This window comes from Notothenia rossii, assembly GCF_949606895.1.
Source record: "Notothenia rossii genome assembly, chromosome: 9".
Taxonomy (NCBI): domain Eukaryota; kingdom Metazoa; phylum Chordata; class Actinopteri; order Perciformes; family Nototheniidae; genus Notothenia; species Notothenia rossii.
In genome coordinates, this window is record NC_136907.1 from 59439873 (window position 1) to 59551390 (window position 111518).

Genomic DNA, 111518 nt, shown 5'->3' on the forward strand with positions numbered 1-111518 from the left:
AAATAAACTGTCAGGCATAATCTTATTCAGACACGTGATTATTAAGCAGTGGAAATATTTCCAATTTCAATTTTCTTTTTTAAGTGGAGTCTTTCCTTATTTTAAGACTTCCATTAGGAGACATTCCATTCCTGAAATGAACCTTATCACTACCAATTAACAAATATTTTACAATATCCTACAGCAGTTGCAATAAATTGGACCATGCTTTGCGTTATATGGTGACACATTCATGTTTCCTATAAAACAGATATTTTCATTTTCAGGATTCAAATCTCATTATATTTTCAGTGTATTGCATTTCACTCACATAACTAAACAGCCTGCCTTGCTCATCAATACCCTGACTAAATAAACTTGTCTGTAACAGTTATGCTCTTTATACTTCAGTCAGTCTATCAGGGGGACTGGGCCCGCGCTCTGTTAATGGGGCTACTCCGTCTTTCCTGACACCAAACACCCACTGCTGCTTCATCTGCTCCTGTCAGTGTCTCCAAGTTAAAGACCTTCTGAAGAGACAAAGGGCAAATATCTTTTTGTATGCCTGTCGGGTTTCCCCCGGCTTTTACAAGCCAAACACATACACATGCACACATATGCATTCATCAGAGATGGGGGGAGAGGGGGGCAGTAACAGGGGGAACATTTGATCATCTGCATCCCCCTGATGTGGTGGAGGTGAGAAAGAGCGTCTCAGTAGCAGACGAGCACGGCGAGGGAAAATGACAATATTTAAAATAGGAGACACGACTCCATTTCTTTTTGAACAAAATATTAATGATCTTTCATTTGGATCTCATCACAGATGCGGCCGGGGGAAAATTGCATTCTGTGTGGCAGAAGTCTGTGGAAGACATGAGACAGGATAATAGCCAATAGGTGTTTGGAGAGAGGGAGTCAGAATGAATGAGAGGGAAAGACAGAGAAACAGAATTGACAAATTCCCATGATGGGTATGCCATGGAAGAAGGGGGAGTAGGGAGGTTGAAGAACAGGGGGGGGAAAAGGGCAGAAAGATTGGAAATTGAAATTTATGACATTGGAAATGACTATGACGAAGACAGAGCCCGGTCCCGCTTTGCTCTCCCCTCTTTGGTGCCAGTCAACCTTGCAATGAGGGCAGATCAAACAAAAATAGGCTGTTAGGGGGGCATGGGGGTAGGGGGGGTGCTGAGCACTGCAGATGGGATGTGAGAGGAGAAATTAAGGAGGGGAAAACAGTGGAGAGGGTGGAGGGATAGAGGAATGGGAGGGAGGTATAGACAGAAGTGAAGGAGGACATTAAAGGAGGAAATGATGATGTTGTCAGTGAGCGATGTAAATCGCGGCGGCTACATAGTCAACAGATACAGTCGGCTGGCTGTGCAGGCCAGGGCCTGTCTCAGCTGCAGTGGCACTGACAAATGGAATATTTTCAGAGGACTTAATCAGAGGAAAATGGGCTTTCATCTGCTCGCCTGCCCGCTCTGCCGCTCGCACAGAGAAATGATTGCCTGTCGCTCTTCCTCTCCCTGTCTCTTTCTCTCTCACAGTCATTGAACGTGGCCACTGAACCCTGCAGAGGTTACAAAAAGAGAATTTATCAGTCGTGTTTTACAAAAGATATGGGGACATTGAGACACACGCAATCACACTCCCTCCGTAATGGACTTTGATTTGAGAAGGCTGGTTTTGTTTTGCTTAAATACATGCACAAACTGAAAGAATACATCCCAAAAGGCAGTAACACAAAAACACATGCAGACTAAAACTTTTCTCAGGTGGAAGTTTCAGCCGCAGGTGACTGGATAAACACTAATAAATCTTCCTGTTCACCTCAGTAATCAGTCGTCCATCAGCCTACCAGAGGACCAAGCTGAACTTTAAAAGTTCTTTGAGAAAGTTCAATGTGTGCAACACTGAGAGTGTCCTGATATATTTCAAACACACTCATCATACTCGATAAAACCTATTACTTGTCATGAAGGGCTCATTTCCTACAGTTGTGTTTGATGTAGTGCCTGGGCCGCCCCGTCCGTAGGCCCACAGCAGATAGGCCTCCGCAGAACAGACAACAGTGACATGATCTATTTCTCCCGTGATGAATGTACCAATCTGCTGCCCTGTTGCCCTGACTGCCTAATTTGTTATGATGTGACAGCTAGCAGACTCTTTTCTATGATGATGAACATGCTGCTAGTGTGTACCAGCAGGTAAGTGGGATGAAAATGTCAGGATGCTCTATGAAGCACTTAAAACCATACAACTGTGATTTAACCTATTCTCAGTTTTACCGTTATATATGCTCAAGCAGTTTCTTGGGTACAGAAAGGGGGCCCACCTTTTCTCCCCTTTGGGATACCTGTATTTTTGATGAGGCAACCAAATTCAGCGGTGTAGAAGGATGATGGTTAAATATCTAAGTCTATTTTGGATTCTTTTTGACAAGTTTTTTAACTTTTGCATCTTTGGTTACAACTTTTTCCCTCCCATTTATTACCAACTGATTTTAAGGACAATCAAGTGATTGCTTCTTCATTATTTCTGGTCATGTCAGTATTTTTAAAACAATTTTTATATATTATACAGTTTTCTAATGATTGAATTCTTCCTAAAATCCTGGCTCTGCTTGTCCAATAGTACCTTATAATTGATCATAGGGAGCCCAAGAAACTCAGGGAGCCAAGACCGTATCACAGTTTGTATTTATGATATGATTGGACATGTATATGATAAACTAGAAACATAAAAAAGAAATTATATTTTGAAGCAACTTTTCACATCAGTGCTTTTATTGCAAGTATTAAAAAGGAATAAGGGGCTTCTGGCTTATCACTACTGAATATAGCTGTCTGTCATTCATTTTGATAGCGAGGAAAGATGGTAACCTAAAAAAGATTGGAGTTTTTTCAATAATCTCCTACGCAGTATGCCATGTGTTTTATCGGGAGCTCGAGGAAGATATATATATATTTTTTTTAAATACTCCTGTCTCGATCAAACCTCTATGCAGCTCATAGCAACAAGTGTCCATCTGCACTGTGGTGAAGTCGGTGGAGCGGGCCGTGACAGATCACAGATCAGCTGGTAGAGCAACAGTAGTATTTGTCACCTTCTGCAGCAGCAGATCAATGATAATTACCCGGCTGACATGAGTACAGTTATAACTTTACAGGATCAAGAACAGGCTGAGAAGGAGATGAAGAAGGAAGGGATGAAGGGCTCAGGGCCACACTTAGCTCTGAGCTGGTCGATACTGTGTGAGATATGGTTGTGAAGGGCCCCGAGGCCCGGCCTTATAGCAGCTCAACAAGCCATTACTGCCTTCCTTCACAGATCCAGAGTTGTGTGTGCGTTATCAAAGCCAAGAGGAAATCGTTCTGGTTTGGCAGCTCGCACATCAGTATCAACTTGGTATAATGTCATCACAACCAATCACACGCCATAGAAGAGTGTTTATATTTCAAATAATTTAAAGTCTAGATTTATTTGGCGACACCTGTGGTTATGGTAAACGTCAGGTAAGTGTCGGGTAGCAGTGACACCCAAAGTAACATTAGAAATAATTAAGTTCATTAACCACATGTGATGGCAAATGCTTTGGGAGGCTAAATTCTCAGAAATTCAAGAGAAGAGCATCTTGTGTATCAATGTATCACTGTGATACAGACCACAATCCATATCACCCATGCATCATCTTACTCAAAAAAAATGTGCAGACTCTTTTCTACATGTCAATGTAAAGTATATGTTAAATGGTAGAAGCAGTATTATTTTTCAAATGCTGGAGAAGAAGGACTACACCAATAACAAATACATCTACAATGGCCTTTAAATTACCCAACATCCTGAACATGCCATTATACAGCTCTTGATGGATGACAAGATCCTGAAGTGTAAAATGTATTAATCTAAAGGGAATTCTAACTAAAAAATACATGTACCTGACATAGTATATTTTTTTCAGCACTGGTACAATTATCATAGCTAATTGACAACACTGCCCCTCCACACCTCAGTACTTCTGCTGTTTTTTGGGACTTCCCAGCTCTATGATAAGTTGTTCATTCACAAAACTGACTGTTTGAGGATTGGGGAGGAATGCTTCAAAAAAGTTATTCTCAAGACCCTGTGACCGAGCATGTGGTTTTGTTCAGTGAAGGCCCCATTCAGTCCCATTTAAACTGGAGGAGATTTGAAACAAAAGAAAGAAGGGGGAGACAGAAGTAAATAGACAGAGAAGGAACAGTTCAGCGTGTGGTCAGTGACAGCCCAGGGCAAATCATCTTCATCTCTAAACTTATCCTCTGAGATCTCACACACACACACACGCACGCACGCACGCACGCACGCACACACACACACACACTGTTCAATCGGAATGTGAATCCAGGGGTTTTAGAGTCTATGGATAGCTGCTGCTGGAAGCCTTTATTCTGTGAGGGAGGGGTGATGATGACCTACTTAAGCTTTCTGAAAAGTGACATAAGTACAGATATAAAACAGATTTTCAAGAAGTATTGTTAGATAGTGATAGTGATTTTAACACAAACATTATCTATATATATAACCAATATCCCAGGATAATTTTCACCAAAACGTTTGAACTACATAGGCCACTAATCAAGTGCAGAATTGAATCTATGATCTCAATGTCTGTATTCTCCTAAATATCACATTTTGATAGCCAAGTACCAACCCATGTACTGAATTGCATTGACCTGAAATAATATATTGTTCATCAAACTAGATAAAAAAAACAAAATGTCTGGCTTCAATTTTAAGTATTCCTTTTAGTTTTGATCAATTATGATTAGCAAACCTTTTCTGCTTACAGCCGTTTCATCTTTTTTATTTAAACAACAACAAATAATTTTAAGGGTTAATTTAAAAGGATATTTGAAAGCCTGCATTGGTTTAGGATAAATTAAAGATATATTTGTCCGCAGAAGTTTAAAGGGGAGATATTTGATGTGATCTGGTCTTGAATATTCTTGGATGGATTAAGGTTGACAGCCTTCTTCACCTTTAATCATAGATGACTTTCCGTCCTAAACCCTCACTTTAACTACTGATGATTTTCAATAGCCTGATTTGGCCCAACCTCACACAAGCACACAAACACACATACACATCCAGCGGCCCCTACATCCACTAATCTATAGCAGACAAATGAGTCCTGGCTAACAGAGTGGGGCAGAGAGAGAAAAGATTGACTCAGAGGGAGAGGCCTAATTAGCAGAGACTCATTAGAAGTCTTTAAGAGGCTGTGATTAGGGATGTTTGTTCACACAGCATGCTGCTGCTGCTGGGCTTAATGACTGGGACTGATCACTAGCCTACAGCGTGGGGGGGGGGGGGGTGGGTTGAAGCATGAAAGAAGTGTCTGGCTGTGAGTCATTTGTCTACAGTTAACTGACATTAAACACAGGAAAAAGAGCATCTATAGGCTCTTATGACACCATACACCTGTGTGCTGAAATCATGAATACCAACAATGTTATAAGAGAATGATGGGTTTAGGCATAAGGTTAGAACATGTTATTTGAAATAATTGATTCTGAATGATGTTAGGGACATTTGGTGAACGTTGTTGCTCAGGGTTTGTGTATTTAAAGCAATTTTTGTTTTTACATGGTTTGGATTAAACAAACAGGAATCAGCAAGTTCATACCCAGCTAGAAATGTTTGGTTCTAAAATCATTCTGAGAATGTTACAGTCATTGTTCTCGGAAGGTTTTCAGCGGGAAGTTTTTGTTTGGTTCCCAGAACGTTCTTCTGAAAGGTGGGATAGCGTTCTCTAAAAACATTCTTAAAATGTTTCGTGATAACATTGTTAGAACATTATGCCCTCCTATTCTTAAAACGTTTTCAGCGGGAAGTTTTTGTTTGGTTCCTAGAATGTTCTTCTGAAAGGTAAGATAATGCTCTCTAAAAACATTCTTGAAATGTTTTTGAAAACATTGTTAGAACATTATGCCCTACTGTTCTTAAAACGTTTTCGCCAGAAGCTTTTATTTGGTTCCCAGAATGTTCTTCTGAAAGGTAGGATAACGTTCTCAAAAAACATTCTTAAAATGTTTTTGATAACATTGTTAGAACATTATGCCCTACTGTTCTTAAAATATTTCCAGCTGCAAGTTAGATTTTTTATGTTGCCAGAATGTTATTATTTTAGAGAAGTATAACATGGTTTATGTTAAAGAAATTATGCAAATGTTCTATGGTAACAATTTACTAAAATATGTTTACTTTATTTGAACATAAAGACATAATATTCCTGTAATTGTTCAACTCAAAATTCCTGGGTAACTGGACTGACCACTGTGTTCATTAGGATGATTATTATAGTTTACTTAACTATTGGAATTCGACTATTAACACATGTAAAAGGGTGACTTGGAATCAGCTGGTGAAAGTAACATTTGTTTATTAGAAAAGGGGAGCTGGGAGTGGAGGTTGGTTATGGCAGCAGTGGGAAACAGTTGTTCCAGGGTGGGTAGAGAGGCCTGGCTGGTCTTGGGAGTGTGGAAGGCCTTGGATTCCTCCTGGGAGAGACACAAAAATCAGTGTGAGGCAAAAGCAGGCAAAGTTGTCAAAGAATATGCTGGCAAAAAGCTAGAGCGGCACGCAACAAACCGTTCACGGCAACAATCCGGCAGGGAATGAGTGCAGGCTGCAGGCCTTCATAGTGTGGCTGATGAGCAGGTTGCAGGTGTGGTTGATTGGAGATTGCTCCCAGCCGTGTAGAGCAGACCAGCAGGCAGAGAGAGAGACACACAGTAGAAAGAAACACATACAAACACTAACAGCGGTTTCAGGGACGGGCAGTGATAGTCGGTCCTTTCTTCTATATGTCTGTCTTTGGTTTTCTAAGTGTTATTCGATCCATATGACAATAGAGATATGTGCATAAACAACAAAAACACTTGGGGTATAATGTTCGAACAATGTTATCACCAAACATTTTAAGAATGTTTTTAGAGAACGTTAACCTACCTTTCAGAAGTACATTCTAGGAACCAAAATAAAACTTCTCGATGAAACCATTCCTAGAACAATGAATGGTAACATTCTCATAATGTTTTTAGAACCGACAATGTCTAGCTGGGAACTCAGACATGCCAACGCAAACATGCAATATCATGAATTAAGTGCTTGTTTTTTTCTAAAAAGGAAAATGTGGTGACATCAGATTCCTTTTAAACATCCTTTTCAAACAAATAACACAACTTTGCTTTTGTCAAGTATTTTTTAAGTGTGTCCAAGTAGAAACAAACACACAAATAATGCACTTATAATACATAATTATATTTTTGTATGAATAAAAACAGAAAAGAAATGTGTCTTGTGAGGCTTGTGACCTTTGACTCAAAACAACATAAAGCACAACATGTATTCTGCTTATGAAGTCATAAAGTGGGACAAATTAATTGCATTTTACGACGAAATCACATGTGACCTTAACAAAATCACATGTGACCTTGACGGAATCACATGTGACCCCAACGGAATGACATCTTCACAGTTGAAAGTAGAATCGGTGACATCATCACGTGACATCACAGGTGGCTTAGATCTTGGCATAGCAAGAGCTTTGTGTTCCAGTCAACTCATTCAGTTGTTCAGTTCAGAGCGGTGAGTGGTACACATATTCAGTCAGAGCAAACAAACGTTACAGTTTTCTAGACAAAACACGTTTCACGTATACACATATTTTTATCCCTACGCACAACACAAGTCCACAGACAGTGCCATGGAAGGAACAAAGTCAGACCAGAGCAACATGGAGACATCCGACATCCAGAACGATGAGAGTCTCCTGCAGTTTGACGCAGAGACCGTAAAACTGCTGGTGATGAGAGGAGATGAACTCTTTGAGTGTGTGACAATCTGGGAGGAAAGATACGGCGCTCTGGAGGAGGAGATGGAAGCTAAAGAGGCTCAACACAAGCAGCAGCTGGAGGAGAACCTGGTGACCATAAACCTGCTGAAGAGAAGAGAGGAAGAACTCCTTCAGAGCCAGGAGAAGTTCACCAAGGACCTGGCTGAGACACAACAGAGCTGGGAGAGTGGGAAACAAGGCATGAAGTATGTAGTGGACGAGAAAAACTACCAGGCCGCTAGAAACCACACCTTGGAGACGGAAAAACAAAAGATGGAGTTGAAATTGAAACAGGTGATGAAGCACAACACTTACCAGACCTGTAAAATCAAAGTCATGGAGAAGGAAGTTCAAAAGTTGGTGGACCAGTTGGAAAAGCAGGGAGAAAAGATCCCAGAAGACCAACAACCGATGGAGACCAAACTAAAAGAGGTGTCTCAGGAAAAGGATGACCTGGCCAAGAAGAACCTGAGCTGTGAGACTGAGCTTAAACAGGTGGAGGCCAAATTGAAACAGGTGGAGGAGGAGAACGAGCATCTTGCAAAGAACAACAAAAGCTGGGAGACGGATGTCAAACAGCTGAAAGAGCAGATGAGAGAGAAGGAGGACAAGTTCTCCAAAGACCTGGCCGAAGAACGCCTGAGCTGCGAAACCAAGGTTCATGTCATGGAGACCAAATTTCAAGAGGAAGAGAAGAAGAAGGACAACCTGGTTCTGAAAATGCTGATCGGGGAGACAGTGGTTCAGGCAAAATTAGAAAAGGCCAAGGAATCCATAAATATCCTGATCAAGGAAAACAAGAGCTGGGAGTTCGATTTCAAACAGAAGGACATGAAAGTCCAGCAGCTGGAGAACGACTTGGATGAGCAAGAGAAAAAGTTCTCTGAAGATTTGGCTGAAAAACACCAGAGCTGGGAGAATCAGCTAAAACAATTGGAGGATAAATGCAAACAGGTGCAGAAGCAAAATAATTATTTGGCCAAGATAAAAAAAAGCTGGGAGACGGATGTCAAGCAGCTCAAAGACCAGATGAGAGAGAAGGAAGAAAAGTTCTCCAAAGACCTGGCTGAAAAACACCTGAGCTGCGAACCCAAGGTTCATTTGATGGAGACCAAATTTCAAGAGGAAGAGAAGAAGAATGACATCCTGGTTCACAAAAACCTGATCGGGAAGAATGAATTGAAAGTGGTTCAGGCACAATTAGAACAGGCCAAGGAAACCATGAGGAACCTGGTCAAGAAAAACCAGAGCAATGTCAAACAGAAGGACATGAAAGTCCAGCAGCTGGAGAACGACCTGGATGAGCAGGAGAAAAAGTTCTCCGAAGATTTGGCCGAAAAACTTCAGAGGTGGGCGACTCAGCTAAAACAGGTGCAGAAGCAAAAGAATTATTTGGCCAAGATGAAAAAAAGCTGGGAGACGGATGTCAAGCAGCTTAAAGACCAGATGAGGAAGAAGGAGCAAAAGTTCTCCGAAGACCTGACCCAGAAACACCAGCGCTGGGAAACCAAGGCTAGTTTGATGGAGACACAATTGAAACAGGCGAAGGAGGAGAAGGACGACCTCGCTCAGACGCGACTGAGCTGGGAGGCTAAGGAGAAGAAAATGGAGGACGAAAAGACACTTCTGGAGGACCTCTGTCTTTATAGGAAGAATAAGAGCAGAGGATTCTTCGCTCGCATTAGGGCAACTGAGGAAAGGGACGTCATTTTGCAGAGAATGCTACGCAAGATGCAAGAGAAGGAGATGAGAAAGAAAGCAAAGGGGGAGAAAGAGGAGAAGGAGGAGGCTGGACGTCAGTAGCTGCCTTTTCCTCTCTTCTTTCTGTCCTCCATTTCCCCTCACCTCCTTCCTCACCCCCTACTGCCTTCCCCTTTTCATACTCAGGGTTTTCTCCTGGAGCTCAGGTTTTCCCACAATCTGTATAATAGATGTAAAAAAACTCAGTATTAAGTCCCTCCCCCATTAACTGTACTTCCTGCTACCTCACCCTCTCTCACCTTACATCACCCTTTATTTACCTACTTCCTCCATACTCTCCCCTCACTTCACCCCAAACTCTCTGCTCCATTTCCCTCACCTCTTTCTTCCTACATCACCCCCTCCCTTCCTTCCCATTTTCATATTTAGTGTTTTTTAGTTGTGTTTACTTGATTTTAAAAATAAAATATTACTTAAATGTATTTTGTGTAAACATATACAGTATACTGTATATTCATTATTTTATGACATTTAGGTTACTAAAGTACCGGTATCTGTTCTATTTGTGATTTAAACAATTTTGAATTTAATATATACAACAACAATAGAATATTTTTGTACAGTTCTTGGTGTTTCTACTTTTGGGTTCAATTACATTGTTTTTTATTTGTTTTTCAAAAATGTGAGGGTTTCATAAGAGCTGTTAAAGTATTCAAAGCTCAGTTTTTAAATGTAAACATTATTTAATGTATTTATGAATTAAATCTTGTTGGGTTGGAGCAATGTGCTGCTGCTGGTCTCTCTATAATGAGGTGAAGTTTCTGCTTTATGCTGATGATGGTGTTCTCTACTGTCTCAAACTGAAAAAATACAACAGCTGCACAAAGTACAAAAGTACTGGCAGTAAATATGAAGAAAACTGAGGTCATGAACATTCATATTTAGGGTTTTCTCCTGGAGCTCAAGTTCGCCTGCAACTCATTTTCATAATTCAATTAGGATTACAATTAGGATTTAAAAAGACTTGATTTAAAAATAAAAAAATTAATTATTATGTGCCTCACTGTGTACAGTATATATTCATTACTGTATGACATGTTGGTTACTAAAATTCTGGTATCTATTCATTTTATGTTTTAATCAACACTGAATTTCATAAATAAAATAACCCATGGTGTGAAATAGAAGATGGATGTATTTATAGTTCTTGGTTTTATATTGGTCTCACTGTACACGTTCAATCCCATTATTTGTGTTATTTTTGTTTTTATCAAATGTGTTCATTTAACACAAGCTGCTTTGAGCTTAAAAGATGAACATGTAATTGTATTGACGGAAACATATAGTGTCAAAATAGAGAAAAATAACAAATATCTCGAGAAACGCCATATGTGATGTGATCTCAATTGAACCACACAATCATTTAAAGGTTCCCTATTATGCAAAATGCACTTTTTAATGTCTTTGATACAAACAGTAAATACCCAGCTAGAAATGTTTGGTTCTAAAAACATTCTGAGAATGTTTCATTCATTGTTTTAGGAATGTTTTCCAACTGGAAGTTTTCTTTTGATTCCCAGAACGTTCTTCTGAAAGGTAGGATAACGTTCTCTAAAAACATTCTTAAAATGTTTGGTTTTAACATTGTTAGAACATTATGCCCTCCTGTTCTTAAAATGTTTTCAGAGGGAAGTTTTTGTTTGGTTCCCAGACTGTTTATCCTACCTTTCAGAAAAACAAATGGTAACAAACATTTCTAGCTGGGAACTCACACATACCACCGCAAACATGCAATATCAGCTTACAGCTTATCATGAATTGCGTGCTTGTTTGATTTTTTCAAAAGGAAAATGTGGTGTCATCAGATTTTTTTTAAAACATCCTTTTCAAACAAATGCAACAAGTTTGTTTGAAAAGCGCTCTAGAAATAAATCTGACGTTGACCATGACCATATTAATATTTGCCATAACAGGAACGTTTTATAAAAAAAGAATAACATCCTGAAAACATTTTTGAATGTTTCTTGGAGAATGTTCTTCATTTGTTATCATGTAACATTGAGGGAACGTTTTATAAAGAACATCTTTAATTTATTACCCAACAACATCCAAAACACATCCTTAGAATGTTGCAGGCAAAACGTTCCACCTTTGTCAACATATCACATTAAAGGAACGTTTTATAAAAAAACTTTCTGTAATCTCAGGCCTCAATAACATCCTCAAAACATCCTCTGAATGTTGCAGTTAAAACATTATGTCTTAGTTAACCTCAAACCTTATAGGAACATTATTTGAAAAAATAAACATCCTAAAAAGGTTCTTTGAACATCAGATTACAACGTTTCTTTAAAACCTTATTAGAACCAATAGGTAAAGTTAGCCAAAGTTGTGAGAACGTTCCCCCCTATCTGCGTAACTGAGCCTTGGAAGTAATAGGTGACAGATGTTGTTACCTATTGACAGAGCAGCGAACTTTCCTTTATACTTGTAGTATGTGCGCTGGGCTAAGTTAGCCAACTGATGAATGTAACCTCATTTTTGGTAGAAAACGCTTAATAGTTACCAGAATAGGCCTACTCAAGGAGTAAACTGAAAAAAAGCTTGGAATCAGAGAAGAAGTTGCAATAACATTTAAGTATGCTACTTTACCTCCAAAGACAGAGCCATTAATTTTAACATAACCCACTTATTAGGATGGGTTAAATGCAGAGTCGTAGTTTCATTTTGTGTGTGGTGCTGTGTTCAAGTATGACAAAAGAGGATTTCTTTATAATCCTCCACGTCCATCTTTCCATTTATCAATACACATCGCAGTAAAGGGTCTGATATCTCAACCCTGTCTCACAGCATGTCGTGTTTATAGTCACGAAATGTAATCTATTGATTCGTGTTCACCAACACAATTTTCCACTTTTTTTCGTGTCACAGAACGATTTTAAAAGCAATGCATTTCTATTGGTTGTATGTTTCGTGCCTGCACCACGTCTTTTTGTCCGGTCGGGTCTTGGAAGACCGGAAGCTGTGTGGTTCATAAAAACATTTTCTTACTCAATATCAAGCCACGATTATTGTTTTTATTTTAAATTGTATAATGTCGGACTTTACTTGCCGTCCGAGAGGAAAATATTTGTTCCTTCTAATTTGTTATTCTTTTCTAAATAACACACTGTTATTTACTCAACAATAACACACAATTATCCTTTTTTAAATGTATTTGTTTAATTATATAATGTCTGACTTTTTTGCCGTCTGTCAGGAACTGAATTTCAAAATAAAGTCATTAATAATATGCATGAAATTATTTTTGTCTATTAACTAGAGCACCAGGTCATGTTATGACCGTCTTTTCTATGTTGCTGTGGGTTTTTTCCATCAGTTTGGGGTTTAAAATATAAAAACAGTAATAAGTAATAAGCCAATAAGTGATAAGCCTTATCAGCCATAACTATCAACAGAATTGCGTTGCCAGGCAACGGCTTTGGTTCATGTTCATTTATATAAACTCTTCAACTAGAAACCTAGTTATATTCAAAAACATTTTTAGAAGGCCTCATGAAATACTTTAATGTAAAATAAGAAGGAATGTATGTATAACAAAATACATCCGTCATAAACAATACCGGAAACAGACGTAGGCCTGTATGGGACATTTCGAGCGTCATTGCGCTACACACCCACTGAACTGATTATCCAAGATCCTCAGCTATGGTTGAAACTCGGTGATTGGATGTTTTAGCCGCAATGCACGATGGGTGTTTATGCGATATGAAATCCGATTTTTTTTTAAATAATACTTTATTCCGAGTGTGCTTGCTTTTTCTCTTTGAAAGTCATCAGATAACGGCATTGTAATACACGGTTTGGCGGCATTAAATATTACACATCTGCGGTAGTTCTTTATTTATAGAGCCCTGATTATAAGACTTGTAGACAAACTGGAAGAACTGCCACCGAAACTGAATACGTGATGTGGATCATAAATATATCAGCAATTACACAACATCTTCAATTTTTTTTCACACAATACGTCTCCTTGCAATATCAATACTAATTCGGCTGACTTTGATTTTTGATCCAATTGGTAGATAGGCTATATTTACACCATAATTGTGCACATCTGATAGGGACTTGTAGTTTTTAAAGATATTACTGATTTTCTTTGAATATAAGAATGTAAATACTGAGTTGAGAGAATAGTCAGGGGTTTTGGGTGATAGGAGACAGATCTATGGAATCAGAATTTCAATAGTTTACCATTAAATGACGGATATACCTTTCTGTCTATGATGTTTTACATATCAGATATTAATGTGTAGAAGTAAAACATGTGAACTAATATAGCAATATCCTGTACAAGTATGTGAAAACATGAATAAAACTACACATCTTCAGATGTTATACATACATAAGTGTCGTACACTAATAATGAGTTATTATATAATAAAGTTATTATGGCCAGGGGTGCACATAACGTTTTTGCCCTGGTTCTCAAAGGAGCACCTGGAGATGTTGCTTGGTGTGCATCCGTAAAATGAAATAAAGCGGACCTTTTGAGGGGTACTTGACTTTTTGAACGGGGGGGAGGTGCGCTAGTGAGCACGCTCATGAACTGTTCGCCGGAGCCTCGCAGTAGGGTTACTGTGCGGAGCGCATAAAGCAGACCCTTCACGCGATAGCGAGGGGTAGAGCAAGGAATCGCAGATGCCGTCGTGCTCGCGGATGGATTAAAACAATTAAACCTAAATGGCTCGTGAATTATACTTTGGCGGCCGTTAATATACCTGGGCGGCCCGGCCAAGTAAAGTCTATGTGTGGGAAACCCTGCTATCTTACCAGTTCTTATGCATCTCGCAAATATCTCTCTCTGTCTCTTTTCTATCCCTCTGTTATGTGCAGCCCTGATTATGGCATTGTATGCTGTGTGTAACTTATTTCTAACATTTTCAGAAACTACCTTTCCAACTCCTCAACAGTTGCCTGTCTTTGACAGTTACAGGTGTAGGTTCATGGTACAATGCATGAGCTTCAAATCGAGAGAGATTGGGCCTCACAAGGACACCGGAAACTGTATTTTTCTTTACCGTTTTGTTTTAATTTCACAATGAAGTTAATAGTAATATTATATTTGATATTATTATGTTTCATTAACTAGACCACTGGGTCATGTTAAAACTATCTTTTCTGTCGGTTTGGTGTGACAAATATCAAAAAATATATGTGTGGATAACAAAATACATTCGTCATGAACTAGACTGAAAAGTATAATTTATTGTGTTAACACTGTAAACTTGACATTTTTATAACCCGCACCGCCTAGTGGTTAAAGCACGTTATTTAATTTTTTTGTTGAATAGGTTATATTTTATGAAAAAAACATTAAGAGTACATACAAAGTAGGGGGAAAGTTACGTAGCCCTAGAGGGTTCATAGAGAGAAAAATAAATAAAACGAGGCCACGTTTTATTAATTTGTGCGCACGAGATGTAATTCGTGGCCTCAATTTAATAAAACGAGGCCACGCTTTATTAATTTGTGCGCACAATATACTTTTTCGTTGGCACAAGATACTTTCTCTTTTTCATTCATTGCATAACTACACCGTAGTTGTGTATATGATATGTCAATACACCTTTGAAAATCTTCAAATCTTGAAAGGGATGTGCAAAATAGCCATTATATACAGTCTTTAATTAACTAGTAGAGAATAACGAGTAGTGAATATACTTTATAGGGATCTGTAGATAAATGTTTAGTCTTTTCAAACACCAATTATCAAATATTTTTGCCTGATTGTTGGCACTTGACAATCACCTTCCCTGAATTTTACTCAGGTGTAACTAAAATCTAATTTAAGAGTTGTTTATATTTCACATCATTAATCAGAATCTGCAAAGTAACTAAAATAAATGTAGTGGATTAAAAATACCAGGTTAACCTCTGAATTGTAGTGGAGTAGAATTACAAAGTAACAATAAATTGCAAGTTTTACCTGCTGCTGTGTATTACTTGGGATCAATAAAGTATATCTTATCTTATCTTAAGATGATCGATGACTACTGCCATATTTGCCAAATTTGCTTCTGAACCTTGACAAGTGCATCTTTCAAGGCTTATCAATTAACAACAGGAGGGGTCACAGACATAAGAACAGCTATTAAATAAAGCTCTTCTGACCTTAGCTATCATGTGGGTATATTAATGCCGTCCATTATGGACGCAAGCTACCTAAACCTCCAGGGGTGTACACACAGTGGTGTAGTCTACGTGATACGCTGGTATACGCCGTATACCCACTAGAAAATGCCAGTGATTTCCGTATGCCCTCTTAAAAATGAGCGATGATACGTAACAACATCATTTTGTGACTTCGCTTTCACGCTTTCGCCCCCTTCTGTGTTAATACTTTTGGACGTCTGGGGCTTCCGTCGCCTTTGGCCTGTTGCTAAGCAACAGCAACACACTTTGTTCGGCTCTGACAAACCCCACGTTTCTCTAACGTTATCAGAATTTGATCCTTCCATCATTCAAGTTCGCGGAGCGCTAAACAGGAAGCAAACATGAAACGAAAACAGACGAAAATATTTTAATGTTTTCCGAAGTTTTCCCCTATTACCACTACAGAAGAAGAGCCAGGTCAGGCGGCTGTCCTAAATGTGACAGAGAACGAGCCCGGCGCTACCGCAAATTTACCCGGTAAGTGGAATTAGCATGGTTATCATTAACGTAACAGTAGCTGGAATGTAAGAACAGGCATCCTTGGTTAGAGTGGAGGGACAGAAAGTTAGGTAAATGTCAGCACACATGCAAAGGAAAGCTGATCTAAACAACAGCAATTCATAAAGTCAATGACTATGCAAATGAGAGTTAATTCATGGTCATGTTAAAAGTGCATTTACATGACATGTACATTGACATGTTGATAACACATAACCAGTCTCAAGACTAGTCTATGCATTAGTAAGTGTGATGGTGTTCATGAGGTGTTGCTTCGAGACAGGATGAATACAATTATTACAGTATACCCACTACAAAAAAGTAGACTACACCACTGTGTACACAGTTTAATACTGGCAACTTCTAATTGTGGGAAATATGAAAACGTCTTTTAACATAATCTCATTAAACCTTTTTTAAAAGCATACTTTAGTTCTGTGAAGGGATATAAGGGATTTATGCACTGTACTTTACTTTAATTAATATTGTATGCTGAAAAGCGTATATATATTACAGCATGATTTTTTGTTGAATAGATTTGAGTGGTATCAAAATTTCAGGTCGTGATTTATTGAAAAAGGAAAAAAGTGGGTCCCGAGGCCTGACCAGTTGAGAACCACTGCCATAGAAACATGTTGCGAAACACACAAATAGCCAGCATCAGGGCTCTGGCCAGCATGTAGTCCTTGGGGGTTGGACTCATTCGAATCCTATTTTGGATAGTCTGCCGTGGCTTCATTCCATTTCAAGTGCTGTTTGACGATCGGCGTAACCTTGGCGCACTGCCACTCCAACATCCAAATCACAGAGCTTGAAGACTAATCACGGGGTTTGTCAAGCAAAGGGACTGTAGTCCCAAATCATAGCTGAGGATTATGGGTAGTGTAGTGTCTTTGGCCATCCTAAACTCCGAAAAAACTATTTGTTTTTCCGAATCGAAGGGGAAAAACAAAAAAGCATTGTACACATTTTAAACCAATCAATGTTGTGTAATTAACAAGGATAAACTGATGTTTTTTAGTTGATATACTTCCGGTTTTACTATGAAAACTTTGAGACCGGAAATACTGTGTTCACCCCAAGCTGTTGCCTGGCAACGCAATTCTGTTGATAGTTAAGGCTTATCACTTATTGGCTTATTACTTAGCCTATTACTGTTTTTATATTTTAAACCCCAAACCGATGGAAAAATCCCAAAGCAACATAAAAGACGGTCATAACATGACCCGGCGCTCTAGTTAATAGACTAAATAATTTCATACATAATATAATTAATGACTTTATTTTGAAATTCAGTTCCTGACGGACGGCAAAAAAGCCTGACATTATATAATTAAACAAATAAATAAAAACAAGGATAATTTTGTGTTATTGTTGATTAAATAACAGTGTGTTATTTAGAAAAGAATAACAAATTAGAAGGAAAAAAAGATTGAAAAATACATATATTTCAATATTCTGAGCCCCATTTATTTTCCTCACGGACGGCAAAAAAAGTCAGACATTATACAATTTAAAATAAAAACAATAATCGTGGCTTGATATTGAGTAAGAAAATGTTTTTATGAACCACACAGCTTCCGGTCTTCCAAGACCCGACCGGACAAAAAGACGTGGTGCAGGCACGAAACATACAACCAATAGAAATGCATTGCGGATTGCTTCCCACCTCAAACCGCCTTCTGAGAGTAGCTTAGCATCTGGACTGGAAACAGGTGGATACAGTTAGCCTCACAGCTAAGACTTGAGTTTTTTTGTTTGTGTCTAGATAAAAAAACGAATATGATACTTCAAGTGAGCTTTTAAGATGCGTGTTTTCTTGTTTTTAACTTTAGAGAGAGCTTGGCTAGTTGTTTCCTCGTACTAACAGTTTTTTATGCTGAGCTAATCACCTCCCGTTCTTGGTTTGAGGCTTGGTTTGAAGTATTTAAAGTTATCTTGGAGGGACTTCCCTCTCTGCCAGTAACTATTTTGATGGGAATTATAATGACCTTCCTTTACTGTCGTTAATGCAGTTTAAAGTTTACAGTTTAAAGCAGTTTGTAGCTTGTTTCCTCGTGGCTAAGAGCTAATCAGGGTACTGCAGTAGCGATGCATGTGCCTCTATGTTTTTCGCACTTTCTTTCTTAAGGCTTAAACCCATTTCAATAATCAGTGCATCCCCCCACCAATCTAAACGTTTACCACTGAGCCAGAGCTCTTGGCTTTATAAACCACAAACCCCTTCACTTAAATCTGATAAGAGTCCCAGGACTATTGTGATACGATTTCCCCCTGCGGAAGTCCGTCCATGATCCCGCATTTCCCTGAGTCCCTCTCGTTCCACTTCCTGAACTGGGGTGGATTGTCTGGAATAAACTCCAATCCTCCTTAAAAGAAGAGAGCAGGGGAGAGGGGTGGGGGGGAGTAAAAGCCGAGAGGATCAAGGATGCGAGGGCCAAAGTCGAGGATCCAACAGAGCAGAAAGTAGAGTTAGCAACTCCGTCTCCTGTCCTCGAATTCCTCCAGCTGCTGTCTGTGATTATCTCCAACACCCTCTCACTTATCCATCTATCCATCCATCAGTGTTCATATCTCCCTGCACTTCTGCCCCCGGCCTCTGGACAGCGCTGCAACAATGTGCCTCTGTGGTGTCTGCAGTGGCGCATTTGGTTGCAGCAAGCGGAGGGACTGATCCATTTGTTTGTTTTCTGAATCCAGGATTTGCGGAGCTAGATTAGACAACAAAAGCATATGGAAAAGATAAAGAACACTTAGGTAATGGATTTTGGCGGCCTCTCTAACACAGCAGAGAACTCATCCTCTTTCAATCTTTCATCTCTTCTGCTATAAATATGTTTTTTATTCCTTTTCTTACACTTTCTGAGAAGAGAAGAGGTTGGCTTGTAGAAGAGAGGTTAAAAAAGAACAAAGGAGATGTGCAGCAAACAGACCGTGGCCTTTGGTTTCATGCAATCTTCAGCTGTAGGTGGATTTGCAGGGTAAAGAACGACAAGAAAGAAAATGGTTTTGTTTGCAATCTCTAACAAGTTTTGTTTGCAATCTCTAACAAGAAACTTTTTTAATTAAAACAAATCAATCTAATAACCGATGAATATTGCGAAGATTATAAGAAGAAATGAATGTATTACTAGACACAACTGTACTGCCATCTCTTTAAAACAGGACATTTATTTCTTAATTTATTTCACATGCACATTGATTTTATATATGCTCAGCTCTCAATAAACACAAAAAAACATCAATGTGCTTGCAAGATAAAACAGAGCTGTTTTACATTACAGGACACAGAGTTTTATCAGAATGATCCAAAGTGCGTGAGACTTAAGTAATGTAAATATCGTCTAAATACATTTAGTAAAACCAGGGCTGTAGGATGAATTGATGGTTACTGGAGTTCTGCATCAAAGTTTGGGTCAGTGTTAGTCATGTCATTGTTGCTTTTGTCCAAACAACAATAAACACCAGTAGGGAAAATTAATACTCATACCGACATTTATCCACAACAAGTAACGACTAAACTTCCTAACTAGCTCCTGCCTCAATTTTTACGTCAGTTTTTCAGCAAATGACTGATCAAATATTTTTCTAAACATTTGTTTTTATTTTATAAGAGCTAATTTTCATGAAACGAAGAAAAAGTATTTACTTCACGTGTGAAGAATTTTCATTTAAACCACTCATACAATCGTTTTAATAATGAAGTCTGCAAAACAATTCCCAAACACCTCGTGTTTCATTACATTAATGAAAGAACATTAGCTCCGGTGCCTGTTTAATGTGATTGAATTTAGAGTTTAAACAATACTTGGAAAATGATCATCACTAATAGATCCAACAGACTTCATTATTTTATGAGGGATTGAGTGCAGAGAACACACACACTATGGCACTATGGGTGTACCGTATACACACACACATACAACGTGGGTCTTTTAAATAACAAGTAGCAAACAGCTTCAGTAACCCAACTCCTCTGAATTATCACCTCCTTGCTTGTGGCTGTTTATGAATACAAATTGAATTTCCGCTGCAACCTTGTCGCAGTCATGGCTCATTTGATTTATTCCTTAATGAATATTTCCCCTTTCAACTCAGGAGATTGGAAAACATTTCCACACTAAATGAGACCCGGCTTTTATTGTAGCCCATTCTCTTCTACATCTAGAAGAACATTACACTTATGGTTGTGTTGCTGCTTCGGATTGAACACGGTTGTTCCATTAAGTCAGCCACAACAAAGGAAACTGTGTGAAAGAGTGGGTTTTACCTGCAGTTTATACCAGCAGCATGTTGTCTCTGTTTTCTATTTTATAGCTGTAGTCTGAGTTGTTTTTCTTCTAAAAAGACACCAGCATTTCTCTGTCTTACATTGAATTAAGAAAATGTCATAGAAGTAAGAGACAGATAAGGAGATCTGCTCATTGGATTCAGAGACTAAACCCACCATATTGACCATCCAGTGTGACAAAGATGCTAGAAGCCACATCGCTCAATGACCACTGTTAGACGGATTCAGCATGAATGCCATTTACCTGTTAATGTTGTGTAGATAATGTGCAATTGACCGCACGCCTGTTTAATAATGCAGAGGCTTGTTTGGGGCCATAAGGAGAATTTAAATAGTATTGATGGGCTAAGCTGCCATGGTGTAGGATGTATGCAGTCAGAAAGCCCCACTCTGTATTGATCAAGAGTGAGCTTAGAGCAGAATAGCTCTTGAACAAATGAGGAGAGAAAATAAGGAAACGGAAGAAAACAGTGTGATGGAGGCAGAGCTTTGGAGAAGGAGAAGCTGGCTGTTCATGAGGTGGAGGAAGAGGAATGATGTGGTGAGAGACGGAGTGAGAGTTAGACAAGGAGACGTTGGGGCCGTCTATCCATCCAGCGCAGCGCCGGGGGCAACCAGAGGAGTAAAGTTGTTAACGAGTGTGTGGACAGTGGTGTCAGGCGGAGCGGAGCTCCATCAGGGAAATGAGACGCCCAGGTTCTATTATGGCCCCAGGTGCATTATGGGAGGACAAAAGGAAACTTTTGGTGGAAATAGATTATAGACAACGAAAATAATAGGGAGACTTCTTGTGACATCTTATTTTATTCTGAGGCGATGGCTTTTATTTATTAATAATTTGTTAAAAAAATTGTTTTATTTTCTATGATTTTGCAGACGCATTCGTTGAGATCTCTTCAGTCTTTTTAAAGACACAGAACTTGCTTGATCATATTAGTTCCTCCTAGTCTTCTGAACATTTTAATTAACTTTGGTTCAAGAAAGATGCTCAAATCTTTATTTATTTTCCAATTAATACAGATTATGTAGTGTGAAATATAATTCTCACATATTGTCGCTTCTCTATTTACCACAGCCAGATAAGCCTTTTCCATGTTTATTAAGTATATCTTATCAGGGATCTGCTCACATTCATTGGAGTTATACGCTGCTGATGGTGTTATTCAATTTCCTCCATCTTTTGACATTGTTTTTAACAGATTTTACTCCATTAGCTAAGCATATTTGATCAGATTTTGAATATCAAATTATGAATCAGATGTTGATACACTGCTGAAATAGTCCAGCAAATAAACTTCAGACCATCAAGGTCTCTCGATGTGAAAGTCAATCACTTTTGACAAAGCCGGTTATCAAATTGAAATTGTTAAACCGCAGCAGTACCACAAGGAACAGAATAAGTAGCTCAAAAGCAAACATGGGGTCCTCTTTAACTTCATTTGGTTGACTGTAAATTGCAAGCGACCAATACAGCACCATAATGGTGCGTTTCTATGTTTTAGTTCATCCAAAAAAAAAATGATATCATACATTTATATGGTAGGGTGGATCTCTTTCGAGTTATAGCTTTATAGAGGCTAAACCTGAAAACCAGAAGTCTCCCAAGACATCAAATCAGCTTAAAAACACAATATATTATGAGGAACATGATCTGAATGTGTTTTTCTCTTAATATGTCATATGTTTTCCACTAAAACCTAAAGTAGTCATTTGGCAGGAAACTCACTTTCTGCCTGATCTGATACAAATATTTGTAGTGGCAAACAAGAACAACAAAGTAGCATCTCATGACAGAGGCAGATATTTTTCTTATCTAATAAACATCATGTTGTTCTGGAGGCTGTCAGGAATTATCAGCACTTAGAGTTGGATGTATGACAAGTCTGCAAAAAAACAACCAACTTATCAAAGATACGCATCATGCATCCTTCACTTATTATGAAGAAACCTCGCCTCTAATCTGTTATTATCGGTATCAATAAAGAAGAAAAACATGTTGCTCTAACCATTAGTGGTCTGTTAGTGTGTGTACAGTGTAGCTTCTGAGCAGAGGGCCCTGGCTTTGTGCTTAGTGAGGATTGTAAAGGGACAGCTTTAAAGGGGGATTAATGCAGTTTGGCCGAATGACAAAAACACACTGTAGAAACAAACACATGTAATTGTTGGGAAAATATGTCAGAAATACATATTATATATGAAAGAGTGACTTTCTAGCTGTCTGCCTGATGTAGAGATGCTACATTTCAATAATTATGGAATCTTTTACCTAGTAAATGTTATTTTATACGGTTGCTGTTATCTTAAGTGCTGGTCTTTAAAGTGTTTCTCTTCTTTCATCTTCAAGTATGTCAAAGGATCACAAGTTCAAATTTAATTTCAGAGATTCTAATAAATTATAATATCTATTCTAATAGCTCAGCCTATTTTAGCCACCTCCCCTCTTAGCCTCTGATGTTCCCTCTTTGCATGATAAACAGCTTTTCAGCCCTCAGAATATGTATGTGTCCCATATTTATTCATATGTGCGGTATATGAGAGCTGCCAATTCTACTCTGGGTGTGGAAATATATAAATAAGAAAGTAAATAAACAGGCAAAAATAAACAGCCGGGGTAATAAGGTTAACTATTAAGAGTTTTTCTTATATTGATATTTGCAGGGAGAGCTACAGGAGAGGGCAAAATTAATGACAGCAGACATAATGCCATTGGGATACTTAGGAGTGTGTCCAATACTTTAAGTAATAGCGTTAATGGCGAATTTGAAGGAATTTAATTTCCGACATCAAACAGCGGCGCCTCTGGAAAGCCAGCAGCCTCTCGCCTCCAAGAGCTTCTGAACTCGACTCCTCTCGGATGGAGGAAGAGGAGGAAATCATCTCTTCGGTGGCGGGCATGCAGGGAGGCAGGTGGCTAAAAACTTCCAAGCAGAACAGCCTCTCGAGTCTCAGGGCAACGCTTGTTAGGCTCAGGCCCAGAGGAGGGAGCATGGCCAGTAAGTAAGGTTATTGGGAAATAATTAGCCTAGCCCGGGAATCAGCGGGGATAGCAAAGTCCTCTGGGGTAGAAACGCCAGTGCCCCTGGCCTCGTTTCCACAGCTAATTAACTTTGAAAAGAGCCTATTAATAAGGTTGTCTTCATAGAGAAAGCCTGAAACTATATGCAGAAGCAACTTTTCAGTGTGAAGGAGGCTGGAATTCAATTTATAGATGCAACACAACGAAACACACAACACTGAAAGTAATTTAAAATGAGGTGGTCTTTGTGGGTATTTCAGCAGGAACTTCTCTACTATACAAGTCACACACACTATTCTGAAACCTTATCAACTTCCCCCTCAGCGGCAGATTGTCGCGAAAATGTGCCCCAGATCATTTGCTTCCCACTTCCACCGACTCAGTGGACGTCATCCCCAAGTGGCCACATGTCCCCCTACCTGTCATCCCAGAAACAGCTGGTATTGCTATTGCTCAGGTCCAGGTCTAAAATAAAAATAATATAAAAAATCCAACCTTATAGCCTCAGGCTGTGGGAGAGCGACGCAGGCCTCAGCGCCTAATCACCCCCTCCCACGACAGCACTCATCAAGACAGCAGCTCCAACAAATCAATCTCCCTCTGACAGTTCATTTAGACTGAATTAATTTGGAATTAGGGGCCATTACTGCAATTGGCAGGCGTGGATATTCCCCTAACGCGGCCTGTTATCCTGCTTTGGGGATAAAGAAAAGGAGCCAGCTTTTCTTTTTTTTTTTCCTCCTTTCTTTTTCTGTAGGATCGACTGGATAAGGTGTTTTTCGCTGCTGATCGCAGGGCTGAGGGAGGGAGGCATTGGATTTTCAGTTTAACTAAATCATCATTGTTCTCAATCAAAAGTCAGACTCTGCTGATTGTTTTGTTTTTTCTGTTTACCAAATGGAAGAGAAATAGGTGTTTAATGAGGGTTGAGGCTCTATCGACTGTCAAGTTGTTGCCGGGGGCGAATGAAAAGTCTGATACTCGGCTAAAGAAAACATTGAATGGGTAGAAACAGGACTGATAAATTACTTTAAAAGTTATTCTGATAAAGGTAATGCAAAGACACAATTTTTATAAAATAAAAATATTGTAATATTGCCTCTTGTGTGGCAGAAACATATTTCTTTAACCTTGACAAATGCTGCAACTAAATCTTTCACCATTGGTATAATTTCTATAGTTTTTCCTTCTGTGGCGCTGCCCTTATGTTCAGTGCAGCATTAGAGTTGATCTGCGGCTGATCTGCTGACTGGGCCACTCTCTCCTGCTGGGAGGCAGCAGCTTGAAATTTAGCCAGGGTTCACGACCCTGTGACCCAGAGGTTTGACTGAGACAACTCAGCTCCATGGAGACGCCGCTTTGAAAAGATAAACACCCTAACATCACACATACTACCACACCAAGAAGCACACGGGCACATGAAGGAATGGCTAGATTAAAGAGATGCTGTACGTTTCTTATACAATATAAGTTTTTTTTTTTTTTAAATCTTATAGGGTCTGTGCTGTAGTCTGTCACCCTGAAATTACAAGGCTTATTTCTGAAGTTGCAATTTTGCACACATTTACATATGGAAGAGTACTTTGTTCTCAATATAAGGGGCCAATCAAAGACCATATTGCAATGCTGTGACAAGGTCAGGTTGTGTTTAATTGAAATGTGAATCTTGAGACTTAAGGTTCTTTCTTCGTCCTGCACACATTTAGTTTTTTACCTCTAGATTCTGTAGAACTTAGGTGACATTTACACTATTTTGAACCTATCTACCTACATCAGTTGGACCAACCAATCAGAGCTTACATGAGCTGTGCACATTCATCTGTGAGTTTAAGGTTACCAAATCACACCCGTAAGCAGAGATGTTTGTTTTCAGAAGATTCCAACAAAGTCTTTGTAATAGGCATTCTGTGTCCAAATGTAAACCTTCAGCAGCAAAGGCAAAAAGTAGTTATTACATTGATTAGAAATACTAGCAAGGAAAGCACAGGTGTAATTAATAACATTAATTAGGGATGCATCCCAACCAGGTGTGCCAGTTCCAAGGTCCTGAATCCAACACACTGTTTTTCAGCACAGCTTACTGCGGCTTTAAATAAAAAAGAGCCATCCATCGCCATTAGTTACACCTGTGCTTGGGTAGCCATGGCAAGTCAAAATGCTATGAAAAGGACAAACTGAAGAAACGTTGACTTTAATGAAATGTTTTATGTCAACACATTTCACATAACTATAATAATAATAATAATACATTTTATTTTTGGGGGCGCCTTTCATAGCATCCAAGGACCTTACAGGGCATATCCATAAAGAAAAAGAAAATCTGTTTACAGTTCTGTTTCATACGGATGTTGAGAGATGTATCCATAGATCTCTTAATTTTGCTCTCAAAGTGAACCAGATTGATGGTTTTAACTTCAATATTTAAAAAATAATAATCTTCCCGGGGGAGCATGCCTCCGGACCCCCCTAGAGGATGTTAGGTCCACCACCCACTTAAATCAGGTTCAAATGGATAGGATACTAAATACATTTGCACACATCTTGCGTCCATATCTTTCTGACAACCGTGCACGTGAGTCATAGTGAGTGTCTGCATTTTTTTTTGGGGAGGGGGGGGGGCGCCAGCTAAAATCTTGCCTAGGGCAGCAAATTGGTCAGGGCCAGCCCTGGATGTGAACCAGGAGAGTGCAACTCCAGTGATCCCGATGCCAGCCAGGCGGTCCAGAAGTAGTGGGTGAGAAATGGTATCGAATGCAGCGCTGAGGTCAAGGAGGATGAGGATGGTGAGAAGTCCGGAGTCAGCTGCATGGAGGAGGTCGTTGGTGATTTTAACCAGGGCTGTTTCAGTACTGTGTTTTTGGCATAAACCAGATTGAAAGGGTTCATGGAGGTTGTTTATGTCAAGATGGGACTGAAGCTGTGCAGCAACCACCCTCTCAAGGGTCTTGGAAATGAAGGGTAGGTTGGAGTTGGCCCGTAGTGGTTTAGATCTAGGTTAGTTGAAAGCAGTAATATTAAGTTTAATCTATTTTAAGTTAATATTATTGCTTTCAACTAACCTAATACAGTTCGGTTGTTGAGATAATACATTTATTTAAGACAACATTTCCGTTTTTTCAGTGCATAGACAATAACCCTGCATTAGAACACTTTCGTTAAATGAAGCCACTACGGATGATATTGGTTAAACCTGTGTACGGTCAGAAGCTGTGTCTGATGCTGCGCTCCAAAGTCAGAGGCTGTAATTCTCCCAATTGAGATTTCCAACTCAAGAGCTTGAAGTTTTCCAGCATAAAGGCTATTTAAAAAAAACAAAACAATGAAGTCTCAGAAGTGAAGGCTCTAACATTTTGAGCGTCATATTTAATGTTTCCCCGAATAATATTTGTACAGAAAAGATCCCTTTTAGAGATTGTTTACCTACCTTAAAAATCTCGTCAATATTATAATGTGTATCATTTCGATCAAATATTAACATTTATACTTCACGTTGACTTTTAGTTGATTTGTTTTACCTTTAACAATGTACACTCCTTTATTCCTTATGTCAGACAACTGCTTGAATTAAGAAGACATTTGACTGGCATTCCTTTTTACTCTTTTTGGTGGGTCGAACGTTTTTGTGTCCTCTGAGATAAAAAATATGACATCATTTGAATGTAATGTAAAATTATCTTTGGCCAAACAAAACAATAATGATCTATGTAATATGTATTTCTGATACACAGAGGAGTTTTATTTTAGCCAGTTCTATTTTCATACATCCAGTTTTGGCAGTCGGCATTGTAAACATGGCCGTCTAGTTATCAGAGGTGTACGCTGGCCGACAAAGGTGGAGCTCCAGCTTCCAGCCATGAGATCAGAGTAAATATTAACACTGACACACTGCTGTGAGAATACCTCAGTGACTTAGGTATGCCATACTAGGAGCAAGGCAGGAGGATGAGTGGGAGGAGAAGAAAGACGAGGGGACGCAGGCATTTGGGTGAACCAAGAGGTAAATGGTAGGGCAACGCACTCACATAAACCTGAATACACACATGGACACACACACTAATACCCTCATAGGTCTCCCCAATTGACACTTCAAACCCCAAACAGCTCTATCCCTCTGATGACATGTTCCTTCAACACCTACACTGAGCTCGCAGAGGAGCATAGAGCCGATTCCTCCGCTGACACACACACACACACACACACACACACACACACACACACACACACACACACACACACACACACACACACACACACACACACACACACACACACACACACACACACACACACACACACACACACACACACACACACACACACACACAGTCTTGCCATTACTTACTTTCTTTGTGATTACATAGAGCTCATACACAAGTACCATTTCTATACATAAATACATTTTTATAGGCCCCTGACAAACCACTAAAAGTAGGTAGGTTTTCAGAGATGTTTTTTCTTAAATCAGTCTTTATTGGGTCTTTCTTCTTCTTTAAAGCTGTGGCGATGGATGTTGTGATCTAAACGTTGTGGGTTTGAGAATGATCACATTACGAATACATGCTAAAGCCTGAGAGCAGACAGCGCGGCCGTCTATTTATTATGTTTTCGGACTTGGACAGAATGTTCCATCAGCACGAGAAAAATGTCAGTGATTTCACCGACACACTCTCAGGTTTCAATGCAGGTAGGCGGCGATGTGTGTGCGTGTGTGTGTGTGTGTGTGTGTGTGTGCGTGCGTGCGTGCGTGCGTGCGTGCGTGCGTGCGTGCGTGTGTGTGTGTGTGAAAATGATCATGTGTATATAGTGAGAGAGGAAGGAGAGGGAGGTAAAAAAGTAAAGAGATTAAAGAGAAGAAGAAAGGGATGTGGTGAAAGGAAGTTCATGTTACGTATTTGCAGTTGGGGTGTAACATTTCAGCACCGGACTGATAATAGAGTCAACACACTCTGCACAGGTTTAGGGGCAGAGGGATGTATATGAGGAATGCAAGATTGTCACATAAAAGCTCTTCAGCACAAACTCACTAAACTACATCTACCCAAACCGATTACAGAGCCAACCACAAATGAGTGGGTCTATATTGAACCTTTAAACCAACACACTCTCACTCAATAATCGTCCAGGAGTGACGTTTGGTCAGGGTCCCGTGGCGTGCAGTTGTGACGCTCCTAGGCTCCTTCAGCTTCATAAAGGGACGCAAATAGCTTTCAACTGATTGCAATGTATTCCCATCTGCTTTGGGATTTGACGCTCATGGAAGCACGGCATTCGTTTGTGTCGGCTGCCCTTAAAGGCAATGTGAGCGTCCATTCCCATTGGATAACGGAGAATTGTACACCCGGAAGTAAGTATTCCCCGTACTGTCGATTGATTTTACAGTGATATCTGCACTACTCATCGACTAAAAAACACCAGATTAACCTTGTTAATTACACAACATTGATTGGTTTAAATTGTGTGCAATGCTTTTGTATTTTTCCCCTTTGATTCGGAGAAACATATTTATTACACATCTGTCGTAGTTCTTTATTTTTATTCATCTACAGAGATCGGGCTCAGAATAGACCGGAAACTATTCTTTTACCGTTCAGTTTGAATTTCACAATAAAGTTAGTAGTAATATTTTGTTTTGATATTATTGTTTTTTATTAACTACTAGACCGCTGGGTGATGTTAAGACCATCTTTTCTGTGTTGCTGTGTGTTTTTTCCATCGCTTTTGTGTTACAAATATCAAAACAATAACTAAATATATCGGTCGTAAACCAAACCAGAAACAGCAGTATATTTAATTTTGTTAACACTGTAAACTTGACAGCTTTTTAACCCAAACCACCTACTGGTTAAAGCACGTTATTACACGTTTAGAGTAATGCAATGCAGGTAGATTGTGCTACCTACTTCAAATGGGATGGAACCACGGCAGACTGTCCAAAACTAGATTTGAACGGGTCCACCGCGTCCCCCCCTCCTACACCCCGTCCCCAGAACTACACATGCTGGCAACTGGGAGTTGTAGTTTTAAAAGACGTTTTCGTATTTCCCATAATAAGAAGTTGCCAGTATACTGTGTACATCCCTGGAGGTTTAGGGGATAGGAAACACTCAAATGTAAAACATATAATTAATAAATGGGTGAAAATTGCTTGTACCCATAATGGGCAGCATTAATATATATATACCCACATGCCAGCTATGTCAGAAGAGCTTTATTTAACAGCTGGTCTTATGTTTGTGACCCCTCCTGTTGTTAATTGATAACATTACAATACATTAATTGATAAGCCTGAAACATGCACTTGTCAAGGTTCAGAGGCAAATTTTGCAAATATGGCAGTAGCCATCGATCATCTTAAGGCCCAGATACACCGGCCCGAAATCGGCAGTAAATGGGAGTCAGGCCGAACATGAGCGTGGGCACGCCCTATTCGGAGTGGTGTGCGCCGAACCCTCGGGTCTTTTCTGCCGACCTGACGCCTTTTCTTGCAGATTCAACATGTTGAATCGGCGTCGGGAACACCACCGGAAGTCGGACAAAGGGATAACACTGATTGGCTGTTCAGCTCGCGAATCAGTGCATGAGAAGCGTTAACGGAAGTGAGGGAGGTAAACAAATGATTTAAAATGGAAGATGGAACACACACGGACGGCTATTTCACCTCATCGGTTTATAGAGCTCCTGTTCGTTCATGTTTTCAATGGACGAGAGTGAAAATGGAAAGAAAAACGCTATTTATTGTTTTTTTATATCACGGAGTCTGTTCTTTTTTTCTGTCTTCCGGTTGTTGCGGTTATTGCCTCTTTTGAATGATGAACACACACTAACGCCACCTGCTGGTAAGGAGAGTTATTGCCACTCACGCATGCGCAGTTCATACGTGCTCGGCTCGGATTTGCGGTGTGTTCCAGTGCTCGAAGTCGGCAAATACGCAGGAGAGTCCGGCGACGCAACAGTCTGTGTCGGCGTCGGCGACTTCTCAGGTGACTGGCCGGTGTATCTGGGCCTTTAAGATAAGATATACTTTACTGATCCCAAGTTGGAAACATTTGAGTTACATCAGCATGTGTAACAGTTGTAAATATGCAGTTGTGTTTATTTGTAAATCACAGTTTTATATTGAATAATTCTGTGTTCTTTATTTATTGATTGTTCAATAACTGACAAGGCCGGTGATGAAATATCTATATACATATGTATAATATCAGTTAAAATAAATGCTTCAACATAGTTAACATTGCTGGAGGTATGCACAAATATTGATAAATGTCTTGTAATGCACTATTGAGGAACCTGCGACCCAAGTTTTTCATTCATTGCATAACTACACCGTTTGTATATGTCAATAAACCTTAGAAAATCTTGAAATCTTGAAAGGGATGTGCAAAATCGTCATTATATACAGTCTTTAATTAACTATTAGTAAAGAATAACGAGTAATGAATATACTTTATAGGGATCCTATTAATATCTAATAATACAAATAAGGAAATTCAATAACAAGCTTTAACCACCAGGTGTCCCTTTCTATCAGCTGTGCACCTTTATGGTGTAAATACAGCCTATCTACCAATTGGATCAAATATAAAAGTCAGCCGAATTAGTGTTGATCCTGCAAGGAGACGTGTTGTGTGAAAAGAAATGTAAGATGTTGTTTAATTGCTGATATATTTATGATTCACGTCAAGTTTTCAGTGTTGGCGGCAGTTCCTCATGTTTGTCTAGAAGTCTTCTCATCAGGGCTCTATAAATAGAGAACTACGGCAGATATGTAATATTTAATGCAGCCGAACCGTGTATTACAATGCCGTTATGTGATGACTTTCAAAGAGAAAAGCAAGCAGACTCGGAATAAAGTATTATTTTTTTTTAATGTTTTCGGTCTGTTTCCGGTATTTGTTAATGACGATGTGATGTGAGATGTGAGACTGGAATTGCACAGGGGAAAATAACGTATCTTTAGATGCGGATTTTGTTAAACTAATACGTTTGCGCTGTGACAACACTATACATTGAAGGGGAAAGGGGTAGCAATAAATATAACACCATTAAACAGTTACACAACATAACAGAAATAATATCGATAGCAGCGTCCCTAGCAACCACCTTGGTAACAATGAAAACGTTCTATGGACGCAATTTCCTGAAGTAACCTTCGTAATAACTAGCAAGATCATGTAAATCCACTGCACACATAATCTGAAATAACAACTCATATTTCTCGCATCAAATGACATCAAAACGCATTTTAATGGCCAAACTAACTTTAAAATAGGCATTTTCCACCGAGAATAAAACGAAGTTCGGCCATGTTTTTTTTTTCTCCAGGGAGAAATTTGAAGATCACGTGACACAGACGCCAGCCATTGGAATGAATGGTGAAAAAAAACGGGGTTTGTCAAACAGAGCAGATGGTGTAGTCCTAAACGATAGCTGGGGATTCTGGGTAGTGTCGTGTCTTCTGCCATCTTTTTACTCCGAAAAAATATTTGTTTCTCCGAATCAAAGGGGAAAAATAGAAAAGCATTGCACACAATTTAAACCAATCAATGTTGTGTAATTAACAAGGATAATCTGGTTGAAGAAACACACTCCTCAATGTCAGTTTCGGTAATTTATTGACAAGGATGACGACACCCTAAAACAGAGTAATGCAGCAAGATAAGCTGACAAAGTATTACATCCATGCAATTTAATCAACACAAATATATACCACGAAACAGAGTATAGTAGTATAATAGTATGATATATATATAGTATAATATATAGTATAATATAATAGAGGAAACAGTCTTACATGAATGAGTGGACGAACGTCTCAACTCGAGGCGGAGTGAATGAACAATGTTTGAACTAAAATGGCCGCTCGGCACTACCGGGTCAGAGCACGGCATAACCGGGCAGCGACAGCAGTGACACTGCCCTCTAGTGGCCGGCGATAAATTCTTCACTGGTGTTTTTTTGTCGATTTTTTTGTCGTTTTTTAGTGCAGATATCACTGAAAAATCAATCGACAGTAAGGGGAATACTTACTTCCGGGTGTACAATTCTCCGTTATCCAATGGGAATGGACGCTCACATTGCCTTTAAGGGCAGCCGACACAAACAAATGCCGTGCTTCCATGAGTGTCAAATCCCGCAGCAGATGGGAATACATTGCAATCAGTTGAAAGCTGTTTGCGTCCCTTTATGAAGCTGAAGGAGCCTAGGAGCGTCACAACTGCACGCCACGGGACCCTGACCAAACGTCGCTCCTGGACGATTATGGAGTGAGAGTGTGTTGTTTAAACAGCCGCAATGGTTTTACCATAAACAGGCAGCGTTGAAGCAAAAGATTGACATCTGCTTTTTAGATAAAAAGATTGACACAAACTCTCATGTATAAATCTAGAGCCAGCAGCTGCTTATTATTTAATTTAAACAGAGGCTGTCATGGGTTAGTTTTGACTAAGGAAGGCTAGCAGTTCCCCTCTGTTTTAGCCATTATGCTAAGCTAATAGAACTATTTCCTGTAAAGCGATAAGAGTTATATTAATTATTACTTTTAGCAAGAAATCTAATAAGCTAAGTTTATATACACAGAACAGGCAAAAAAAAAAAATCTAAAACCTATTAGAGTCTCTTCCTATGGGATTTGCATCATGTTGCTGCAGCACAAACAAGATTTAGAGATTATGAGCAGCAAAGATGCAGACTAATCGCTGGATTTGCTGTGGGAAATGCCTGGAAATCCTGGTATTTTCCTCTGTGGTTTAGTTCAAATCCTCTATGAGACACACACAGCAGTTTTACCTTCATGACCTTGAACCATGAGAGGTTCTTGTTAGCATGTGGCAAATATTTAAATGTAGTTTTTTCTTTGAAAGAAGAGACTGCGGTTTTTGGTAAAGCAATAGAAACAAAGAAAAAACAAAACAATTTAAGAAATAAATTATTAGATTTTCACACATAAATATTTCTCACACTGAATAATAAGTTTAAAGTGAGGTCTAATATTGGCCAGAATTTTTTTTGTTTTAGTGATTCGTACATTTAGTGGTTTTATAATTTTTTGTATTCACACAGGTGAACAAAACCGTTTTAAAAGGATAGCAGGGGAAACCATTTTTGGGCCCCTTTTATTTTACAAACTGTTATTCTCATTATATACATATTACAATACATATAATCTCAAGGCATTTAGGGCTTTCTAAAGCCTTTTAAATTAACTTTTGGAAGGGGAGAACAGAAGAGGGGAGATGGTGGAGAGAAAGGGGAGGTACAACAAGATGGAAGATGAAAGAGATAGATGGAGTTAAGGCAGCAAAGAAAAAAGCGGAAAGGAGGGTAGAAGGGGGTTCAACGTGGTTCTCAGCGGAGGGAGTGCACTCTGGTAGCGTGGAACCACCCAGGGCCTTGTAATAGTTAAATCATATCAATTAACCATGGGACATGAGGGGATTAGGGGTTAATCTCTCCCTTGAGAGAGAGAGAGAGACCGTAAATTAGAAAGGAAATAAAGGGGAGAAAGTGACAAGATCTTAAACAGCCATGTTGAATCGGAGATAGCTGACATGATGAATTAGGGAGCCTGAAAAAGCATGTGTCAGATAAATAAAGAAACTGCCTGAAGGATGACTTCTTGTTCCCTTATGTTACCAACAATGACGTGGTAAATTACTATATAGCAAATGAGCAGTGTGGGGATACATTTGCATTTCTCTATCAGCAGCAATGGGACCAGAAGTGGCACTTAGGGATTAAAAACAACACAAAACAGGAGATAATCCCACAGCTCGGCCACACCCGCCTGGGAACTGATTAACGCCATTTTCAATTTGGATGAGGGTGAGGACGATGAAAAGTAGCATGAATAATTTACCCCCTCCATCTAAAGTCTCATTGCCCCGAATAAAATGTGCCCCCTCAGATTTAGAAACATCCGCATTTGATTGAAAATGAAATATACAATAAGAGATGGTATATATGGCAGAGGTTTTGGGGATCTATATTTGGGGGGAATAGGAGGACTGAGCTTTGGGGGTTTTAGAAAGGGGAGAGGAGCCCCTCTTTCTTTGGTGTATATGCAAAAATGGCTGAAGTGGGTAATGGAGCCGTGAGGTAAGAGGATTAAGATCAGTATTGGGTCAGGACTGATAGTGAGGAATGGGGTGATGGAGGGACAAAAGGATGAGTAGAACAGAAAGGGGGAAAAGAGAGGAGAGTTAGAGGGAACACTAGACGAAGATAGGTAATTTGGGGTGGAAATATATGAAATGGAACCTGGAGAAGCTGTCCTTCTCATCCTCTCTCTTTCAGGCCCCAAAGACTTTGCTCCAGACTCATGAGTGATAGTAGGGATCTGTGCGTCCCCCTGATAGGGAGCGGTAGGATAATGCTTAACCTGATACTTGGATTGTCTCCGCAGACAACGGGGGGTCAACGGCCTATCCACAGCCAAGGAAAGCACTTGAAGGCTGCCGGAAGGTATGAGCAGTTCAAATGCTGAGTGTTCAGGAGGATAGAAATCTGAAGGATCGAGCATTCCTCTGGTTAATAACATACACAAAATCTGGATCCATCTGCTTTTTGACGGATTTGTAAGACAGCCAGGAGACGTTTTTTCATTCCTTAGCAAATAAAGACTGGAAAAGCTAGATCCGCTCTTTGTAAAAAGGTCAAACAAAATGTAACATAGCATATGTTTACAAAAAAAGGGGGAAATAGGAGAATCCAGAAAGTCCAAAAGTGCACATAATCTTCAGTACAATCACAACTAGTCATTTTTATTACAGAAATAAAAGATTTATCTTAGTGAGCTTCGTAATGAGTGGCTGTAAGTGGATTGTTACCTTAAAAAAGGCTAACTGTTTCCCCTGATTTGAGTTTAAGCTAAACTATGGCGTCTCCTGGCTCCAGCTTCATCTATAACTGATATGAATGAGATCTAAATTGGATTTTCTATGTGACTCACTGAAAACTGCATCCAAACTAGACTTGGAAAAAAGGCTAAAGGTGTCGGAAGTTTACAAACTTCTTCTTCATAAGTATCTGCCTTAGTGCACCAAGTTGTGGCTGCAAACCAGTCTGCAGCAGCTGAGGAGCCTCATCTAAATGTTCCCCTGACCGATACGTCTTTGCTTTAGCCAATTAGCTTCCATCACAGGATCAGACTCAACTCTTATTTGCCAGCCAAAGAGGCTCAGCTGCTCGACCCCGGCAGTAGCCTCATGGAGCAACGTCGCCTGCCTCAACCCACCCCAAGTCTTAATTCAGACACTTTGAAGTATCTTGGTCTGTGGTGAGGAGCCACTCAATCAATTACGAATGAAATAATCTCCTTATGATATTTTGAGGTTTCTTCAAGTAGAGGAGGGGGGAAAGCAAGAAGAGATTATGGAAGCCAAATCAGTCTCTCAGCTGCATCTAAAGTAACAGGGGGAGAATCAGCTGAGAGGATGGTGGGAAATTAAATAAGGAAAAAAAAAAAAGATTATGTCTAAGTGTGTCACCTCCGAACACTGCTGGGAAATCTCTAACCTGATCCATGAGGAGGAGGTGGTGGTTGAGTGGAGGAGCGAGAATGGATTATTGCAAGCTGCGTTTAAAAGACCCCACGGTTGCATAAAATGCTTTTGCTTACCACTAAAAGAGGTATCAAACCAACATCAATGTAATATTCCTGTGTGTGTCTTTCAAGCAAGCAAAGATAAAAGGGAGGTAATGCGTCATCTTTCTTGGAATCTGACTTATCTGCTTAAAATACTCTGCATAGTACCATTTTCGAACGTGAACAAAACAGAGAAAAATAAAGACGGGTAGACATGGGATGAAGTGCTTGTTTGCTGTGGATTGGCTTTAAATTTTAATTTAGGAAATAAGAGTGTGATGCTAATAGGATTTAGTCACATCGGAGGATATTTATGCAAAAGCCGCCGGAGGTCATAGTCGATCAAAAAAGTTAAAAATTACAAACTTTCACAACTTCTTTAAACACAGTTTCAGTCACAGATTTATATCATATTATATTATATATATATTTCTTGCACTGTGCTTTTTAATTCTTCTATTTTATGATACTATGTTTGTATACCTTTAAATCTTGAGAGTTAATATGAGTTTGACTGGTCGGTTTGTGCTTTTCTAAAATGTGAAATCTGAGTAAAGTTTAAAAGGTGTAAAACAATTGTGAATATACTGGGAAAAGCTATTGCGATTGTGTTTCAGTAAAAAGTGTGGAATCGAGTAGATCCTGAGAGAAACAGGTGAGCTACTGTCTTTAATCTTGGCTTGTGTGAAAAGTCTCTATGCATATCTATCTGACACTTGAGTAAAGTTAAGTGAGGATGTAGTTGTTTTAAATATAAACCACAGAATCAACAAGTGCAATATATTCCTGATTCAACCGGAAAACACATGCCGAGCAACATGGAGCAGAACACTACTTTGGTGTACCAACCAAACAGATGCCCAGATACAAAGCAAACAATTTGACTTCTGCATGAGTCAAAGTCAGTCCTCTCCCATTTGTTTACCTGTATCCAACATAACAAAAGCCCACGCAGGCAGCCCATAATCCCTGCTTTGGTTCACTTGCTGCAATAGAGTCGGATTACATTCTTACTGCAATAAAACTGCACTACGGTTTGCTTGGAAACTGACCGAGACCATCTCTAGCATGTGATATCGGACTGGTTGTTTTGGTACGCACTAGAGTATGATTACTGGTTATCACATTTAAAATGAAGATGTAAACTGATGTTGGCTTTTTAACACACCCTAAATGTCAATGTTGCCTCAGTTAAGCTTCTTCTTCTAATGCAATGACCATGATTGATTCAGGAGGCAAAAAGTAATAGAGGAAGACAAACAAGGAAGGAAATTACGAAAAGGAAGGAAACAATATATTCTTTATAAAACACACCAGTAGTTTAGAAAAGTTAAACTTTGTAGAATATCAAATGAATCATTCTCAACTTTGGCCTGTTCTTCTCACCCGACTCATACAGTAGTTTATGTTTGACAGAAGCTGTAGCTATGTCTTTATAAAGGTAAAAAGCATTTTGTATGCTGTGTTCAAACTTCAGTAATACGTCGTTGGTGAGTAATAATAATAATACTCTAATAATACTCTGTTAAAAGACAACAAACGCCTCCCTCCAGTTTCCCCACATCTCCCCCCATCAGTGTTTCTCCCACAGCTCGCCCCAAGCCCTTTGATTTTCTTCATGGCTGACTGTTGTTTCTGCTGCTGTAAGCTCAGCCATCAGCGCGCATTGATCGCTTCATCCTCAGCGTCCCCTCCGTTATACCTGACTATGGTGACTAATTCTCCCGTTCTCCCCCTTCTTCATCCCAGATTGAGAGGGTCGGAGGAAAAAAATCAATAACGGTGCCAAGTGGGGCGGGGTCAGGGGTCAACGAGGTCCTTGACAAGTGTGTCAGGGGAAGGAAGGAAGTGAGAGAAAGCGAAAAAAAGTGCTTGTGAGTGTGTGTGTGTGTGTGTGTGTGTGTGTGTGTGTGTGTGTGTGTGTGTGTGTGTGTGTGTGTGTATGTGTGTGTGTGTGTGTGTGTGTGTGTGTGTGTGTGTGTGTGTGTGTGTGTGTGTGTGTGTGTGTGTGTGTGTGTGTGTGTTGCATAAGGAGTGGTCAAGAGAAACAGAGTGACCAAAGGCCTCATGGGTGCAAGTGTCAGACTTGTCAGGGATCAAATGTATGACCATTGATCGGAGCTCTGTGTGTGTGTGTGTGTGTGTGTGTGTGTGTGTGTGTGTGTGCGTGCGTGCGTGCGTGCGTGCGTGCGTGCGTGCGTGCGTGCGTGTGGATCATTGTGGAATCTGACAGGGGTGAGGAGTCATCATATAAAGCCCATTATGGCCAAACAAGCCAATGAAACAAATGAATCCCCTGAGATACCGTAGTAAAGACCCTGCCATTCATGTATCCTTCCATCTGTCCGTTTGTCTATGTGTCAATTTGCAATCTTATATATATCTGGGCTCAGAACAAATAGGTGTTTAAGAATAATGAAAGTTAACAATTTCAGTAGCGCTTGGCTTACTTCTCATACTTATAGTACTAGTTCCACATTCATTGTAATCCATTTATCATCTTCACCGCGTGTGTGCATGTTTTTGTCTGTCTATTTGCAGCTGATATTGTAAAGATTGACCCATTAGCCTCACATCTTTTCTGTAAACGAGGTCCTGAGTTGTTTGAGTCGGAGTTAAAAAATATATAATTTAACCGACTGCATAACACCTAAACTGACTGCTGATTCCTCTCTCCTCTTAACTGGCTGTGTATGATCAATCACTGCTTAACAAGCACATTTTTGTTTTGCAATCGGCTAAAATCAAGTCACAATTCGGCTTTTGAAGTGGATAAAAAACATTGAAAATACTTGTTCGAACCGGAGCATCTGCAGATTAATTCAATACCCCATATGTTAAGATCCCCTAAAGTTAGGTATGATGTCAGTTGAATAAATATCCAAATGTGCAGCCATCTTGACTGTAAGGGACAATTAACTGCGAATCAACATGTATTTGTTTCAACAAAGGAGAGGGAGACAAAAAGGGTGGAGAGCTGCTGTTTGAGCTAATCATGTACAGTATGTATGAGAAGATTAAAACTACTATAAGATCTCAAATCTCAATCTATTCATTTCAAATACTAAAAAGAAAAGGAAATTCCCCAATTAAAATAAGTAAATATTTCACTTTTAATTTAAAAGTGTTCAAACATCCAGACTTTCTGCTTAAATGTGGTAAAAACGCAGCTCCGCAGCCCAAAAGGCTTTACCAGAAGCTCATCTGCGATAATGTCGATCTCCTGCTGCTACTCAATTTAGCTGTTCATTCCCCACTGTTTACATTTTACATCAGTAATCGTTTACTGTAATCTTCCCAGCAACACATAATCACAGGCTTTTACTTCCCAGGAGTTAGCTCACACATCTCCTAGGGGAGTGTGTGTGCAAGTGTGTGTGTTTGTGAGTTGATGACAGACATGGAATGACTGATGCCTACTTCATGACGAAGGTAATTAACCGTGATGTACAACTGTATGTAAAATGAAAAAGGTTTTCCCTATTGTCTCATTCTCACAAACACACTTATGTGGTCGAGGACGTTTTGTTGCGTTATGCAGTGTTAAAGCTTCGGATGTGTCCACAGACAATCACCTATACTGTACATACATACACACTCGCACAGTAACAATGCAGAAACGAAGATGAAGCCTTGAAGAAATCCATTTGCAATTTAAATGGAAATGTAATGAGCCCATGGTGGCAGTGAATTAGCCTGCTGATCAATTGATCATGTCAAGAACAAATAGGTAAACAAACATGTCCATTAGCCAGCTGCTCCGCCTCCTCCCTGCTGTGGAAGAGTGCTGGAGGATCACTGAGAGGTGACAACAACATGTGTGTGTTTGTGTGTGAGAGGTGAGAAAAAGGGGTGACAGCAAATACGGCCTAAAGTACATTTTCATGTGGAGACCAAAAACCCCACTAAGTGATCACTACAAACACATATACACAGATGTAAACACACTGACACACACACAATTGCATACCCCACTGTGACCGCCCTGCCCAGCTCGTTACACAGACAGTTGGGCCCAGCAAGGCTCCTTTCAGGGGTGATAGAGAGAGGAGGAGGAGGAGGAGGAAGAGGAGGGTCTTTGAGACTCAAACAAGGAGCAGCATGGGGAAAAAATCCTCAGAGGACAGTGGGCTGGAACCAGACCTGCTGCCTGGCCTCACCCCAATCAGTGTGTGTGTGTGTGTGTGTGTGTGTGTGTGTGTGTGTGTGTGTGTGTGTGTGTGTGTGTGTGTGTGTGTGTGTGTGTGTGTGTGTGTGTGTGTGTGTGTGTGTGTGTGTGTGTGTGTGTGTGTGTCAAAGGGAAGAACAAATCATGCCCATGTTGAGTGTTTCATCATTGATATGTAACTGTTGATTACTTTTTGACTAAAATCTAGTTTGTACCATTATTATGTTCAGTCTAAAGAGCAAAGTCCTCAAACTTTATTTCTCTATTTCTATTCAAGGGAAAGAGGCTTGGCTTTAGAGCCAGATTATTGATATTCCATGAATCATTTCAGTCTGTCACAGTTGCTTGTTCCTCTGATCTATCAGAAGTCTCAATCAGCACCGCAGCTAACACATTGTAATAAGAAACTGATGAAGAGCTTCTTTTGTTTAAATGCCTCTCAAAGTAACTCGATCACTGCCTAATAGCCAAAGCGAGCAGAGAGACCTGTTTCATGGAGAATCAGTAGGGCTGGCTGTCTAAAAGAAGATAGCATAGTGTTCTAAAACACACATCACATTACTGCTGGCTACAAGTCTCTTTCTCATGTTACCTGTCTACCAACTGTTAGATAACCACTCTATGCCAATGCTTTGAATCAAACGCAAGCATCAGCACATTCACAAATGCTACAAAATGCTAACATCTTGAGCAGGTACCTTTTATGTTAGCAGGCAACCAAAGCTAATGGGATATTGATAAAAAAAATGATGATGGCGCCTTGGGAAATGTTGGGGGTTTGTTCAGTAGCATCAGAGTCTTGGGCGTGCATCGTCATGGGAACCAACCGGACTGACAGAGAGCCACACCTCTAGCATGAAACAAACCAATGGATAATTTACAATGTCTGTGTATATCATTACAAAACCATTAATTAATTAATTCAGCTGGTAATCATCCTCATCTCTCACAAGTTATACATTTATTAAAGTAAAATGTAATTTTCTAATTCACTTTTGTAGTTCAAGGATTGCACAGGATTGCATTATAAAGACTCACAACTGCATTACTAACAAGCAAAAGGGTAAATGGAAAACATTTACACTTTTGTATCACTTGGCAACCCCAAAGTTGCCCTTATGAATAGTATTAAACTCATACATAAAGCATAAATAATTGAAAATAATATAACAAAGAATTATCTTGATAGTAAAACCGCAAGTTGAATTGTTTTGTACACAGTTTTAAATGATTATTGGGGTAAATTGTTTGATTGTCTTAGCCTTCAAATGTTTAGGTTCATAAAGAGAGAAGAGGTGGAGACAGAAGAGAAGATGACAATCATTTCTATCAGGAGTTATTTCATGCATGCTGCCTGTTCAGCGAACAGAAAAAAGTGCCTCCATCTCAACTTCCAAATCAGGATAGGATATTACCCTCAATTTTTGAGGGCAAGGACACAAGGAAAGGCATTTGGAATATTATAATACGTACAGTACTGTATATGGTCCATTTGAGCGACAAGCAAATAAGAAATATGCTTATTCACATGATCTTTCAAAGGAGAGTTGATCCACTCCCCTTGTGTGTCATTTAACATTTCATACAGGAACTCTACAAATATAGATAGTTATAACCTAAAATCTGCAATGCATGGGAAAAATAATATAAACACTGCTGATGAGGAAACTGCAGGTTAATACAGGATGAAGAGAGAGGGGGGAAAAAGACCCACACAAAAAGAAAGAAGCTTTTTAAAGAGGACCATTTGTAAAACAAGGAGTTTAAAGCCAGATTATAGGGCAACAATGACACAATCCTTTATGTTCATTCCTGTAATACGCTGTGAAGAGGCGGATTTATACTTTATTGTGGTGGAATGCATCCAGGCTGCCTTGTGTCTGCCTGCCTCTTTGGGAAACATGTTCCCCCTCCTGAGGCCAGGTGTAATCCCTGCATGGAGGAAACAGCCTTCAGCCAACTGCTGATCAGCCCTATAATGGTTCAAGTATTACGAGTGATACCACCAGAGGGAACATTCCTTCAATCCGGTGGAAAGCTCTCTCGACACTGGCTGACTCGGCAGAGGAATCTGTGCTTGGTTTGGGTGGCTGGTTGTTGGATTTCTCCCAGACTACTCTCCTTTTCTCCTGGTCTGAGTTGGATTGCAATGGATTGACTTAATTGTCTCTAATGACTAAATTGTCCCAACTATTCGCTTCATTAACTCTGTGTTAGCTCTATTAGGAGGGAGCGGAGCCGGAGAGGAGACGGTAATTGAGAGTGTTAATGAAGGAAACAGGATGAGCGCCATGCTGAAAGTAAAAGAAGTGTGATGCTTTTGAAGTTTTTACAGATTGGTGCGCATTTTATTCTGAAAGGAGCCAATAAACCACAGTTCAAACGGGTATTTAAGAAGGAAAATCATCACCAAAATCCAACTCAAGATATTCGACTCACTCATCACATTCAGCTAAGTTTTAGTGTGAGTATTTACCCCTAATGCAGCAGGTATCAGCCGGTATCTTCACCTATCCCTCTGAGCTCCGACTTAAACCATCAGACTTGAGCTCTCAGTCTGCTAAACCCCACTCCAGATTAGGCTCTGATAGTCTGTGTGCTGGAGCAGATACTGTGGGATTGTCTGTGGTAAAGACAGATGTTTTAGAGGAAGAGAAGGGATTCTGGCTCCACAGAGGAGCTTTAGCTTTGTCATCACTGTTAAGATTTGGCCTCGTGAACCCATTTCTTTAATTGGAATCGGGGCAAAGGAGGCCACACCTTGTGTCAATATTACCAGAGGGTGAAAGAGGCCACACCCGAGTTAAACTGTATCTGGAATATTCAGTTGGACAATCCTTTGACTGCGACACACACATCAAACTTTCTTTGGTGCTGGACTTGTTCTACTGTTAAAAAAAAACATGTACACAATATTTTACTGGTAAGTAAGATTTTAACACATTGTTTTTTGTATTAAAAAATATCATATCCCATCAGTCCCAGGAGACACAGTAAAAGCCTCACGAGCTGAAATGCCAAGAAAGGAAAATGTCTTGACTCTTTGTCTTACCGACATTGTTTGGACCTTATTCAAATGATATTAGTAGCTGATAACTTAGTGTGGAATATGGAAAAAAACTCATATTTAAGAACAATCAATGGTGAATGGACAAAACAAGTCAGAACCTAAATGAACATCTGTGAGCTCAGTTTCATAGATATGCAGTTTTCAGCTTGATATCCATAATGAAGAAAACTAATCACAAAAATAAGTTATCAATATCAACAACAGGCTGTCTCACAACTAAAAATCCAACCACACATTTGAAAAAACTGCAAATATTCCCAAGTTGTTTCACAGGGTTTTAACAAAAAAAAGACTCGTCAACAATTATTTAAGATTTCTAATGCTCATAGAAGTACAGACCTATCTTTTCAATTGCAATCAAGTTGGAAACATGTTTGCCAGATTTGAATCTATACGTCTGTTAAATTATATATTTATAATCATGTCAAGTTTAATTTCTTGCATAGCTGTACTCTATCCTTATGTGACCTTGCTGTCACCTTCATCCAACCACTTCCTGCTTCAACGGGTAAAGCTCTTTTGAGAATAAACCTCATACTCTAAATTAATTTTGAACACCAGAGCCCTATTGGTCAACTTTAATACCACGCTTTTCATAATTTCCTCAACGGTGTCCATGCGTTTGTGATGTGTTTGTGGGTTTATGGTCAAAATATGAATTTTGTCCTTCAGGGGATCACGATGCACTCCAGTCGTGCAGCAGCAGTTGTAGTTAACACATGTGAGAGTTCCTCCATGCAGGTGAAAGCTTGTCACTATTACTTAGGTCTTCCAGGAAACTTTAGACCCTCCCTCTATGATCTCTCCTCGTTCAATCCTACAGTGTGTGAGATTTCGTTCTCCCTCTTGTTCTCTCCTCTCCTTTTCTCCCTCATTCTCTGACACTCTCTCCAGTTTTTTCTTCTCTTCTTTTTCAACACATAGGTGGATTAAGGCAGAGGGGCTTTTGTTTAGATAAAGCGAAGGATTAGGGAGAGATTTGCCCCCATAAAGTTGTGGGCTTAATGGGCCTTTTATCCCTGCATGTCCCTAAAGCTGTGTTGCCTCTGGATTAGGACTACACAATGGGGCCCCTTGTGCAGAGGGATCCGGGCCAGAGAGCGACAGAGAGAGAGGAGAGAAGGCAAGGAAAAGAAATGAGACAGAAGAGCTGAGACAAGGGAGAAAAGAGGGCAAGAAGAAAGAGAGAAGGGGATGGATGGAGAGAGAAAAAAAGGGGAATTATTCAGCTTTTAGAGGAAACTGACAGGTTGAAACTTTTAGAGGAGGGATTTGCAGAGCAGATCCTGAGATCTTGTCACCAATAAAAGGGATTTCAGGAGGATTCAGAGGCGTGGTGCTGAAAATAAACCGCAAAAACTGTCGCTGTCTTTTTAAATGCATTTATCCAACACATTTTTTCAAATAAATAGAAAGGCAGGTCCTGCTATGGAAGTGCTGCTAATAACTGTCTAAGAGGTGGCTCCTGGCAAATTGCTTTGTTATTCTTGTCAAAAAAAAAAGGTCTCCCGCAAGAAGTCGATTTTAAACTACACATCAAAATGATTAATTGCCCTGGGATGAACAGATGCTGAAATACCCTTGAATGGTGCCGGGGAGGCTGAGGCTTGCTGGATTGCAGCCCTAATGTATTCATGAAGTTGCAGAAACATCATTAAGAGTATTAATTAGCTATTAGAGAGCAGAATTCACCGGCATTAGAGATGGTTTTGGTCAAATACCTCTATCAAATACAGGCTGAGACAAGAGGAGAAAGTAGACTCTAGATATGCATTTGATAAAAGGAATAAAACTGCTTTCAAAAAGGGTTAAACCTGGCAGGAAATCAATGAGGAAACAACAGAAATCTATATTAGACCAGATGTTTTATCTACAAGAGGTTATGGGAACATTCCAAATCAACCACAATTCCTTTGCTATATTAAAAAAAGAATTATATTTTTATTTTTGGTTATTCGTTAACTAGAGGTCATTGTTTACCCACCTTGTATTCAGCAGTGCATGGGTACAGGGGTAAGGGGAGCTGTTTTTTTGGCGTTTAAGCCCTTCAGATGCGCTGGACAGCTCTAGTCTCTCTAAGGAGCTTTAGGTGGAGAGGCGCTGAGAAGAAACTCTTTCTCGCTTTAATTGCTTTAGAGACGGTCCTCACAAAGAGACAGTGGCCAGATTTACCTCCCGTTTAAGTTCTTATTTCCATTGGTTCACAAGTTAATCCTCTTTCTTTCTCAGACCTTGGAGAGAAACCGAGTGATAGGAGCCTACCAAGGCGACAGAAACCACAGAGGCACACGAGTTTTTCCAGGCAAAAGGGAAAAGACTTTGAGGCACAAAAAGTTTTGGGTGGTTTAAAAAAACAAAACAGATTTAGAAGCAAAGACGCACCACGGCGATGACATTTCGAAGACATCAATTACACAGTTAATAATAATAACAATAATAATAATACTAATAAAAGCAATAATAATGATAACAATCAAATTACATTTGACTCAAATAGTCTTAATCAATTTTTAAGCAAATAAACGCATTGAATATATATTGTTCTCACGTTAAAAAAGGCTATTATAATAATCGTGTAACAATTTATTGTAGGCCTACCGCAAAAGTGAATAATTTGTGTAGCCTATATTCATTTAGTTCTTTCGTTTTTTAGTTCAACATTCAAATCAATTATGTTATTGTAAGCTAATATATATGACAGTTTTTAGCTATACTTCAAAATAGTCCAACGATACTTTTTAGATGTAAAAAAAACAACATACTTATTTTAAGAATAAAGACCCACAATTCACCTCGATTGCCTCATCTCTTTCTCTCATAACTTTAAACGTTATGATAAATGTCCCAAAACACTGACTGTAAACAGTGTATTTGAGTGTTGAATTGTGTTTTAATGTGCCTCAAAACGCATTGAAATAAATATGCTCTATTCGATGAAATATTTTGTCTACTGTTCAAACGTGTTCAGAGTGAGAAACATGGTCAGAGATAAAACTGCGTTATAGGCCAAGCACTTTCCCAAAGAATCTCCCAACAAAATATGCAAGCTTTACATTAAAAGGCTACTTTGCGCTGCCCTTAATTCCCTACCTAAACGGTTTTGCTCCGGGAGAAGAAATCTTCTCTAAAAACCCTTCAAAAAGAGAAGGGCATTATTGCCCTAATCCTCTTACCCGCAGTCATTTTAAGACAGGGGTTTTTGGAGGCTGAGATGGCGTCTTGTCTTCCCTATCCCATCCCAAATCCTTCCAGGCCGGGAGAGAGTCTAAAGGCAGCACCCTGGCATCTATTAGCCATCTCTCTAAAGTCTCTCTCCTCCAGTGGCATGCAGGAAAAAGCCGAAAAGCAAACAAAATAAAGGCTGGTTTCTTTTCCTCACAAAAACCAAGGAGAAGCAATTGGATTCATGATCCAAGTGTCCGTTTGAGGATAGGAGATTTGAAAAAATAAAATAAAATCATTGAAACTCATGAAATTAGATTAAAGTGTTTTTTATTAAAAATAAATATCTTAAAGTTTAATTTATATTTCAGATAAACTGCTAAACAGGAACTTTTTCTTTATTCTCGTTAAAATGATTGCAACTATTACAATAAATATTTAATAGATAAATACAGATTTAGAAATATATCAAGTTCATCCTATTTATGTCGATTACAAATCAATATTTAAACATGTTTTGCCAAATGAGATAGAGGATAATAGCTTCAAATGTTATCAATAATAAAAAAAAAAGGTGTAGACGGACACGGTGGAATTTAGCGGACATAATGTACTTAAATTGATCATATTTGAAAAATAACTCCAGAAGTCAGTGCGACAGTCTGCCGCTGGACGATCAGCTGCCTTAATGACTTGACTGACAGTCCTGAGAGCCAATAGAAAGCGAGCATGACCCCCGCGAGGCTCTCCTTAAAGTCCCTCCACCGGGCTCTCGCGGACCAGCAGATGGCAGCTTCTCACATGAGCAGGTGGAGCACCAGCGGACGGACTTGAAGTGAAGAAACAGACTCTGGATGATTTTTACTTTGCCCAAACTCCTTCTCTTACTGTCGGACAAAAGGACAGACAGCAGTGGACATTCAAAACAAACGGCAGCGGAAGAGAAACCTGACAGCGCCGCTCGGACTCTACTGAGGGAACTGACGGAGAATACAACGGTCTCCACAAGAGGTAAACACTTTCTTCATCTCTTTATTTAGTCACACATTTTTCTCATGTTGCATGTAAAAAACAAAACGTTATTCATTAATGCTTTAATGTTTCATGTTGAACTGGTTTGCATTTTTTATTAGACTTTAAATTGTCAATCCCTCTGGATCAAAATATTGTGTTTGTAAAGTGAAAGGAAAGACACACGTGTTGTGATTGTGCCTGTATCAAAATAAGATCATGTTTTAAGTGTTTGGAAAGAAGAGCAATATAAATAGACCTATTGAATAAATCTGGTATAGGGCTACGTTTCAGTGTGTAACCCACAATGCAACCTGGCCTGAGAATAACAATTCAAAACGGCCTCATTACAAATAATACAAAAACTAAATAAAAGTCTAACACTTAACAAGTGTATGTTTTTTTTCCAGACAGCTAAATCAGCTGTCCAAAATAAGAGGTAGCCTACTCCTGTTTCTCTAAAGTTATACAAATGTAAAGGTTATTTCTATATTGTTTTCTTAAGGTTTTACGGTTATGTATTTTATGCATTCTCACAAAAATAACCATAATGTGACATTATTTACCATTAAAAAAAAATCAGACATTGAATTACCTTTAAATATCACTCTGGCTCATGGACAACGAATATCCTTCATTATAACAGCTCAGTACAAATTAAACACGTCCCTCGCCCTCTGACAGTTTACACTGTAACACAGCAAGAGCAGACTGTCTGGTCGACCCCTGCCCCTCAGGGCTGTGTAGCAAATAACATTTTTCCTAATTTAGTCGGATCAGAGAGTTGCACTGTACATTCCAATTTACATAATGACGGTCTGATAATCGAAGCATTGAGCAGGGCTGCCAGGAGGGCCCAGTGCCTGGAGCAGAGAGAGGCTTATGAATGACAATAACAGCACTGGCTCCCAGTGATGAGCAATGCTATTGTGATGAATTTGATATGGGGAGAGGATACAGGCTAACCAGACATGGGGTAAATATAAAAGGTGGGTATAGCTAGTGGCAGGCTTAAAGCGAGCAAAGTTTACTTCCACTGCAAAATGAGGGGGGAAAGAGTCTGAAAACATGCATTTGAGAAGCAGTTATTTTGATTTGCAGATAACTGAATTTTGCTATAAAAAAAAAGTCAAATCAATAGCTGATGTGTATTCCCTCAAACTTGTGTGATTGGTTGCAGGTGTAAACAAATGAACATATTGATAAATGTTAATAGATTTACGATGCATTTATGTTAATTGAACTGTTTTTTTGTATGCGTAATCGTTTAAAAACACATTTGTTTTCAGAGAAAACAGGAAATGAAAAAAGTAGAATTGAGCAAAAATCGTTGGCCTATTATACTACACACACACACACACACACACACACACACACACACACACACACACACACACACACACACACACACACACACACACACACACACACACACACACACACACACACACACACACACACACACACACACACACACACACACACACACACACACGCGTGAACGCGCATTCATTCTCGGGAGCTCCCACCCTGAGCTACCCACCTCAGTCCCACTGTACGTCCGTCCGTGTCAGCGTTGATGATAAATGGAGGGCCTCGCAGTCGAAACCTATTTGCACTTCCATTAGACGGGGAGCCAAATGGGGATCAACATGCATATTTTTACCCGCGGAGAGGCCATACATCTCAGCCAAAACGTTGCCCCGGGGCGATGGGATAAGAGGCCGCCAGAGAGGGGAAGGGGGGGGGGGGGGGGGGGAGGGGGGGAGGGGGGGCCCATTCAACTAAAATACTTGGGGGAGTAAAGTAAATGTTTAGCGAAGCACCTTCTGTCCCGGCGAATTAAACTATTCCCCACCGCCCTCTGATCACATTCATCAGCCGCCGCAGCCACTTAATAGGCTGGGAATGGGCACTGCGGGCATCACACACACACACGCACGCACGCAGACACGCACACGCACAGACACGCACATGCACAGACACACGCAAACACACTCAAAAGCGGATAGGAAAAAGTGCCTGTTATAAAAACGACCACCTAGTCTTTTCTGACTTACAACACATTTTTATAATAGCTTATTTGGCCATATAAAATCAATAATAATAATAATAATAATAATAATAATACAATTCATACTGAAATCAAATCCTTAAAACTGACATTTGATTGTTACAAAAACTATAGATATTCAAAAGACGTCAACCAGAAATAAGGTCAATTAAAATGAACAACAATTTAGTTTTAAATCAAAACTAATATCCAGAAGAAAGTGTGTTCAGAGCATTGGTCAATTTAAAAGGTTCTGCAATGTCAAATATTACTCTTTATAATTTTAACAACACTTTCTGATTTTTCTTTACTTTGTTGAAATTTACATCACAATTTTGAAAAAACCGTTGTGAATTAGAGAGATCAAATAAAAACGAAATTAGCTAAATGATAACCTGAAAAGTAGGCCTATCTGTCCAGAACTTTAAGAGCAATTATTCTGGATAGTCTGTCATATGGAGAAAGATTGATATATTTTCCCTGCGGACAGTAACAGTTATAATAACTGTTTGGGCCTCTCAAGTATTCCCTCCTCCTTACTAATATATATCTAATCGTGTCCTGAAGGCTATACATCTATGAACATCTCAGTCGTGGAGGACAGCAAATAGAGTTTTGGAAATTGCTTCATTGCGAGACCTTAAAGACATTTTACATTTTTATTTTAAAAATAACACAAACTAAACTTAAATAAATGTAAACGTTTCTGGAAATTAATACAAGTAATACACACATTTAAACAACACTTATTGAGAATAACATTTCTGTAACCATCTATTCAAAAATAATCCTGCTGTCTGGTCGCAGGTTTTGGACACCGACATCCGGAACAAATCTTATTTCCTTTTCCTATACATTTCATCAACGCCTTGATCTGTCAAGCAACGTTTTTTCACTTGGGATTTGGTTGCTCCGGGATCATAAACGACGTGAATAAATTCATGAATAAGGCATTCGTCACGGTTCATTATGGGAATGAGTGATAATTACCCCAATTAAAAGTCTTTTGTATAATTAATGGATTGAACACAGCGATAATTGGATGTTAATGGATAACACTTTAGTCTGACTGCGCACATCAAAATATATTGGCCCTTAAGCGCGAGGACCTCATGTAAAGGATACTAATAAAAAGCTCGTTTGACTTATTTTCTGTCATTACCAGGTCGAATAAGGCCTACTCAGATATTGAAGTAAAAGTAGACCGTAGGAATATTCTGAAAGTCCTGCATTCAAAATGCAAAATGTTATTTAAGAAAAAGTGCAAAAGTATTCAGAATATACATAAAGTAGGCTACCAAAAGTAAAAGTATTATGCAGATTGGCCCATTTCAAAAATAATATATCATATATTTTTGATTCAATATTGTTGCATCAATGTGTTATCAAAGCTGGTAAAGGTGCAGCTAATTTAAATTACTTATAGGGTAGCTTTTGAATTTACTCCAAGTGTAACTACAATCTTATTTAGGTGTTGTTTATATTTCACATAATTACAAACAATTGCAAAGTAACCAAAGATATTAAATAAATGTAGTGAAGTCAAAGTAAACGGTTAACCTCTAAATTGTTGTGAAGCAGAAGTATAGCCTATACAAATCAGCCCAAAATTGTACTTAAGTAAAGTAGGTACTTCAGTAAATCTACTTATAGCTTATACAACACATGGTCATAACGGTGAGTTTTAGCTCAGTGCACTGCACCCATCAGCATCCACGCGCCTTTACTTTCATAATGTCCTTAAATGAACTCCATTCCTTCCTCTTTAATTCACAGCACTCTCTTCCGGTCCGCAGGTATAGCGACCTCCCAGCATGCAGCACTACGGGGTGAACGGCTACTCTCTGCACGCCATGAACTCGCTGAGCGCCATGTACAACCTGCATCAGCAGGCCGCGCAGCAGGCACAGCATGCGCCCGACTACCGGCCATCCGTACACGCACTCACACTGGCAGAGAGACTAGCTGGTAATTGAGTGCAGGCTCACACACAAACTCATATTTTGGATGCATATTGTTGCCCTTTCTGCAGACAAATTATTCAGGCTAGTTGAACAAATGTAATTGTGACATATTATAATCAGACCGGCTGACAGTAATGCAAATACAAGTGAGCTGTTTAATTATTTGACGAACATTAAAATAAACTTTCCGTGTGTTTTTCCTTTCCAACGGCTGCGCATTTCAAGACATCATCCTGGAGGCTCGCTACGGCTCTCAGCACCGCAAACAGCGCCGCAGCCGCACGGCCTTCACCGCACAGCAGCTCGAGGCACTGGAAAAGACCTTCCAGAAGACACACTACCCGGATGTGGTGATGAGAGAGCGACTGGCCATGTGCACCAACCTGCCCGAGGCCCGCGTGCAGGTTAGACGGGCTTTTAATGCTATATGTTGTCTTCGAATTATTTATCCATCTGATCAATTATGTAATTTTTAATGCAGGTGTTGTATATTATGTGCACCTCTAAAGTGTTTTGTTGTGTTTGTACATTATCAACTGTGTGTGCATTATCTTTGAATGGCAACTTTATTTGCAATTAAAGAAGTAGTGAGAACATTCACAATATATATGTATATGTATTTTATTTATAACCGTCCATTATTACCAAAACAGGAAAATGAAAATAATTTTAGAGAGTACTGAATCATATTTTTTTTCATTGAATGGGCACAGAGATAGGTTGTCATCTGAATACGAAAAAGTACTAAAGTAAATGTAAATTAAACTATTAATAATGTTAAAACTGATGTAATTTTGATTATGATCATTTATCTTGAACTTTATGTTGCTGACATTTTCTGAGCTTTGTATATACCACTCAATCATTTGATACAGACTGGTACTACAGTTTGTGTTTGTGTCCATAGTTGGACATCTCCTCAGCTTGTTCTCCCTCTAACTCGCCCTCTTCCCCCCTCTGCCACCAGGTTTGGTTCAAAAACCGCAGAGCCAAGTTCCGTAAGAAGCAGCGCAGCCTGCAGAAAGAGCAGCTTCAGAAGCAGAAGGAAGCCTCAGGAGAAGGAGGAAGCGAGAAGGAGGATGCAGCTCCCTCCACAACTGTCCTTCCTGACACCCAACTCCCTCCTCCCTCCTCCTCCTCCTCTTCTCTGGAGACAGAGGTTGCTGGGGTCTGTCCCGAACCCCTGGACATCGAACTGAATGTCACATCAGCAGAACACTCTGGCAGCGAGTCTGCGACAGAGGACAATGCCACAGATAAGGAGGACGAGGTTAAATCTCAGAGAGAGGAGATGAAGTGTGAGAGAGCAGCGACTCCTGAGGACAGATCTCCAGGTTGCAAAAGACTCAGCCCTAAACCAGGTAAGAACCTGACACCTGATTTTTACTCTGACAGGAAGCTGAATATGCTACTCTTGGCAAGACTGTATTCATCAGCTGAATGAATAATTAAAATCTCCTCTTGTCTTTTTCCAGACTCTCCTTTCGTCTCTCCGTCCGTGACGCCCTCCTCCTCCAGCGGCGCCATGTCCAGCGCTGGCCCCCTCCCTCAGAGCCACTCTTACTCTTCCTCCCCCCTCAGCCTGTTCCGTCTGCAGGAGCAGTTCCGTCAGCACATGGCCGCCACCAACAACATGGTGCACTACCCTGCCTTCGACCTCTCCGCCCCATCTTCACTCCCCTACCTGGGGATGAATGTTAACATGCCCCCCGCCCCGCTGGGCTCTCTGCCCTGCCAGTCTTACTACCAGTCCCTGTCCCATCACGCCCAGCAGGTGTGGGGCAGCCCCCTGATGCAGGCGCCGGCTGCGGGCAGCCTGGCCAGCCACAACAGCAAGACCACCAGCATCGAGAACCTGCGTTTGAGAGCCAAACAGCACGCCGCCTCGCTGGGACTGGACACAATGTCTAACTGATGACCAGATTGTATGGAGGGCAAACTCAACATACACACACATCACCCCATCCCACTGTGTGTACGTGAGACTGTGCACAGGACAACATGCACAGGACCTACAAAGCTCCCAACATCAACAGCTGGTTTGACTCCTCTTAGCTTCCAAATCGTCTGAAGGTCTAGGACACAAGATATTGAATATTGATGCGATGGATGAAATGAATGTCCCAACTCAGAGGACAGTGAACTTATTCATGACTCACATGATGATGTTTCCATCAGACACCTACTGTAATGCTGGACCTTCTTAACATCTGAAAAAAATCTAAATAAGAATCACTGAAATCGATGTACACAGCTGATGATGGATGCACTCGGTTTAAAAAGGACAATGCAAATAATGTTTACAAGAACAATGTGAATAAATGAGGCACTTTTGAAGGAATTGGGCTCGTTGGCCAGGAGGAAAAAGGTATCGCTCATGCAGCAGGGAGAGCCTTTCTTTCACAGGACCATTGACATTTCAATTAAGCAGCGTGGTTATGTACATAGCATGTACTACATAACAGCACATAAATAAAAATAAACTTCAAGCTGTGTTGTCCTCAATAGCATAATTAAAAGAGACTCATTTACCAGTTTAATGGCCAGTAATATGCCACTTTGTACAGAGGCTGGCTTGATAATGAGAAAATGATTTCAGTGAGTAAATTCTCAAAGCTTTTAATTACATTTTGCCCTGGGCTCAGGGAGCTGGGGCAAATGCAATTATGAACATGAATACCATTTAAGACTGCCTTTATATATTCAAAAGCTCTGTGGCAACATGATTGACATCATTTAAACATGAGTTGATCACTTTGAATACAAAGTGATAAGGAAAACAAATATGGACAAATGAATAAATGTCCCGTCCCATATTTAGTCAGCAGTTATTCTCGCATTATTGAGGAAAACATGCCACTTGTCATTGAAAGCAACACCGTCTGTAAGCACTTGAGGAGAATCACACATGTCTCCGATGTTTTCTGTTAATGTGTAATGTCTTCACACGAAAAAATGCACATTATTTGAATATGTAAAATACAAAAAAAGTCTATCTATTAATGTTTACTGGTAAGGTAATTGTAAAGTTCATATTATGTTGTACAATTGATAACGGACTCAGATAAAGTTCCTTTTGCTGTCAGATTGTAAGATTGTATTCGCTCACCGGCAGCCCCCTCTTACCCCTCCTCTATTGGTTGTCTGTGTAACGATCCTGGGTTGCATTAATATTTTAAATGTGATTTCTTTCTACACTTGAATTGGCTAGAAAGAAGCAAATTAACTAATATGGATCGCTGCAAAACTGTCCCCTCATGTATGCTGCAATCCAGACAAAAGTGAACAGATTTCAGTGAATTGACCCGAGTCCTTTGTGTACTGCTGTCTTGACTCTTTGAGTTCTGTTGTTGCTATTATTCTAATGCTGTCCCCCCCCACTGTCTCTGTCAAACTACTTGGTCCAGTGGTAGATAGATTTATAATGGTGGAGGAGAGAGATGGAGCAGACCATCAGCAGTGTTGTTTCCTTTGCCCCTCCCTGAAGATGTAGACTTGAATTAGTGTTGTTGTAAAATAATCGCAAATAAAAACATTGCTTGAAGACCTTTACAATGAATCTGTGTTGCATATTTAAGTAGTAGAAGGCTAGTAATGGCCGAACACTGACAAAGGTGGGTTGCTATTCAAATCTACAATTAAAATGACCAAAACATTTATTAAATAAACAAAAGTACAAGTGTATTAATTTGCCTTTCAACTGCACAAGCTTCAAAACGAATTGATCGAGCGCACCTAAACAACTCTGAAGCAACAACGTTTGTTTAAACAATCCTTATGTGGCAAAAGTAAAACAGATGTAAGCAAGTTAAATATAATGTAGGTTATATTATATATTTCAGGCAAAACAAAGTATGGGAAAAAGGTGATGGTGAGAGGGAAAAGGTAAAGAAAAGAAATCAAGATAATGAAAAGACATTAGATTAAATTAAGAACAATACAAAAATTAAATAAAAATTAAATGCATGAGAATTATTATGGAGACAAAGAGTATGGAGTAAAAGAGACAGAACAGGAACAACGTAATCTGAAAAAAAAAGAAAAAGCGCACAGAGACATAAGCTATCCCCAATGAATAAGCAGGCCATTATCCTGAAGAATGACGGCCTGGGGCGGTGATTATGCTGCTATTATATCTTTAACAGCATGGTTTGTCAAAACGCACAGACCCCCACCCCACCCCTGCTCTCACACACACACACACACACACACACACACACACACACACACACACACACACACACACACACACACACACACACACACACACACACACACACACACACACACACACACACACACACACACACACACACACACACACACACACACACACACACAAAGCGAAGCAATAAGGCATCTCAATTCCAAATGGGTGTCCTTGCTCTTCCCACAGTAAACGTAACGAAGCTGTATGACATTGCTCTGCTGTTAAGTGAATTGGCCTCTAACACCTATTTCCCCCTCAGTATGTGTGTAAATAACAAATGTGCACCTTTGCTGCTGCATTTCTCCTCACGTTATGAATCACCACGATCCAACAATCGGATAATGATCTCAGCAGATTAGCAGCGTTAATGTGGGTGTAACACCTCACCCTAACCCTTGTTGTGTTTTATTACACCACAAGTTGTGTGTCCTCCGCCAAGGGCATGGCTGATGGTATGACTGATAAGACTGTGGTGTGTATATGCAGCACAAGAGAATGTCCTTGTTATCCGGGGGTAGGAGTCTGTCCAGGTACGCGGCAGGATTTCCTCCCATGGGGCTTTTGAGGGGAAAACATAACACAATACTCTTGTTCCAAATGTTCCCTTTTTTTAAACACCCATCCCCCAAACACACACGCCCTGAGGGTCGAACAGGGATTGCTAGATTGTACCGCTGCAGGGTCAAGTGTGTTGAGCCCTTGATGCTGGATCAGGTGCTTCTATCTCTTAACACTCAAGGCTGTATATTCACCACTTTGCCTTCCATAACCACCTAGGCTGCCACATATCCCAATCCACTTTCCTTTAAGCAAGTGTTGACATGTGTGTATTCGTGTGTCTGTGTGTGTGAGGACTGAAAAATGATTTTTCCAATAAATGATGGCTATAAGATGATATGAAACAAAATCCTTTAAAGGGACCCTATTGTGTTTTTTTGAGGTTTTCCTTTTCTGAAGCGTGTTCTATAGCTTTGTGTGCATGTTAATGGTCTGCAGAGAGGCTAGAATCTCAAAGTCTGCTCCAGAGGGAGTTTCTTTCCCACACACTCCCCGCTTGCCTGAAACGCCTCCATTGGACTCCTTTGTTTACTTCCTGGACATAGTGACATCCATATGTAACAATCGCGCTTATATTGGCTAGCTCTCCAACACATTGTACGTGATAGTCTAAGAGGCGCGACATCTCTAAGCGGTTGACCAATCACAACAGAGCCGACCAGCTAACCAATCAGAGCAGACTGGGCTTTGGTTTCAGACAGAGGGTGAAAAGAGGTGCTGCAGCAGAAAAATAAAGAGCTTTTTGAAAATTGAAGCATGTTAATATGTCAAAGTAGAGGCAAAAATACTAATATGAATCTGAAAATGTGCATAATGGCGCCCCTTTAAGTTATACTGTCTGACAAGATTAACTAACTTCTTTTTAAAAAATAGTATTTTTATTAAAGGCAACAAACATTTTTTTTTTTCTTCCCTTTGGTATGTAATTTTTAAGCAAGAAAATACCTGCTTCTATAGGTCTACCAGTTTTCCGTATCCCCTGCTACTAACTCTCTCTCTCACACACACACACACACACACACACACACACACACACACACACACACACACACACACACACACACACACACACACACACACACACACACACACACACACACACACACACACACACACACACACACACACACACACACACACACACACACACACACACACACACACACACACACACAGCCCCCCGGAGCAAGCCCCCCACACAAAAATCACAGTGTACCATTCAATCAGTGCTTTTTCCCCCCTCCCTCCTCTCCATGGTTCTCTTAAAGGTTTTAAGCATGGCGAGAATGAAAAGTGCCAGCGTTAGAAACCTCGGCCCATTGAGGAGGTGACAGGGTCTGCCAGAATATGATCCTAATCCTGTTTCCAGCATTCTTTTAGCTCACTGGCATTGCCATTTCGCCACATATTCTCTGAGCTGTCAGGCCCAGGGAAATCCCTCTAATAGTGCATTGCCCAGATACACATCAAAGCCCTCCTGGAAACCACCAGCAGGAACTTAAGGGAGAGTACAATCAGGCTCACAGCTGCACATACACATGCAAAGAAAAGAGATTGAACTCATACGTGATGCTTGAGGGGAAACTGCAACTCAAATCCCTGGACTTTTTTACCTTTAAGACTCAAGACTTTTATCATAAGTGTAAAATCTAGTGCAATAGATAGAGAAAGACAACAGGTGGCTGAACTGTGTGTCCTGGGCCACCCTCCTTTAGTTCCACTTCATCTTCCAATTTCTTCGTGTCCTTTTTTTTCTTAAACACTGACTGCCATCTCACCCCTCCCCGGTTAATCTTCTTAGAGAGAAGAAAACCCCCATTCTCTCTCTTCTTAATCTGGCTGCAGCCTAAACCTACGGTTGAATTTCCAATGGGGGCCTCACTAAACTCTCAGCCACTTCATGGAGGACTGAGGCATTCGGAGGATGCTTAGATAACATATCAAGTTCATGGCTTGTGTACAAGGCGTGGTTGACACAAGTTTTGAAATAGTATAAAGGGAAACGTTTTAGCTATGAGCGACAGAAAAGACGGTAAATATCCCATGTTCTTAAATGTTACATTTAAGCAGGCTTTATTATGAAAGTACTGTATCTTCACAGGCCTGTGCCACCAGAAAACTAACACTGAAGGTAGGTTCAATAATATAGCTCCATATCAATATATATTTTGATAGAAGAAGATACCAGAAGAATGACATTTGACATATTAAATATTATCACACATCCAAAATTATAGATGAAAATTGTGCAAAAGGGCAATTGTGTCGTAATTTAAATGAGCCTCTAAACAGTTTGTGATCCAGTGAGTCTTCAAATCTCTACGTGAGCTTCACCAGCGTGGAGGAAAATGAAAAGAAAACTGAAGAGAATGAAGTAGGAAAGGGAAGAGGTAAACCTATGCATGTCAACTGCATCTCCTCAGTCTGTCCTTACTGTAACACACGTTTTACTGGAACATGATACAAATAATACTTTCCCTCATTTCAATTGACACCTGGATGCCTGTAAAAGTAAGTAGAAATCTAGAAATAAATGTCAAAAATGTGTACATATGAAAATAAAATCCCACACTACGTATCATTTTCTATCCGCCCTGTGGCAGAGAGCCTCCTGCTGGGCTCAGTCTACATACTGCCTCTGCAACAAAGACCCCCATCGGAGAAAAACCCTCTCCCACCACCAACTGGGACACGTCTGAGCTTCACCTCTGGGCTGCGGCAACAGCAGCATTTGCTTTAAATACACAACAACTGGGTTTCTGTGTGTTTCTTTACTAAACATGAAGACACCTAAATCTTCACCTCCGAATTGGCTGAAGACACAAAACTGAATCCTTCATTTCAGAGCAGGTGAAGATTTAGATAAAGTTCATATTTTGAGATCTGAACACTTGTTAATGTTTAGAGGTCTGATCTTGCACTTAAGTAAAAGTAGTAATATGTAAAAATACTCTGTTACAAGTTAAAGTCCTGTATTCAAAATCCTAAGTAGCAGTAGAACAAATATCACCATTAAAGTATACTTACAGTAACAAAAGAGAAGTATGCATTTTTGTCCATTTCCGAATCAAATATATAAAATAATGAGCATTGACACATTCATTTATTACAATTGGTAACTTTGAAGCTAATTAGAATTGCTCCTGGATATCTAAAATTAAATAATGATAATTTGTACATATTAGTTGATCTATATTTAGCTCATAATCTGAATAAAGTAGCTAGTAACTAGAGCTGCCAAATGATGTAGTAAATTATAAAATGTAATATTGGCTCCTAACATGTAGTAAAGTAGAATTATTAAGTAGCATACATTTAAAAGACTGGTAAAGTAGAAGTACCTAAAATGTGTACTTAAGTTCAGTATGAGTAAATGTACTTTATTATCTTCCACCATTGTCAGTGCTTTTCCCTTTTGCCATCATTTACCAACAAACTTTAGTGTTCCAGTTTCAATAGATAGAGGTCATCACTAATGGTACACGATCATACATTCAGAAGCTTGTGAGGTACTAGGTGAAAACATGACACCATTAGTGTGTTTATTAACAATAATGCAACATTTGAAATTGTATTTGACGCAACAGAAGCCTGGAAGATAAATCCATAATATTCATCTTTCTAATACACAGCAGATGTCTGCCTAACACAGGCTTACACACAGGGACACAAACGCACAGCGGTTCATTGGCTAATTCAATAATAAAGCAGACAGCCAGTGGATTCTATAGACAGGCAGAATGGAGAGTAACTCATCTCTAACCGCCTGCCGTCTCCCGAGTGTTAAAACATGTAAATTTATGTAAGAGCCCATAGGAAACACATATTTACAATACGTTTAGGTAATCACAAGATGTACGGGGAGGCATCCGAGGCCCTGGAGACGAAAGCAGTCAATACAAAAATAGTTTTTATGTGTCATTAATTCCCTCTGCATTCCCAGATACATCCCCCTTTTACAGCAGTAATACAGTAATCACTCACAATCGCACAGAAAATTATCTGCACTCATCTGTGGAATCAAAAAAGCGGAGGGGCAAAACGTCCCATTTTAGCTCTCTGCTGCCTCTTTAATGTTCATCTGGGAGCCGCATGGCTGCCGTCCGACCCTGCACGGGGATGGGAGTCGGCTCCTGCACTTGGAGCAGCTTAATGACAGTGGGATGTGGATGGTGGACTCGTTAGACACACACACACCTTTTTCACGCTACATTGCCCGGCCAGGACAACATAAAGGGTCATCTGCGGTGTGATGGAAAAAGAGGCAGCTCTCCGCTCACATTAGGCAGAGCAAACACTTCCCCTCTGAGTGATGTCAATGCAAAACAGACTCAATCCAGATATAATAATGAAAGTTGCACAGATTCAGATGTGAGAAGCCAAATAGTCAAATAAGTCATTACCTGCCTGTCCATTACACACCCTGCTTCCACACAACGCGTTATTAGGCAAAGCCATCAAACCTGATGAATAACCAGAGAACAAGCCCAAACCCGTTCTCATTGCAGAGTTAAAGAGAGCAGGTAATTCTGATGGAAACGTGTGTTTTAGTAATGTGATCTCTAAGGGCATACAAAGTGGAGCTTACAGACACTTCTTCAGTGTCCTCTAGTGGACACAAGGTATACAGGACGCTTTCATCTTAGCTGTTGTTGCCATCTACAGGAACACAATATAATTACAATATGAAAAGACATTGCAAAGCTGAGTTCAAATAAGAAAACAGAGAATTGAAAAAATTGCCTTTATTCTAGAGGACATGATGTAAAGATAATAGGTTTAGTGACATTGAAACAACTAGAGTACATTTTCATGCATGTATGCAAAGACATGTTCAACTTCTTATAATGTTGCAGATGAATCTCATTATCCTCAATAGTGGAAGTCTCTGATATTGTTACCTATATTTTATACATTACCGTTTCGGTCGGAAAACTCACCTTTAAGTAAGAACATTTTAGAAATATTTTGGGGAATAAAAGCAGTCTGGCATAATTGTTACTACTGGGTAACCAAGTGTGGTTAATTTCTTGTTCTTCAAAATAAATAAAAAGAATGTTCAAAGCAAACAAAATGTATGAATGTAACTGGTGTTCCTGTAGGTTGAGTCCAAAAGTCTCCATAACATTCTGCAGTTCCATGCCGTCCACAATAATAATCTCTCAGTCGAGGTCCTTCACCCGGATTCTGTGTGTCCAGTCAGATTTGACCAAGCGTAGTCCAGTGCTTCCACAGTCCACAGGGGGATCCTCAGCTTAGTCCATAAAGCATCAACAAATCATTCAAATGTCCACAAAGATTTGGTGCAAAGCAACTCATTAGTCCAGAGTCTATGTGAGCCTCCTCAGCTTGCACATGTAGATCGGGCCAAAGTTAGCGGCTAAATGCGGGACCACCATCTCACCCAGGGGGAGGTCGGGGGCAAAGTCAAAGGTTTTCCTAAACATGTGTGTGAGGGGTCGCAGATCAACAACCTGAATAAGGAAATTAAAAAAGGTCAAATTATTTGATGTCATTTTATTCCTAGTGGTCAAAAATCTTCATATTTTGTTGGTTTGTATCATTGAATCTCTGTTAAACTATTTCTGGTTGACGCTTACAAAGTGCGCGGCAGGGTTTTGGTTAAAACAGGTTGGTACCGATCAGCGACATTTAAATGCCCCAGTTTACTTATATAATGACAGCGACATGTTTCCTCTCAGCTGGAGAATGTAATTGGACCTGCTTAGTTTCAGACAGGCTGTGCGGAGTAGATTGAACTCATTCATAACGTCAATCAACATTTGAACGCTGCGCAGCTTTTTATTTGTTCGTGGTATAACCCAGAATGTGTGCACAGCTGCAGATAAAGGTAAGTATTAGTATTCATTCTGCAGCAGTACACTGTTCTACTCTCGTGCCTTAGCTTAGCTTCGGCACAGAGCAGAGCAGAGGAGAGGTGAAGTGTTCACTTTTGATGGTTACAGTTACAAAAGGCTTGGTTAAGAATATTTGAGAAGAAAAGATGACGCCGTGGACGGCTGCCATGTTTATTTCAATGTTTGCTTTTTATTTTGTCCTATATATAATATGTTGCTTTGTTGGAGGTGCTCGGTACTTAAGATTTGCATTGCCATAACTACACTGTAGCTACTGTGCATAGGACAATAAAACCCTTGAACCTTGAAATAGATATTTGTTCAGTAATAAAGAGTGGTGGCTCAGAAGACTTCTTTCAAGTTGCGTAATCAAAAACGTTTTCCTCTTCCATTTGACGCATTCAAGCACCTCAGCTACACATTTATAATAAACATTTTAAAAGATCGATTTTTAAAAGATAACACTGGAACTAGATTGTGAGAATTGTTCTCACCCGACGGAAATGAAATGTGTCCGAAAACAAATGTTACCATTAATGAACTGGTGTAAAATAGATAAGATAAGATGGACCTTTAATAACCCCTGTAGAGTGTGTGTCTGACCTGGAGCTGGATGCCGTGGTCTTCTCGAGCCGTGTGGATGGCCTGCTCCACCACACTCAGGTTCTGGATTTGAGAAAGTGTGCAGGTGGAGTAGAGGATCTCCCCTCCTGGACAAGCTGCTTCAATCCCCGCCCTGCACGTTGGAGAGAGGGAGAAGTCAATACAAATAATCTTGTCCTCTTGTGGCTTCACTTTATATTTATGTGACAGAATGTAACCACACTCAAAGATAATAACCACAAAGTAAAGGTTCACCGAAACTTACAGCAGCAGATCCAGCTGTAGCTGCGGCAGCCTGCGTCTCTCCCCCGTCCGGTTCTTACTGAATATATTGTTGTCGTCCTCCATGAGTGAATGTCTGTCTGTGGTGCAAGGGACATCAACAAGGACCTGGAAGACAAAAGGAAAAGGTGGAAAAGGTGGTGGTGTTAGGATAAACACGTCTCAACATGACCAGAAACAGAATCCGGTTTATCACCAAGTAGGTTAACACATATGAGGAATCTTTACTTGGTGTTATGGCGCATACATAAACATAAAAAAAACACAGATAGAAAAGGATATTGAGAAAACTATAATAACATTAAAAAAATCTAGCAACATTTGCATTGGATATGGTTGAAAACATATAAATAAAATTGGAATACAATGTTTGCAGTAATGAAAAACATGATATTGTTTACATTGTGTGCATTAATGTAATGATGACATGTCAGAGACTTACTCTGTCAAAAGTGTTCTTTTCGATCTCCCCCCACTTGGTCCCATCAAAGGTGGTGATGCGTAGTTTCTCGTCTGACAAAAGCGGCTTGGGAATGTAGCTTCCCAAGACTTTTCTCAGTCTCGTTGTCCGAGAAACGGAGGCGTCATTTACGCCGAAAAAACCTTTGAATGCAGCCGATGGAGGGTTAATTACAGCTGACAGAAGCACTGTGTGAGGAAAACAGAAGGATGGGAGAAGCCCTCTTACCTATAGACTTGGTCTGAAGTAAAGCCAGGGTCTTTCCTCCTGGAGCAGCACAGAGGTCAAGCACATTGTGACCTTCCTGGACGTTCAGTGCGAGACAAGGCAGCACAGAGGCTGCGTCCATCAGGTAGTAACCCAAACACCCAAACATGTCTGGTCTTTAGAGGACAAAAAGGACAAGAAGGAATCAGAATACACTTTGAGTAAGACATTTGACATGATATAAATGGTCCTGTTGACTGTTGCACCATTTTAAAATATATATATTATTGAATTATAAAATACAGAGCTTTAAAAAGGCCTTAAGAATTGACCATAACTAACAGATAAGCTTACCTAGCAGGCTTGAATCGTGTGATGTCCCCTCTTGGAAACACCAAGCACTTGATGTTGGGGCTGAGCTGCAGAGCAGGAAGCTGCCGAGCATCAAGGTCAGATTTATTCACAGAAACATGAGTGGACTCCTCCTCACCGGTCACTTCTGGTTCTTGCTCCAAGCATGGCTGGGCTGTAGAACCTATGAAGGAAGTAGAATGGATCATTTTCAAATTGTGCTTTTTAAAAACAACATAGAAAAAGATTGAGTTTAATATGACTTTAAAAGAAGACATACTTGCAATTGGCTTTTTTATATTTATTTCCCCATTTTCTTTCCTTTAAAATTTGCCATTTCTCTCATACACAATGTTCAAGGAAAATAGGTAAATAACAAACGTTCTGGTTTATGTCATAATTCTAGTATATAACGATATGAACTAATATGTATTTGATATGTAACAGAACTCTTGAGCTGCTGCTATTTTTATTATGCTAATGGTTTTTATTAACTCTTACTTTGTGTTTTTTTTTTATTTTTTATCCTGTTCAGGCCTCTTGTGTTAATTACAACGTGCTATATTGTGTATTTTAAATTCTAACCTCCACTTTCATCTGATTTCAGTACACCCTTTGAATAAAATAAATCTAAAAAGGAAAGCTTTTCAAACATCAATTTTCCATGAACAAATTGACCTAAAAGAAAAAAGACAGAAAAAACTTGAAAAAGGAAATGTCAATATCCAAGTCAATTTAAAAAAAAACTAAATATATGTGCAGCCCTAACAAATGGCATAATTTATTTTGTTTTGTTTTTAATTCTGCGTGCCATGCTTGATATGGCATCGTAGGAAGAGGAGAAATGCACACCCACCTTCTGTTTCTATGTCACTGGGGAAATCTTTGCATCCCTTGGCTTGGAGCTCTGCCTGAACATCATCATGGCCGTAGTTATTGAGCAAGGCGCCGTATTTCCTCTCTGACAGCAGGGCGGCTCGGACAGACGGCCACAGCGGCCCCAGCTGGACGCTGTAGGTGGAATCGAAGTTCTGCAGGGCCAGACCGGTGGCAGGGTGCTTGATCCGTGTGGCAGCCTGTCGGAAAGGAGGGAGGGCAAAAACACAGGTTACATGCTTTGATGTTCGTATCTGTTTATGTGTTAGTTTAATTAGTTAAGTTAAACAAATTGGCTTAATGCAGGGTTTTAAAGGTCATGTTGGTGCAAAGTTATATATTCTTTGAAATATGAAAATGTATTGTGATGTAATGGAAATGTAATACAATTATACACATAATAAGTCAACTCTATGGGAAAACAACAGTGAATGATGCATATTTAGCTAGAGAAGAAAATTGAAAATGTCATGTATCTTAACACAGTTTGTTTAACTTCAATCAAGTTCTCATTGATTAAGTTCACCATAGTAATGCAAGTGGAAATGTAATCTATCCATTTTAAACGTTTACTCTTTATTGCTATAGCATATCTGGATGGCTTAGGACATGAAGTTCATTTAACACCTCAAAGGGAGAAACTGTTTTACAGATAACGACCATGATCGGCTATATCTATATCTGCATCCACTACATACCCATTTTTCCTTCACTCGGTGACGTTTTTGCGTTAGACATCTTAAATCTTTAACTTTTCTCAGCAGCAGTCTGGTCTCCATGAGCAGCGCCATCTTGCCGTGCTGCTATCTTTTTGGTCCGTCTCCGCTCCGTCAGCCAAAACAAAGGTTCCACTTGCCTTGACTGCCTGTATGGGCGGGGCTTACAGAAAATGCAATTCAATGATTGGACCAAAGCCCCCTCAGTTATCACTTTACACCAATCGAAAACGCTTTCCGGTTGTCAGCTCGTTGTTTCCTGCTTGTGACCGACCTTACGTCCTTAACGAAAAGTGCCGCAGACGAATTCTGAATTCTGTCCTCTGTGGGGATACTTTGTACATTTTAGAGGAGTAATCATGGGTTTCGAGAAGAAGATGGTCCAGTACGATGACCCCGACGAGGAGGTACTGAAAAATAACTATACGTTTCTAAAAAACGCTTTTTTTGTAGGGCTATTTGTTGGTCAATGTTACCTAACAGCAACACTAACGTTATCTGCGCTGTAACGAGCTGAGTGTCGGTTGCTCTGAAGATATGACTCGGAGCTTAAATATTAACACATTAATTAACGTTTGTCAAGGTGTCTTGATGTCTCATTTTACTGTGATTGGTCACAGGTTACCTCTGGGTGTAACACCGGCATTTTATATTGGTTTGTTGGTTATATACGTTGATTTTAATTATACCTGCATTATTATTATTTGAGCTGAAGCTCCAATGCTTTAAGTTCATGTTCCTTTTTTAAAAATAATATTTTTCATGCAAAACTAAATAAATATCCATTATATTGTCAATGAGCAGGAGGAAGATGCCCCTGCTGAGGAGGAAGATGCCCCTGCTGAGGAGGAGGAAGAAGAAGAAGAGGAGGAAGACATGGTGGTAAGTTCATGTTATGAATATGCTTTGTGGACAAAATATAATTTCAAACCTAAGTTGAAACCCCAGACATAAGATAAGATGGTACTTTATTGATCCCAATATAGGAAATTGTTTGTGTTGCAGCAGCATAAAAAGACAAGGCATTTGTACAATAACAATTCAAAGACTAGAAATAAACAAAAAAGTAGACAATATACCTGTTGATTTAACAAGGTATGATATATATATATATATAAATATGACAGAAGGAATATTAAACAGATTATATAAAGAAACATGTTAAGGTATGTGTACTAATCACATTAAATACCTTAACACAGAGCAACACACCATTTTAATTAGAGAAATGGGCAACATTTAAAAAGGCCATGATTATATCAATACAGTTGTCTGGTTCAGTCGTGGAAAGTAACTATAAAAGTAACATTTCAGTACAAATGATTTATGTCCAAATATTTTTTTCTCAATGTCTCCTACTTTATATTTCTGTTTTGCAGAAACTAATATTAATTGTTTGCTCCTACATTTTTATGATTTGATTTAGTTTGCAGATTCAAAATCCGACAAACAATTGTATGTAGTTTCAAAAGCTGTCCAGCAGTATGCATTATTATAAATCTGATAGCACGTGTTGTATTCTAAAATTGATCATTTAAGTAAAATTAGATGCAAATTCCCATGATTTACCACTTTTGCTTTTTGTCCCCTCAGGATCCTTTAGAAACAATTAGAACCAAGTGTGCGGAGAGTGAACACTGCGTGCACTACAAGGAGCTGCTGGAGACATGTGAAAGCAGAGTCGGCTCTAAATCCAACACACTAGAGGAATGCACAGAAGAACTCTTTGACTTTCTGCACGCACGGGACCATTGTGTAAGTGCCCAAATGGCATAGGAGAAACCCGACTGCATGTGACTTGATTTGTGTGTTTGACCTCAAAGATGCTAATTGTGTTCTCATTTCTTTATAGGTGGCGCACAAGCTGTTCCACCAAGTGAAATGAAACGTCCTGTCCAGCTCTCACCAGCAGCTGGAGAGCATTTACCTGCTAACATTGTAAAGACTGTAGTGTTCTTCTCTTGTGTATTAATGTAAATGAACTTTATTGAGACTGTAAAACTAAATGCCAACCTTCCTGTATACCGAGTCACTGCTTGTATGGTAATGAGTGCATCAAAGTTGTAACAGGTGCAAAGAAGGGGCTCAAACCATCTCTCACTGAAGTTCACATGAATAAGCAATCATGCTGCACTGACGATGCATATTTAAACTCAGGTTCGGTCATGGATTCATTACTTTGACCAGGAATAAAGGTTGTCTTTGGTGTTCAGTATCTCTGAGTTGTATAATTTTGACACATTGGATTTTTCGGTGGCATGAATAAATTAAGCATGATCCCATTTCTGACGACAAATGCCCTGTTTTTCGGCCTTGAACTATTAACGTGAAAAACGTCAAGCACACCTGTTGTCTCACAGCCACTCTAATATGGTTATCAGCTGCATTTAAAATAATTTCCATTAAGTGTATTGAGATGGCAGGTCAATGAGACCGCTCAATGATAAAACAACAGTACAAGCAGAGATACAAATGTGCTAAAACTTTATTGGAGTATATACCAACAATCATAATAAATTAAAAATCAAGGCATAGAAATGAGCATATCAAAACAAATGACCAGGAGATGGCAGTGTGCCTTCAATTGCTGCCGGTTTAAACCGAAATCGAAGTAGACTGATTGTAGAGGCCAGTAGTTGGCATTTGAGAAAACCAATGGTCCAAGATGAGTTGATGTGGATAATCACAGGATAAATGATGCACACGGTGCATAATGTCCCAGGAGATGGATTCGCCTTCTCACCAAGGGTTTTCTTGGTTGCTGTTGCCAATGAAATCGTCCATAGAGGCCTGCAGAGGGCAGTGGAGACAAAGAAAGTTATTACAAGATGAATAGTTTGTGAAAAAGTATATTTTTCAATTGATCTTTTGAAGGTACTACCATGTAGTGCGACTTCTACGAGCTACGTTTCAAATGGGTTTTATGAGTCATAAATTATAATAGGATGTATTCCATGACAGCTCTGCACTCACCTGCATGAGGATCCTCTCCTTCCTCAGTCTCTTGTAGAAGACGAGAACATCTGGATCCGCCCTGACCACACTGGGGTCGAAGTCCATCACCCGCAGACCCTCCAGGCTGCGAGCACGGGACAAGGCAACGTAAGCCTGGCCACTCTCAAAGACGCGTGCAAGAGAAATCTCCACACAGTCTAGTGTCATTCCCTAAAATTCATTTAAAAAAAAAAAAAAACAGACTACACGTCAGACATTTACAACCCAGACTTTTTCAGTCTAAATAAATATTGATAGCAAATTGATACTGAAATTGAACATGATACAAAAAGCTACTTTGGCAAAACCTCCATCCTAGCTTGCTATTCCCAGATATTGCACTTATTGTATGCCGCCACTTTTCAAAAAAAATTAAAAAAATTGATGCAGGTGGGGGATTTCCCTTTTTTTTTTAAAAACATGTCCCCATACTTTAGCTCCCCGGCTGTAGATCAAACATCGGGACATTTAGTCTGTGACCAATTTCCTCAATTACCTGAGGGGGTGTCTGATATAGATTTTGCTGTGGGAGCTGCTGGTGATGCAGCCGAGTGATTGGCGATTACACAATTACAGCTAATTTGTGGTGGCGGTAACATCAGGTTAGTGTTTTTTCAACTTTTATTTGTCCATCCAGGTCCCTATAGAACATTTCCAACATCAATTCTCCATGCCTGCTGATTGTGTGCTTTTTTTCAATCTTCTTTCATGTCCTTGCTTTTTTCAGACAGAACATAGACAAAGGAAAGGAAGCGAGGAGGGGTGAGCTATAGGCAAACTGCGACAAGTATTATAAAAGAAATACAAGCTTCTCGAATTTCACGCTCAAACACTTATAACAAATAGTTTGCCATTGTCTGTTGATAGCAACAGTACAAAATATTAGTTTAAAAAAAGGCAAACGTTTCTTGGTGTTACATTTGAGATGTAAAAGGTTGATCAGTGGTGCTGGATGTATATCAGCAAAACACTGTGCACGTTCTCTCAGTAAACCAGGAGATTTACAATGCTCTCATTCTGTTAATGGCTCAGCGAGGTAGAGAGGCTCTCCATCACAATGAAATGTAGGATTGGGGAAATAGTGGTATAAATAGTAATGTGCAAACTGAACAAGCTCTTTAAATCTAAACCAGAAGTGCATCCAGCATCCACTCTGCTACCCATTAGAAAACTACATTACAACAAATAGTACAACACAGCAAAGCTACTCAATATAGTGTACTGTATCCCACTTGGTGTACAAAAAAACACTTTCGACAGGTCCAAGCCCAACCTCCTGCATGATGAGTCCATTTTTATGATTAATCCAACAGGAATCAACAATGTCAGTCATAATGTATTGCAAATAGTTTTGGTAGATGTTTAAATATTTCACAAGACAAGTGAAAAAGTCCTGCTGGAGGCACTACAGAATGAACATTTCACAACAATGACAATATTGATTAAAGAGTGACATAGTGCCTGCAAGTTTTATGTCTCCACTGCTGTGCTGCTGTCACAAACTAAAGAATAAATACAATGTAGTTATAACAGACTGATGGTGAATTCAAGGAAACATAATCTTATAAAAAAAAAATATATATATTTATTTCTATCCGACCACAGTTTTTATTTCTGACAACGCTCACGTCACCCCTCACCTGTTGATTTACTTAGAAGCCAAGCAATAGAGTGGACAATTATTGAGTTTCAAAGTCCACTCAGACAATTCGATCTAACCTGAAGCTATTCCTGGAGGTCTAGGTCACTAAATGCTAAATATATATTAATTTGTTTCAGGCTAATTGAATTTGGATTGCCGAGTTAGTTATGCATGGTTGACACGTCTCATCAACGTTGCGTGGAAGTCGGAAACATTACCGAAGGAGTGGCAGACCGGGGTGGTGGTTCCCCTTTTTAAAAAGGGGGATCAGAGGGTGTGTGCCAATTACAGAGGCATCACACTACTCAGCCTCCCCGGGAAAGTTTACTCTAAGGTACTCGAAAGGAGGGTCAGGCCGATTGTCTAACCTCAGATTGAGGAGGAACAACGCGGATTCCGTCCTGGTCGTGGAACGACGGATCAGCTTTTTACTCTCGCAAGGATCCTGGAGGGGGCCTGGGAGTACGCTTATCCAGTCTACATGTGTTTTGTAGACTTGGAGAAGGCGTATGACCGGGTTCCCAGGGAGTCACTGTGGGAGGTGCTGCGGGAGTATGGGGTGAGGGGGTCTCTACTCAGGGCCATCCAATCTCTGTACTCCCAAAGCGAGAGCTGTGTCCGGGTCCTCGGCAGTAAGTCGGACCCATTTCAGGTGAGGGTTGGCCTCCGCCAGGGCTGCGCTTTGCCACCAATCCTGTTTGTAATATACATGGATCGGATTTCGAGGCGTAGTCTTGGGGGAGGGGGTCTGCAGTTCGGTGGGCTAAGGATTGCACCACTGCTTTTTGCAGATGATGTGGTTCTGATGGCTTCATCGGTCTGCGACCTTCAGCCCTCACTGGATCGGTTCGCAACCGAGTGTGAAGCGGCTGGGATGAGGATCAGCACCTCCAAATCTGAGGCCATGGTTCTCAGCAGGAGACCGATGGACTGTCCACTCCAAGTAGGGAATGAGTCCTTACCCCAAGTGAAGGAGTTCAAGTATCTCGGGGTCTTGTTCTCGAGTGAGGGAACAATGGAGCGTGAGATGGGTCGGAGAATCGGAGCAGCGGGAGCGGTACTGCAGTCGCTTTACCGCACCGTTGTGACAAAGGCAAAGCTCTCTGTCTACCGCGCCATTTTCGTTCCTACCCTCACCTATGGTCATGAAGGATGGGTCATGACCGAAAGAACGAGATCACGGGTACAAGCGGCCGAGATGGGTTTTCTCCGCAGGGTGGCTGGTGTCTCCCTTAGGGATAAACTGAGAAGTTCGGTCATCCGGGAGGGACTCGGAGTTGAACCGCTCCTCCTTCGCGTCGAAAGGAGCCAGTTGAGGTGGTTCGGGCACCTAGTTCGGATGCCACCTGGGCGCCTCCCTAGGGAGGTGTTCCAGGCACGTCCAGCTGGGAAGAGACCACAGGGTATATGCAGGAATCCTGAAGTCAAATTTAATACCTTTTAAGACCTTTTTTAAGACCCTCTCAATACATTTTAAGACCTCATCGCAACTTTGAGTTCTAACCGGTTACATTGGCAACACACTTTACCTCACATTTACTATATTGATTGTAAGATAGCAAAACTAAACAGAGTGCAGACAGACTACTGAAGCCTTCTCTCCACATGAACTTCAAACTCTCTGTGAAGGTCAGGTTTAATGCAGTATGCTGCTTTGTTGCTTCTGTACTCTGTGCTCTTTCATTCCAGTAAAACTCCTCAGAAAACATTAGAAACCAGTATTTGACCAATAAACAAAACAATTGACAAAACTTTGAACTATGAAATATGTTAAACTTTGGTGAGCTTCAGCGGGGTAATGCCATATAGGAGCTCCCTCACAAATACCCAGGGGTTAAATTGGGCTGGGGCTGTCCGGGGCTAAGCCCTGGCACATAAGACGATGCTCTGACGTCATCACCCTCACACATTTGTCATATGTTTACAAAAAAGGATATATATGTTATGATTTTTTTCGTTCTTAATATAGACTATATTTAGGGTCGATATGTGTTGACTTTACTTTAAAATAGCAGATCTCTGTGACCGTATATAGTTTGGCTTAGACCCCGGCCCCACACGGTAAAACGCATACGCAAGCGCAAAAAAGGCTTCCTTTCACACGCATTCGATTCATTAACGTGTCCGTTCACACTAGACCGCTGCAAATGCTGGAAACGATGTAGTACATATGTCATGCCTGTAAGTGGCGCTGCTGCCGCCCGAAATACACCAAAAGCAGCGAAGAAGAACCCGGAGCATGGTTGCCATGGTTGCACTTCTGTTTATTCTCCTCGGTGGACGGCGTGTTCTCCTGCTGTATCTCTCAGGTAGTCCACCAGCAGATGAAAAACACCCACCTCTCCGCCTTTTCCAAGGAACGAGGGGACCGTGCGGCAGTTTCCGTAAAAAAAATGTTCCGCCGGTCAACATGTCCGTTAAAGTTTAAATCTTCCGTACAAAATTAGGAAAGTGCCGGTCAGAGGTCTTCTTTGTTATTTATTGAGCTTTAAAACAAATTGATAACGACTCTGTTCTCTGTATAATAATATAAGAATATTTAATAAACGGTGACTGCCTCTCTTTTCCTCCCCCTCTTCTGACAGCCCAGCAGCAGCAGGAGACGTGGGGAGAGGGAGGCGGGCTCTTTCATCGTTATCAGAAAATGATCATATAGGGCTTACACACGGAGCCATTGGACCCCCAGAGCGTTGCGTATGCCGGTCTTCCCACCTTGGGACCCGTTACCGTAGTCGTTTATTCCCCCCCCCCCCCCCCCCCCCCCCCACACACACAGAGCGGAGCAAGGCAACGAAACTTAAAATAATAAGCAGCATTTTACGGCGCGCTATGCATGGGGCCGCCTTGTGGGGTTTCCCGACATGTCGTTTCAGTAAATTAAAAGGGTGTTTCATGTTGTCGTTGCTGTGGGACTTCTTAATACCTTGGAAAATGCCATTTAATACTTTTTAATACTTTTTAAAAGCCTTAATTTTCGCTAAATTGATTTATCAACTTTTAATACTTTTTAAGACCCCGCGGACACCCTGGACCAAGGGGTAGACCTAGAACCAGATGGAGGGATTATATCTCTTCGCTGGCCTGGGAGCGCATTGGGATCCCCCAGTCAGAGCTGGTTGATGTGGCCAGAGAAAAGAAAGTTCGGGGCTCTCTGCTGGAACTGCTACCTCCGCGACCCGACCACGGATAAGCGGGAGAAGATGGATGGATGGATGGAGTTAGTTATGCATTCATGAAAAGCAACACTGCTGTACTTCAGCTACACTGAAGAGGGCTTCCACCAAGACGAAGGGATTTCATCTGTGATTTCTGTAGCATTTGTTTCAGTATTTTCAAGCAAGATACCAACCTGGCTCTTGTGGATGGAGATGGCCCAGGCCAGTTTGAGTGGCAGCTGCTGTCGGCTCAGGTGGAGCCCTCCACTCGACTTAAACACCCAGCGCTCAAGCTTCAGCACCTCAGTGACGCCACACAGGAAATGCACACGTGGGAGTCCTGGGGAGACGGTGAATGAGTCAGTACATGGTTGGAAAAAAACTGGAGCGACATAATCCATGGCATTAAACAGCCATTTGTCTTCTTTTTTTTGCTTGCCGATACAACATTAAAATAAGTTAGTTTTCTATTAAATCCTCCAATGACTATACCTCTTCTGCTATTCTATTGTCACTTAAGGGCATATTCTGGCTTTTCTAATTAATGAATCCTCATCCATAAATAAAACACTGACCATCTTTTCCATTCTCAAAGGCCACCACAACGCCCCGCGCTCCGTTCACCAGACCTCGAGCGACATCCAGGTTCTTTGTCAGCATGACCTTAAGGAGAAGAATCACCACATTAAAAAAGGCCTTTACTCAAACCAAGTGCTCCGTTGCTACTACGACACATATAGAAAGTGCAGTGTTATATGTCACATTGCAGCAGATTGTGGAGAAGTTCACTCACCTGCGCTCCCACTTTGAGCTGGATCAGTCTGCTGACGGGGCTGTGAGCATCGATCGTCTTCACCAGGGCGGGGTCGCAGTCCAGCGCCTCAAACACACGCGCTGAACCTAAAAAAAAGGGAGATGGAGAGATTCATTTCACAGGCTAAAATATTGTTATTATTTAGAGGCAATTGTTTTATATTCATATATAATCGTTTTCCTTTTATTGTTAATATTCAGGCAGTTTTAAATAGAACTATGATGTGATGAAACTGAAAAACAGTGATGTAAAGAAATCAGAGTAAGAAACCAAGGAAATTGTTTAAGGATCATGACAAATGTTGGTGGTTCGCACTTCTGATATGCTACTGCTTACAAAATAAAAGTTAAGCGGAACAGGATACAACAGAAAATAAGTGGCGTCTGGCTGAGACTCTAGGAAATGGCTTTCACAAGGTGCATTGATGCTAACAATTAGTTGTTTTCCACCTGGATCCAAGCCAAAGGAAGTAGCGCCTGTTTCTAACTGAAAATAGAAAATCCAATCAGATAGAAGAAGTCAAACCTGGCAGCTGCTGGAGTTTGTTGTCGTTTGTGAGCTCCACGTCATCCTTGTGCGTGCACAGCCTAGTCGCCAGAATGCCGTCCTTCTCGATGCGATGGTAGGCGCTTTCCATCAGCTTAGCAGTGACTTCCTCCGTCACCCTGAATGGTGTTAATTAAGACGGAACTTTTCCTTTAGTAAAGCCATTTTCTTTGCAGCTCAGCACAAATGTTCTGTAGAATACAAAATGACCTGCTGTGCCCGAAAGGCCTTTAACAGCTAAACATGCATTTATGTAACACATAACTACACACATTATCTTGTACATGCATTGGGATCACATTTGCTCTATAGAAAGATACACATTTAGAATGAAATCGGGGGAGAAGGAGCAGTGGCCATTCATTTACCTGCCCACTCTCACTTTCTGCAGGAGGGAGATGAATGACTGGTCAGTTTGCCTCCGCACCTCCATCAGCTCCATGTTGACCTGGATCACCTTACGCCAACTCCTGGCCTGAAGGAGCAGAAAGGGTCTTTTTTTTAAAAAAACATCCATAAATTATCCTGATGAATAGCGTGTAGAACTGTTGTGACTCATGGCAACAGAATGAATCACTCCGTAACAAAGTGACTTGCATGGAGAAGTGCCACATTTTGCTTCGATGGTTTAACAGAAAGAAAATGGCCAACTGTTTCAAAATTGATCAATTTTCAGGGTTTTTCATTTGAAACGGCAAAAATTGCAGTCTCATGCACTCAAATATGGATATGTTCAGCTTTTCTCTGGTTTTATATCACATTGACATGTACCTTATGGTATTAGACTGAACAGGATATATTGAAAAGAAATCCCCTTGAACTTTGAGAAGCTGGGGAGGACATTTTCACTTTATTATGATAAATTATGGTACGAATGACTCATAGATGGAAATAACACAATTACAAACGGTTACCCAATGTTTACTTTCATTTACATATTTAAAGCACATGAAATATTGAAAATCCCATTACCAAATACACCTAAAAAATATCATTAATATAAATCAGCTGAGAAAACTAACAATGTCAACATAATATTATATTTCTCTATTAAGAGCAAAAGGAGGATTTTGTTGTTGAAGCGCATTATATCACAAAACTGTTAAAAGGTTTTTACGTTTCAATGTAAATTGCCCAACCGCTCCAATCCCCTTCAGCTTCCTGATCGTGTTACCAAATCAATGACAAACAAAGAGAGCTCTAAGATCCACTACGGTCTGACCTGGAAGCAGAAGCTGGCCTTTTCCTTTCCCTTGGAAACAGGAGGCAGCTGCAGGAAGTCGCCACAGATGATCAGCTGGATGCCTCCAAAAGGTGCGGTCGACCTCCTCACCGACCTATTAGAGCGCAGAGAGAAGAAGTTGAAGATGACTTTTGTGATTATATTTTTTACATGGCTGCAGAATTGTCATTATTATTCCTCATCAGATTGCCTTTAAATTCATAAAAAATCTGCAATGCGTCACACAATATAACGCACATCCGAGCTTCAATAAAATAGGAAATTGATTCTAACCAAACCCAAATACTGTCACACGTAAGAAATTGGAATCAACACTGGATGTGTTAAAAATGGTCCTGCTTGAATGATGTGCTCAAACACCATCAGTGGAACTCTGAGGAACACTTCAATGTGAATGAATATTCAAGAGGAAATGTGAGTCTATGTGTCACATTTAAATGTTCCCAGTGTGCATTTAAAAACTGAATTTTACATATTGCAAAAAAATTGCAGTAGAATTTGGTTATAACAGAGATTGAACATTTTAAAGCTGTTTATTTAACTTTTCAATTTAGATTAAACTCTTAAATCTTACATTTCAAAAAGTGGTTCCAGGTTTATGAAAAAGGTATGCCTTTACCCAACAGATGTCTGAAAACACAGGAACAGGATGTTAATCTGTATAATGAGTTGGTTGTGTTAAGATGTCAATAAGTATAACATCAGTTCTGTGGTTAGAGCTTAAAGGAATCATTAGCACAGGAAAAAGAGATATCAAATACTTTCAGGAAAGGGTTTGAATAAAATAAGCAATCTAGGATTAATGTCTCAAAATAACCTACTGTTAATCCCATTGTCTTTTAACACAAATATGGAAAGCTATGCCAGCTTTAACAGCCGCAAACACCTTAAAAACATACACTCACCGGCCACTTTATTAAGTACACCTTGCTAGTACGGGGTTGGACGCAATTGTACCTTCAGAGCTGCCTTAATTCCTCGTGGCATAGACTCAACAAGGTGCTGGAAACATTCCTCAGATTTTGGTCCATATTGACATGATGGCATCACGCAGTTGCTGTAAATTTGTCGGTGGTTATTGGCGTTACTGTTGCCTCTCTATCATCTTGAACCAGTCTGGTCAATCTCCTCTGACCTCTGGCATTTTCGCCCAGAGAAGCCGCTCACTGGATATTTTCTCTTTTTCTGAACATTCTCTGTAAAGCCTCAATGCAGTGAGTCGCTGCCATGTGATTGGCTGACTAGGTATTTGCAGTTGTTCAGGTGTACCTAATAAAGTGGCCAGTGAGTACTGTAGCATAACAAGGTGATATTTTTCAGACTGCTGCCTCACCTTGCCACAGACTCGAGCTTATCAAAGAACTGGGCCTCCACCATGGAGACCTCGTCGATGATGAGGTGCCGACAGGAGGTCCAGTGCTGCAGCACCCCCGGCCTCTGGGCCAATTCGATGCACTGCTCCAGAGGGGCCGAGCCAGAGCCAATCCCTGAGAGCGCCCGAGGACAGGAGGGACAGATGGTCAGAGGGGACACAAATTACTCGACACCTACGCAAATACTCAATTCATACCCTCTGCTGTTTATTGACATTTAATCAAAAACAGACAGACCCCTTCTGCTTGATTACATTAAAGATTCATAATCACCCAAAGGCATCAGCAAGGTACAGAAGACACCATAAGTGAGTTTATGAAGGTTTGACATATTTTAATTTGTTTCTATAGTAGGCTACTTTAGTTTTGACTGAAAATTCTATCTAGATTTGTTTAGTTAGTTTTCCGAGAGGGTTCTCAAGTCGTTTCAGTTTTTCGGAGAGGTTTAGTTTTTATTTATATTGTTTGCAAGTGTAAGGTCTTTCATCTCATAATTGTGAAGATAGTACCTCAGGGTTCATACACTTTTTCCCCAATGATTATCAATGACTTCTCCATGACCTTTACCTAATTTTCCATGACCAAAAACATTACTCTTTCTCAGCGGTACTACTGAAAATGGTTTATTTTAACATGGAACAGGAAAATAAGGTCTACATAGGAACCATGTTGTGCCTATCTAAAACGAATCAAATAGTGGGCTTACTAGCTTCTACAGGTTAAAGCAACTAAAATCTCTCACCAGCAAAATACCTCGACAGTTAAATTACATTTTATTACTATACAGTATTTATTATCATTGTAGTATTACTATTTTGGCGATTAGATAAAATATAAATTATATTTGATGCAACTTTGGTTACATTTCCATGACTTTGGGAAAAATATTGTTTTCCATAACTTTTCCAGGGCCTGGAATTAGCATTTTGAATTTCCATGACTTTTTCAGGTTTAGCTGAAAAACATTTAAAATGGCATTTGAACCATAATGTTTAAATCATGTGTGGTCAAGAATTTTAAGGAATCCAATCTCTGTACATTTTTACAAGGCAATACAGTTTAACAGTCATTCTTAGAGAATATTGTAGTTTTTGTTTCAGTTCACAACCATTGTCACTGCTCATTTTAGTTTTTGTTTACTGTATCAGCCCTCGTTGATAAATATAGCTGAACACTGATACTTGTTTCAGTCATTTTTCAAATAGACGTTCACTAGTTTTAGTTTGTTGGGTCGGCTTAAGCAATTTGAAGATGCTACTTTGGCTATCTTTACTAATGACTTGATTAGAAAATAATTAATAAAAAAAAGAATAATCCGCAGGGGGAAATAGGCTACTCTACCGACATGGACTCTACCCCAAACAGTCTAATGTGAAGATAGTCTTTTGTGAAAAACAGAAAATTCACCCAATTATTTGGATAATTGGGGGGGGGTAATAACCTCTATGCACCTCTTACATCTAATTATGTGTAATTTTCAGAGACACATTTGTTTCAGTCTTACATAAAATCAATGTTATATCCTAAGACACAAAATGACTCACCAGCGAAGTTGTGCAATGTTGTTCCTCCGATGTGACACGCCGCCACTCCTGTGCTGGCTGTGGCAAATGTGCTCTTTGGAGGAAGAGATCCCATGATTCTCTTTAGTAAGAAGGATTTTCCTGTACCTGAAAAATAACACATTGAAAAACAGCTCACGATAAACAATTTCACACAATGGCTTCACTGCCAGAGGAAAAGCGGCATAAATGTTATGAAAAAAGAGTTAGATGAAATGTTACCTTAATAGCAGCATCAGTAAGAAATAACACAACTCAGCAAGAAAGTTATGCAGTGTGCATCTTGCCAGGCCATATTTTTGACATCTAGTAATTAGAAACTTTTTATAAAGATGCATACATTGTTTTCACTGTCATACACTCACCTGCACTTCCAGTGAAGAAGACATTCTTCCCACTCAGCACAGCAGTGAGGACAGCGGACTGGTCTTTATTCAGTTTACGTGATGGGAGAGCCAGGATGGGCTTCTTGCTCGGGTTGGCCTTTACCTAAAATAAACACATAGTCGAGGACACATTTAAAAGATTAGATACAATACATTATAGAGTAAAAACCACCAGACTCAGGGACAGTTTTATTCCACAGGCCATAAGACTGCTGAACTCTGTAAAAGAAAAATTCATCCATGTGCATCTTTCAAATTATTTATCTAATATATCATTCCATTTACTTGTAGACTCTTCTTGCACTATTTCTATTTTATTTGTATAAATTGCACTATTGTATCTGTTTTTGTTGTTCTATGTCCTATATGTTGCACGGTTGGAGCCAGGAGCCTGTGACCTACGTTTTTCATTGCCATATCTACACTGTGGCTAATATGCTAATGACAATAAAGCCTTGGAACTTGAAGTAGGTGTGGGTAAAATAAGAAAATGTACAATAAATTAAAGGTGGTTGTTAATCCACTTACTGGGCTGAAGTTAGTGTCACTCCTCGATCTTTTGACCTGCTTCCCTGACCCTGCCACAGCGGTGCTATTGGTGCGGTCTGCCAGTCCTTTGGGAGGCTCTTTGCTCCTCAGATCTTTCACCTTCTGGATGTCCTTCTGCTGCAGGGGGCTGATGGCCTCGAAGCTGCGGGGCAGGCCGGCTTTGAGCTTCTCTCGGTCGGTCAGAGGCTTGCTTCTCAACAGGGCCTGGTGTTTGATGCTCAGCGTTTTGAGGAAGAGGTTCAGCCGGTCAGGGGGGCAGTTGGAGAAGAGCAGCTGTGTGTTCTCGGGGACCATTTTAACCGTGCACTTCCCATCTCTGGCGAATTTTGTAAAAAGTTTGAAGTCTTTCAGAGGGTAATTTTGAAATAATTTTCCGTCGTGGACCCGAATAATTATTTCCTGGAACTCATTCCTGCCCAGAAGAATAGAGGCTTTGCGTATGACCTGCCTCCGGGTGGTCTCTCCGGAGGAGTTCAGCTGCTCCACCGTCAGACAGCACTGCAGCTGGGCACCGTCCTCCCCGGATAACATGGCAGCGACTTTCTGCTAAATAAAACAGTTTCTGAGTATTAATGAACAGCACTTTGCTCCGGTAGTTTAATATAAATTAATTGAATGACGCATGAAACCGTAAATAAACTAGTTTTAAACGTCCTTGACTAGTAAGTAAAAGCACCGCAGCTGAGTTCAATTCAATCAACACAAACAATCAACTACATCGTAATCTCGCTAGATTAGAAAGTAACAATTTGACTGCGTTAAAGAAATATACTTGAAATGTATTTACGGGGAAATATTTTCTTTCACCTTTGTTTTTGAACAGATTCAGTCGTAATCTTTGTCCAAATTCCTTTCTCCGTGCAGCAACTCCAAACTGTGTGTGGACGTGAACAACAGAACACAGATTTTCAAATTTTCGGTGCGTGAATTCAGCCAATAGCTGAGTCGCGCTGCAGGCCAATGAGGGGGAGGGGGTTTAAAAAAGCTTCCAATGAAAGATCGAGGAGGGACGGTCTTGTTGCTGCATCGACCAATCACTGTTTTCTAGACTTGCTACGTCACAGTCGTGTGAACACATGGACATCTGGAAAAAGACAACCACTTCACAATAAGGGCGGTATTTTCAAAATAGACAAAACATAAACCCATTGTTTTACAACTATTACCCGAACTTATGAGATAATAGCTTTATATATATATATATATATATATATATATATATATATATATATATATATATATACAGTCTATGGATGATAGTGAATAATGAGTTTATTTGTTTATTTTGAATTGGATTTCGTGTTCTTTCATTTTAGCTTTTAAAATGAAAGAAAGGGACCCCAAACCAATGCAGCATTGTATAACTACAAAAGACGAATAGAACACACGTATTTTATTTTGAGTTTAGTGTTTCTTGTAGTAAATAAAAGGAAAAGAAATCAGTGCAAAACCAGCAAAAAGAGAAGGAAAGAGTTTGAAAGACACAGAGATGTACTCTCTGGAGACTACAGCCAAACTCTGGATTGAAGCATTTCTAGTTATGTTCCTATTCCAAAATTATTTGTGTTACCTATGTTTGATACTATTCCAATCTCAGCCCCACATTATAGATATGATATATTCAGTGTATATCTGTGAATGTCATAGATTTAATTTGATAATTCTTTCATATAAATGTAATATAAATTATAAAAAATACTTTCCCATTAAATGTGCAAGGTATTACACACTACAAAGCAACCCACCATTTATAATTTGTTCACATATCTGTACATTCTGTGTGAATCTTTTCAGAACCTGATGAGAGTTGATAACGCACAGTCGAGCTGCTTTCATTAGACAAGGTTGACTAAACCCAATCAACTTTAAAGTGAGTAACGCCCTGATTTTTAATCTGGGGGCGGTCAATGAACCGTGAGGAGCAGGGTGAGGGCGTTTGATCGGAGTGCGTCTAACCCCACACTCATTATCAGTCTCTGGAAACCAAAAGGTGATGATGAGGGGAAAGGTAATGGGGCAAGTTGATTTAAAAAGCAAAAATGATTATTCCTATTCTCAAACTTTCATACGTTTTAGAATATAGTCACTACGTTTGATATTTTTAAGGGTTTTGGTGTTTGACCTTTGGACAAGTCTTGCAATGAAAGCTGGAGGAAATCACAAACCAAAATAATGTTGGATTGGCTCATGACATGTCCATCCATGATCTTTCAGATGACAAAATGTTGATTAGTGTTTTTCAGACCTTCAAGCTATAAACTTTCCTTTGGATTAAAATGAGTTCAAGAATTATGTCTTCTTGACCATGATCAGGATTCCTATTATTAAAAGCAACACACTCTTCATGAGGCCGTACTTGTCAACAGTTAAATTGGTTAACATTTGAGTTGTAATCCGAGCTGGTTTGTTCGGATACGGGCCGCGGATCACAAGATGTGGGTTTAAATTTGACAGAACATTTATAGTAAACATACGCCTCTGATGTTACTGCAGATACTGCGACCTGTGTGGTATGTATGAGCACAACACATCACATGGCTTTATTGAAACCACAACAACTTTTAATACTCTGTGTTCCAGATAAACACAAGATGGACAGCAGCAACATTGATTTCCCAGAATAATGTGAAAATGGAAAGATCCATAACGCATTACAGGAAGGGTTAATTGAAAGCATTAAATACTAAGAAGACCATGTTCAGAGCCACGGGAGCCTCTTAGCAGTAATATGCATTAGGAAACATTTTGTATTTCTTTAGTTAGTCATATTACTCAGGAGTACGATTTTCACCTGACCTTTAACAATCTCATAATTAGGTGGAAAAAGAGTGAATGTTGGCGCCCTGAGAGAAATGCTTTGAAATGAAAATAACAATGACTGAACAGATATACATGTGTACCCTACTGCTGAGTGTTGTGAGTGTTGTTGTTGTGCTCATTCAGTAAAGGCACCAAAACTACCCCATTAGGTTTCAGGAAAAGGATCATTGTTAAGGTTAATATAAGTGCGCCTACTTTGGTTATGTGACATAACATCAATTACCGGCTAAAGAGCTGTCTCCTGCTCACTCTGCTGGTCCATATGGCATACGTTTATGAAGCTAATGAAGGATTCATTTGGGTCCTAAAACAAAGAGCATAGGTGATGAAATGGTATCATATGAGAGCAAAATCTTTATAAATCATTATTTCATTTTTTCCCCTTCTTTGCTTACATCTTTCATTCCCTTATTACTTCTCACGATGCCTTTGCCAGAAGCGCTACAGACCGAAACACACTTGTACCCTTTCAAAGCAAAGGGCACATCTTCCTAACCATCCACACACACACACACACACACACACACACACACACACACACACACACACACACACACACACACACACACACACACACACACACACACACACACACACACACACACACACACACACACACACACACACACACACACACACACACACACACACACACACACACACACACACACACACACACACACACACACACCCTGACTAATGTCCGCAGAGCTGCTTCACAGTCCAGTAGCTAATTATATTGCGCTCTTCAATGTACCTTCAACTGAGAAATAGCAGCAGCAAACCAAGTAATGTATTCTCTGTCGGGCTGATACACTTTTAATTATTTATGAAGAGGGATTGGCTGGGGAATAACGAGTTGTAAACCAACTGTTATAGTATTGGTGTTCCAATAGAGGTCAAATAGATAAAAGACATTCTTAATTAAATCAAATGAGTAAGTCCATCCTCTCATGACTCACTCCATGTGTAAGTGATCCAATCTTATCTCTGGTTTCAGAACAAGAAATACTTCCTCCTTATTCAAGCTTTGTAAAGATAATTGAATCTCTTGGTTTGAGTGAGAAGAAGTGGATTATTGGGTGTATCTAAGGAATACACTATAAATAAACAGACCACATTAGAATACTAATAGACCACTCTACTGAAACAACAGAAGCAAAGGGTACTGTATATACATTACAAAGTACGTGTTGTTTTTATTTGAACATTTAAATCCAGTGAGTTAGTCGAGTTCAGTAGGTACACATTGTTTAGGGTTATTGATATATTTCAACTAAAGGAACGACTGTATGTTTCTCTGTTAGCTCTATTGAGCTGTTACAGAGGGACTTTGCTGTTGGCAGGAATGATTTCCTGAATTGGTCTGCATGACAAGGTCCTGTCTGTCTGTCCAGCAGCTGGTGGTCAGGATTATCAATAATAGATAACCCTTTTGTTTAGGGTCCTCCACTCCCCCACAAGATTCAAAGATTCAAGATTCAAAGGTTTTATTGTCATATGCAAATAAGCTATAGTGTAGAAATGGCAATGAAAATCTTATGACCCGAGCTCCTCCAACGATGCAACATATATAGTGCATGAAGTCTATATACAGTACATGTAAATAGAATATGATGTATACAAGAACATAATGTGAAGTTAAATATTGTACATAAAGACAAAATTAAATACAGTTTATTGCGGTGATAACTATTTAGATAAATAAGTAAAATGCAAGATGACGAACAGATGAATGTTTATCGAGCTCTGGTTTTTTAGCAATCTTATGGCCTCTGGTGCAAAATAGTGCCTGGTTTGCAGCCAATGACGTAGCCAGCATTATTGAGTCTTCTCCGATGCTGCTCCCCCATAGCAAAGAACAGAGCACCAGCCAAAATACATTTCATTAAGTCTATTGAGTAGCAACACTTTCTCCTGAATGATACTATATATATATAAATTATGTTTATCTGTGGGGATTACAATTTTGACCTGTTGAATCCAAATAAGCATAACATGACAGAACACTTCATCAATACATTGTACAGTATGGGTTTGTATCATAAAATTACCAGACCTAGTAGAATCACTTCTCATTCTGCTATTAATAGACAATATATTCACAAACATTATGGAAAACAATACAGTAGGCGGACTATTATATAGTGACATAAGTGATCATTTACCTGTTTTTATTGTCTATCACTGCAGTTCTAAGAAACCTAAAGTTGCCAGCCATTTCAAATACAAAAGATTAAGAACTGAAGATAACATAATTGCATTTAAGAATGACTTACTAAATCTGAATTGGAGGGTAGTATATGAGAGAGACGATATTGACAAGGCCTATGATGAATTTCTAAACATTTTTAAATCACTTTATGACAAAAACTGTCCTGTGAAACAATGCAGAGATAGACAAAAACAAACTCACAGTGCATGGATCACTAATGGCCTAAAAAATGCCTGCGAAAAGAAAAATACACTATATAGACAATTCATAAAATAGAGAACTTCAGAAGCAAAACATTTATATAAAAGATATAAGAATAAATTAACCCATATTCTGAGAATATGTAAGAAAGAATACTAATCAAATATTAGAGAATAATAAGAATAACATGAAAGATTTATGGAAGGTATTAAATAGTATCATTAGAAATGGAGAAAAAAGTAAGGTTGCCCTGAGTTTTTTGTGGACAAATATAATGTTATCAATAATACAGAAGATGTGGTTAATGGTTTTAATTAATTCTTTGTAAATGTGGGGCCAGATCTGGCAGAAAAAATTAAAACCATAGAAACAACTAAAGGGGAAGATACAGACCTCTGGAATTAAAACAATAGCGCTTTCTTCCTCAGAGCAGTCGAAGAAAAATAAATCATAGACACTGTACGGAAATGTAAAAGCAAATCCTCGATCAATTGGAATAATATTTATATGATTATAGTAAAAAACATTATTGAAGAAATTGCAGAACCATTAACACATCTTTGTAACTTTACTTTTCAATCTGGTAAATTCCCAAATAAAATGAAAATATCAAAAGTTATACCATTATATACAACTGGGGATAAACACCATTACACAAATTGCAGACCTGTTTCTTTGCTCTCCCAGTTTTCCAAGATCCTTGAAAAGGGTTTTACAAAAAGACTTGACAATTTCATGGAAACACATCATCTTTTGGACGACAGTCAGTATGGATTCAGGAAAGACGGATCAACATCTATGGCACTAATGGAATTAAGTGAGGAAATAGCAAACTGTATGGACAATAAAAAACAAGCAGTGTGAATATTTATAGACCTACAAAAAGCATTCGACACCATAGATCACAACATTTTACTGACAAAACTGGAAAGGTATGGCATCAGAGGGTGGTATTAGACTCGGTGAGAGATTATTTAAGCAACAGACAACAATTTGTTGAAATTGGTGAACATAAATCAGAATACATGAACATAACTTGTGGAGTACCTCAGGGGTCCGTGTTGGTTCCAAAGCTGTTCATAATATACATCAACGATATTTGTAGAGTATCAAATATATTGAAATGTATTTTATTTGCAGATGACACTAATATTTTGTTCCGGTGACAATTTGAAACAGTTAATGGAAGTGATAACAGCAGAAATTATTAAAGTAAAACATTGGTTTGACACAAACAAATTATATTTAAATATAAGCAAAACAAAGATTATGTTATTTGGAAAACATAAAGAAAATCCACGGGTGGAATTAATACTAGACAACATAAACATAGAAAGAGTATATGTAAATAAGTTCCTTGGTGTGATTTTAAACCACAAAATCAGCTGGAAACCTCATATCAGTCATTTAAAAGCAAAACTGGCTAAGACTATTGAAATATTGGGAAAAGCCAGACACATTCTGGACTACAACTCATTGTATACTCTGTATAATACACTCATATTGCCATATCTGATTTACTGTGAGGAGATTTGGGGAAACACATACAAAACCAACCTACAGCCATTATGCACATTACAAAAAAGGGCTATAAGAGTTATCAATAATGTTGGATATCTTGAACACACTAATGTATTATTTTCACACATATTGAAGTTCACTGATCTGGTTACATTTAAAACGGCACAAATCATGTACAGAGCCAGACATAATCTACTTCCTAGGAAATTAAAAACATTGTTCATAGACAGAGAGGGTGTGTATAATTTGAGAGGAAATCTACATTTTAAACAACTCAAGGTCAGAACAACTCTGAGAAGTATGAGTATAACAATCTGTGGGGTGATTTTATGGAATGGTTTGAAGCAGGAGTTAAAACAAAGCACAAGCATAATTCAGTTTAAAAGGATGTACAGAAACACTTTTTTGGAAAACTATGAGAATGAAGAGAGGTGATTGAAGATGAGAAATTATTGTATATGTATGTATAAATGTAAATGTAAGTAGGAATAAATGCATAATGATTTAAAGGACAATCATTGATCAAGTAAGGGGTGGGAATTAATAAGCATTTGCTTCCTCCTACTCCCTTTCGGACACATATGATTTTTTTATTATTTTTTTAATCTGTTCGAAATAAAGATTGAAATGAAAATGAAATGAAATATGCCATATAGAAGCATATACAGTAGTGCCTGATAGGAGATCTGAATAATAATGGCTCATTATTTCAGAACAGGAACAATATGGCTCATGACTCACCCTGTTATAGTTGAGTACGCAAATGCAGACTGTGACATTGGGCCCTGTATAGTAATGACCCAATCCTTTACTTCCATCGCAGACCAGCCCTGGCAATTAGAGCCTCTGAGGGAAGGGATGTATCTTGGAAAGCCTGTACGGTAAATTAGGATGAATGGAGATATTAAGGACGAAAGGTCACTTCATCATGAGAACAAAAAAGTACAAGTAGAAGACTCCAAAGGATCCAAACCCAGACTGAAACCAAAAGCAATCATGTTTTTAAAATAAATGACCCTGAGACTTTGATAAACGTTCTGTATTTTTGAAGAAAAACTCCAATCTCACACACGCCTATACATGACAACATAGAGCCATTTTTCCAACATAGAGCCATCAAAAAGCACAGTTACAGACGTACAGTAAATATAAACCAAGGTACCACCAAGGTAAGCTGCTACATCCCCTGTGCCAATATAAAGCCACAGAGCCAGACAGGTATTAATATTGTCTTCTGGTGCAAAGCACTGTGAGGGATTATACATGTCTTACACAAAGCTTTGAAATTGCACTACCGAAGGACACATTTCTTATTGTTGACCTAGCAGCCCCGTTGTCACAGACAGGGCACGATGTACTCCCCTGATTAAAAGGAATGGTTTGGCATTTGGAAAATACACATATTCAGCTTATTCTGGAGAGTCATAAGGGAAGGAGGCATCCACTGGGTAACATTAATTAATTCTAGAAAATGTCATAGTAATGTTTGTCCGATGTTTAGTTACATTTAGTTCAACAGGATATCTTTGAACATGCTTTTTTAAGATAAAAGAAAAGAAAGTCATATATTTGTTCTCTCAGATTTCACCTCAAGCGCTACTCGCTGTATCAATTCCCTGAGCAGCAGAGGATCCTGAGTTTGAACATTCATCTGTGAGAAGCAGCAAAAAGATTTATTGTTTTTTTTTCTGGTTCACATCATTAAAAAAAGATGACCTCTGCCTTTTGGGACAGCCGACATTTGCAGATTCTGAGGTGACAGGTTGATCACTTCCCCCTTATTGTTATTCTTCTCATGCAGGTCTCAGAAAAATACTTCGGACTGACAGCTTATTCTGTACCGGTTGGCAGTGAGGAAAACCCCTGCTGAGAGTCATAATTGAGCGCAATGCTTCTGTCACAGTGACACCAGGCTTCTCCCTGCAGAGAGCCTGCCAGGTGTGCCAGGCATTAAAGTGCTGCCATGGAAAACATCACACTGACAGACAGACAGACAGACAGAGCCCGGTGGGAGACGCTGCAGAGAGGCCTCTTATTAATGATGAAACGCCAATGAGGCTGCTCCAGGAGGTTCAAATTGTAAGTTAATAATACAAATATGAGCAAAGAATATATAGTTAACCCGTCTTTTTAGAAAGCATGTGAATGTAAAGCTTATATTCAGCATGATACAGTAAACGTGTTTATGTTTTCCCTTTTGTCGTATAAAAGCATTGTATCTCCAGTTTGGATTCAGATTTAACCGTAGTCCTTTTTTTGAAAAGTTTAGCCTTAGCCTAGCTTTCCTAGCTAGTAGAAAAAGGGACTAAAGTGACCTTCGGTTAATACGTTTGCGTCAAACTGGTGTTTCCAAGGTCAAAAATAAAAGCTGTACAATGCTCATATTATATTACATATGCTAAGCTGAACAACAGAGCCGGCCAGCTAACCAATCAGAGCAGTCTGGGTTCTGGTTTCAGACAAAGAGTAAAAAGAGGTAAATAGGTATGAGGAATATGAAAGCATCTATACATGTCACACTTGAGGCATGAAATAATGAAACCTGAAGATGACGATAATAGGTCCCCTTTTATTTTAATACGGTTATATTTTCAGCAAACCATTAGACCATCGCCATGGAAACGCTACATCTACAGTGCCTGCTATTTTCATTTGGCAATCTATGCTTGCAGGGCTCAATACAAACATCTGCAGCATAATTTCAAAGTGCTGATGACCGAGAAACACCAGAAGCTACTTAATAGCAGTAAATAAGGTCTTTGCATTGATTTACATTTTGAGAATACATTTCAAAACCAGCTCAGTTCTCTCATATTGAAAGCAAGTTCATCTTTCACACTTCAGATCAGTGTATCCAACCTCTAAAGTGTTGTGACAGTTAAAAGTCATATCAAATGTTTAGCAGCCAGTAAGGCGTCAGGTGCTGCCAGAGAGCTGACAGTCTGTCTGCAGTAATGACTTGAGTTTTCTCTCACTTCTCATTGGAGAACAATTATAAATAAGTCAAAAAGATTCTCAGGAAAATATAGGGCAAACAAATCTGTTTTAATGACTCTGATATGGGGAGGTGGCGATTGAAACACCAGCTCAGAGGAAAAATAAGTCAATACCCAACAGTAGCATCATCTGTGGTTTGGGTCTCTGATGATTTCACAGTTCAAATGTTTCAATGAGGATAATGATGACAGATAAGCAACTCATTCTTGTATCAATTAATTAGTTTTGCCTGTGGCACCATAACCTCTCTCTGTTGATATGCTCTTGTTAACAGATGTCTCAAACTGTTTTTAATTGCCAATACCCTCATGATTCAGTTCTGTATCTACTGGAAAGTTAAGGTGTACAAATAATATCTGTGCGATAGAGTGTCACGGTTTGTGAAACAAGCAGGACCCAAATGCAGATATAAACTGAACTTCCTTTATTTCAAGGCTATGAGATATATGTACAATGACAAACAGAACACTCACCGCAGAACTAGTCAGGGAACAAGACGAACCGACCAAGACAGACAGACAACCCAGAACTTAAATACACACAAGACTCAATCACACAACAAGACACAGGTGAGGAGGGAGGAGAAAACACAGGGGCCCAGGTGAACATAATCAGACAATTAGACACACCAGGGAAACTAATGACAAGAGGAAAACACAGGGAAAAGGACCAGACAATAACCCAAAGGAAAACATGACATGGAAAACAGCAAAAACACCCAAACCTACAAAACTATAAACGTGACATAACATGAGAATCGTGACATAACCCCCCCCTCAAGGGACGAATTCCAGACGTCCCAAAAAAACAAAAATCCAGCAGGGTGGGTAGAGGGGGTCTGGAGGACGGGTCTCGGGCGGACGGCCCGGGGGCAAGGCAGAGTTCAAAAAGGGGAATTCGGGCGGACGGCCCGGGGGCAAGGCAGAGTCCATGGAGGGAATCTCGGGCGGACGGCCCAGGGGCAAGGCAGAGTCCATGGAGGGAATCTCGGGCGGACGGCCCGGGGGCAAGGCAGAGTCCGAGGAGGGGTGAAGACCAGACAGCTCCGGAGGCCGGTCAGGAGCCGGTGTCGGCAAGATCCCCCATGGAAGAGGACACAGGACCGGCAGGACCCCCGGCAGGAGAGCAGTCGGCGGGACCTCCAACGGCACAGGACATGGGGTTGGCAGGACCCCCGGCAGAAGAGCAGTCTGCGGGACCTCCAACGGCTCAGGACATGGGGTTGGCAGGACCCCCGGCAGAAGAGCAGTCTGCGGGACCTCCAACGGCTCAGGACATGGGGTTGGCAGGACCCCCGGCAGAAGAGTAGTCTGCGGGACCTCCAACGGGACCAGACATGGAGTTGGCAGGACCCCCGGCAGAAGAGTAGTCTGCGGGACCTCCAACGGCACAGGACATGGGGTTGGCAGGACCCCCGGCAGAAGAGCAGTCTGCGGGACCTCCAACGGCTCAGGACATGGGGTTGGCAGGACCCCCGGCAGAAGAGCAGTCTGCGGCACCTCCAACGGCTCAGGACATGGGGTTGGCAGGACCCCCGGCAGAAGAGTAGTCTGCGGGACCTCCAACGGGACCAGACATGGAGTTGGCAGGACCCCCGGCAGAAGAGTAGTCTGCGGGACCTCCAACGTGACAAGACATGGAGTTGGCAGGACCCCCGGCAGAAGAGTAGTCTGCGGGACCTCCAACGTGACAAGACATGGAGTTGGCAGGACCCCCGGCAGAAGAGTAGTCTGCGGGACCTCCAACGGGACAAGACATGGAGTTGGCAGGACCCCCGGCAGAAAGGCAGTCTGCGGGACCTCCAACGACACTTCAGTGGGTTGGTTCGCCAACAGAACACGGGGAGCTGGCGTCGGACGAACAGCCAACAGGTCACGGGGAGCTGGCGTCGGACGGACAGCCATCAGGACACGGGGAGCTGGCGTCGGACGGACAGCCAACAGGAGACGAGGTGCTGGAGTCGGCCGGTACGCCGACAGGACTCGAGGAGCTGGCGTCGGCCGATGAGTCAGCAGGTGACGAGGAGCCGGAGTCGGGACCATGGTTACTGGAGCCGGCACTGAAGCCGGGACCATGGCTGTAAGGTCCGGTTCTAGAGCCGGAAACATGGCTGTAAAGTCCGGTTCTGGGGCCGGAAACATGGCTGTAAGGTCCGGTTCTGGAGCCGGAAACATGGCTGTAAGGTACGGTTCTGGAGCCGGAAACATGGCTCTTGGGGCTTGAGCTGCTAGCTTGGCCTTGTGACTCCTCCTCTTAGCAGCCGCCTGAATACTCCGTGGACCCCCATAAGCCAGACGAGTTCCAGAATATGACTCCTGGACAGGAGCAGGAACTGGGGCAGAAGCACGGGCTGACTGCAGACGGAACCCACCGAGGCGTATGGTGCCAGGTTGGGAATTGGGAGGCCGGGAGCTAGCATGCCTGGGGCTAACAGGCCGGGAATCACACACATGGAGGATCTTTGAAATCCAGCCAGGTAAGAACTTCACCATACCTGGTTTCTCTCTAGCCATCTGGCGCGCCTCCGACAACACAGCCTCCCGCTGCTGAACTCCGGGTGCTCTCTTCCATCGATCCGAGCAGTTAGCCAAAAAAAAGGAAACATTTAATAATTCCGACTCGAACGGATCTGCTGGGCCCATTTTTCAGGTCGGTTCGTACTGTCACGGTTTGTGAAACAAGCAGGACCCAAATGCAGATATAAACGGAAACTTCCTTTATTTCAAGGCTATGAAATATATGTACAATGACAAACAGAAAACTCACCGCAGAACTAGTCAGGGAACAAGACGAACCGACCAAGACAGACAGACAACCCAGAACTTAAATACACACAAGACTCAATCACACAACAAGACACAGGTGAGGAGGGAGGAGAAAACACAGGGGCCCAGGTGAACATAATCAGACAATTAGACACACCAGGGAAACTAATGACAAGAGGAAAAACACAGGGAAAAGGACCAGACAATAACCCAAAGGAAAACATGACATGGAAAACAGCAAAAACACCCAAACCTACAAAACTATAAACGTGACATAACATGAGAATCGTGACATAGAGTCGATTATTTTAGTATAGGTCAACTAAATCCTTCTCGTTCCAACGACTTACTTCTGTTAATGCTGTACCAAGGACTTCTTTCTGAGAGTTAGATAAAAAGATTGACACCGAAGTCCATTCCCCCAGAGGTCTTTTGGCAAACAGTCCTTAATAGTTTTATTGGCTTGCTTTGATTTGTGTTGCTGGATGCTTGGCTGTTTTCTCAAAGTGGTGGCTCACAAGTCACATATTTTAGCAGGAAGTCAGACCCAAACTAAAGCAGGCAGGTATAAAGGAGAAAACAAATCTGAAACACACAAACAGAGGTGCTAGGCAAGGTCAAAGAATACAAAGACAACAAAGTAAAACTAACAAGAAACAAACCGGAGAAGGCATGAGGAACAAGGGCAGCAACACACACACACCAGGTAACAGAAACACTGAGGGTGAACAGACAGACAACTCTATGGGAGACAGGCATACATACTCACAGGACTCAACACACTGATAAGACACAGCTGGAGAGGGCAGAGGAAAACAAAGGGCCAGCAGGTGAGGAACATTGGTCACAAAAACCAGGGAAAACATAAAAACATGAAATGAAACAGACGTGATACAGAGGGAGAGAGCCTTTTCCAAATAAACAGGAAACACAAAGATGCATCATGACATCATAAGTAATGGGACAGCAACAAATGCCCTAGTAAAGTTACAAAAGCCCATAAACATGACAGCAGTGTGTGACGGAATTACACTGTAATAATAATAAAATATGCAATTTGTATAGCGCCTTTCAAGGGACCCAAGGCCGCTTTACATGGTGAACAAACAAACAAACAAACAAACAAACAAACAAAAGGGGCACAAATAAAAAAATTAATTAAAATAAAATAAAACTGTAGCAGTGCTTGATCACAAAAATATAAATTGCTACATAGTCAGTAAACTTCGAGAAGCTCTCTCACTCATAATGGATTTCATTTCAATGTTGTAAATGTACTCCTTTGATTTTGAAGGACGATGACTTGAGACATTTAACTCAGCATGTTGTACACTTAATGTTAAATCCAGGGTGAACACACACACACACACACACACACACACATACACACACACACACACACACACACACACACACACACACACACACACACACACACACACACACACACACACACACACACACACATACACACACACACACACACACACACACACACACACATACACACACACACACACACACACGCACAATCTTCCCTTATTCTTAATAATCAAATTAAGATGTACACTTAAGTTTACTGTTCTAAACAATATTGATGGGCCTTTTGATGGGACAACACAAGTAATTTTTGGTCAATGGTGCTGCCATACTTACATGCTCACAGTGACAATGCTATATTTGGTAGACACACACACACACACACACACACACACACACACACACACACACACACACACACACACACACACACACACACACACACACACACACACACACACACACACAGAGCTAAAAATCGCTGAACTTTTGTTCCAAAGTTCAACTCTTGTTCCCTCCAGCTTTGCCTTCTGGTTGTTAATAGACATCGGGTGTTGTACACACCACACACTGTCTGTGTCACCTAACCTATTATAAACTGTCGATGTGTGTGTAGCAATTACCTTCATAGAGTCTAAAATAAAATGATATTGTTTCCATCGCACACAATGAAAGATTATGTGACTTCTCTCATTTACTATACTGTAGCGATATGAAATCTATCCCTCATGTGGCAGACTTTCGTTTTATTAAACCTTCTAGTTTCATTAAAGTTGTCAAAAGTTGTGTGGATAATTTGATCTCTTCGTCCTACAGGCTCACTTGTGAAACTGATACACTAAGGAACCAGGATATGATTTACATTACAGTCAATGCTTTAGAATTGCAGACTAGACTGTGGAGGTAGTATTTAATGTCATTTGGGAATAGCAAAGTGATATGACTGATAATAATAATAATAATGAGTGAGCAGGTATGAGAGGAAAAAGCTAAGTTATTCTATATTGTATTTATTGCCTCTACAGCACTTTGGTCAACTGATGTTTTTTTTTAAATGTGCTATATAAATAAATAAAGATTGAGACTGATTGATTGAGATTGAGATTATCATAACAATCACTGATTTTCAGTTTTTGCAGTGTGTCTTTTTTTCAAGATAAAACTATCTAACAGAAAAAGAAAGAACTTTGATGCTTCACATTATTACTTTCCTTAAACCTTTTAATCCATGGCACAGGATCTTATTTGAACTTCCTTTGAGACTTTCTGATATGTAAATCTTTACACTGAAATGTAGTTTCTGTGTTGGAAAATCTCCCCACTGTTAATCAGGTAGAGAAGCTGAGCTGTGTAAGTAAAGGAATGAAATAAATTACTCATTATAATTTATATTGTACAAAATGTCATTGCTTAACAGTACATGACTCATTACATGACATTGCTCAACATTTATTTTGTTCTTATCTACCAGCAGCAGTGCACATTATGTACAATACAATACAATGCAATACAATACAGATTTATTTATAAAGCACTTTAAACTCTGCTGCAGAGAAAATGAGATGTTGAGGTATACAAAGCAGCCTTACTGAAGTTATAACTTATCTCAGCTTAATGTTAGCGCCTGTGGCCATGCGCAGCAACAATAAGACAACTCAACACTGACACTCAACGGGACACATCACTCCACTGTCTTACACTATCACTTGCCAATCGAAATGAAAATCACTGGTAACACAGCAGCTCATTTTTCAATTCTTCACAAGCAAACCTTAAGGGAACACGGCGGATATTAAGGATGATTGCATAAAGGCAGATCCAGAGTGGTTCAAAAGTCAGCCAAACACTGCACCAGCTTATTTCACCCGTCGATTTATCCTCCATTCCAAGGTGTTATCGTGTAAACTCATCAGGTGAAGTCTAAGTCTGAAATGAAAACTATAAGCCCACCATTGATAAACAGGATTACTCATCCTTGCTGTTGAGGCAGCTGTAAATCAATATGACACTCCTCTACATTAACACACACAGTGTAACAGATGACAAACATTAAAATGTAATAAGAATTTGAAATTAAACCCCAAAACTCTGGTAGTGTGTTTGAATTGATTCGCTCATACCAACTTCCTCACACACTTACACACCCCAGATGAGCACTTTCACAGCATTACTCCCAATAGAAATAAAGGCACTAAGTAGACTTGCATGCTGCACCGACATATTAAACATCTGTTATTCAAAAACTTGGTACAGGTCTATCAGTAGAGAGCATGTGTGTATTTGTATAACATTTTGTATTTTTTGGTTGTATTTTATGAGTGGCTCAGTTAACACACAGCATGGAGGACCATTAGCACTGATGGCTATAGCGAGCAGCCAGTTATCTTCTCTACAGAGAGGGAAAAGGATAGAGGGAATGGGGGGGGGGGGGGGGGGAGCTCCTCTAAATGAGAAGGAAAGTGTTAAAGTTTCTCATATCATAAATATAAGAGCACAAGCAGTCAGACACAAAACCTGTAATAGAAATGAACTGCCCCCCTCCGCACATCTTTTAAGGTTTGGTGTGTTTTTATCATTCCAGACAATTCAAGAATAATCTATCAGACGTACCATATACATTTAAATTCACTTAGACACGCCTCAAACAGCGCAGAGGTAAGTTCACCACTAATATGGCACTGTGCGCTCCAGGTCCCCTAACACTCTGTAAGATGGAGATGTGTGGGACTCACACATATACAGTTGAGTTGAAAACATGCAGTTGACCTGAGCTGACATGTGTGGGATGTAAGCATTTAAACAACATGACAAATGAACTTCCAAGTAACGTTGTTTTCTTCGAGCACATCTGTGTTTTTGTGTGTGGGAGGAACAGATGTGTGTGGCCCCCCTGAGGTCCATCACAGCCATCTAATGTACAACAGACCACACTGTTGACGTACATGTACTGAAAAACCAACAGCTGTATAGAATACTTTCACCTTACTACAAATGTGGAATATTAAAATAAAAGGAAAAATAAAGTAAGATTGGACATCCAAAGACTTAACTAGAGGACAGGGAAAAGAGAGGACCCAAGGAGCAGAAGAAGAATTATCATGGAGTAGTGCAGCGACAGTAAATGAGCCTCAGCTCCTGGTGTAATGAGCTTGGCAGGCTGCAGCAGGAGCAACACTGTGATTGGACGCCTGTGTGGAGAGGCAGTGATGGTGGAAGAAGAACAATCTGATAAAGCTGGATGATGACATCGCAGCTGTCCGTGCCCCCACCTGAACGGAGTGGCATGACGGCATAAAGACAGTAAAGCATCATCATCAAATTACAGCAGTTGTTGCAGACGTCACTAACATATAGCCATCAACTCATCTCAGTCTTTCATTTCGCCCAGGAAGGAAACTCGGCGTCACTATGAACCCCTCTGGAGCAAGAGTGTGAGCTAAACGGGGAAACAAAGAGGCTATAGCTAATTTCACCTGTCTTCTATCTCTCTCTTTCTCATTATTAACTATTTTAAGCACCTCTTGTTATTACTACATTCCTTATTGCTTGTGAACTGGAGGCTAATATCATTGACAGAATAAATTGGCATCTTAATGAGACCATCCCAGGGCTCAGCTACATCAGAGGAAAGCAACACATTTTTGCAAAAGTCGCACCTAGACCTATTCAACGTTGTGACTAACTGCAGGTCCGTCATGCAAAGCAACAAGTGTTGGCACCTGTGGGTGGGTTTGTCTGACTCTCTTTAGAGAAAGAAAAAGGGATTTTGAATACTCTTATCTTATTGTTCTTTTGACAAGGCTGTAAAGTCGATTAAAATATCAAATGTTTGAGATTTCAACAACTCATTTTCTTTCTGTAGGCAGTTTGAATAACTGACTTTTAGCCAAATGGCCTTGGTATAGAATTAATGGGACCACTGCAGCTGCACTACTGTTAATTATAAAAAGAGTGCCTTTTTTTATTTAATTAATGTGTTAAAAATGATGTGAATCTCATTATTCAAGAAATTATATCTTAGAAACAAGCGTACATTTCTAACAATTTTGGTACATTTTTAACTTGTTTTTTTAAGGAATTAACCAAAGTTATACAGAAAATGTTGGAGAGAGCCAGCTGTTGTCTTGTTTCCAGTCTTTATGCTAAGCTAAGCTAACCGTCTCCTGGCTGTTGCTTAATATTTACATGAGAGTGGGGTCTAACAACCCTCCAAATAAGAAAATAAGAGCATTTCCCCTAATGTTTAACTATTTTTTTACACCGGCCTTCAAAACGGTTGAACTGAAAAAATAATTTGTATTATTAATAACTAGTTGAAAAGGTCACAGCTCAAAAAAAATTGCATTCCAACCTAAATAACAAATCAAATTAATTTGAAACAAATAATTGCTAGTTATATGTCAACAGTCGGGCCAAAATAATAAGCTTTGACTTTTTGATTCCGAACACTTCATATATGGATCAATACCTCACTTGCATATTGATTTCCCTCAACAGAGAAGATCGATTACAGTGAGATACACTTAATTGAGCGTCATTGCTTGGTGAGAACTGAGAGGCTCACTTAAACCATTCAAAGCAGGCAGTGTGGTTTCTAGAATAAATCACCAATATCTCCCCTTATAGCCAGCCTAATAAATGTGTGTGTATCGATTTCCCAGCATCCTCCCAGACTGCACATACCCTACAAGGACACTTGATTAAGGGCCTGAAAATAGATTAAAGTACTGTAATTTGAAAGGGGAATCCCCAAAGATGATATGTGCCAGGCGAGTAGCCCAATGACACATTTACGTATATATAACCACGCACACACCGAAGGAAACTTTATTAAACCCTCTCCACTCTGCTCAGTGTGGGCGGCCATGAGTCCCTCAGGCTGTGTGTGTGGAGAGTGAAAGAGTGTATTTCTTTGTGTGGGCATCACAGACGCTGACGTATGAAAGCTTCAGGTTATTACGGCACAGAGGCAAGGTAAAACCCGCACACACACACACACACACACACACACACACACACACACACACACACACACACACACACACATACACACACACACACACACACACACACACACACACACACACACACACACACACACACACACACACACACACACACACACACACACACACACACACACACACACACACACACACACTCCCAGGAGGCATGGGTCCATGAGAGGAGGAGAAGAATCCACTTACACAGACAGAGATAGAGAGCCACAACATCCAGCAATGTCCACGCTCCTGAGAGACTGTTTTCTCATTTTATATGATGAATTATTTCATTTTCAAAGATTAGATTATCTGCTGCTGCTGCTGCTGCTACTTAGAGTGTATGTATGGTATGTGTGTGTATGTGTTCATAATGTGTGTGTGAGGATATACTGACTATTTCTTAATTGATTGACTTTATGTTATGCTATGCAGGTAACATTGTACAGTATATGCTTTATATGATTTTTTACTAAAGCACATGAACGTTTAAGACATGGACTTTATCTTAGTTTGATAGACGATACATTTGAAGATACAGGGGTGGAATGAACCAAAAGACATTTACTCAATTTTGAGGAGATTTTACTTTACTTGAGCACACCCATTACATGCTACTTTTATTGTCATAGGTTAATATTGTATTTTTTACTCAACCATAATACATGTCAGTTAAAATGACATATATGATACGATGATATCGATTTATAATGTACCTTTATATTTTAAAGTACCCAACCTTATTAAAACAGTTAAAACACTAGTGTCTCCTCCAGCAACTAGAAAGGTGAAATATTAATAATGATACAAGGTCACATAATAGGCTTCGGTACATCGCAATTTGTCTGCATTTAGTCATTTTACTATATTATTCAAAATCATCATAAACCAAACCTTATAGCAAAACTTGCCGACGTGTTCCAGTTCAGTGACTCGATTCTTATGAGTATGAATTAGGGCTATGTTTGTGCTATCAAGACACCTGAGGCCAGCTTTTCACAGCACATCTGAGGTGTATTTCACAATAATTGTGCTTTTTCAATCCGTACAAAATTAGCCCCTGGTTGACAGATCAGCAGCGGGAGAAGTCTCAAGGTTCAGAAGGTACATTTGGTAGAGAACCAGTTTTACAGAGGAGATGCACTATAGCGCACCGCATAGGAAAGAGTGATTTCATTCATTATGATTACTCATGAAATTGAATGTATATGAGCATATTTAAAATGTATGATTTATTAAACAAACTCCAAATAAGGAAATAAGGAGGAGAACAGTATAAAGCCCATGAAAAAACCTATAGGAGAAAATTATGATTGAGCCAGATATCGACGAGTACCAGAACCCCCCCTGTGGTGTGGTGGTGTTAAAAGGTGAGCAAAAAACTCAAGATTGATACAAATGGGAATAGAGCTCAAAGTATTAAAGAGAGGCACTGACCTCCAATGGCAAAGGTTATGATAAGTCGTTGGGGAGCAAGTCTCATAAACGTTTTCATGCGGTTTGGCAAATCTAGGGTAATTCTTTTAGGTACTACGCTGTAGTGCATTTCAAAAAGGTTACGATGGAGGATAGTCCCGAAGACGATGCAAGTCATCGTGTTCTGAAATCATGGAGTAACTTTCAAGAGCTACTGTACACACTACACTGCTGCTGTATGTCTCATTATGAAGTATTTCAATAATGAAGTCTTAGATATAACTTGAATAAATATAGGAACAAATGACAAGATACAGGATAATACTCTTTTAGGTCTACAATAACATCCCAGGGCACATTGTTAATTCATTGGTTAAAAGGTTTTGATGGAGAACAGTCTATTTAGAGAAGAGCACAATTGTAATTTGATAATCCGTATAACCATCTGTAGCGTATTTAATCCAAACTACTGTATTTCTGATTACACAGTACAGTATTTTAATAATAAAGTCTAACATGTTACTTGCATATTGTAATCAAGCTCCAGGATGACACTCCTGTTGGTTTACAATAACATCCCAGGGACATATTCCTCAGTGATTCACACTCATGGCAGGTGCAAAAATACATCAGCTGGATCTGAGGTTCATTCAAAACACTTCCGACAGTGAAAAGAAAGCATGGCTCTATACTGACGTCGGTTGTAGTGTTTGTCCTCATTAGAGTTTTCAGTGTATAGTGTATGTCAGCAGTGTTTTGTTCAGTGGGGGGAAGTTCAGTAAAGAATAAGCGTACAGAAACCTCCACAGACTCATCAAAAGGAGCTTTTAAAAGCAAACACTATAGTGCTCTGCTTAACTAAGATTGATTTATCTGAAACGGCTTGTGGGGAATAAGCAACTCACAAAATAATTGTTGATAGTGATTCCTTCTCTAAGGCACATTGATACTGTTTCGTCTGAACAAAGGTTGCATGCATGAGACAAATAACCGGAAGTGAAAACAAGTCAGATGGAGCTCAAGGGTTTACTGCTATTAAAAACAACAAGACTTTATAAGCTCTTTTTCATAATGTGCACCGAATACATTTGTCAGTTCTTTAGTAACATGTTCTGATTCAATCATGCAGAACTTTAAGTGTTTTTAAGCAGTGGTCTTTGTTGTGCCATTGATTTCAACCTCATTAGGCACACAGTGATCAATAAAGGGTTACATGTTTGGGGTTAAACAGCAGCGGAGTGATGACTATCTCTGAGTTTGATGCTGATAGTATTTAAGGCGCTGACCATGGTGCTGAAGTTTTAGGACAATATATCTTTATACTATTTCTGGACCTTATATGGTTTCACAGATTATTTATTTTTCAAATTAAAACACATAGGTTCTTATAATATTGTGTATCTCACATGTACTTGTATATTACCTCCTTAGGGCGTGGGGACACTCTACATGTGTTATCACCAACATAGATATTGTATAATTTGTAGTATAAGTTTCTATAATAGTTGTTTCATGTAGAGAAAATATAAAGCAAATTAAGGCAGGTTATGGCGTTTTTCAATCCTAAAATTAATAAACAAAAGCAGGTGTTTGAGTGATGATGTGATATGCATCACATGTTAATATGTTTGTTCCGTTGTGTGTAAAGCTGCTGGCACTTGACCTCTCAGGCTGATAAATTGTGAGCAATAAAAAGTAAGGAGTATGGATTCTTGACTGCAGAAATGTGTTCCTGGGAACCCTGGGTCGCTGAGCTCACATCCCGCACGTCATTCTCCTTACATCAGCACACAGCTTAAATGCCAGCAGCACCGAGCGGTGTAAACACAGCAGGCACACCTTCATAGGGGCGCATCGCGAGACAAACACACTGCTGGAACCTGAACAGAACAAGCAGTCTTCAGGATGTCATGTTACAATTAAGGATTTATTTTGACTTTATTTCCCGAGCAAGTTTTCTAAACAACGTGGAAAGTTAATTTCACTGTACCTCTGTGTAGTGTTGGTTTTAATAATGATCAACGACACACTTGCCTTTGGAGATTTGGACACGAATGTTTCTGCGCCTTTGCCTCCTCTCGCTCTCAGCCACAACCAAAGTGCTTTCCCTGCGCTCCGGCTGGAGTCCAAGTCTCTGGTCACTTCAGCCACCATGTTCGCCGTGGGAGTCCTGGGAAACCTCATCGCCATAGTCGTGCTGTGCATCTCCAAAAAGGAGCAGAAAGAGACCACTTTCTACACTCTGGTGTGCGGGATGGCCATCACGGACCTGCTGGGAACATGCTTCACCAGCCCCGTGGTGATCGCCACATATGTGGCCAACCGCTGGCCGGGAGGAGTGCTACTGTGCCACTTTTTCTCCTTCTCCATGCTCTTCTTCGGCTCTGCCGGGATGTCCATCCTGTGCGCAATGGCTGTGGAGCGATACTTGGCCATAAACCATGCGTATTTCTACTCCCAGCACATAGACCGGACCATGGCGCGCTTTGCACTCCTGGCCGCCTACCTGGCTAACATTGTGCTGTGCATTATGCCCAGCTTTGGCTTCGGACAGCACGTCAGGCACTTTCCCGGGACTTGGTGCTTTCTGGACTGGAGGGCGACGGACTCACTCGGAGCATGCTACTCCTTTCTGTACGGCGGAGTGATGGTGGTGCTGATCGCAGTGACAGTTTTGTGTAATTTGGCCGTGTGCAAATCGCTCGTGGGGATGAACCAGAGGACCTCTTGTGAGCAGAGGGGGTCACGTCGCCGCTTCCCCCGGCTGCCCTCGGTCACCTCGGCCGCGGAGATCCAGATGTTCTGGCTGATGATCTTCATGACCATCGTTTTCCTGGTCTGCTCCATCCCTTTAGTGGTAAGGACAACTTTAATGTTACTTTATTGGACCCTGTATCTTTGTTAAAGTCTTGTTGCATTTAGTTATGCTTTTTATTTGTGTGTGATTAAACCCTTTTTCGAACTATCTTTTATCTAACAGGTGCGGATCTTCGTGAATCAGCTTTACGACCCTGCCTACATCTCTGCTGGGGGGAGGCCTGACTACCGGAGCGACCTGCTTGCCATCCGCTTCGCCTCATTCAACCCCATATTAGACCCCTGGGTGTACATTTTGTGCCGGAAGAACCTGCTGCTGAAGGGCTGCGAGAAGCTAAAGAGGACAGTGTCGCACACTAAAGACATTCGTGGGGACAACATCGGCTGGGTGGGAGGTCAACACTCCCCTGCGTCTCTAAACAGCGATGATACCAGTTACGCGTCATTACGCACAGCCAGCTTCAGGAACGATGTGGAAGCACGTGTGTCCATCAATCATAAATCTTTCACAGACTTCACCATGAGACAAGCATGGGAGTACGACACCGCCCGGGTCAACTTTCACCCGTTCAGCGTGGAGAGCACGGCGATCCTCGGGTGTGACGAGGTAGAAGCAACCGGCTCCAAACAGGAAGTGGAGGTCAAGGAGGTCTTCACGGGGCAGCGCGACTCCGCGACTCCGCCCCTTTCTGCGCACGTGAGAAAGGTGGACATTGTCACCTGCACGTTCAGCACACCGAGTTCATGCCAGTCAGCGAAATGCCTTTGATGAACACTTGGTAATTCAACTGCCAGCACCAGTGTAATGTTCCTATGTGGGTAGGTGCTTCATGCGCATAGCAAACTTGTTCATTTGAATTCAACTGTGAGAAAAATGATTCTGCCAGTGGAAAAATCCACACAATGAGATCTCTTCTGATAGTTTTAACCACCAAAGAGCCACATGCTCAAATGAATGAAACACTTGAAACAGCACTTGTGACTGCGACTGAAATGATCTCAAGCACTCGATCAAACGTCACTCTCTTGTTACTCATTCTGCTGCACAGAGCTCTCTAACATTTCAATCCTGGGCTTTATTTAAAGGTTAAGTGATCACTTCAGGATCTGAAAAAAGTACAATAGTTGATGTGCATTTACATCTTATTCATATCAACTAAACCATGTCTTCAGTCAGAAAAGGTCCAGAAAAACACACTGCCCCAACCTACCACAGCTTTGTTGTGTCCACAGTGAAACTGGAGAATATTTCAGGGGCAAGGTGTCACAGATGGGATGGCATTTTTGGGCTTACTATGGTCTAGGGGTGCTCACTATTTTAACTTAACCTATAGCTAAACTTTTAGCCGAAAATGATTCACAGTTTTACAAATTCTGCTAAAAGTAAACTGCCAATTGTTGCAATTTCCAAATATGGAAATGTAAACAATCTATAATTATACCCTATGGGTAAAAATGTTCTTACACTCTAAGAGTTTTACACACGATTAATCAATATGTGCCATTTGCAATACATGTTTATTCCTTATGTATTGTTGTTACACTTGATTTTACTTTTTTGTATCGAAATGCTGCTAATTTACTGCCTGTGTTGCATGAAGAGAAAATTGAATGTAGACATTTTCAATCTTGTTTTATATTGCACATAATGTTTTGATATCTGCAAATGTTAACATGTCACCTTTTAAAAACAAATATTGTTGCTGTGAGCTGTATGACCTGTGGTTTTTGCTGGATGTGTTGGTGGGTCTGTTCAGAAATAAAGAAGAAAGCATACTGCCGAGGTCTTCCTCTTCCTCTGTTTTACCATCAATAAATCAGCTGCTCAAATATTCACAGTTGAACAGACAGATGGCAGGAGAGAGACTTATTTCAGGTCTAACTCCAGACAACAGGTTCACATGTTAGACCAGCAGGTGGCTCTACAACATAAAAAAAAAGTCTTAATTTTAACTTAAGAGGTGTTGATCCTGCTGAAAGAAAAATAATTAAGGATGTCATTAGGAGAAAACACTTCTGAAGTCAAGCTGTGCAATCAGTGAAGTAATTACAAGATGTATATTAAAAAAAACTTTATTCCCTTGGAGGATAATGCCATACAAAAATAAAGAAAATTTTATAAAATAATAATAATAATAATAATAATAATAATAACAACGTGACATACTGATGAACTTTAGGATGAGAAATGTTGAGGTCCTGTAGTGTAGATGTTTAACCTGTTTACTGTACATACATTCTACCTGTGCTGTGGAAAAGCTGGTATCATTACCAAAGCTCAAGTATGTGAGGTGCTCTTGAAAAAATATATTTATTAAGTATTCCACATCATTTCAATGTAGGTCAATTTTTTATTTAATAGGATTTGTTTTACTGTCTGGAAAAAATGTAAAAATCAATCTGAGATTTTTGATCATGGTTCTGTTTTATCCAATGTAATCTTAAAAATAGCAGCGTTTAATCAGCTGTCCATGAGGCGTTGGATAAATGTGGAGACCCGAAGAAAAAAAATACATAGGCCTACTGCATGCAAGAAGTAGAAGTAGCTGTCAACATGAAATCTGAATCTTGGCAATAAATAGATATGTATCTACAATATAGAGTTAATAAAAACAGCTCTCATATGAAGCTATAATAAATAAATAATTTAACAGAAATAAATATATGTTACTTTTATACAGTAATACAGGAAGATGCATGGCATCCATTTGGCTGAGTTCACCTGAACATAGAAACAAAACAATGTCATGTCCCTGTTTTTATGTGGAGAAAATGATATACCTTTTGGGAGCAGCTGGCTTAACTGTGAGTGATAGTGAACATCAGTCTTTTTTAGTCAGAATATAAACACAGTGTCCTTTAGATGTGTCTTATCTTGATATCTCTCGAGCTTCGGCCTTCAGGTCTCGCCCATAAAAATGTCACATAATGGAGTCTCTTTAATGTGTATTATCTGGAGTATTTTCATTATTTACTCAGTAAAAGTTATTCACTCTTTGAAGACCCAACGATAAATCCAGATGGTGATTCCCTGATGGCAGTTTCTGACCTTCAGTCTTCCCGCCAAAACGATTCCTCCTCAACAGGAAATACACAACAAGTGGCCTCGGTCACTTCCGTGCTCTGTGTGTGTTAAAGCGACCCTTGTTTCTAACTCCTCTGGCTTCAGGATGGGTGACACCCCTCTTCCTCTCCCTCCTTCATGTCTTCAGCCCATACACATGCAGCTGGCGGCTGATAGCGAGTCAATGGTCCTCCACGCTGTCTGGGCGTCCATGAAGGAGACCGTCTCGTACTCGGCCGGCCGGCAGCAGGGGTGTCTGCTGAGCTTGCGAGCGGTGCGCCGGGGCAGAGAGCCGTTCTCCAGCAACCTATCCAGCGCCAGGTCGTAGTTCTTTCTGGAGGCCTTGCAGGAGCCAACGCAAAACTTGAAGAGGACAATCTCATCCGAGTCAAAGCCCAGGCCCAGGTCCCGAACCTTCATCTCTCTCTTCTCCATCCGGCAGTCCCTGCTGCTCTTCTTTGGCTGCTTGCTCTTACCTTTACCCTTCCTATCTGCTTTTCCTGTCTCTTCCTCTTCCTGCTTTTCTTTCCTCTTCCCCTTTTTCTTTTTCTTTGGTGATCCCTTGGGTGGAGGTTCTGAGGGGTCAGAGGAGCGTGGCAAGCGTCCCGCCCAGCGGCTACTGGGATGGTCATCCACCTCATCCATCACGAAGGGGTCTAAAACGGAGAGGAAAAAGGAGACAGGGAGACTTTCAATGAAAGTTAAAACACATGCAAATATCTTCAGCAGGCACATAGGGGAATTTGTTTAAATGATAATGTGAACTGTAATGTAAATGAAGATTTCATAAAGCATTATAACCGTCCACATTATGTGAGTAAAAATGAAGAGCTATACTCCAATTTGCACATTCTCATATAACAGTCTATTATTAATAAAAAATCTGTAATCTGAAAAGACATGCCGAGTCATAGAGTGGACAATATTAAAATGGTAAATAAAAGTAATACATATTAATTTGATCTGGTTTGCAGTGAAGGAGTGTTTGGCTATAGAGCATTTTAATTCAAATGTAGCTTTGCACTGTTTAGAAAACGAAATGTCACACAGCCTTTCCATTTATACTTGTTATGGTTATAAAAATGTGAATTGGATTATTGCACTTTCATTTTCAATTAAATTAAGCCCTCTTTGGGCTTCCATATCTCTGAAATCTATCATGTCCGCCTTTTACCTTAAAATGTCACCCTTTAAATGTCCTGTAAATATATCATGAAGACTGAGATAGGAAGCAGATCCCGGGCTCATGCCCTCTTTCCATTCCAATACTGTTTGATAAAGCTGTAAATATGACTTTCATAAGGGCCTCAGTACCATATAGAGCGTGCCAAGTAGAGTAGGGGTCAGTGTGGTCTTCCTGCTCCTCGTCCTCCACCACCTCTGGCAGCGTCACAGGAAGCTCTCGCTCCTCCTGGCCTGCCTGCAGCCCCACGCCAGGGCCCGAATCTGATCCAGGACCAGCAGCACCGCCCTTCATATGAGCTCCTTCCACCAGAGGCAGCAGAGAGAGGAGGACCCACAGCAGCACCTACAGGAGAGGGAAGCCATATGTTAGCTGACACAAAGATATTCCAGGGACTCATTGACTTAATCAATGAACAAAAGAGTGAAGAGGACAGAACCAGGACATGGAAAGCAAACCATATTATCTCTTCTGTTATTAAAAAGCTTTCATTCAGTTACCTAAAAATGATAGTTGTTTTATCTGCATTAATTAACTTTTCTGGACACTCTTTGGCAGGGAATAAAGCTCAACATTGAGATTCATCACCTTGAAGTTGACATGGTAAAATGATCCACTGCTTACATGTCCAGCAGACACAGAGATACATTAGCCTTTCTTTGTCGAACATTAAATATCTGAATATCTCTCCTTTTAATAAAGAGTTTAAGCAGTCCTGGACTCCTGGTAGTTGTATTTTTTATAAAACCGGATGTGAACAGAAGCAGGCTAGTTGACTCTGTCTTTTCGCTAAGCTAAAAAGCTGCTAACTACCATTACAGTGATATTTAAGTAGATTTTTGATGAGGCATTGCTCTCAGCTATTTCTTGAAAGTTAATATTTACAGAGTGTGTGCAGGTTTGCTTTTGGCTTTGAGCTCTCTTGTTTTTCTTACAAAGAAATCCTGGTCACCACCAGAGACATTGGGTATTTGGTCTTTTACTTCCATATGCAATATGTACTTAATGAGAAGTTGACAGGGTGCTATATAGATATGAAAACGATAAAGAAAATGAGATGATACGTATGAGAGCACATTACACACACATCCCTTCAAAGCTTCAAGCTACAGCAGTGCTTTGTGTTAAGCCTATTTCATCAAATGGGATCTCACTTACTTTTCACTAATACTTGAGTCAAATAACTCGGCTTCCTTTCCGCACTGGATCACGCTTTGTCCACTGGCTTATCATTTAGCGATGAAAGCTTTGGTGCTGACATGGCTTTATCGAAAGCTCAGTTCGGAGGCTTGTGGGGATGGATTTCATTAACAATTTATATACCTACATAAAACTCATCCACTGATTTATAGTGGTCTCTACATTGGATATGAAATATGAGAAGGCTATTTGAAGAGACAGTGATTTCATTATAAGGAAGAACGACAAATACAAAGAGTGAGAAAAAGATGGATAGGAGAAGTGACAGAAGATTTGAGGAAGCAGAAGAAGGAGAAGAAGGAGGGGACATCTTTGCTTGTGGCAACGATGTGTTTTTCTGACAAACCTTGGCCTTCTCTGACATTACAGAGCTAATCTCCCGTTTATCCTTCCTCCGAACTCTCCATCTGGTCCCACCTGGAGCGAGGGAGAAAGAGAGGAATGTAAGAACAAGAACAAGCGTCACTCTGTCAACTTTCCTCCTCCCAGAACTCCCTTTGAAAAGTTTAACATAAACTAAAAGGCACAACATGCGGGTAATGTGATGTCTATGGATTCACAATTGTCCAGATACTGTAAAAAAAATAAAAACAGCGCTGTGGGCCCCTGAGAAAGCCGACATGTCACATAAATCACGTCCTCAATGCACGACGACGGCTTGTTTATTGCTGTTTCGGTAAAAGACCAGTGTTTGCTGCCAGCTAGCGTGGCTAGTGTTGGCTTGTCGGTTTCATACATCCATGCAAACAGCCCTGGCAACAAAAGGCAACATCTGCGATACACTTGTCAAAGGCATTCTTCAGTGTTAGTTCTGTGGCAGCAGAGGTACAAGCAGGGGGAACCAGGCATAGCGGGAGCACTTCGCGGAGGTCCCATACAAAAGACCCACAGAGATGCAGGACAGGTGATAAGAGGTATCACGGATGCAGATGTTTATATATGGTACGTGCAGTGTGGAGGATTGTGCTGGCTGCAGAGCAACCACACATCCCGTAACATGAGGTCATCAGGTTGTTTCATGCCCCCCCACCCCTCAGTAAAGCTCAGCGGAGGTAAGGGCATACCTTGAAACCAGAGAGGTAATTTAAAATAATTTATCTTGCATCCGAAAAAGGTATACCGAGATCACTAAAGTAATTAGGAAACATGCCCTGGAAACAATGAACACCTGTGGGAAATTACATGGCAACCCGTCCAATGGTTGTTAAGATATTTTGTTCTGGACCAAAGTGATTGATCGACCTACAGACACTGCCATCTCCAAGAATCATTAAAGGGGCCCTATTGTGCTCATTTTCCGGTTTCATATTTGTTATTTGTGCCTCTACTGTGGCATGTTAACCTGCTTTAATGTTCAAAAAGCTCTTTATTTTTCTCATACTGCCTGTGCTGCAGCACCTCTTTTCACCCTCTGTCTGAAACCAGAGCCCAGTCTGCTCTGATTGGTTAGCTGGCTGACTCCATCTGGAACTTTGTAATTGCAGTCTTTGCCGACCATTTACATCACAAAAACCTATAGAACACACTTCAGAAAAGCACAAGATGGCCTCTTTAAGTCCAGAGGTTCTCGTCCCCTTTGGCTGGCGACCCATTAAATAAAGGGATGTTTACTTCTCTTTTTTCCCACCCTTTCACTTTTAGAGGTTTGTTAAGGTGAGATGGCCAGCTTAAGGAAAATATACATTTTGAAAAGAGTTTAAAAAGAAAATTATGCACTTTAAAAAAATACATTCTTCCTATAATAACTGGCCCTCCTTGCTGGGATGCCTACTGCAGTGGTTGACTGAAACATTTCAGAAAACCGATATAAATATCCATCACAATTTATGTAGAGCTCAATTGAACTTTTCAAATTGCATGATTTGCCCAAATATTGGTTTTAAAAAGCGTTTTATGCATTTAAGAATTAGTAATTAAGTCATTGTTTATAAAGGAAAATTCCTTGCGTAAAGTACAAGTCTTTAAAAAGGATTTTAAATCAGATGTTTGTTTGCTGACTTGCCTCCTTTACTCCAGTTTCACATCTCTTAATACTGTACTCTTGTTTAGATAAATGCTGTACAAAGTTAGCGTTTGCTTGCTAATCAACTTATCAACATGTCTGATCTGTTCAAACTAACAACCAATTTCTGAAACAGACCTCTGCCTACAGACACCTCCAACATCTTTGAAACCACATCTTTCATCTCTCACATGCTTTGAATAATCTCTGCGCTGAACGTACTCAAGCGTGTATTCTTTAAGATCTGGCCGATACGTGGTGTGCTTTGTTTATATAACAGTCAAAAACAATCCCAGGGCTCAACATTAAGGACTGCCCGATGGCCCGGGGCCATCTAGTATTTAGCTCGGGCCATGAAGCCTCACCTGCTGGTTGCCCGATCGGGCAATCTATTATACCAGTATCATGCAGCTCGCGGATCCAGTAATGAGTGACCCGACAGTAAAACTAAACATATCTATAACTAGTTTAGGTAGTTTGAGAGGTAATTAAAATAGCTACGTGTGATATTCTAACCTGAAGTTTGTGTTTTGTTCCGCTCACCGCTGCATGTGATCATGCAGAGCTGCGTGTCGACTCGTCAGCAGCAGCTGATCTCTCTCTCCCGTCAGATTAGACTTCACTCGCGTTTATGTCCATATCGATCAGATCCAGCTAGTTTTAGCTAATGATATGACTAGCTGCTTATTAAAAGACACCGTGACCTAAACAATAAGTGTCGCTATGCAACCGGGTGAGCCCACAAAGTATAGCGCAGCATTATGCATGTGTTTACATGCCCACCGGAACCCCGAGGCATTAGCAACAGATCAACGCACAATCAACCCATACAGCCAGGGGCGCCGCCAGGGATTTTGGGCCCCATGAAAATATATCACATTGGGCCACACCACCAGGCACAGGCCACGCAAACCAAGCACAATTGCTGTAACCACACTTCCAGAACCCAACCGACTCATTTATGCTTTAAATAACTCTACCTGCACAGGCTTGCATCTATCTTGTAGTC

At 40.3% G+C, this 111518-nt stretch overlaps 7 protein-coding genes across 14 annotated transcripts in view; 3 read left to right on the forward strand and 4 right to left on the reverse strand.

The window, feature by feature from the left end:
- Window positions 1–15828: 15828 nt before the first annotated feature.
- dmbx1a (diencephalon/mesencephalon homeobox 1a) lies at window positions 15829–55147 on the forward strand. Of its 4 annotated transcripts, XM_079652627.1 has the most exons (6): window positions 15829–16261; window positions 47477–47586; window positions 51436–51607; window positions 51829–52007; window positions 52571–52964; window positions 53079–55147. In XM_079652627.1, exons 3-6 carry the CDS (start codon window positions 51454–51456, stop codon window positions 53516–53518), a joined length of 1167 nt encoding a protein of 388 aa, XP_079508753.1. In that variant the 5' UTR covers window positions 15829–16261; window positions 47477–47586; window positions 51436–51453; the 3' UTR covers window positions 53519–55147. The 4 variants fall into 4 exon arrangements, with proteins under 4 accessions (XP_079508753.1, XP_079508755.1, XP_079508754.1 ...); XM_079652629.1 differs by lacking the exon at window positions 47477–47586; XM_079652628.1 differs by lacking the exon at window positions 15829–16261 and having other exon boundaries at window positions 46391–47586; window positions 51416–51607.
- Window positions 55148–61099: 5952 nt separating this feature from the next.
- Window positions 61100–65956, reverse strand: nsun4 (NOP2/Sun RNA methyltransferase 4). The gene is made up of 8 exons (XM_079651823.1): window positions 65707–65956; window positions 64989–65208; window positions 64136–64316; window positions 63803–63957; window positions 63557–63717; window positions 63098–63222; window positions 62833–62965; window positions 61100–61845 (listed from the first exon to the last, which is right to left on the reverse strand). The coding sequence occupies exons 1-8, from the start codon at window positions 65797–65799 to the stop codon at window positions 61702–61704; spliced, it is 1212 nt and encodes a 403-aa protein (XP_079507949.1). The 5' UTR covers window positions 65800–65956; the 3' UTR covers window positions 61100–61701.
- Window positions 65957–65972: 16 nt separating this feature from the next.
- Window positions 65973–67936, forward strand: LOC307020463 (cytochrome b-c1 complex subunit 6, mitochondrial-like). Its single transcript, XM_079651824.1, has 4 exons — window positions 65973–66131; window positions 66529–66606; window positions 67318–67479; window positions 67577–67936. The coding sequence occupies exons 1-4, from the start codon at window positions 66084–66086 to the stop codon at window positions 67607–67609; spliced, it is 321 nt and encodes a 106-aa protein (XP_079507950.1). The 5' UTR covers window positions 65973–66083; the 3' UTR covers window positions 67610–67936.
- Window positions 67937–68191: 255 nt separating this feature from the next.
- pif1 (PIF1 5'-to-3' DNA helicase homolog) lies at window positions 68192–80948 on the reverse strand. 2 transcript variants are annotated; one of them, XM_079651821.1, is made up of 13 exons: window positions 80796–80948; window positions 79968–80531; window positions 79419–79542; window positions 79036–79161; window positions 77452–77605; window positions 76098–76212; window positions 75244–75350; window positions 74855–74994; window positions 74309–74415; window positions 74091–74178; window positions 73710–73855; window positions 68698–68889; window positions 68192–68514 (listed from the first exon to the last, which is right to left on the reverse strand). In XM_079651821.1, the coding sequence occupies exons 2-13, from the start codon at window positions 80517–80519 to the stop codon at window positions 68464–68466; spliced, it is 1902 nt and encodes a 633-aa protein (XP_079507947.1). In that variant the 5' UTR covers window positions 80520–80531; window positions 80796–80948; the 3' UTR covers window positions 68192–68463. The 2 variants fall into 2 exon arrangements, with proteins under 2 accessions (XP_079507947.1, XP_079507948.1); XM_079651822.1 differs by having other exon boundaries at window positions 79968–80534; window positions 80796–80945.
- Window positions 80949–83042: 2094 nt separating this feature from the next.
- LOC307019819 (uncharacterized protein) lies at window positions 83043–92792 on the reverse strand. Its single transcript, XM_079650924.1, has 3 exons — window positions 90216–92792; window positions 87487–87619; window positions 83043–83112 (listed from the first exon to the last, which is right to left on the reverse strand). The coding sequence occupies exon 1, from the start codon at window positions 92382–92384 to the stop codon at window positions 90519–90521; it is 1866 nt and encodes a 621-aa protein (XP_079507050.1). The 5' UTR covers window positions 92385–92792; the 3' UTR covers window positions 83043–83112; window positions 87487–87619; window positions 90216–90518.
- A 9465-nt stretch (window positions 92793–102257) lies between these two features.
- Window positions 102258–103829, forward strand: ptger4c (prostaglandin E receptor 4 (subtype EP4) c; the record flags this gene model as incomplete). The annotated part of the gene is made up of 2 exons (XM_079651501.1): window positions 102258–103100; window positions 103224–103829. The coding sequence occupies 2 exons, from the start codon at window positions 102258–102260 to the stop codon at window positions 103827–103829; spliced, it is 1449 nt and encodes a 482-aa protein (XP_079507627.1).
- Window positions 103830–104808: 979 nt separating this feature from the next.
- Window positions 104809–111518, reverse strand: part of LOC307017548 (uncharacterized protein) — a 13956-nt gene continuing 7246 nt past the window's right edge. Inside the window, exons 1-4 of one of the 4 annotated variants that reach the window (XM_079647145.1) lie at window positions 111026–111399; window positions 108854–108924; window positions 107439–107652; window positions 105120–106780 (exon numbers count right to left, since the gene is read on the reverse strand). In XM_079647145.1, the coding sequence (XP_079503271.1) occupies window positions 106269–106780; window positions 107439–107652; window positions 108854–108924; window positions 111026–111068 (840 nt within the window). In that variant the 5' untranslated portion in view covers window positions 111069–111399 and the 3' untranslated portion in view covers window positions 105120–106268. Of the gene's footprint in view, window positions 106781–107438; window positions 107653–108853; window positions 108925–109571; window positions 109903–111025; window positions 111400–111518 lie in introns of those variants that run through there. The other 3 variants (XM_079647146.1, XM_079647147.1, XM_079647144.1) reach the window with 3 other exon arrangements.

Coding starts and splice junctions, on each gene's coding strand:
- dmbx1a (XM_079652627.1), top strand. CDS start 51,454: ATGCAGCACTACGGGGTGAACGGCTACTCTCTGCACGCCATGAACTCG. Junction 52,008..52,570: donor TGCCCGAGGCCCGCGTGCAG/GTTAGACGGGCT, acceptor CTCTGCCACCAG/GTTTGGTTCAAAAACCGCAG. Junction 52,965..53,078: donor AAGACTCAGCCCTAAACCAG/GTAAGAACCTGA, acceptor GTCTTTTTCCAG/ACTCTCCTTTCGTCTCTCCG.
- nsun4 (XM_079651823.1), bottom strand. CDS start 65,799: ATGGCGCTGCTCATGGAGACCAGACTGCTGCTGAGAAAAGTTAAAGAT. Junction 64,317..64,988: donor CAGTGACATAGAAACAGAAG/GTGGGTGTGCAT, acceptor CTTCCTTCATAG/GTTCTACAGCCCAGCCATGC. Junction 63,718..63,802: donor ACTTCAGACCAAGTCTATAG/GTAAGAGGGCTT, acceptor CTGCATTCAAAG/GTTTTTTCGGCGTAAATGAC.
- LOC307020463 (XM_079651824.1), top strand. CDS start 66,084: ATGGGTTTCGAGAAGAAGATGGTCCAGTACGATGACCCCGACGAGGAG. Junction 66,607..67,317: donor AAGAGGAGGAAGACATGGTG/GTAAGTTCATGT, acceptor TTGTCCCCTCAG/GATCCTTTAGAAACAATTAG. Junction 67,480..67,576: donor TGCACGCACGGGACCATTGT/GTAAGTGCCCAA, acceptor ATTTCTTTATAG/GTGGCGCACAAGCTGTTCCA.
- pif1 (XM_079651821.1), bottom strand. CDS start 80,519: ATGTTATCCGGGGAGGACGGTGCCCAGCTGCAGTGCTGTCTGACGGTG. Junction 77,606..79,035: donor AACATTGCACAACTTCGCTG/GTGAGTCATTTT, acceptor GGGCGCTCTCAG/GGATTGGCTCTGGCTCGGCC. Junction 68,890..73,709: donor TCTCCATCCACAAGAGCCAG/GTTGGTATCTTG, acceptor AATGAATTTTAG/GGAATGACACTAGACTGTGT.
- LOC307019819 (XM_079650924.1), bottom strand. CDS start 92,384: ATGGGCCCAGCAGATCCGTTCGAGTCGGAATTATTAAATGTTTCCTTT.